At 30.7% G+C, this 122,306-nt stretch overlaps 1 protein-coding gene across 6 annotated transcripts; it reads left to right on the top strand.

Moving 5' to 3' along the window:
- Positions 1-1,651: 1,651 nt before the first annotated feature.
- On the top strand, positions 1,652-117,692 carry Nca (neurocalcin homolog). Of its 6 annotated transcripts, XM_080164071.1 has the most exons (9): positions 30,819-30,970; positions 70,619-70,799; positions 73,392-73,464; positions 78,740-78,765; positions 79,444-79,864; positions 106,663-106,692; positions 110,794-110,913; positions 114,588-114,674; positions 117,118-117,256. In XM_080164071.1, the coding sequence occupies exons 5-8, from the start codon at positions 79,472-79,474 to the stop codon at positions 114,645-114,647; spliced, it is 603 nt and encodes a 200-aa protein (XP_080020197.1). In that variant the 5' UTR covers positions 30,819-30,970; positions 70,619-70,799; positions 73,392-73,464; positions 78,740-78,765; positions 79,444-79,471; the 3' UTR covers positions 114,648-114,674; positions 117,118-117,256. The 6 variants fall into 6 exon arrangements, with proteins under 6 accessions (XP_080020183.1, XP_080020197.1, XP_080020211.1 ...); XM_080164057.1 differs by lacking the exons at positions 30,819-30,970; positions 117,118-117,256 and adding an exon at positions 1,652-1,822 and having other exon boundaries at positions 114,588-116,406; XM_080164085.1 differs by lacking the exon at positions 106,663-106,692 and having other exon boundaries at positions 117,118-117,692.
- The last annotated feature ends 4,614 nt before the right edge of the window (positions 117,693-122,306 follow it).

Genomic DNA, 122,306 nt, shown 5'->3' with positions numbered 1-122,306 from the left:
GTTTCGCCTAGTTTAAAAATAGGAGGGTTCACCTTTTATGATCAAAAATTTTTTTCTTTTCAAATTAGCCTAAATGTAATATTTAAATCTAATTAACATGATAAAACTTTTAAATGTTTACTAATAAAAAATTAATAGTTTAGCTCTCAGCCACCAGGTTCGCTAGTTGTCTACTTCAAAGACATACATTAAAACTAAGGCTAAATATTAAATAAAAAATTTCATAACTGAATAATCTAAATAAGTGAATAATCTGTAATGCTATCTATGTTCTTTCTCAGACAATACTCGTTTTTACAATATTTTTACAATTTGATGTTATTTACCCCTCAGGGTTTGGCCCTTTAGTGACAAAAATCCAAAACAAGAAAAATACAGGCAAAATAAAAATTTATGAACGCTTTGATATTCTAGTTCTATATCCAAAGCTAGATGGCACTGAAAAACTGATTATTATAATTTACAATCAAATGATCATATTAAATTTGTAAAAACGTTTATTTATTAAAAAATATAAGTTAGATAGACTGCAATATAAATCTTATAAGCTAATAATGAGTGTTATGATTAAAGTCAGTAGCAAAGTCATGAAAAATTAATAATGATAATTTTATATTCTTTCATTAGGTTTCATCAGAATGGATGATAATTCAAAATATTTCTATATCATCCTATAAAAATTAGATTTATGCTTCAAACAGCAACTATAATTGTCTTGAAATTATATTTAATTTTAAGATATTCCCATTTTGAAAAGTGGTGGAATAACATTATAATTCAGCGCGGCAATTGCTCAATATAGGCCTCTAGGCCCACTGCCTATTTTAGTCCTTCAAATACCTCGATTTCTCTCTTTTATTATTTTCTCTATGAAGTGCAGAAAAATAACTTAAAACCTTACAACGACTTTTTTTTATAAAAATTAAACAGCCTAAAACGACCCTGGGATCTATAAGAAGCTTCACTCTGAAGGAGAACCATATTGGATCAGCAGTTAGCAAGATCCTTCACTACAGATAAAAAAAACTTACTACTTTATATAATAGGATTAGGCCGGGAATGGTATAAACTCTGTCTCTCTCTCTCTCTCTCACTCTCTCTCGCTCTTTTAATTTATGCTACTATTGTGCTACTTACTACAATATCGATGGCGAACTTGCATGCTACCTTTTGCTTGAAAGGCCAATTTTCCAACGTTTATCGCCAAAAAATAGGTGTTAATTCATGGCGAATGGGATTCGAGGTAGCATAGGAATCGGTTCATATATTACACGAGCTCAAAGGCGATTCTACGGCGAAATAGATCTTGATGGGTCACTGTGCACCTTCTTTGAGAGTTTCTATTCCTTGGAACGAACAGAACCATTACCACAGCAATTGACAGTATAAGATTTTTTTTCTTGTAATTGGTTAAATTAAGGTAAAATCTATGTGCCTTCTCTAAAACTTAAAATTTTTTTTTTTTTAATACAATTTCAGTAATTGAACGAACACTCAGTTAAATTTTTTGTACATTACTTTTGGATTTCAAAATTAGGCAAATTTTTGATAATCTGCACATTTTGCAATGAATATTATGTTAAAATTTATTTTAGCCTTACTTTAGAGCGAAATTAAAAATACGAATTTTTTTTATAATTTTAATTTTATGATTTGGTATACCCTAACTTGAAAATTACTACGCGGCATGCGCGCTATACTTCAAAACAAATGGGTTTCTGCAATTTAGTGAAAGGTATTTTATTATATATTATTGTTAAAAAAAAGTGAATGTGTGTAATGTAAAGACAGATTACTTGGTGTATGACTCATATATTATAAGGTAAGCTATTTAAATTTTATAATCATATAATAGATTAAAGTCAATGTTATTTAATATTTTTGTTATAATAAGCTTAGTTACAACGTTGTACCTTCTTAATTTGATTTACTTAGCTAAAGCAATGATATTTGAATCTGTTTCATATGTACTTGTTTGTTTGTGTAGCCATTGTTTCTTAGTGTTTGGACCTAAGTAGTCATGGAGAAGGACGAGACACTTTTGTATAGCCACTAGGGCATCAAGCTCCACGCTCAAGTACATTATGCCTTGACCGGCCCGCTGTTTCAAGGGAGCTACTCCTTATTTACCTCACCATCGCTGAGTATGGCAGGTGTCCCAAATTAAGTCACCGTAATGGATGACGCTCTCTGCTGAGGAGCTTGGGATAAGGGTTGTACAGATATTATGTACGTGCCTATTAAGCCAAACCACCCAATAATCTCCCTTCTTACACAACCAGGGGAAGTTGCGCGAATACTTCAAATAGATTTTAAAACTTTTTATTATTAGACAATGTCAAATATGCTCTAAGGTAGCGTAACAGCAACATTGCAAATAAATACTTTTACTTTTAATTCTCGAATACTAAACATATATTTAAGCAACCAAAAACTATTCTGTTGCCAAACTGTTTGTCCGCTGCCGACCCCACCAACTGCTAGGAAAGGACAAGTTTTTGTAAATTATATATATAGGATCTAAATATATATCTGCACGGTTCATCAAGTGGTTCCTGAGAAATAAGGTTAGGTTAATTTAGTGAGAGTTTTGAGCCCCCGGAGGGCTATGGGGGAAAGACTGGGGTTTACTTCTTCATTAAACATTAGCTGGCTCATACCCCTGAGTCAAAAAATCTTTTTTGATGATGAAATAGCGTCTGAGAAATTTATTGTTAGGTCGAATTTAAGATTTTTGAGGTTCTGTGGGGGACAGGGTGTTGACTTTTAAAAAGTAGTGGTGAAAAAATCCGTTACTTTACAATAATAGGAAATTATATTTCTTTATACCTAATAACATCCTTATTGTGCTTTTAATATTTTTCGATAAATTTGGAGGGGGGGGCGGTTTATCTTAGCTGTATATCCATTGATCAGAATTTCAACTCATCAAAAAGTAAGAAGAAAAATGCATAAATTCGACTTCTAAAGATTTTTAAGTAGACTAGCTTGTAAGAGGGACCTTAAAGAATAAGATAACTGACGATAAAGGAAGTGGTAGCTTTTGCAGAATTCCGTAAAGGTATGTGTTTTAAGACTTAAACAGGAGTAGAACTCTAAAATTTGGTATGGCAGTTGCTCTAATATGGTACAATATAGAAGTGTAAAGAAACGGCGGCAAAACCGCCGCTGCCGCCGAAAACGTTAAATTTTTTTGCCCTATCTCGCTAAATTACACAAATTTGAATGATTTAAGACAAACTTATTATTTTCTAATAAAGTTTAGGTACCTTTTATTTGCTCTGAACACTTGTGAATTTTTGGATTTTGATATTAAAAACATGTCCCAATTGTGATAAAAATAAATATAAGTGACGAGAGAAAATATAGGGGAAATTTTTTAGAAAAAAAGGGTTGTCTTAAATGAATCAAAATTGTCTTTTTTTGGCGAGATAACGTAATAAAAATTCGGCGGGAGCGGCGGTTCGGGCACCGTTTTTTCACAAAACCACGTTATACCCCTTTAAAGCAACCGCAATGCCAAATTTTAGAGTTCTACTCTTATTTTAATGTCTTAAAACACACGCCCTTTCGGAATTCTGCGAAAGCTACCATTCCCTTTATATACATCCCCAATGATAATAAACAAAATTACCACAGCGTCGATTGAAATTATTGGTTGAAAAATTTGTACAATATTGGGATCAACTAATCAAAATTAAATTTTTACTCTCCAAATATTTTACATTCCATTCTTATATAATCACTAAACCTTTACAAATTAACAAAAAATATTATTTTCTGAATGGTAAAAGAAATGGGGGGCTGCCATTTACACACCCAGCAAATTTACAGTGCAGTGGATGTATTCTCTGAATTTGACTATAAATGACAATAAATTATTTATACTGTCAATAATACATCATTGACTGGCAAAAATCAGCTCGATATCTTCAAAAATAAGCTCATAACCTAAAATTTTAGTGTTTGGGGGGGGGGGGGTCTTTTGCCCCACTAGCCCCTAGAAGGAAAGGCCCAAAAATTCAATTCTCAAAGTTTTACAGGTAGATCCAATCATAAAGAATTAGGTTGATAACCATAAAAACAAGCCCAGACGGCCAGGGCAAAATTTAATACTGAATTTTCATTTCCTATACATGTACAAACTCCCTTAAATACTAGGTATACAACGTTTATATTTCAATTACTTTAAAATGTAAAATTTTGTAACGAGACAATTAAGCAAAATATTAATATTATAAAGATAATACTGATTATTCTAATGTTGATCATCCCATTCAAACTACTCTCTATTTTTGTTGATATTTTTTGGCAAGCTCAGCCACTTTCTCTCTCTCTCTCTTTCTCTCAGGAATTTAGGGACAATTGTAACTATATTTCTATTGAATTGTTCATATATGTATATTGTATATAACGTTTTCAAAATTTTTGACAAAGTTTTTATGTATTAAAAGTTTAATAAAAAAAATACACGTGTTATGTATTCCATTTTATTAGTAATATTTTATAGAATTAAAGAGGGGGGGCGGATGTGCCACTTTTTGAAACCAAAAATAAAACGCGCATGATCTCATCCCATAATAGACTTACAGCTCTAAAATTCGGCACAGCAGTTGCTTTTGTGGAGAACAATATGGAATTGTGAAGAAACGGCGGCGGAACCGCCACTCCCGCCTAACACACGTTCCCCGCCAAAATTTTTATGCCTTTTTTTCGCCAAATTAGACATTTCTCAATCATCTGAGATAAACTTTTTTTCCATAAAAATTTCCCTTATATTTTCACGTGACACTTGTAATATTTCAAACATGTTTTTATGAAAAAAAAAGGTTATCTCAGATGGTTAAAAATTGTCTATTATGGCGAGAAAAGGTAAAAAAAAATTCGGCGGTTTTTGGCGGGGGCGGCGGTTCCACCGCCGTTTCTTCACAGTTCCATATTGTTCTCCACAAAAGCAACTGCTGTGCTGAATTTTAGAGCTGTAACTCTTTTATGGGCTGAGATCATGCGCGTTTTTCTTTTGGTTTCAAAAAGTTGCACATCCGCCTCCCCCCTTTTTAAATTCTAAAAATTATAAATTTTGTTTACATATATTTTTATTCCCACCTCCCTGATAATCCAAATGGATTCTTATGAATATGGCCCAAAACATTTCTATAGAGATGCATTGTTTTATTTTTAGTAAAAACTGTTAAAAGGACCGATGCTAGGACTCCCAAGGCATCACCTTATTTACTCTTATTGAATCATTTACTTTCTTTACATTTTATTATCATTAATAACTGCACAACTATTCTATGACTAGGGTCTGTCCATAAACGTACTTTACAGCGTAAGTGCGGACCGTGTTTGTGTTATTAGTTATTAAGTAAAATCCCTAATTACAGAGCTCATTGCTATCTTTCTCTATATTTCCAAAAGATATAGCTTTGTCCGACATGTACACAAAAACTTCTACGAACCAGTACATAAACTAACACACCTACAATTTAAAGGTTAATTTAAAAACTTATTATATAAAAAATCTCACCTGATCTATCATCTTCTTTTTTATACACTAGCGGCTTCGCCCCTAGCCTCTAGGAGCTTTGCCCAAAGAGGTATAATTACATCTTTTATTACCTGGAGACTGTAAGGTGGGTTGATTTACCCCTTTTTCTTGATTTTCACACTTTCCCAAGTTGGCCAAGCTAAAAATATGTATTTCAAAGGCCCTGAAACTTAAAAAATCATTTTTACTCAAATAACAACTTTCGCGCAGCTACTCTAAAATTCGCTGTTTTGGTGTAGAAGCTCAAAATCCTAACTTTCTTATTTTTAAAGCCACAATAATGGTAAACCTATCAAAATGCACGTAAATTTAACCACAAAAACGATAACCTGAAAATAAATTAGCCGGAAAGGATATCTAAAAAGATATAACACATTTTTTTTATCAAATATCATAATATTTTCATTTTTTTAAAGATAGCTGTATTTTATTTAATCGTAATAATAAAGTCATGTTTTTTTCTTTTATTTTTGTCTTTCAAGTTTTAACACCCCTCCATCTCCCCTTACTATGATTTTTAGGGGTGTGGGAACTGATAAATATTCTATTCCACTTATTATCAATGATGCAATTGTGTATCATTGATAGTCACAAAACATTCAGCTTAAGAATTATTTTGAGTATTTTTATCAAATTTTGATTCATTGTTTCCAGAATAGTAGTGTTCAAACTTGTTAGCCAATAATTTTGTTTATCATCATTGGGAATGTACAATGTATATCAATTTATCATCCATAGTCTTAATCCCCTTTTATCCCTGAGAGACATAGATTAATAAAAATATTTAGTCAACCAAGAATTTAACATAAGGGATGAGACAATGGATGATTAATAAATTTAAATCGCCCAATGTAAGTTCAAATCATTAGTGGAAAAGTTAAACATTGTAGATTTGTAAAGCCAACAAATGATATTATTTTATGAAATATTGGGGACCAGTATAAATTATATTCCAATGTCCTTTCAATCCCTGTAAATACCTGTCATAATTATTAAAGAGAAAAATATTTAAAGCTACAAAAAAAGGGAAATGACAATGGACAATAAAAAGTTATACATTCCAATGATTATAAACAAACTAATCAAAATTCAATAAATTAGGAGGTACTTATAGTTTAGGAACCAACGTGGGTACGAAACTTTGGGTACCTGTAATGAACTAATAATCATAAAAACCATTAAAACTGTAACAAAAGGAACAAATGTACGAGGGATAAGACAATTACATACATCCCCATTGTAATTACCCCTTATGTAGATTATATTTATTGGTTTATAACTTTGTTTACTACTTGTTCTACAAATACCAGCCTTCTTAAGGGATAAGACAATGAACGATAATTTGAAAAACAAAATTAACTTTTCTTAAATAAGTATTAGGTATTTGTTAAAAACTTTACATCTAAATACAATAAAAGCACTTGAAGTTTTTGTCAGACTGACTTGCGGACATACAAAGTGAATTATAGAGTAGCTTCGCTTAAAACAATTAATAGATATAAAATAGATAGATAGAATAGATTTATCAGAGTGGAAAGTTTTCCGTCAATTTCGGTTGCTAATATTAATATAATTTATTGGTCAGGTTGTTCCTACAGTAGGAGGGGAGGGAATGGGGTAAAGCAGGTTGATGGGGGTTTATTGTTATATTAACTAGCTTAAAGACACATTGTATTAGTGCATGCTTGAATCCCTTACGTATTATATATCAATTTTTGTATCTTAACATTAATTGTCCGTTTATAGGTAAATTTCTAATATTTCCGTAAATTTATGTGTTATTGATAAGTATTATATACGACAATGGGGGTTTTTGGGGTCGACTAATTCAAAAATGGGTTCATTTTTTATGTAGAGTCAACCATTTGGTAGATATTTTTTTGAAAAATCACGAAACCTTACCAAAAAAATGGCGTCAAAAATAAAAAATTACGATTATTTTTTTATATCAGCGATGCTTATAAAAACATATTTTGAATTGAAAATGCAATTTTCTAGGTTATATTGTGCCATATTATTCTCGCCATATTGGGAAAATCACCCATTCCAATATCAACCCACCTTACGAGAGCCCCCACTCCACCACTATTTTAAATAATTAAAAAAAATTGGTTGGAGGGATTTTTTGTTTTTTGGAAGGGGGGGGGGAGTTGGGGGTGTCCCACCCCCTAAGAAAATAGCCTAAAACCACCACAGGACCAGTAGGTATATTCCCTGAAGAGGAGAATCCGATCGGTTCAGTGGTTACCGAGATCTTAAGGGACATACGGACAGACAGACAGACGGACGGACGGACAGACATCATTCTACTTTGTATTATAGATATGAACGTAATTGTCCTTGTTTTAAAAAAAGTTTCTGACTGTAAACGCTGTTTAGTAAATGGCATCTCAGAATTTGTCATGTGTTTTGCAAAGGTTGTTTAATTACCACAAAACTTTAGTAAGATTGGTTCTATTGGTTATTGTGTACATTTGCTTAGATTAATCATCTGTACAAATAGAACATTTTTGGAATGTTAAACTATGTGTTTTACTTAAATATTTAACAATGTGAAAAATGAATTGTGGACTGCTGCTTGAAATAAAAACCAAAAACAGTTTTATCACTTATGATTTAAGGCTTAACACTAATTGTCCGTGTTAATAAAATTGTATAATCTTTTTATACCATAGAAAAACAAATCCATGTTGACCAGCCTTAGGTAAACAGTTCAATTGAAATTAAAAGGTTCATAATTAGGAGGCAATGACAGATATGAAAAACTATTTACATTTGATGTAGAGTTTTACATACACGTTGAGCTATATTTAGTTATTATACTAAGTCACCTATTGTATTGTTAGATATATACATTATTTAGGTGTAGTCTGCATTCTAGATGGATTCGAAGATGAATATATATTATCCTATATTGATTATTCTATGGATAAATATTACATAATTGAGATGTAGTGAGTATTCTATATCAACAATTCTATGAGTATTCCATGTTGTGTAAGTTAATAGAGTAAGGATAGAATACGAATGAGCTTTGTTGGAATCAGACCTTTCCACAATCATAAATTGTACGTCAGTTCATTAGACATTCTAGAATTTACATTGTTTTAAAATTTTAGTTCTTATAGCTTCTTTATTTGTAACTCAATGCAGTTCTTTTTAAAAGTGTTGTAGATTTTTAAATTATGAACACAACATTACTAGCACAACTAATATTAAAAACCAAGGTTAATTGTTCATTCTTTGAACTACTGAAATGACGGAGTTCTGCATTATGTAGGTTTGGGTTAGGTTTTAATCTATTTTTTTTCTCTGTTTCTAGAGGCCCCTAGAGTCTAGGGGCACTTGGTTTAGTAAATATTTTTATTTTTGTGAAATCAACTATTAGCATAATTATATTTCTTGTTATTAAAACTGCGCTCATTTGATGTTAATATTCTTGTGTTTGTAAGTTTTAATTGTTTTGCCCCAGACATTATAGCCCCCTTGCTCCTCACTCAAGTCTAAATTATTCCCATTTAGAAAGACAATTACTATGAAAAAAATGTTACAAAGGTGTTATAAGATTACATTAAATGTTGGAGTTAAGTAAAAATGTCATACAGGACCGAAAAAATAATTTAATCACCCACCCACAATTCCTTTTCACCTTAGGTAGTTTGTTTTTTATTTAATAAAACTTATCCATCCTATTGTTTATTATCTCTTATTGCTTTTAGTTTCTTTGTTACTAGACTATTTTACATTATGTAAGACATAATGCAGTTTTATGGTCAACTATTAGATAATAAAAAAATATCATTATATTAAATTAAGACAATAAAAATAGAATTAAATACAAAACATGGGCTGTTAAAATAAGAACACGAAAAATGTCATATTAGGAGATTAATTTAAATACACTAAAGCAACTCTAAAGCAAAATAAATCATACCCCCTTTTTGCTAAGTTACTTTTAGTTTTAAAAAAGTAGTAGTTACGCCTCACCTCTTAACAGTACATACAGTATAAAAACATTCTCATTTTAAAATACATTTGCATGAGCATATTAATATTTTGCTCTAATTAAAGCGATATCTTACTCATATCATTAACAAGTATTATAACTTTCAAAGCTAGTTGATTAAGTTGCTAATCTAACATAGCATTTTTTGACATATTATTCATTACTTTTATGCCTTTTTCTTTCTTTGTTTCGGAATTATGTTTTCCATTTTTCAGCAATTTATTTTTAAAAAACCATGCAGGGTATGGTTTGTTTAATTTTAGGTTATCAAACTTAAATTTTAAAGGACAATTACACATACAAGAACATGACAGACTAACACATTATAATAAGATGGAAGCTACGTTTTTATAAAAAAAATGCACCTTGCAGTTAGCATAGCAGAGCCTTGGCATTTCTATAAATAGGATTACTTGTACTTTAGGGTAATCCAGGAAAAATGCAGGAATAGATGGAGAGGGCGGCAGGGGGTTCATTTTGTTCTCACCTCCAAGGATAAAAATATTTATAAAGCAAACTGTTAAAGTCAAATATTTCATTCTTATTATTATCATTTACCAATATAAAAAGAAGATTTAATCTTTACAAATAAAATAAATGGATTTGAGTAAATAATGACTTATTTACTAATTCCTTTAAGCCAGGATTTTTTTTGTACTCGCGTTGTTGGCAAAAATCATTTTTGCATTTTTCACCATCATACTATGTCACTATACACTCCATCTTAGAGTAGAGCTACTCTATTTTTACCATTACTGTCACTGGAAATAGGCCGAAGTGACATGGAACAAACTTTTAATATCGATGGACATGTCTCTTAATACTGAGATGTGAAGATCAACAGGATTCTTTTTTGAAACTATATTGACATAATTTCCTTAGAATATGACCTGCAAAAGATAATACCTACATAACAAATATAAAAAAATATAATATTATCTAGAAAAAGCAAATGCAATAATCCTTTTGAATAGCAGAGGCATTTTTAAAATTGAAATCATTGGCTTTTACATTTATCTTAGGCTCTATTTATCAAAATAGACTCTTTATATTTTGTAGTTTGTCTTTTGTGGTTGTGCTACTCTATCCATACCAACATTAGTAAGACTCTATTTGGGATATGCTACTCAACTTACTGATGGTGTCATCCTTGCTGAAGGAAAGATTAAGATCTATGAATATGGTTCTATTCTACTTCATTTTAATTTTTTTCTGCCTCTGTTTGCACATATTTTCCTCGGGGTTGCATGGCTTTAGTTTTAATCAATTTTATGTTAAATTTATTTTGTTCTTATGCTATAAAATTTAAATATACTTACTCTAAAAGCTTGCATTGGCAGAATATTATTTTTTTTCCTAAAAAAATTGCTAAATTTGTAGATGAAAATTATGATGTTATTTCAAGAATATTTGAAGGGGATTATTTTTTTTCCAACTCAAGTGTGTTTATAGTAGAGCTTCCAATAGAAAAAAGTTTTAACATGGTCACTAAAACTAAACTATTTCTAAACTTCACGTTTTTGCATTGTTGAAGTAGGCTGATGACGACATTAAGATGAAACATATCTACCCTACTATATTTGTTTTGCATAGGTTTCAAATAGAAAACTTATAATTCTTGATAAAAATTATTATTGTTTTATGATAGTTGTTTAAGGTGTCCTAATTTTTATTGCAATGCAAAAATTTTATTATAAATGTATAAATAAGTGGTAATTTTGAAATAGAATGGCAACTCTGTTTGCGAATGCAGTAGGGATTTCAGGGATACCAGGATTACATGCATATTTTTCTAATTAATTTATGACTCAGTTCACGCACTGGGAAATAGGTTACAGCTTAAATTATGGATTTTATCAGATTTTTTACTCTTAACTCACTAGTAGATTCGCCCTAAAATAGCCTAAAACCAACACAGTAGTAAGTTGAAGTTTCCTAACAGAACTAGACAACTAAATAGGTTAAGTGGGTATTGAGATCTTTACGGACAAACCTTACTAGAAAAAGGGTAATAAGGGAGGGGTTAATATAATATAACTTTTCCCTCACCTCCAAAAAATTAATTTAATATAATACTTAAAAATTACCAATGAAGTTACCAAGTTCAATAACTCCTTTTTTTGGCTGTGTTTCTTTCAACTACTTGAAAATTCAGTGATTTTATCTTGATGTTTTTATTCCTTTATTCCTGTGTGGATGCATAAATCTGCATCCCTATTACCCCCCAACTAAACAGAAATTGAAATCCCATAGATTTGTGTGACACCGCACCTATGAGCTCTCTTACAACTTCACAAAATTTTCAATTCATCCCTTTGAGTTTTTTAGTTATTTTTTTTCATGTTGAATAAATTTTCTGCATTTATTAAAGTGAAGCTTATCTTCACGTACAGTTGATCCGTCCGTCCTGAATGGATAACTGAGGCTGATTAGAAACATTCGATTGATTTTAAACTTATTACCTACTTCATTCATTAGCTGTTGATTTGTTTTGTTGAATGCATAACAAATGTTTTTCAATAGGAAATCTACTCTATTCACCCTGTCTGTCAATCTGCAACGCTAGAGTGGGGATATAATTTTCTCGACTGCTATTCAAGATAGACGGCTAAAAGGGGACTATCCCCGAACAAGATCACGTGATTCTATGTACCTTCCAGCATTGACCCTGAGTATTTTCTTTCAAAATATAATAGGTCACTATTATAAATAATTAATATATTGACGAGATATTTATGTTTCACCACTTCAAGTTGAAGAAAAGTAAAAAAAAGGTACAGCATTTTTAGTCAAATATCTATCAAACGTTTTGTTGAATTCGGGGTGTCTTTAATTGTCCATGTTGTCAAATGATAAAAATTAAAAAAATCAAAAGCACATTTACTATATCTCATATGTATGTTTAAATTAATGGTAATATGGATTAATTTACAATCTATATAACACAAGTATTCGCATATGTATCATCAAATATTCATTTTATTAAAAGAATAAGCTTCATAAATCAATTAAAATACCTAAAAAAATATGGTGAAACATAAATTTTCTCGTCAATACAATAATAATATATAGTGACTTATTAGAAAATACTTAGGAAAATACTTAGGATCAATGCTGGAAGGTACTTAGAATCATGTGCTCTCGTTCGTGGATAGTCCCCTTTGTTTGTTAAAATTAACTTTACCAATCTGCTCTTTTAATGAACTAACCTGCCTTTCCAAACATGATTTATTTTGTGCTTTGATACTTGTGGATGATAAATTCTTTATAGGAAGTTCATTGTTTATATTTTTCTTGTCCTTGTTTCTCTCACTCTCTTTTTTCTTATCTTTTCTTCGCTCTCTTACAAATATCCATTCCTTTCTTAAAAAAATTATTAAGTAAATACTGGTATGGAATTAGGTAAGTATATGATAATAGGTTTGATAAAATCAAAGATATAGTTTTGATGAAATTTAGATTTAATAAATACAAATTGAGCTAATTTTCCTATAACTAAAATACTGTTCCTAATACATCGAGTCACAAGATCTCCTCAAGAATTAACTTTCCTTTTATTTATTATATTAACAAGGATGACATCCATAAAAGCGAAGCACCGAAACGGTAGGACAAACAGACATTAACACTTATATAGAAAAGCTTCGCATATAAAAAGAAATTATCCTTTTGAATTTTATGACGTATGGGTCTTTATTTTGTAATAGATAATGCAAGTAATGTTAATATTATAATATATCGATAATAAATTTGAATTATGTGAATAACTTGTCAAAAATATGTCAGATGTTTTATTATCCGCTATGATGGAAAAGCTTGGTTTGGCGATACATCAATATTTTATAAGCTTCTTAGCAGCAAAGCTTTTCTATAATAACCAATTTTGATTAATCCTACAGTAAGTCTGACAATTCAGCACTAGTTACTAGAGCCTAAGTATCTTATTTTCAAATTGAGATATCATTTTGTGTTTAGTCAGAAAAAAAATCTGTTAGAAAAATTGGTATTCAATTGTTTCATTTGAAAACTTTGATTCCTTCCTTTAACAGTTCAATGGAACATAATATTTGATAGGATTGCGATTTGTAGATGTTATTTGTAAAAAGAAATATAAAAGTTGTGCATATTGTCATCCTTGTTGTTTATATACTTACAGAGAAAAGGTTGTGCTTTTAACTTATTTTCTCTTGGGAACTTCTGCGAACATTTTGCTTGTTTTTTTCCAATAAAACCTAAAATTCACATAATATGATAGAGCTTTTTTTAAAAATCCTTAGCAAGAGATAAAACCATTTGAGTAAAAATAGAGAATCTTGTAGCTTTTAGCTCCAAATTATTTTCATAATACCAAGTGATTTTTTAATGCTCCTGTGGTTTCTTGAAACCATAAAATATCTAAAATTGAAGTACTTCATCTGATTATTATCTTAAAGTTATAGACAATTTTTTGTAGACAATCAGATATGCCATTATTGTATTACCTATACTTTTTACCTACAATTCTTTTTTGTTTTGTTTTACAGACAGAAACTGTCTTTTGCAGATAATGTATGAAAAAGGCAATTAGAATTAGGCTTACATTTTAGACTTAACAGACAATAATGTTCGCAAAGATAATGCGGTTTTAGATATACATATGCTTTTTATATTTCATTTATGAACAGATTTCAATGACCTTTTATATTATTTCAGCCAAGCATTTTATTTCAAAGGGTGTATTTTGTATTTGTTTCATAGATCTAGTATTATATTGCTTGTTAGCACCATTTGATTAGTATTAGATAACTTGCTTTAGTTTTAATAACAGAAGGAGATTCTATTTGAACAACTAGTGGCTTCGCCCTTAGCCTCTAGGGGCTTCGCCCTATGGGGTAAGGGGAAGTCAACCCTCCTATATAGAATTTATTTAAAATAGGCACTGGTACAGGTTACCTACTGCTACATATAGAATTTGTTAAAAAAAAATAGGCTCTGCTACAGGCTAACTACTGCTACAGCCAACTGCTTCTAAAAAAAAGGATGGGGAATTTTTGTTTTTTGGGGTTGGAGGTGTCCCACCCCCCAAGAAAATAGCCTAAAACCACCACAGGACCAGTAGTATTCAATCGGTTCGGTGGTTACCGAGATCTTAGGGGACGGACGGACGTACAGACATCAAGCTACTTTGTATTATAGATATGTAATATGCAAGTAAAATATTCTAACTTTTTCAAAGTTGTAACCACGAAAAAAGCAAGGAGTGAGGGGATATTGGACTTTAAATTAAACTAGAACCCAAAGTTTCATAACCAATTTATCTTTTTCATTGGCTAAAAAATTTTGGTACTTTTATTGGTTTTTATTGCTTGGTTAAAAAGTATCCTATTCCTCACTTTACAGCCAATAATTTAAATTTATACATGGGGCAGTTTTGTTCATTATCATTGGAGATGTACAATAATTTATCGTCTATTAGATTATCCCTTAAGATCCTCGCGAGCAGGCAAAAATTTAAACTTATTACCAGTGCAGCAGATCTGTATTCAAATTAAAATTGTAATATTTAGTAAGAAAAGAATCAAACATTTTACCAGGGAGGAAGGGGACATTGAGCTGTTTATTACACTAGTCCCCAAAGTTTTGTCCTTATTCGTTGGCTGAACAACTCTAGGGACTTATTGAATTTTAATTGGTTGGTTCATGACGTAAAGTGTGCAGACGTTTCAACTTCTAATTGTAATCTACAGAAGGAATAATTTGTGTATTATCTTTGTGGATGTATATTAATTTATCGGTCATTGTCTTATTTTTTTAGATCCCTGCATTTTACACTTCAAACTTTGTCACGACTCACAATCAATGTTGAAAAAAGTATGCTGTCCAAATCCTGTTGGAAGTTCTGGACCAAAACCATAAAAAAAATATTTCCAGACCTTTTGTTTGAAAGAATCCAGGTCCGCTCTCCTGGCATTTACTAAAAGTTGTAAAAATAGATTTTCCAATAACCTTACAATTTCAGTTTTCTTTATAATGGGAATTTTGTTTACTGCTTTATATTCTGTTTTTAATTAGAGTAATAAACTCCAAAGTAATACTACTATTGAGGCTATAAAATTGTCAAAGGAAGATATTTAGACAAACTATTGAAATACATCGTGCATGATCAATTTCTAAGTTCCTCAATATCGGTTAGATTTTTGTTAGCAACACTAAATTCCGTAATAGTTATTTATTGCATCGTATTATAAACATCTTTCTGCGGTAATAAAAAAACTTATGATTGCACATTTTAATCCACTGGATAATAATCGACTTCAAAGTGATACTAGAAAATATAGGTATTACAAAATTTTCTAATTAAAAATCTTTAACATTTCAATTTAATTGACAACTGTGTAAAGAAAATAACATTTAGAACTTCTGTGAATTTTTGCTCTCTGATTTCAAGAAATTTTCTTTTGATGGTCCTGCGCTAAGTTAAGGTTCCTGTACTAAACAGTTTGAAATTTGTACCCACTATATATTTATGGATTGTATGTTTTTATGGTTTTTCACTAAAAAATCTGAAGAAAAAAATGCCTATTCTTATTTTTTTTGTAATAAAAACTTTGGTCTGCATCATGTCTTACTAGAGGATGTTCTACATATGTTAGGCACGTCACATTCATAGTTAGAATATGGTGAATACCGTAACCTTAGCTCATGGAAAGGTTCAACTTATTGCCTTTGCCTTGTACAGCTAGAACTGCCAGGAAAGTTCATGTTATTAATTTGAAAATTAATGAATATTAAGACTTCATTTTTTCACCTAATTAAAATCATTGCATTAGAGCAAATAATGAGCAATCATTTTTGCGAGATAAAGTCTTAAGAGTACATGATAGCTCTTAGACATTTTCTTTATAGCAACCATAGTTTTAAGACTGACAGTAAGCAATTCCTTGACGTTATAACAGGCCTGGGGAAGGAAATTATCCAATTTTGTAATGGGCCAATTCATGAGTTTTATCATGGTAAAAGTTTATACCAAATTCTACTTTACTTTTATTTCAGAAAAAATAGATAATTAAAAAACATTTTTTTATATAAATATTTTTCCTTTCTATATTTTTGATTTTACAATCTGTTAGATAAAAGTTTAACGAGTTAGGAAATTCTTTTTTTTCTTCTGGAAATGAAATAGAATCTATATTTTTTTTCTTCTCTTCTATTTTATCTGCGAATGAAAGGTGTTCTAAATTTGATGAAATATAATAATCTTAGGTAATTTAATTGATTAGATAAGATGCAAAATAGATCCGTTTGCTAACTTTTACAGATTTTCAAATTTCAAAGTATTACAATATTTTGATAGCATAGTTGCAAACCAAAGCTCAAAAAATCTTGATTTTACATTTGTCGTCCATGCCAATATGACGATTTGTTTATTGTTAAAAAAATATGTATTGGTCAATAAAAAGGCATAACCTCCACACCCCTTCTATTTTCCTTGTTAGTTTTTATTTTATTTTCTTTGATAAAATATTAATTATTTGGGTAGGTCTATTTCCAGGGAGGGAGGGGACAATGGGCTGTTTATTGAACTGGTTCCAAAAGTTTTACAATAACTTTATCTTAATCGCTAGCTTAACAACTTTGAGACTTTTATTTAATTTTGGTAGGTTGGTTACGTAAGTTTAAGTGTCAAGACGTTTCAACCACTGATTGTAATCTACAGAAGGGGTAATTTTGTGTATCATCATTGGGGATTTACATCAATTTTTCGACCATTGTCTTATCCCTTTAGATCCCTGGTTTATTTGTGAGTTGGTATAGAAACAATGTTTGTTTATCTGCGACCTGATCTAATGCACTTTTTATATCAAGACAAACTTTGTCAGGGCTGTCCATTCTCAACAGCAATTATTTTTTCTATCTCTACGCAACTTCTGTATTCTTTACTAGCGGCTTTGCCCCTAGCTTTTAGAGGTGAAGCCCCAAGAGAAAATGGGAAGTAATTTGTAAAAAAAAACTGAAAAAAAAGATGAGTGGGGGATTTTTTCATGGGGGCTTTGTCTCAAGGTGCGGTGGGGGTTTCTTAGACCCGCTTATTTTTTTTAGTTTACAAAAAGAAAAAAGAAATTTTTTGGGAGGGATTTTTTTTGGCTTAAACCACTACAAGACCAGTAGGTATATTCCCTGAAGAGTAGAACCTAATCAGTTCAGGGGTTACCAAGATCTTAAGCTTCCGACAGATTGACAGATAGACAGACGGACATCGTTCTACTTTGTATTATAGATAAATGTACATTACATGTAATACCAGAAAATAAAAATGAAATAGTTCTGTGTCGTTGAATGCTTTACTATAGTCAAACCTACATTAATATTATAAACATAAATACCACTGTTTAATCAGACATATCAAAAGAACTACTTTTTTATTGACAGCATATTGCTTTTGGACAAGAAATTAGCCAAAAATCATACTGAAATATTTTAAGAAATAACCTTTTTCGAAATCTATGTTTTTTTTACTTTGTCACAGTACAATATAAAGTACAGTTTTCAATGGAAAGTTTTTTAAGATTCGCTGTCAAGAATTGAGATTTTTTTCGGTACTAAGTGATTAAAATAAACTTATTACCTAATTTCTTCTATGTTGTTTTAAAAATGTTGATTATTCAAAAAAATTTGAGAATAACAAAAGAAAGAATAATATATGGATACAGAATTAAATATATATTTTTTTCTTATTTGCTATTATGTAATTATAGCTGCTATATATTTATTCTAAGCTTCTTATGTAAAGTAAAGGATTGGGCTTACTTATATAAACATAAACGTTTACAGTTAATCTTTAATTTAGTGGAGCAGCTTTCCAAATCTTACTGAGTAATAATAACTATAATTTTTATTTTCAAGAATGGAGGTAATTTATTTTGTATATAAAAAAGAAAAAGTTTAAAAAAATAGTTAGTGTTAGACAATGTGCTATTTAAAGTTGTAACTCTACAAATATATAAAGTAGTAAAGTTTTTTTTGACTGTAGCTCAATATTCAAATAACTAAAGAACCGATTGTGTTCTCTATCTTCACATAGTTCCCTGGATGGTTTTAGGATATTTTTGAATAAATAGCCAGAGATTTTAGACAGAGAGAAAACAATTTTTTTGGGGCTGTGTGATGTAACTTTATAATGTTTATGTTCAAATTAAATTGGCATTTATTTGTTGCTAATTTTACCATGCTATTTAGTTAATGTTCAAATTCATATGCTTCATTTATATTTGAATGTTCTCAAGCATTTGGTATTTTGAATGCTGATTTTGAATGTTAAATTTAATATAATAGGCAGTTTAATGTTGTGATTATATTATTTAAAGTTAAAATCTTTTTCAACCTATTTTTAATTTAGCTTGGTCTTGTAGACTGATTTTATGCTAATATTGTTAAAAGTTTAGTAATTTTAAGCAAATTCTGCTATTCAGCTAATTAATTCTATTTGAAATTGCCGAAAATTAAACATTTTGTTGGAGTAAAGTTGGAGTAAAACTTGTTTTTTGGGTAAATGAAAGGGAAGTGGGTAAGAATGGAAGAAAAAAGGAAAGAGGTTGAGGGGAAATTTTCACTTAGAATTGTTTGTCAGCATCACATTCCCTTTTCCTTGGAATTAAAGATATGATTAAAATATACAATTAATTAAAAGGCAAAAGTTTTAAAATATTTTAAATTAAGATACATTTTTTCAGGTGTTGTTAGTAATCTATGATCATAACAAAGTGTAAAGCATTATAGTTTTGTCTCTTTCACACGCTAATTGCAAACTTTAAAGGGAAGCTCTTAAACTATGCTTTAATATTTATATTTGACTTCAAAAAGTTACACAAATTGCTATAAGGAGCTTAAGTTCTAACAATGTATTCATAAATTACATCCCCTGTAGTTAGCCTAACTTTTTCAGAAGCCTACCAATACACTGCACTTTAGTATCTTAACCTTACCAATCTTATGGCCGTTGGGTGCTAACTATATGAGAGAAAAATCTTTTTTATCTCCAGACTTATTTCTGACAAAGTTTTATTACCTAGATGTCACTACATTATACTTTTTTTTATAATTTTGTTATAGATGTATTTCACATGAAATGTCATTAAGTTAGACATGATAAGATATAAAAAAAAGTATGTATAATATAGGCAAAAATTACATTTGAGTGTCCCTTTATTTAAACCTTTCAACAAGTTGTGCAAACTAATTTAATGTGTACAATTTATTTACCTTTCCTTTAAGCATTTGCAAAGTTTTGAGCTGTTTTTTGCAACCATATTTTGCATGGTTAACATTGTTAAAATTCTGGAAGTAAATTTTAGTGCTGCTTTATCAAGTGCGTGCATAGGATTTTTAAGGGAATATTGACATTCATACTGCTGCTGTTTTAAAATATTAATCGAGGGGGTTGAATTATTTGAAAAAAATAAATTGAAATTAAAACTGGGATTTTTTCTCCTTCCTTTGTCTTTCCCCTTAGTGGGGCTCTACCAATGCAGTTCCTAAACCTGTGGTGCCCTAACCCTGCGGGGCTTCAGTTTCCATTATAGTTACATGGCTTAGAGTAATAAATAAGCAATAATTCATTTTCAGTAGAACTATTGAACAAACATATTCTTTAATGTATATTTAATTTAATTTAATGTATATTTTATTTGTTAGCACTAAAATAAATAAATATTCAACATTTGTTAAAAAAAAAGAAGCTTTGGATGGTGGATTAAATAAAATTTATTGAGTGGGTTTTGTCTGAAACTTGTGCATTTAGACATTTCGTAGATTTCATCGTAATTCAATATAATTTCTTGCAAAATAGTAATGATTTTGGTATTAGTAATGACATTACTTTGGTCATTCAACAGTCATTTAAATGCAGAATTAATCATATAATTTTAAGAATGTAAAAAACTCTCAAAATGTTTTAAAAAGAACATACTGTTTTTGCAGTGGTACATCCAATGTTTGTAGAATGATTATGTGATTGTTTGCACTACAATGTTCTTTTTGCACGGAATATGCAAATTTAACTCTTTTTTGCTTACTTTTAAATTTATTGTCAAAAAAAAAGTTTTTGTATTGATTGAACATATATTTTTCTTCCTTTTCTTATAGTTATGCATATTGTATACTTATGACTTCGCCACTACCATTTAAAGGATTGATTATGTCATCAATGGAGGGTCGGGAAAAGTAACCAAAATCCACTGCAATTTTATATTTTATTCATTCATTCGTTTGTCTACCTTCAGTATTTTGATTTCGTATACCATAAGTACAAATATATTTAGTTTGAAAAAGCTTGAAATAAGTTCAAATGGATGCACTTTACTCTCCTACAATGATTGCATTTTAAAGCTAACAGAAGATTTGAAATCAATTTGGCAATTCTAACATTCTTAATGTATAGTTCAAATATGTTTGGAAGGTAATATAAATGGAAAGGTATATGCAGAAAAGCTTCGCTTTTAAAAACAGAAAGACATAACTTCAAATAATAGGGTAAGGGGGGGGAAATTTCGGTTTTTTTTCGGTTTTTTTGAAAAAAAATGGGGTAAATATTAATATTTTCAAATGAAACCAAGACCAGTAGAAAGCTTACGGAAAGGACTATCAGGTCCTAAAAGGACATTATCCTAGGACTTTTAGAAGTTGGCCGAAATTGACCGCAAAAAAGTTACCGATATTTCCCCACCACCGGGGGAAATATCGGTAATTTTTTTCAACCTAAAAAAAATTGATGAAAAACGGCAAAACGGCCAGTCGAACATAAATAATCATAATTAGTATAGGTTATAGGGATTATCCACAAAAAGTTTCATAATGATCGGACTATTCCTTCTATGTTAAAAATGAATTTTTTGAAAGACGCGAATTTACGATTTTTTTTTTCGAAAATTTTTTTTTTTTAAACTTAAAATTAATATAAGAAAAAAACGTATTTTATTACTTTTTAGGCCTGATCCTAAAAAAGCTCACATTGAACTATAGATTTAGCCCAAAAAACATGAAAATTGATTAAAAATTGACCTCAAAAATTGAATTTGAAGCAAAAGTGTCATCTTTGCAAAAAATCTTGACTACATTTTAACCTTAAAAAAATCGATGAAAAAAGGCCAAACGACCAAACAAGTGTAAAAAATCATAATTAGTATAGGTGATTGGGATTAACCACAAAAAAATTCATAAAGATCAGACTATTCCTCCTATGTCAAAAATATTTTTTTTTCAAAGGACCAGAAATTTTGATTTTTTCCTCGCAAAATTTTGATTCAAAAAATAAAATTAATTTTGTTTTTGTTTTTTATCTGTTCTATTCATTTTTAGGCCTAATTCTTAAAAAGTCCATATGGAATAATAGATTTGACAAAAGAAAACATGAAAACATGACCTTAAAAGTTGAATTTTAATTTCTTTTGAAATTACCGATTTTTCCCCCGGCGCCAACTTTGGTCATTTTTGAAAAAAATATTAACCCGATTTTAAAGCTCTCAACGGATTTGGAAAAAGCGGGCAATTTCTAGTTCAAAAAGTTTTTCAGATCAGCTCTAGGTCTTACCAATTTTTGTGTAGGTCGATCTTTACACACCTACTAAAAAATTTTTGGAAAAAAAAAATTTTTCGTCCGACTTTGAGACCCAATAAGTACCCTTAATATTCATCTCACAAAAAATTCATATTATACTTTTTTGTAGGCAATTTAATAAGGAACAAATTCGCTTTTATGTTTTTTTTCTGTCATTTGAAAGGAACATGGAGAAAAGGGTCATTTAATGAAGGTAGGTCGAAATTACCGAGAATAGCCCCTTACCGAAACTTCCCCCCCCTTACCCTATAAGAAAATAATTGTATAAATGTAAAGAGAAGCAATTATTCTGATTTGCCATACTTTATTAGATGTACATTGTTTAATGAGGAAAATAACTTGAATGCTCGTTTAAGTGACCTAGCCAAACACTTTGCATTTATATTTGAGATGCAAACTTCATTTGTTTTCTTCTCAATTCTATTGTGAAGAACATAATTAGAAGTAAGTGCGAAGGCCTAATCTGCAGCACTTTTACTTAAAAATAGCATTTAATATATTGTTTTTCACATTATTTCTGTGAAGTTAATTATGTACCTAATTAATAATGAACTCTAAGCTTTTTAATTATACAGATTATTATGTTTTTTAGTTTTAGTTAGCTTAACCTATTTGCAGTTTATGTAAGTAATCTTTTATTAAATATATTTTTATCCTTGTACAAAAATAACTGTATAAGCCCTGGAAGGTTTTTGTTTATTTTAGGGAGGGTACCTCTACCTTTTTGAGAGAGATCACCTAAGAAAAATAGTTTTTTCTTTTGCTAATCAAGTTTTGGGGGTTTGAGTCCCCCCCCCCCTCCTCTTTAAGTGCTCTAGTGGCACAGCTTAGATGTTTGTTGTTGAAGTAGTTGGAAAATGTTTTTTTTATTTAAATTTTAACTGAAAATAGATAATAATTTTGTTTTAGGTAAGAAAACGAATTGATTTAAAGGTAATTTGATTCCATCATGATTAAGGTAACTAATTGCGTTAATTTTGCATGTATTTTTTATATAGTTGACCCAGAACATATGAAACACCCTAGATAGCTAGTTTTGATATGTATCCTAATAAAACTGTTATTACTAAGTTCAATTGAAAATTGAAATTAATATTGAATACATAATACCAAAGGTTTGATCTTTTTATTATGTCCATAAATTATTTTTTTGTGTTCTTTCAGCGTCCCAGTTAAAGAATATAGATACCTAGTTCCATTAGGTTTTGTTTTAACCTTTTAAAAAATATTAGTATGAAGTTTATTATGATGTATTAAGGCTCTTTTTTTCTACATTTAAGTCTTGGAATGGTTTTAGTCTTTTTTTCTCTCTCTTACCCTTAAGAATACTGAGACCCTTGATGCTGGGGGAGGGGGGTGGGGCGCATCTGCTAGTATAATTATAATTAGATAAGTATTTGAAGCAAGCTACATACCTGGGATTCTTCATGAATAAATTCAATTACAAGATTAAAGAGAATTTGAAATACAGTTTATCTGGTGGTATTTTCATAGCTTTGACGTTTATTTTAAATTTTTATTAAAATAGAGGCTACGCCCCTAGAGGCTCCTAGGAGGACTTTTTTTCTATACGATTCCTTTTTGGAGGGTTGAGGTACCCTCCCCTGAAAGAACCCATCCCTGGACCTATAAGAAACTTTACTGTAATGGAGAACCATATCGGTCCAGCGGTTGATATCTTAAGCTTCAGACGGACACAAAGACTGACAGACACCTGCTACTTTTATATAAGGATAAATCTTTCTCTTTTCCTGTTGAAAATATATGTTCTGGATAAAACATTGTCTACATACTAGGAACATTTATCTATCATAACGTTGGTAGGTTGAAAGGCATGCCTCGGCTCATGAATGGTGTAGATTTGTTAATCGTGACATCCATAATTTGTTGCCTTGGTTATTAGATGGGTGTAGTAGGTTCTCATGTAGTGTTTATGACTTAACTTGAATAAACAATTCAACGTTTATTTCTTTCTTTTCTTGAAGATAATTAAACTATTGAATTGTGATTAAATATGAGGATTTAAGAAAAATTTTTAAAACTTTTTTACTTTTCTCTCGAGCATATGTTTTTGTTTGGCTTTACTTCTACCGAGAAATTAAGAATCGGTAATAAAATGTAAATCTTCAAATAACTTGAAATTGCTAGAAATAGTCTTTCGGTAGTTACACAATATGAATATTTTCTTGTACTTGTCCCTTGCTTCCTGACCTTTGCTTGGATATGAACACAACATGAATGTTCTCATGTAGTTGTCCCTTGCTTCCTGAACTTTGCTTGGATGTGAGCACAATATGAATGTTCTCATGTACTTGTCCCTTGCTTCCTGAACTTTGCTTGGATGTGAGCACAATATGAATATTCTCATGTACTTGTCCCTTGCTTCCTGACCTTTGCTTGGATATGAACACAATATGGATATTCTCATGTACTTGTCTCTTGCTTCCTGAACTTTGCTTGGATATGAACACAATATGGATATTCTCATGTACTTGTCCCTTGCTTCCTGAACTTTGCTTGGATGTGAGCACAATATGAATCTTCCATATTCTGCACTACAAACTTTTAATACTTATGCAGGATTCTGCAGCCGCTATTAGAATACCAAGGCCATACACAGCCGTCATTAAAAAGGCTAAAGCATGTCCAATCGCCCAAAGCTTAAGTCAATGAAACAGCAATTTCAAAGATTGATTTTTTGCGGTCAAATAGCGGCTGCATAACCCCGTTTTCAACCTATAATTGCCGCTCCCTTAAACATATTTTATTTATGGTTCAATCCTTTCTATGTCATTACATAAATAATCATAGATGCACTGTCAGGTAGCTTTAATGTGCTGGGTAATTTAACAAATTGATTTTGGTAACTTATTGATAAGTGTATAAGGTACATTACAGAACCTAACATTTTATCCTGGGATATAAAGGGATAAGACAATAACCGACAAATTGATGTACATCCCCAATGATTATACACAAAATTACCCCTTCCCTATATTACAATAATCTAAACGTTTGGATTTTCAACTTAATGATCCTTTGGGGACTAGTGTAATAAACAGTCCAAAATACCCTCCCTCCCTGCATTTGAAGTTAAAATTATCTTGGATCATCCTTCTAAGTATCCTCCTGAAAATAAAAACAATTCAGAACATATATTTAGAGAATCCTGTTTATTAGAAACTAAGGGGGGGGGTTTTTAATGCAACCATCTCGTAATCAATGTATAAATGGCACTTAGAATTCGAATTTCGATCTCAAATTTTGCATGAGTAATCCTTGGTAGGTCTATTTTCCCTAAATCGAACAAAAAGTTGGAAAAGTAACGGCTGGCAGCTGGCAGCTCAGCCGTTTAGCCGTTTTTTGCCTATTTTCAGGGCAAATTCATCATTAATTACGTAGGAATCAACTTTTTAAAACATATTTTTGGTTTAATTCATGTTAAATGATAGCAATAACCTTTTTTTTAATTTCTTGTACCAGCTGCTAAACGGCTAGAACCGGCTGAAAACGGCTGAAAATGGCTGGGAGCTGCCAAGAGTATGAAGTCGATAGGGCATGTGACATGTCTAGGGGTAGGTTTTTATGGTTGCTGAGCTCAAAAATGCTACCAAAAATAGTGGCAGCCCATCCATATGGCAGCTGGGTAACAGCTGCAGCTCAGCTGGTAGCGGCCAAGAGTAGAATGAGTAGATAGGGCTTGTAACGAGTCTAGGGGTAGGTTTTTATGGGTGCTGAGCTCAAAAATACTACCAAAAATAGTGGCAGCTTATCCATATGGCAGCTTGGTAACGGCCGCTGCTGAGCTGGGAGCGGCCAAGAGTAGAATGTGTAGATAGGGCTTGTGACGTGTCTAGGGGTAGGTTTTTAGGGGTGCTTAGCTCAAAAATACTACCAAAAATAGTGGCCGCCCATCCATATGGCAGCTGGGTAACAGCTGCAGCTCACCTTGGACGGGCCAAGAGTAGAATGAGTAGAAAGGGCTTGTGACATGTCTAGGGGTAGGTTTTTAGGGGTGCTAAGCTGAAAAATGCTACCAAAAATAGTGGCGGCTCATCCATATGGCAGCTGGGTAACAGCTGCAGCTCAGCTGGGAGCGGACAAAAGTAGAATGAGTAGATAGGGCTTGTGACGTGTCTAGGGGTAGGTTTTTATGGGTGCTGAGCACAATACTACTACAAAAAAATAGTAGCCGCCCAACCATATGGCAGCTGGGTAATGGCCGCAGCTCACCTTGGAGCGGCCAAGAGTAGAATAAGTAGATAGGACTTGTGACGTGTCTAGGGGTAGGTTTTTCGGAGTGCTGAGCTCAAAAATAGTGGCGGCCCATCCACATGGCAGCTACAGCTCAGCTAGGAGGGGCCAAAAGTAGATGAGTAGATAGTAAAAATTAGTGCCGTCCCTTCTATATGGCAGCTGGGTAATGGCCACAGCTCAGCTGTTTTTTGAGGCTTAAAAAATTGATTATTTCAGTGGAATTAAACTTCTCCCAATTAACATTTTACCTTTTTTTTCATGGATATATTACTAATAACTCTTATATAGAGCATGTGACGTGTCTAGGGGTAGGTTTTTATGGGTGTTGAGCTCTAAAATACTACCAATAAAAGTGCGGGCCTGTCTATATGGCAGCTGGGTAACAGCTACAGCTTAGCAGCAGCCCTTACCTTGCTGCCATGTGGATGGGCTTTTCTATTTTTGGGAGTATTAATGAGCTTGGCACCTATAAAAACTTACACCTCTTTGACACATCACAAGCTATGTCTTAAACGTTTACTTTTATCTGTTAGTAACTGTTCTCAGCCAATTTCAGCCGTTTAACAACTAAATCAATACATTAGTAAGGTGTTGTTATTAATAATATAAAATGGCAATAGTGTATTTATACTGAAATATTCAATATTTGGTTATCCTTCAATAGTCAATGAGTCTTAAATAACGGCTTACTGCTAAGCTTAGCTGTTACCCAGCTGCAATATGGATGGGTGGCCACTTTTTTTGGTAGTATTTTTGAGCTCAGCACCCATGAAAACCCACCCCTAAACACGTCACAAGCCCTATGAACTCATTCTAGTCTTGGCCGCTTCCAGCTTAGATACCCAGCTGCCATATTGATAGGCGGCCACTATTTTTGGTATTATTTTTGAGCTCAGCACCTAATAAAACCTATCCCTAGACACCTCACAAGCGCTGTGTACTCATTCTACTCTTGGCCGCTCCCAGATGAGCTGTAGCTTTTACCCAGCTGCCATGTGGATGGGCCGCCACTATTTTTAATAGTATTTATGTGCTCAGCACCCCTAAAAACCTACCCCTAGACACGTCACAAGTCCTATCTACTCATTCTACTCTTGGCTGCTCCCAGCTGAGCAGCAGCCGTTACCAAGCTGCCATATGGATGAGCTGCCACTATTTTTGATAGCATTTTTGAGCTCAGCAACCATAAAAACCTACCCCTAGACATGTCACATGCCCTATCAACTTCATACTCTTACCAGCTCCCAGCCGTTTTCAGCCGGTTCTAGCCGTGTAGCAGCTGGTAATAGAAATTTAAAAAAAGGTTACCCAGCTGCCATATTGATAGGCGGCCACTATTTTTGGTAGTATTTTTGAGCTCAGCACCCAATAAAACCTATCCCTAGACACCTCACAAGCGCTGTGTACTCATTCTACTCTTGGCCGCTCCCAGATGAGTTGTAGCTTTTACCCAGCTGCCATGTGGATGGGCCGCCACTATTTTTAATAGTATTTATGAGCTCAACACCCCTAAAAACCTACCCCTAGACACGTCACAAGCCCTATCTACTCATTCTACTCTTGGCCGCTCCCAGCTCAGCAGCGGCCGTTACCCAGCTGCTATATGGATAAGCTGCCACTATTTTTGGTAGTATTTTTCAGCTTAGCACCCCTAAAAACCTACCCCTAGACATGTCACAAGCCCTTTCTACTCATTCTACTCTTGGCCCGTCCAAGGTGAGCTGCAGCTGTTACCCAGCTGCCATATGGATGGGCGGCCACTATTTTTGGTAGTATTTTTGAGCTCAGCACCCATAAAAACCTACCCCTAGACACGTCACAAGCCCTATCTACTCATTCTACTTTTGTCCGCTCCCAGCTGAGCTGCAGCTGTTACCCAGCTGCCATATGGATGAGCCGCCACTATTTTTGGTAGCATTTTTAGAAATTAGAAATTTAAAAAAAGGTTACCCAGCTGCCATATTGATAGGCGGCCACTATTTTGGTAGTATTTTTGAGCTCAGCACCCAATAAAACCTACCCCTAGACACGTCACAAGCCCTATCTACTCATTCTACTTTTGTCCGCTCCCAGCTGAGCTGCAGCTGTTACCCAGCTGCCATATGGATGAGCCGCCACTATTTTTGGTAGCATTTTTCAGCTTAGCACCCCTAAAAACCTACCCCTAGACATGTCACAAGCCCTTTCTACTCATTCTACTCTTGGCCCGTCCAAGGTGAGCTGCAGCTGTTACCCAGCTGCCATATGGATGGGCGGCCACTATTTTTGGTAGTATTTTTGAGCTCAGCACCCATAAAAACCTACCCCTAGACATGTCACAACCCCTATCTACCAATTCTACTCTTGGCCGCTACCAGCTGACCTGCAGCTGTTACCCAGCTGCCATATTGATAGGCTATCACTATTTTTGGTAGCATTTTTGAGCTCAGCAACCATAAAAACCTACCCCTAGACATGTCACATGCCCTATCAACTATTCATACTCTTGGCAGCTCCCAGCCGTTTTCAGCCGGTTCTAGCCGTTTAGCAGCTGGTACAAGAAATTTTAAAAATGGTTATTGCTATCATTTAACATGAATTAAACCAAAAATATGTTTTAAAAAGTTGATTCCTATGTAATTAATGATGAATTTGCCCTGAAAATAGGCAAAAAACGGCTAAACAGCTGAGCCGCCAGCTGCTAGCCGTTACTTTTCCAACTTTTTGTTCGATTTAGGGAAAATAGACCTACCAAGGATTACTCATGCAAAATTTGAGATCGAAATTCGAATTCTAAGTGCCATTTATACATTGATTACGAGATGGTTGCATTAAAACCCCCCCCCCCCCCCTTTATTCTAGATTTAAAAGATTGTGGTACTTATACATAATCTGTGCATGGGGGTATGGGAACTGCGGGATAACACTGTGTTTAATATAACCTTACCTAACCTGATCTATGGTAGAACACCAACACAAGAAAAACTACTACCCCTTCCTATTATTTATTTTTAAAAAAATGAGGGAATGGTTTTCATTCTCGACTAGGTACTTTAAGGGGAATCGCTAAGGTTGTTTGACTTTTTAAATTATCCATTATTGTTTACGTTAGAGTAAAAGAATTTAAAATTTTCCATGTTGCAATGGTGACATTTTCAAAATTTATTTATAGAATTAAAGTTTAATGGAACACATACACAATCATCATGCTAACTGCATATTCCAAGAATTTTTAACCATAGAACTTTAAATATTGTCATGTATTTCTCATTTAAGATAAAAGGCCAGTTATATACATAAATTTGGGATTTTGTAGGACATAAATTCAGAACAATGAGTAGTATTTTTATTGAAACAGAAAAAGTTCATTTACATTAACAGAGTTGAAATTTTTAATAAAAACTGAGAGTAGATTTTGGTTTGAAAAGATATCCCTTGTCCCAGCTCACCTACTCTATAGTTCACTATTTTCGTCTGTCCATAATCCAAGATAATTGCAGGTAAAACATCTGGTTTATAATTTACTTTGTCCTTACTTCGATTCTGTTACCTATTCATATTTTTGAGATGTTTAGCGAGTTTTAGTATAATAATTTGAAATACACTGCATAATAACAAACTTAAGATTTTCCATATTATATGGCTATACGTCCATGTCTATGTAGAAAAGTTTGCCACAATATATTACGCCTATGTGGGCACAATCTAGTAATCTAGAGCCTCAATCTTGATTCTATTGCCTTAGATTAGTTTTACCTACCTAATTTTTCAAGCAAAATATTCTTATATAACCTTCTGTAAGAGTTTGGCCTGTTTGCAAAATCTTGCAGTCTTTTTAAAAGCATTTTAATGTTAAAATTGTTAATTTAAAACTTTTATTGGATATCTAAAGGTCTCTTAATGATAAATCCAAAATTAAAGATTTTATTGGCATTAGATTTGCGAAAATGTGCTAATTCTGAATTATCAAACCTTTGTGTGTACTAGACACTTTTGTAAAAATGTGCTGACTGTCTTTTCAAAAGATTTTCTACTGCTTCAACTTCTCAGAGAAGGTTCATGTCTTTGAGAAGAAAAAAAAAATAGAAGAGGAATTGCACGAAGCCTAAAGCGTCCTCCGAGAAGTGGGGTACAATAGGGGGGAGGGTTGAGTAAGGTAACTTAAGTTCAGAGGATTACAAAAGAGGATGGAGGCTGGGAGTTGTTAGGGATGGGGAGGGGGATAAAGTAAGGATACAATTTTATAAGGGGAAATGAAGTTGTGGGGAGAGGGACGGATGTAATATAAAGGTATATTATTAAGGGGATGGGAGTAAGAAAAAAGGCCCGGGTGAAGTTGTATATAAAAGTGTAGGGAATCCAAGTATTAAGGAGGGGGATGAGATAAAAAGGGTAGCACGGCCATTTCTACTACCTGGTCTTAGCTTCAGTTGGCCATTCAGCGTGATACCGGTTTGTGTGGTCAGTATATTTGTCTCCTCTGACTGTGACACTACAATACAGATACGTTGTCTGTCATCAGACAGCTGTACTACACTGTGCAATTTTAATAACAATCGCTGCATATACTTGTGCATAACTCCAGGTATGTTTTACCTGTTCTATTTAAGTATGTATTGTGTTTTTGTTTAGTTAAATTTAAGAACATTATATTGATAGTATTATATGCCTGAATTTATGTCCGTTTACAGTTTGGTTCCTCTAGTATATACAATAATAATAGTATCTTGTATGTACATGGTATATAACTGAAGAGAATAATAGAAGAAATGATATTCTATAGGATGAAAACTAGGCATGGTTGGTGGTGAGGGTAGCGTGCCAGTTTCTAGAAAAAAAGTCTGATTCATAGTTTTAGAAGGAAAATTTATTTGCCTTGCACGAAATATCTTTTATTAGGCTTAAATATAAACAAAATAATCCATACTTTGTTTTTATTACGACATAATTTGTGAAAATTAGAATATAGAAATTTATTTTAATTTACTATATCTTCTGTTTTTTTTCCTGATTTGTTTAGGCTTCTCTATAAGTCCACCCTTCTACCTTTATGTTATATTCTTTCTTTTATTTCCCCTGGTAGTTTCAACTCTCTTCTCTTAGTTTATAAGCTTTATGCATGCATCAAATGCCTTGTTTTAGTTAAAGTGTCGCATCTGTTTTGTATTATGCATTATTTTAAGATGCTTTCTATGGAGATTATAAACTTTACTTAAAAAAACTAGAATCTTTGTTTTAATTTTAATTAAGTGGCATTTACGCCTTGTCTTAATTTTGTCAACATAAATAAGTAGTTATAATGTCATTAAACTTTCAATATTTCGATATTATGTCAGCTATGACCACTATTTGTAAAAGCTATATATTTGACATAATTATTGTTAAAAAATATTTTAAATTAGAGTTTTGACATTATGTCAGCCACGATCAATTTTTGATAAAGTCACATTGTCGACAAAATCCCTTAAAATTGCGAGGAAAGGTATTCCTTTTAATTTTGAAAGGGAAGATTTTAAACAAAAGTTCTTTTACTATTTGCTTCTTTAGTCTCTAGAGAAAAGGAAATTGTTTAAACTATTCATAAGCAATCTTTCCCTAAAAACTCAATTTATTTATTTTAAAAACGTTTTTTTTATTGAAACTGAAACATTTCTACTTTAATATGATGTTAACATGGGCTTTGCATAAATATTTCTAGAAATATTACATCAAACAGAAATGTTTATCACAAATACATTTAGCCTCCTTCAAATATAAAGTTTAACTCACATATGCTCATGTAGGTATACTTATTTTCATTTATGTATTGATATTTGAAGTTTGAAAATTTGGTATTTATTATTTCCTTGTTATTACTTTTCAAATTCGTTTTTAACTTTCCTTTTTATAAAATAACAATTAGAAGTCTATTATTGGGGCCAATGTGTATGTGGATATAAACGTCCTTGCTTTTGCTTACTAACAATAACAGAAAATTATTTTTTTTTGGTGGGACAACATTATATATTTTTTTTGCACAAAATTGTTTTATTTGCAAGCACCTAAGGGTATAGGGGTAAGTCAATTTAAAATACATTAATATTATTCCATTTTTTTCAGACTATTGTTCTTAGTTGAAGGAAAACATTTTTATCTTTCATTGGAATATCCCTGTATCCCTGATACTTAGGCTGGCTTACAAGGTGACTGCATTCTTTGTTACCAACTTGAATTACCTTTTTATTGTTATACCTAAATAAAGTCTTTTTTTATATTGTTGAGTAATCAAAGTAATATATTTGTATTTTTCTACTCTTATTTTTGCTATGGTTTTACCTTTATGTTAAAAATGTAACTTCTCAGAATTTGAAATGGACTATTGTTTATAGTTAAAATGCACTATTTAATGAAAATATGATCATTCGTCCCTATCGTCTTCAAGAGGTCAGAAAAAGATCTAAATCAGTCAATGACATTAAAAAAGGCATTCCTGAAAAGTAGTTCAAATTAGGACCAGCATATTCCTAGATTTTTGATTTCAGACAAAGAACCCTTTCTACTTTATATAGGACTAGCGGCTTCGCCCCTAGCCTCTAGGGGCTTTGCCCTAAGAGGTTTGGCCAACCTGATTTTTCGTATTTTAGATTTAAAAGAATTTTTTTTTTTTGGGGGGGGGGAATTGAGGGTGTTCCACCAAATAGTTATAAACCTTACTGAGACCTATGAGAAGCTACCCTGTAAAGGAGAACCTTATCGGTTCAGTGGATAATGAGATCCTTCGTTACAAAAAAAAAACATTACTACTTTATATAATAGGATTGTTTTTACTAATACCCAATCTTACTAGTATTCTATTTTCTAAGGTAATTTATTGCAGAATTAGCTTTCTTTTGTAAGTGCTATAAAATTCGCACTAAACATTTACACAAGTAAAACATAAACAATATATATCTACTCATCTGTAATACATTTAAATATATTCTATTCAGTGTATTTACATAATTTTCAGGGGGAAAGGTATGGTTAAAACTATTAGAATGAGAGTGTCTTTTAAAAGGTTTTATTCTCGTATTCCAAAAGACCGATTCAGTTATCCTTTTTAACTAACGTTTTTAAGAAAGATTCTTTAGGTCTATTATAGCTTACATTTAAAAGAAACCTCTACATGTTAGCTGAAACAGTTTTTTACATACATATTTTAAGAAGAAAATAGTTTTAAACTTGTGTTTTATGTAAATAAGCTTTTATACTTTTATTGTCCTTTTATACCACTAAAACTTTCTACTTGAACAGTTTGTAAGCTAAAGTTTACAAGATTAAGTTATATTTTTTTTTTTACTAATTTATCCCTTAAACCCTGATATACAAAATGTATTTTCCATACCTATACAAAAAGAGAAAATAAATTTTCTATAAGAACTGAATTTTGAATATGTACAGAAAATGGCAAACTACAGAGAGAATAAAACATTTTGTTTTCATATGGGCATATGATATTACAAAAATACAAAATATTCATTCTCCTATAATATGAATTACTAAGCTTTTTTGTCTTTAGCAAAGGATCTCGGTAACTGCTTAACTAATATGGTTCTCCTTTACAGTGAAGCTTCTTATAGGTCTAGAGATTGTTTTTAACTATTTTGTGGGAGGGTGTCTTCACCATCCAAATAAAAGATGACCCCTCCTTTCAAAAAATATTTTCTTTTTTTGTTTAAAAGTCGAAATGAAGATGTGGGGGGGAGGCTCTATGGGCGTAGCCGCAAGTAATTGATATAGTATCCTTTTTTTCTTTTAATTACAAAAACAGAAAGTGAATTTATGAGTTGTTTTGAATCTTAGCAGAGGGTAAAGTGATTTTTTGTTAGTAAGGTCGAATTGAAATGATAAAATGCATTTCTTTGGTCGGATTATTTTGGCTTTTTAGGCCGGTTAGTCCTAGGAATAAAGTAATAGGTAAAAAAAGTTAAAATATGTGAAGCAAAATGTTTTAATTACATTTAGAATTATGTTCTTTAGACTATACCAAAGCGTTTGATATATAATAATTAGTCTTTTCTTTTTCACTTATATTAGCGTAAACATTATTAGGTAAATTGGGTCTTATTTTCTTCTTTAATACTTAAAATTATAAAAATCAACCTTTTCTTCCATTAATAAATAATTATTTTACTTTTTATTAATCCTTTGATTTCTGATAAATGCAGAAACAAGAAGAAAAAAACAAAGAAGTAGGAATGTTCCAAAAATTTATTTTCTAATTAATGACAAAGTTCACTATTTTTTGGAAAACTAAATTCTTTTAATTAAACAAGGATGGCAACATCCATAGAACCGAATAGCTGAAATCAAACGGTAGAACAAACGAAAATGAACACTTGTAGAGTATCAAAACTTGATAAGCAGAATATTAATTAATTTTAAAAGTAAAAACTAAATTGTATTTAACGTTGTTGCAAAATTAATTACGTAAATGAAGGATTCTCTTTATGGACATACTCGCATTTTGGTACTTGATTATAGTGATCCTTCGCATAAAATATTGTATATTGTTGTCCTAGGAGTCATTGTCCCCAAAATCAGATAAAAATGATAAATATTATACAAAAAATTGATGTCAAAAAAGTTAGAAATCAGCATCTTTTATATGGACGGATTTACGCACCTTAATTATAGAAAAGCTTCACTGAAAGAAATATACGTCTTTTTCTTTTCTTTATTATAAAACTTAGCCTATTAGGAATTTGTACTTTTAACTTTTGTATTTACAAAGTAAATAAAGACGCGTGAAATTTTTTAAAAATTCAATAGGTAAAAAACCCAGAAAACATGACTTTTTTGTAATATTTTTACAGCTTTGGAGGGATTAATTATCAAGATCATAAAATAGATAATAAAACTTTGCATGTCTTGATATATTAAGATACTCGGTATAATGTCAGGGAGGGAGGGGACATTGGATAGTTAATTACAATAGTACCCAAAGTTTTATATTCACATTTTCTTATTCGTTAGCTCATTCATTGGTTGATAAATTAAGTAGATTGTCCGAAGGTTTGAACCACTAACTTTAATCTACAGAAGGGCTAATTTTATGTCTCATTATAAGGGATGTTCATAAATATATCAGCCATTGTCTTATCCCTTTAGATCCCTGGTATAATGTACAAAATCAAAGGCGAAGCTTTTAAATGATTCTGTTTTGTCTGTTAAAATCATGTATAGTTTTAAAAAGTAAATACCACTTTGTATGACTAAAAAACAGATCTACCTATAGTATAGATGTATATACAAATAACTTCTTCCCACCGTTTCCAATGAACCTTTTCGTCTGCTAGCAAATTGTTTTCTGCTACTGGCCATGGCCTGTGTTAATATTCCCGACACTATGGGTTGATTTTCAAAGAGCCAATTGAGAGGCGACACAAGGTCCTTGAGATGGGGACATACAGTTATTTAATCCCTTCCCCTTCTATTGTTTTACTGTAATGACTAAAACATGTTAAAATCTATGTGTAATTATTATATTGTTAGGTAGGTATTTTTTTTTTTTCAAAATTATTTTTTTCTCAAAAAATTATTTTTTTCTCAAAAAATAATAATATTAATATTAAGAAGCATGAATGATGTTTTTTATAAGTACCTAAGGGATTATTGTTAATCTTGCTTGTAATAAGGCTGATTATTAATATAAATTATGTGTATACAAATATTACTACAATATTTACAAACCATATAGTACTAAAGATTAACATATTTTTTAAGCAATGTTACTCTAGAATTTCGAATATCCGTTGTTAAGCTTCCATATTGGAGAAATATGATTTTCTCTGCTGGCAATTAAGATAGGGGGCCGATTTATTGTGAACATTTCTCTCTCGGTAGTGGAAGTTTAAAAAATATTTTTATTTTTTCATTTTTCTACCCGCGGACGACTGTCTATTATACCATACAACATTTTGTTTTATTGAATATATTCTATGATAAGGTGAGAGGGTTGTAAATTGTATTTCCTTTAATCTAGAAGCGGTTGCGTATTCTATTACTAAACATTGAAAGGAATATCTCCTCAAACGGATTTATTAAGCAACATATTTAGGTATTATAGAGGACAGTTTTCCGCGGATTAAAAACAAAAAAAATGTAAGATTGATTCCCTGTTTCTTAGCAATGGGGGGGCCGAAGACCTAGTTTAACAAAACTGGTATTAATCATATTATTTTTATTTCATTATTCGTAGAAAGTTGTCTACAATTTACGTTACGATACGTGGTTTTTCAGAATACCTCATAACAGGTTCTAATCCTGCGGATATTAAACGGTTTTGCAGCCATAATGAAAAATCATAAGAATTCCGTTTACTCTATAATTACAACATATTTGTTAAGCAGTTATCATAAAAAGAACAAAAAAATATGAAGGAAACATATTACCTAATAAATACCTAATAAAATATATACTACTAGCGGCTACGCCCCTAGAGGCCTCTAGGGGCACATAAGGGGGAGAGAGAAGTTGATTTCGACTACCCTTTTTTATTTTAGACTTTAAAAGAAATTTCTTTGGGGGGACTTATTTTGGGAGGGGAAGAGTCGACTCTCTCCCTCCAATTAAAATTTCACTTAAAAAAGAAAGGTGGTACCCTCACCCAAAATAATTATAAACCTTCCTTGGACCTATGAGAAGCTACCCTGTAAATGCGAATCGTATTGGTTCAGCGATTGGTGAGATCCTTTAGTACAAACTTACACACAAACAGATAAAATGACATCCTTTTACTTTATTATAAGGATATTTTGAGGAAAAACAAAGATAACATAACTCATTTAATTTTGGAGAAAAAAAACTGATTTCAAACATCCCTGACTTGTTAATATCCCATTTAGAATAAATAAACAAGAGATGAAGATGTAATATTGAAATTTTGCTGTGTAAAGTATTTTAAAATTTGCATATTGGTCAGCAGTTTAATTTTCTCTTTAATTCAACTTTTCTTTTCTTATTATATGATAAGGTTTCTTAATATTTTATTAAATTAACTAGCGGCTGTACCAATATTTTTTAGTGAAGGGATGACAGTAAAATAGCCTAAAGCTATCCCAAAAGATATCTCTAAAATTAAAATAGCCCATCATCAACCCGGCTATCCAATGTAAAACTACCCTAAAATGGAGAACTTAATCGGTACAGTGCAGTGGTAATAACGAACAAAAAAAACTTATTAGGTTTGATATCTAGGTACATTGTTTTTGATATTTTGTTGGTCGGTTTTGTTTGCTCTTTACTCTCCTTATATATTTCGATCAAAAAATTATGACAACCGACAATAGAGACAAACAAACCGACACACTATACTTAATTTATGGTTGAATGGTAGAAAGAGATAGAGCACCCTTGGCCCAAGTATTGAGGCAAATAAAAACTTCCAACATGTTATATATCAATACGAGAGAAAAACATTTTCGGCGGATTTTTGCTTTGTTATGTGCCGAAATATTCCATTAGGATTATTGACATCCTGGCCTTTTTAAGCTTAGTTATTTTTTATCAGAAAATAAGTTTACACATTTTTAGAAAGAAAATTTTCTAAATTTTTCAACTTTATTTCTCCACAACAATTTTTACTTTAATCTTGAAAAGTAAATTGTTGAAATTGGTTCAAAATTGAAATTATTTCAAAGTTTGTAATCCCCAGTTCTGTATCTACTGTCTATATATAGATCTTTATTTGTACCTTATTTGACAATTTATAGGTAATCGAACTTTTAATTATTAAGGTAAAAAAATTATGATGGATGCTTTTGTTGCTAATAGCAAAATTTACTAGCAAGTAACATTAAAAATTTAGGCGTTTTAGTGCTTTTTTTACAACAAAATTAAAGGCATCTAGGTATCCATAAAAGCAGAAACTTCGTTCCATACCTTGCGCTGTCAAAAATGTGCTCACAATAAATCTTGTAAATTGGTTTTCTGGAAGCTTCCTAGTATGTAATAATGATATTTTCCTAACGAATCCATTTGTTTGGAAAGTGTATTAAACATACCCCCCCCCTCTTTCAAGACAAAATTATTATACCAAAAAGTTTTGTAGGAGGTTTTTAGAATTAAAGGTCAATTGAGATGGTCTATTTTCTGTACCATTCCATTACCGTAAACCATCATGAGTTCTTCCATGTATCAACTGACCTAATTAATCCTTTCTCTTACTATCTTTAAACATAGAAAATATGGAAGAACGTGGGGGGGGGAGGGGTTGAGGTGGGTCCTCTAGCAGGAAATAAGATTTTGTGATATTTATCTGTGTTCCAATGCACTACTACTACTACCACGCTAGATTATTGTATTGGAGATTCCATACTTTTATTACTAGAAGTTAAACTTTTTACATTGTTTTAATTAATTCATAAATGCGTTTTCAAGTAGACAATCCATGTCTTAGTAGGTTATCGTTGTTATTGTTATTGATTCGAATCTCGGCCCCAATCGTGTCATAATTAAAGTTGTTCCTATTGTTGCTATGTTAGATGTGTGACATTGATTGATTATAATGGTAGGGGGAATGCCTTAGCTCAAATCTCAGATGTCTTAATCAGGTATAAGCTAAAAAATGCCAATCTTAATTGTTTTTTTTTTATTTCTCATTGGCATTCTATAGGGTACCACTAACCCATTTACTTTTTAGTACTTTTGATCTGGGATATAAAGGGATAAGACAATTGCAGATGATTTGATAAAATGATACACAAAATTGCCCATTCTTTAGAATACAATTAGTGGTTGAAACGTATGGAAACTCAATCAATAAAATTTCAATAAATGTCCTTAAAGTTGTTAAGCCAACGATTAAGAAAACGTTATTATAAAACTTTGTTGACTAGTGTAATAATCAGTTCATTGTCCCCTTCCCTCCTGTAAGAAAAGAATGTTTAACCTAATCTCTCTTTAAAAGATGATATTCTACTTCGAAGACAGTAATACATTATCTGTAAAATAAGGTTTATTTAAGATAAAACTTTAGGGGTATAAAAACAAATCGAAAAGGAGAATATTTTAAGCTAATACTATACCAGAAGAATAATTTACCAATGTACAACACAACCTTAAAAGGCTTGTAATTAACAATCTGAATCATTTACATTCTGCTACCATTACAGGCGCATAACACTTTTAGTCCTAAGATTAAAAAGTTGTCTGCAGACTGCTATACTAAAGGTTTAAAAGAACTTATGATTAAACTACTTGTTTTAAATAGTGATGGCAATCCGTCGAATTTTTGGGCCGGATTCGGGTTCCGGATTCTTAAAAGAATCCGTCAAAAAGTGGCGGATTCCATGCGGATTCCGGATTCTTATTTTTGGCGGATTCCGGATCTAGCAGTATTTTAAAAGGCTTTTAAAAAAATAAATGAAGCATGAAAAGCTGTGAAATGAAAATAAATATATTTTGTTGTCATGTGACCACTGTACAGCCAACTCTCAACTTCGTGGTTTATGTTGGAAGAGATGGAGGGTGAGGGGGGGGGGTGATCTTTGCCTTCAAAAAGAGAGTTGAAAGGAAAAACTCAAGACGCTAATTTTAGCCTACCAATTAAGAATCCGGAATCCGCTATTAAAAAACGGATTCCGGATTTGGATTCCAAAATTGGCCTAATAATTGGGCGGATTCCGGAGTCCGGATCCGGATTGCCAATTTTAGTTTTAAATATATTTATTACTGTCCTGAAATTTTGTTATGAGCCTACAGCAGTGAAGTGTTAAATTATGGACCATTATTTTCTTCAATACACCACTTACAACATTTTAAACATAATACTCCTATTTAAGATAATACACAATTAACATAAATCCTTTTTTTATGCTTCTTAAGCTAATATTTGCAGCTAATTAGTAAGAAAAAGTTGCAGGGAAATTAGATATTTGACCAAAAAATTATCAATCAAAAACTAAATATATTTCAAATTTACATGTTTTTTTTTGTATACCTACCTTACAACAAAATTCCTACAATGGAATATACATATGTATGTAATGCCATTTAAGCCTTTTTGAATTATTACAATTTTTCTGCTACAGAGAAAAATTTGTCATAAAATGTTATGTGCTGTAAGTTTTTTTTTACAATCCTAATCTTATTTCATGGTACTTGAATCATATGATTTTACTTACAGAGTTAGTAATTTTACATGCAAGCTTTTTGAGTATTAGACTGAATATTTTTTTATGTACATTTATATGCAGGTTAGGAAGGGACATTAGGCTTTTTATTGCACTAGTCCCCAAAGTTTAATAATAACGTTTTCTTATTCTTTGGGGACTGTATTAAATTTTGATTGGTTGGTTCTTCAAGTTGAGTGTCCAAACATTTCAACCACTAATTGTAATTTACAGAAGGGGTAATTTTGTGTATCATCATTGGGGTGGTACATTTATCGGTCACAGTCTTATCCCCTTAGATCCCCTGACATTAATGTTTTTAATTTTGATCAGACAACCCTGTTAATGTTAACTATTTATTCATTCAAAGAATTCATTTTATTCAATTTGTCCAAACTTTTTCCGTCCAACACAAAAATTCCACATTAGATGCAAAGGCTAATAAAAGAAAAAAATAAAAATTTAGAATTTGCTCAGCAACTAACAAAAAAGGCAAACTATGTATTTATTTCCAATTTAGTCTTTTTCTTATAGGGGGATAGGGTTTGTAGGATGCCGGATAATGGGGGGTTAAAATTGAAATGTTCCTTGCAATTAACTCATTAAAATTGGATATAAATGCATTTTAAATGCCTTTATTGGCCAGTATAATCACTGTAAATTGTAGCTTATCTATAAATTGTAACTTCAGCTTGCTTTCATATTTTTGTTTTTAACTGAATGATTTTGGTTATCGGTACTTTTGCATGACAATAACAACACAATGTTATTATATTCCAGGTTGTTTTTAGGTCATCACAAAAACAAAAAATTTAAAAAATAATTAGAAATCAATTGCGATCTTTTAATCAAAATACAACAGTTGACACCGGCTTTAAACTGATAAAATACCAGATAAGCAGGTATATAGTTGTACATCCCCAATGGTGATACATAAATTACCCTTTCTGTACAGTAAAAATTAGTTGTTGAAACTCTTGAACACTCAACCTAATAAACCAACCAATTAAAATTCACTAAAGTCTCCAAAGTTGTTATGCCAACTAACAAGAAAGTGTTATTATAAACCTTTTGGGAATGGAGTAATAAACAACGCAGTGTCAACCTTCTCTTTCAGTAAAATACACAAAGTACATTAATTTAAATAGATGCTACGCTACAAAATACTGAGGGAAGTATGTGTACTTTCAAAATTTAAAATCTCTGACGGGAAAGATAAATATTTGACGAAAAGTATAAATTTTGTTGATTGATCCGTCTTTAATTGAATTTAATATATTCATGTCAACATTGGAATATTTTTCAATCATTCACTACCCTAATACTCTATTTTTTGGCCTGTGTTCATTAATACTTTACAGTAGACACATCTTCTTTTTGTTGTAATTCCTGTGCTTTTAAGGTACACAATTATCTTTGTTTAGTAATGCTTCTGAAATCAATGACAGGTTCTTATTTTGCGTAATATTAAATTTCATACTAAAAAGAAATTAATTTATATCTGACAGCTACACTTTTTTAACACAAAGAAAAAAGTTTGAATTAGCAACAAAAATTGTAAAAAAAAATATTGCATTTAGGAACTTTTTGTTGTTTTAATTTTAAGATTTTATAATTGGATTGAGCAAAATATATTTCAAAAGTTGCATAGGTTTAGCAGTTAGGGGCTCTGTAGTAGAATTGAGTAGGGTAATAGCCTAAAACCATCCTGAGACATATCTAAAGCTTCCCTAAAATAGAGCACTCAATCAGTTTGGTATTTATCTAGATGTTAAGCTTGAGACAAAAAATCTTGATATAATTCAATATAAAAGAGGTAGGGTGTGTGTGTGTGTTGGTCTAACCACTTGTAAGTTATGACTCTTCTTTACAGTTAAGCTTGTTTTAGGTCCTGAGAGGTTTTTAACTATTTTGAGGGATGATACCTCTATCTCAAGCTATTTAGTTAAAATAAGGAAGCTTTTTAATTTAAAAGATAAGATTCCTTAGATATATATAAATTGAAAACTGTGAAAGAATGGCCTAACAGATAATTTAACTACATTGTTCATATTGCACCCAATGTAGACAAACAAGAAAACTTCAAACCATTACCAGCGCTGCAGTAATCACTTTTTATCAGAACTATATAACTAATAATTACTATCATATTATATTTGTAAAGTATTAGTTTTTGTTTGTACGTAAAGATCTAACTAACCACTGAACCGAACGAGTTGTAGAGTATCTACGTATCTTTTAAAAATTAAAGGTATGGCTCTGGTCTGTTGGTCACAGGATGAGAGGAAACAGTACAATAGGTGGATGGGCATTTTTAAAGGAGTTAACACTAAGAAAATGCATAAATAAGAGTAGGCGCAAGCATATGGAATGTTACTTGAAAAAGTAATTCACATGTGGCAAAGGTAGGAGGGGGGGAGGGGGTATTGGATAAGGGTAGGAAGTTGTGAAGTAAAAAGGTATAAAATCAGCTGACCCGCGAGCTGTGACCGTCCTCTTTTACTACCCTTTTACACTTTTCTCTCACTTCCCTTTTCTTCCTTTTTTTACACTCCTTTTTTGTTTATTACTCTGTTACTTTGCAGTGTGTTCAATATTAGCTCGCCCGATTTCAGAATAGTTTGTTTACAATTGTAGAATAACAAGCCAGGCCTGTCAAATCAGTTTTTGAGAAGGTAAATAGTTCAAATTTGTGTTAATGCCCAACATCTGGCAACATACTGTGAGAAATTGTTTATCATATCAATTTTTGTGAAAATAAAAAGCTTTGGGGGTAAACATTTCAAATTTTTTGTAGGTCAAGTGATAGAAAACTTTGTTACGTTTTTTTTCAATTTTCAATGAGAATCATGCTTATAAATGTAAAATATAAGTTAAGAAATAGGTAAAATATTTGGAAAAAATGTATTGGCTTACCTAATCAATGTTAGGCTAGAAATTATCAAATAATATTTTTTTTAATTTTATCTTTTTGTGCTTTTTAAAAAAAAGTAGTTGTAATTTTAAATTGGGATACATTTTCAGTTGTACAGTAGTATAATGTGATCAATTTATTTGTACATTTTTTGTGGCTGAAGCAAAATATGTGCAGAAAAAAACTGAAATACCTTATTTGACATTGGCATTGAAAAATGTGAAAAGAAAGACATTCGCGTATCATGTATACTTCATTTCAGATACTGATGCAAATTGAATACCTTAATATCAGAAATGAGAGGATAGGTAAATGGAAGATAAATTTGATATTAACTTTAAATTTTCTCCAAAACAGACTTGTTTATTTTAAATCATAGAAAAGATAAATCTGTCTACCATTTACTTAGCCCTTTATTCATAATTTAATTAATTGACTCTCTAAAACCAACAAAAACAACTAATTACAGTTTCTCTTCATCAATGGTGTATTTTTGGCTTCACTAACCAAATCTAATAGTTTTTTTGTTTAGCTTTAAAACTAAGGCTTTTATATATAAAATCTTTTTGTCTTTTAATATCATCAAATCATTATATTTTTCTTCTTCTCATAAGGTATTTCTATACAATTAACAACCCCTTACTTCCTGGGAATACACAAGCACACACAAAATTTAAACATTGCACAAATATTCTTTAAATTCTCCTCTGTAAATCTTTCCTGAGGCGAAATTTTAAAGTATGCTCAACAAATACACACACAGAAATATACACCCATTTAACATTTACAGAGTGTCACAAAGTTTCAATTTTAATTTCAAATTTTGCTAAACATATATTTATATTGACATTTACAGGGTGGGATACAATTTAATCTTTATTTTAAAGTATGCCCAACAAATACACACACAGAAATATACACCCATTTAACATTTACAGAGTGTCACAAAGTTTCAATTTTAATTTCAAATTTTGCTTAACAATATATATTTATATTGACATTTACAGGGTGGGATACCTTTATTTTAAAGTATGCCCAACAAATACACACATTGAAATATACTCCTATTTAACATTTACAGAGTGTGACTAGTATCAATTTTAATTTCAAATTCCATTAAACATTTACATTTACAGGGTGTCACAAAAATCAATCTTTATTTTAAAGTTTGCCCAGCACATACACACAAGAAATATACACTGATTAAAACTTACAGGGTGTCACACATCTTAATCTTAATTTTAAAATATACCTAACACATTCAACATTCACAGGGTGTTACAAAAAATTATCTACATTAATATTGTAAAGATTGCTTCACACCCATTTAACATTTGCAGGGTGTCATATGTTTCAATATTTATCTAAAAATGTACTTTATCAAAATATACACTCAAAATAAACAGTAAATTATTGTTTTGGTTAAAAACCAGTAAGCGAAGCATTTTCCATACACAAATAAGAACTAATGTAGATGTGAAGCACTTTTGAAACCTTCTAATGCCATCAAACCATTTTTTACTTGTTTTTTTTTGGTTATCACCATTTACATTTACTTGCACACATTTAAAATGATATATTGTATATAGGTAAGGTATAATGTATTCATTCTACTTAGTTCCACTACTATACTCTCTTTAAATTAATTTTCCTTTCATGTGTGTGTGAGTATGATTTAATTCATTTAATGAAATGATGAGAAGGATGGGCTAAAGTAATTAGAACAATATTAGGAATAATTTGAAAGGCATTTGTCCTATGTGGTTATTATTTCAGTTAGATTTAATTTTAGTTCATTAAGTACGGAAAGGGGGCTCTCTATGTAAGAGATTCTAGTTTTATTGTAACAAATTAACAATTTTAACAAGTTATTGTGAGAATATGGATGGTTTCCTTAAATTTTTTTTATCATTAAATAAATTTTCATTAAAAAATAAGTGAGTTCTTTTGTGAAATATTAGCTCTATATTCGGTTACTATTAGAACGAACAAGTAAAAAAATAATCCACAAAAAAAACTCTTATAAATTAAGTTGTTTAACTAAGTTTGAAAAAGGAACATAATTGCTGATATATTATGCAATCACTAGCGGCTGCGCCTTTTGCATCTAGGGGCTCTGTATCCAAAGGGTTATGAAGGGGTTAAGAAAGGGGCAGTAAAATAGCCTAACAAGATATAAAGGTTTATATCTAAAAATTCAAACCTAGGCTAAAACCATTCCTTGAAGTTTTCCTCTGAAATGAAACACAATCAGTTAAGTAGCCTATGATAAAAATAATAGGATTCACAACTATGTTGCAAGTTGTAATTAAACTTTCCAACAAAACCTAAGTATAAAAACGCTCCGCTACTAGAAAATGTTAATATCATATCCTTGTCAATATTGCTTATATGTTCTCTCATTGACGTTAGTAAGGTTTCGCTTTTACAAATATCTTTGACATGCAATGTAAACAAATAAAATTTATCTCAAATAAGGTATTTATAGTTTTATGTATCACAATTTATATTTGTTTCTAAGATTATTTTATAACTAACATTTTAATTGATGGCACAGGTTATTCTTATTGTCTGTAAAGTAACAGGATGTCTTATCTGTTTGAATTGAAAGATCTCGCCAACTTCTGGGCCGGGGCGCGTGTTTCAATTCCTTAAAATATTGGCTAACAAGTATTAATTTTTTTCTTAAACTTGTTAGGTGTTTGTGAGGTATGGGACATTGAACTTTAAATTATACTGGTACCCAAAGTATTAGGTATTACGATGATATCTTATTCGTTGACCGAAAAAACTTTGGGTACTTACATTGAGTTTAGATTGGTTGGTTCCAATTTATTTATATCGCAACTTTTCAACCTTTAATTTTCATCTACAGAAGGGTTATTTTGTTTGTCATCCTTGGGGATATATTAATATCAATTCATCGGCTAATGTTTTTTCCCTTATGGTCCATGGACTTATATCAAGCTATTTTATAACATTTGGTAATGTACTTTTATCCATATATGATAATGCAAACGATAGCAGAAATCTTCTATTTCTTTGTATTTGAATTATCTTAATAACATAAAAGGTTTTTAATCCGTTAAAAAATAAAGATACCATTTTTGCAAAAAAAGGTTAGAATTTTTCCTAGTATTAGCTTTTTTTCGCACCAGTTTTTTTGTTTGCAAAAAAATGTTAAGCAATTTGTACTTTATCGTCCTTGTAATTTTCAAAACTTCACAAAATAAAATACAAAATGTTATAATCTATTTTTTCTTGATTTTATTCCTTTTAAGTCATTATCTTATACAATATCCTGAAATTCTTTTATAAGAAGAATTTTCAGCAAATTGAATTTTGAATCAATTTTATCAGATGTGTGGTGAGTTATAATGGTTGTGTAGGTTTTAAATGAATAAAGAAACATGGATAAAACTTTTGAAATATTTTAATTTGTCTAAATCTGATACCAAACTGTTAGATGGTGATTTTATGTTTTAATTAATCTGTTAAAATTAAATGACTTTTCTATTTTTAGGTAAGTTTTATAGGGGTCCTGTTTAGAATTTTAACTATTAAGGTAATTATTTCTTCTTTAAAACTCAATTGATGGCACGATCCTGTATTACAAAAAGTTTAGTAAATATGAAAAAATCCCGGAAAGCATTAAATTCAAAAATTGCTCCCTATGAGCAGGTGATATGAAGATCAATTGGGGAAAAATACCTAAATCAATATCACCATACATCGCTATTTGCATTAATTTTTATCCATTTATTAACATCAAACGCTATGCAAATTAAAAAAATGTCACTTAAAAATTACAACAAATTATAAATTTTAACTTAGTTATTGTATCCTTTGAATTATCCAATGGTCTGAAAGTCAGGTTATATAGCTTAAACCATCAACCAAACCAAAGATTATCCAATAAAGTCACAAAATACATAAAGAAAATGCAAAAATAAATCTATGAAAGCATAGACAGACAACGTAATGAAAATAACATTATATTCTTAATGCCAACTTAATTAACAAACAAGGTTATAGTATATGCGAAACCTATTATGTCAAGAATTATTTATCATGTCTTAATTTATAGGTAACAATCTTTTTTTTCATATTTATTATTTTTACCCAAATAACTTGAACTTGTTATTGTTGCGCTACAATTTAGATTAACTAGCAACTAGTGCCCTTAGCATCTAGGGGATCTATATTCGAATAGGTATCGGAAACCTACCCAAGACTTAAATCTTAAAAAAGAATAGCTCAAAACCATTCCGTTACCAAAAATAGAGAAAGAAAGGTTTTTCTCGAATTCATTCGAATCCGGTGGACAGGAACCGGTTCTCATCCATACGAAAAAACTATGTCTAGCATCGTATTATATCCAGCTTTCTACGAATATAGAAATGTACAATCATAAGATTAAAACCAGTTTTTTTAGCCGGTGCCTTTGGCACCTCGGGGCTAAAAAAAATAGTTTTAATCTCATAATTGTACATTCTATATCCGCGGAAAGCCCTTTATAATACGATGCGAGAAATAACTATTAAAATCTTAAGCTTTATCCTTAATACTTTATGATAATAGGAGTTATTGATCAGATATTTTTTTTATCCATACCAGTTTTTATGTTAGGTTTAGCTTTATGTATTTATTTTCATAATCTGTTGTAACTTACCAACTTTAAGTAAATAGTTGTAGAAGTTGACCTGATGGAATATGCCTGTCACACATTTTTTGCAGGGATACACGGGTACACTCAGTTGAATATATTTGATATAATTTTTAGATACTGGTTGCTTTTTCCTTGAGGCGTTGGGTAACCAAAATATAGGTGTCTGTAGAACACTTACCCCCCCCCCCTTAAAAAAAAGTTGAAGGTTGTTGGTTTAAAAAAAAAGAGGTGGGAGGGTCAGTTCTGTGCCAAACAAGGCCCTTTAAGGGAAAACGGCAAATTATATTTTAAATTTTTATTTGGATTCAATTTCTTTTTTAGGGCGGTATTATGGTATTAACTTTAGACCATTTTTTGACGATGAATATTCCTTGAAAATTGAGCTCAATTAGACCAGAAGATAGCACGGCCTTAATCTTTATTCAGATTTAGGCACTTTGTGTAATTTTTGTTTATGAAAGACTTTGTTTTAAGTATGATATTTTTTTCTCGCATATTCTCATTTCCAATATCCCTCACAGCCATGGTTTGAACAGCAAAAATGTTTATAGTTTATGTGCAAGAAAATTCTTTACAAAACTTGACAATTTTTATTTTTAGAAATTTATTCAAAACGTTTTGGGTTGGTCTAGAAAGAAAATAAACTCTTGTATATTTTAAGATGGTTGGTTGGGGATATTATCAAAATATGACTTGATTATTAGTAAAGTTAAGCCAAAACATAAAGTAAGAAAAATCATTTTTAAAAACGGCTATTTTATTTTTACATTATTTTGTCCGTCTGTATGTCGGTCATGCATAAATAAACAAAAACCTTATTGTTGGGGAAATGTAATTTTCTCAACTGCTATTTTCTCAAATCCTATTTATGCGCATTTGCTCTATACATATTTTGTTGTTGTTGCTTTTGTTGTAGCCCTGAAGTTAGGACTCAGATGCACACAGAGACTGAAAGTCCGTCTATATTGTCCGTCTGGTCTGTCGGTTGGTTATGCTTAAAAAGACTATTATTTCAAAAAGGCATCAGAGCTGGATCTTTAAATCATTTCAATGGTGCGCCAAATCGGGGTGAGCCAACTTTTCACCAATGAGAGCACAGCATTTTACAAAATGCCGCGCTGTGATTGGCTGAAATTCGGCGCACCTTGATTTGGCGCACCATTGAAATGATTTAAAGATCCAGCTCAGTTTTCATGAAAAATATTTTTCACCAATTTTGATAGCATGTGTAAAAATAGTTACTTGACTTTCTGAATCTCTACCTACAGGCTTATTTGGAATAATTTTAATGTTAATTAATATATATATAGTTATAATCATGTTTATTAATTGACCACAAAAAAATTATTTGCAACTAAATTAAATGTTCAATTTAGCGAGGGTATTCTCACACATTTCAGAAGATTGGTATGCAATTATACCGCAAGGAGCCTGTTTTTTACATTAGCATATATTATTAGCAGAAGTTTGGGGAAAAGATAATGAACGATAAAATACCTCTCCCCCAGATCATAATAAAACATTGCAATTACTAGCTATTTTAGTTTGCTTGTTACTCCTCACATTCTTTAAAATGATAAGATACAAGATAATTTATGTTTACCTATTGCAAAGAAATATACACTCCATACAAAAAATAATAAAATGTGTTTCCCTAAAGTTACCGTAAATGTTAGCACACCGAGAAGATTTTATTTTAATTTGATGCATTTGTTTGAAATGTGCAAAATTAATATTATAGTTGGGAATGGATATCTGAAACTGATTGGTCACGTGACTTGGCCACTCTCTTATTATCCTTAAGTAGTTAGGTTTATGTATGTTATTATTTATTCCCTTTAAGATCTAATAAACATTTAGACCGATTGTTACAAAATTATTAGGGAAGGTTTAAGGCTATTATGATGGGGCATATCAGCTGCCCCCATTAAGGAGCAGTGGTCTAAGAATAAGATGACCCCATACTCTCCTAAAATATAGCAAATTGATTGGCCACGTAGTGTAGATAGCTAGGGAGGGAGGGGACATTGACCTGTTTATTACAACTTTGGGGACTTTCAATAAACTTTGATTGGTAATTTTATGAAGTTGAGTTTCCAAACTTTTGAACCACTAATTGTAATCTACAGAAGGAGTAATTCTATTTATCATCCTTGGGGATTAACATAAATTTATCAGCCATTGCCTTATCCCATTAGATCCCAGATAAATAGCTTTTTATATCGTTTTTTAACATAAGCATTTTTTCAGTACTTTATTCAGTTATGATTTTCTAAACGTCGAAAACTATCTTTTAAAACTGTATGATATATCAAAACAATAGAAACGAAAAGTTTTACTTTCATTATTTTCAATAAAATGTTTTAACTTCTTACGAGGTTAATTTTTAGCTGAGGAAACATTTTACCATAAAACCTTAGTTATAAAACCCATTTACAAAGTTCGGAGAAATTAGATAAAATTTTTGAGCAAAGTTTGTAATTTTTTTTGTAACCTGGTCTGGATAAAAGTTGAAATTTATTCCATAATAGGTATTTAATAAGAAAATTATTCATTTTTTTATTTTCCTTGTTTTTTGGTTGTAAATAGTATATGAAATTACTTGGTGTTACGGGGAAGGAAAGGAGGGGAATAAGTTGACCCTCCAATTTCAATTTTAGATTTAAAAAGAAATAAAAAATTGAAGGGGCGGGGTGGACATAGGGTTAATTTTCTTTAGTAGGGTGAATGTACCCTCCCTCAAAATAGACTGAACCTCTACGAAGCTTCACTATAAAGAAGAATTATATCGGTTTAGCAAAATCCATTGCTACACATACATAAATCCTGTTACTTTTATAAAAAAAGGTTACATATGTATGATTTTGGAGAGGGTCATTAATTTGCCTCAATGCATTTTAAACGCAGAAAGCTTTAGGTATCTTTACATTGATTTATCGAGAACGGATGTATTGTACAATATACCTGACATATAGATCAGCTGCGACGTAGGTCATATGACTTTATTAGATGTAAACAATTCCCCTACCCTGATTAAAAATGTGTTGGCCTTGATAAGTAGACAACAACAAGATTCTCATGGATATAGGGAATAGGATTATTGTTTTTTTTTTATTTTATACAATAGAAAGAAAGTAATTTGCATTGAGTTAGAATAGAAGAATAAAATTGAGTAGTTGGACAATATTTTAAATGATAATTTTATTTTAACCCCTCTCCATCATACTAAAAAAAACTCTTGTTAATTTTTTAAAAAAAGGTTCAAATATGTTCATTTGACCAAATTTGATAGATTAAGGCATTTTACGAACCCTCAACAAACTTTCTGAGAGTTTTTAGAAATTCTGCTTTGCCCGAAATTTTACTTTCCATGCAAAAGTGTATTCACATTATTTTTAAAACTAACCCCCCCCCCCCCAGAAAAAAAATACATTATTTAAAGTGGAATGATATTTTAAGTTAGGCTTTAAAACCAAATAATAATTGAAGGAATAAAACTGTTTTTCAGCCATACTGATAAAATTATGTAAAGTATCGTATTACAGACAATTTTCCATGAAACTAAAAATCATTAAAAGATTAAAACCGTCGGCCCCTCGAGGTACCAAACTTATGCTTAATACCCACTAAAAGCTGTTTATAATACGAGGCGATAGATAACTATTTTGTTATTTTATCGTAAAAGGGTGGTTTTAAGAATGAAATTAGAATTATTTTATTTATTTGTCCTGGCATTTTTTTCAAAGATATTTTAATCTATGATTAGTTTAATTGCATAAACTAATTTTATTTGAAGGAAATCCTGAGCTGGATCTTTAAATCGTTTATAGGTGATTTAAACCGGGGCAATTCATTCAGCGCGCCATCAAATTATTAAATACCAATCTTTAAATTGAAATGGCATGGGTGATTCAGCGTGGTCAGTTGCGCCGAACCGGCGCGGCAATGGTACTCAACTAGTGGCATTGACGCGCTAAATCGGGGTGATTCATATTTAATAAATAAATATTTTTTAAAAATTAGTTTAATATTTTATTGCAAAACTATCGTGAAAACATTTTATAGTTATTTTTAAAATAAATTTTATATTTTTTTTTATAAAACACCGTACTGACCCAGTTTAAGTTAAAAAATTGTATCGGCACGTATCGATATTTTAGTGAGTGCGCAGGTGATTTAACAACACCGCACCGAAAATCTTATAAAAATCCATGTTTTATAGGCGCGCTGTGGCTAACCACCAGCGCACCTACGGTTCACCTCTGAATCACCCCGATTCAGCGCACTATAAAAACGATTTAAAGATCCAGCTCTGAATTGCATTGCCGTTTGAATTATGAATAAAAGTTTTGTACCATTATAATTAGGGATTGCAAACATGCATTTGGTAAAGCACCTTTATCTCTTGCTTTCAAGGAACAAGGAGAGTTATGTTGGGATTGTAATTTATTTAAATTATGTATAAAATGTTTGGTCCTTTAACTTTTTTTGTTATCTTATTTCCTGGTTTTTCACATTTTTTAACATAAAATACAAACAAAGTTGGAAAAATTAATGGATAAAAATCTGACTTAGCTTTTTGAACTAATATTTTTTTGGAATAAAGATAAGAAATTGAGGTCACTTGATTAAGACAACTGGTATGGGTGTGAAACTTTTTTAGCATTAGCTCAAGCCCCACGATCAATCCTATCCTATATCCTATAACATAAACTACTAGTAAGCTTTTTTGTCTGTTTCGAAGGATCTCGTTTACCGCTGAACCGATATGGTTCTCCTTCAAAGTGAAGCTTTTTATGGGTCCTGAGAGGGTTTTCGGTTATTTTATTTAAAAATAAGTCTTGTATGGTTTTAGGCTTTTTTTTAAAGAGCCCCTAGATGTTGCGCAGCCGTTAGTTAGTACATTATAATTTGCTATCTCTTGCATTATGAATAGTGTAATGCATATAATTTACCTATCCTTGTCACACTTTTCCTCAAACGTTTAGCGGATTTAAAACCAACACGCAACAAGCGGTCAATGGATCCTATAAATAGACATATTTGCTGAATCAAAACTGGTTTTACCTAAATTGTATCTGTTCCTTCTTCAGGATTATAGAATTTCAAAGATTTTAACCAAAAATGTGCGATGATTTGACTTTAAAATAGCATTTAATCTTAATGTTCATGGCTTGTTAATATAAGTTTGTCATATTTGTTGAGGTTTTTAAACAATATTTCTATAGACAATTCAACACTGCATATTTAGGATTTATAACAATGGTTATTTTATGCATTATGAGTGATATAAAAAGTCATATCAAAAGTACTTTTTAATTATTAATTCTAATTGTTTAGATCCTTTGCCGTTTATTACACAGAAGTAAATATTTTTGTTCTAAACCATTTTGAATTTTATATGGATAAAATAATTGATATAATGAACAAGGATGACAACATCCATAAAAGCGAAGCAATGAAACGGTAGGACAAACGGACATAAACACTTGTATAGTTTCAGAACTCAATAATCAGAATATAAAAGTACAAGAGTCGAAGCAAAATTGTAAGTAAATTTGTTAAAAAAAATCTGCTTGATACAGGATAATGTTTATGGACATACTTACATTTTTAGGACTTGATTATAGAGTTGCATCGCTTATAATATTGTACTTTGTTGTCCCAGGAATCTATATACCAAAAATCAGACCAATCGGATAATTAGGTCACATACAAATTTGTTGTTAAAAAAGTTGTTAAGTTATCAACATGTTTTAAATGAACGTACGGACATTCTGGTAATGATTATAGAGTTGCTACGCTTTATAATCGTACCAAACTACTACAGGAATGACCATGCAAAGTTTGAAATCGATAGGCACAATCGCTATTTTTTATATTGAGCTAGTATATCTGAATTAAACACCAAATTATTGTCTTGTGTATTTAAGATTATTTAGCAATTGAAAACAATTATTATTTAATTTTGTATCTTATTTAAGACATGGCAAAACCTTTTTCAAAAATGTGATCATAAACTAAATAGGTCAAAGATTTTGGTCCTTGTTGATCTATAATTATATTTTTTTTAAAACAAGACTCTTTCAAGATAAAGAATAAAGGATAGAAGCATATACATACAACAAGTATCTTTAATAATGCAGGATTTTACGTTAACAAACTAATAAAGGTTAGTCTTTAGGTTAGATTAGAAAACCTTTACATCTCATTTATGCTGCTTGATTTTAATTTCTTTTAAAATCAAGCAGCAGAATTAAATGTAAAGGTTTTCTATATTTAATAATCGTCTGTCTGTCCATAAAGGATAGATCTTATCGTTAATTTAGGCATTTTATAATTGTCCTATTAATTTTATACTTGGCATGGTTGGTTATTTCTGTAGTAATAGTAAGGCACGATTTAGAAAGCATAGCAATTCTACAATCGTTGTCTATTTACAAAAAGTTGATTTGTAAAAATTTTTATATTCCTACTACAAAAAGGTAGAATGTTATAAACAAAGCATATCAAAAATGTAGGAATGTCCTTAAACAGTATCCTTAATCAACTATTAAGTTGTTAACTAATTTGACTAGGTATACATTATTAATATATAATCAATTAAAGGCCTAATGTCTTCAACAATCTATTGTTTATGTGGTTGATAACTTAATTCTATCGTGTCTTTTTTACATACAAAATTCGAGTGTCAATGACAACATCTATAAAAGCGAAGCTATGAAACCGTAGGACAAACTGACATTATCATTGTTCAGTTTTAGAAGTGAATAATCAGAATATAAAGTTATAAAAGTCGGAACAAATGTGTAAGTAAATTTGTTTAATTGTTTGTAATTACCAATACTCACAGCATCAAAACTGTTTAAATACAGGATAATGTTAAAGGACATAATTACATTTTAGGACTTGATTATAAAGATGCTTTGCTTTAAACATTGAACTTTGTTGTCCTAGGAATCAGTATTCCAAAAATCAACATATTAAAAATGGGCGTATGGACATTCTGGTAATGATTATAGAATTGATACGCTTTCTAAACCGTATCTAATTAGTACAGGAATAACCTTGCAAAGTTTGAAATCGATAGGAAAATTCTAACATGTCCAAGTTAATGAAAAAGGTAATTGTTCCACCTAAAAAGCTAACTGTTACTGACGGACGGACAGACTAACCGACCCCAATTGTAGAAAAGCTTCAATTTTAAAAAAAAGTATATGTTGTAAATCAATTGTGCCAGTATTTTTAGTTAAATGATATGTTTATTTTTTATTACTGTTTTCACTTCCTAAGTTTAAAATTTCAAGGTAATTTGAAGAAAAACAAGCATTAATTAAAGTCAGAAGTTACCCCGTCGACAATTTTATAAGTTATAATTAATCTACAAAAAAAGGTTTTTAAAACAACTACTGCTTTCATGTGTTAAGGGTAATATACAGCATAAATATCTTACATCAAAGGCCATTTTAAAGTCAAATCATCACACATTTTTTTGTTAAAATCTTAGAAATTCTATAATCGCGAAGAAGGAACAGATACAATTTAGGTAAAACCAGTTTTGATTCAGCAAATGTGTCTAATTATAGGATCCATTGGCCGCTAGTTGCGTGTCGGTTTTAAATCCGCTAAACTGTTGAGGAAAAGCGTGTTGTGTCCCAGTCTATTGTTCTCACCCTTATCAGAAGTGTAATGCATCCTAAAGATGAAATTATCTTCTGCATACAATACAGGAAACTTTTAAAAATAGCTTTTGTTAAAAAATTTTACCAAAATGGAAAGATTTTAGAAACATATCTTAAACTGTTATATAAAATTTCTTTAATATAAATTAAATATTTTTTTGTGGTATCTTTTGCTTGCTTAGGTATAGAAAGAATTAAATCATCATTTTGATTGCAGATTTAGCTACATTACCCTTGATTTATTGGTTGGTTTGTGCGACTTAAGAAACAATTTTCCTAGTGTAATTAAGAATCTTATCCTCAGATTTATCAAAGTAATTTTACAAACAAACAAAAACTATTTTGCCAAATCTTTTTGAGTGTTTGCTGCAAAATTTTGTTTTGTTTTGTATGTGTCATGGCATACACTTAAAAAACATTAAAATAAATCGAGATTCTTTTAAAAGGTCCACTAAAGAAAGTATAAATATTATTTAGCTTTGTTTTTATACTAGCGGCTACGCTCCTAGAGACATAAGGGGCACGTGTTAGAGAGTGGTAGGATGTCGACCCTTTTATATCGACCCTTCAACAGCATTTTATGTGTTTTTTTCGGGGGGGGGGGGGAGGATATTCATAAACCTTCTTTGGTTCTATAAGAAACTTTTCCGTAAAGAAGAATCATATTGGTTCAGTGGCCAACGATAACCTAAGCAACAGCCAAAACACACACAAAAGGATATTTAATTTCTAAATGATAGATCATATAAGCTTTACTATCCTAAAAGTTTTCTGTGATTTAATTTGTGAGGAGTTAGACGACCTGTCCCTTTACCTCGGCTGGCTTGTCCATAAATCATTACTCACAATATATTGTTTGTATTCCCTTAAGTGTACTTTATATCATATCTTCATATATTACAAGTTTATGATACGTTTTGGAAATAAATCAAATATTGAACGCAAATATAATGCAAATATTTATCCAGAGGGAGATGAAAAGTTACTTAAATACTAGTGGCTTCGACCCACGAGAAGATGGGTAACCAACCATTTTTTTGTGAAATATTTTTTTGGACCAGTAATTTTTTTACCATTTCAGCAATTTGAGAGATCTTATTAGATTATGAATATTGTTGTGTTTCCTTGATGTTAAAAAGGGGGGGGGGGATAGAGGAAAGAACATACTCACATTGTACAATTAAACTGGCTCAATTTTGGTCATGATGTACCACTCTTTGCCTAAATTATAATAATATTTCATTGTATTGTTAATACCAATTTTTAAAATTATTTTAGGTATGTATTTACATCTGTACCTATTGAAGCCGATATCTATCAATTTAAACCAAAGAAATATAAAATATAATTCAAATGAAGCAACTTTAAACCAATTATATTCTGTTATTTAGGGAAATTTAATAAGTTCCTTGCGTAGTTTTAGGCTATTTTATGGGGGTAAAAAACATTCTTTCCAAACTAACCTATTTCCTAGATTTAAATGGCAAACCCACTTGACAATCATAAAGTAGGAAGGTGTTATTGTCTGAAACATAAAGTATCGGAAAATCTTACTTTTAAGGCAAGCTTTATTGTAATTTATGGGTGTTTTTTAATAATACCTGTCCCCCTCCATAGGTGAAAACATGCCCCTAGAGGATAAATCGCAACGGCTTGTGTATAATTATAGGAATCTTAAGGTATAAGACAATGGACGTTTAAATTGATTTTCATCCCCATTGATGATACACAAAATTACCTCATCTGTAGATTAAAATTAGTGGTTGAAATGTTTGAACACTCAACTTAATGAATCAACCAATCAAAATTCAATAAAGTCCCCAAAGTTGTTAAAAGAAAACGTTATTATAAAACTTTGGGTACTAGTGTAATAAACACCCCATTGTCCCCTCTCTCTCTGATAATATTATAAGGTAGCAACATTGAGGAATGTCTAGATTCAATATAAATATTAGTATAGATTTTCCATAATGATCCGATATTACAGATAATACGTGTACAGCACGAACAAGGGATAGGTCAACATAGTAGGATTTTGGTGCTTGCTTTTTAGAATTCAAAGATCATAAAGTATGATTTAACAAGGATGACAACATCCATAAAAGCGAAGCACTGAAACGGTAGGACAAACGGACATTAACACTTGTATAGTGTCTAAACTGAATTATCAGAATATAAAAGTATAAGAGTCGAAGCAAAATTGTAAGTAAATTTGTTGAAAAACTTCTTGATACAGGATAATGTTTATTGAGTTTATGGACATACTTACATTTTAAGGATTTGATTATAGAGTTGCTTCGCTTAAAACATTGTTCTTTGTTGTCCCAGGAATCAATAAACCAAAAATCAGATCAAACGGATAATTAGATCACATAAAAATTTGCTGTTAAAAAATTAGAAAAATCAACATGTTTAAAATGGACGTACGGACATTCTGTTAATGATTATAGAGTTGCTACGCTTTCTAAATCGTACCTAACTACTACAGGAATCATCATGCAAAGTTTGAAATCGATAGGACAATTCTAACATGCCTAAATTAACGAATAAAAGCTATCTATCTCGGACGGACGGACGGACGGACGGACCGACCCTAATTATAGAAAAGCTTCGCTTTTAAAAACTAGGTCTATAAGGCTTGAAATAAAATCCGTACAACTAAAAAAAAACATTTTTTAAAAAGATTTTTGTAAAATTTTTAAATTAAAACATCATTTTTAGTTCTTTTATCAATTAGATTTTTACAGTTTTTGATCTTTTGTTAGAAAATAGGATTGGTCTAAATGATTTAAAGAATTTTAGTTTTTTTCTGCCTTCCTATTCTGTGATATTTTTTACATATGAAATTTTTTAGTATTAAATAAGAGGGCTCTTTTTCGTAGGTACTTTTGAATATAAAATACTTCTTTTTACATTAAGAATATTTTTATCTGATAAAATATTTTGCATAATTTATCCATTACTTTTTCTAAGTTTACGTAAAAAATATACCAATACATTACCCTGCATATTTCTTATTTAAAGGATTTATTATATATTATTATAGATTTTCCAAGTATTTATAATCATTTTATTATCGGTAAATAATTATAAAGAATTAGGCCATTCAAGTTCATACGAAATATAGATTTTCAAAATAGGATTTCATGTAATAACAGATGTATGGTTATCTAAGACTTAATTTTCATAAGTTTACATTTGGATTCGGATTGTCATTTCCTAAAATGAAAGATGTCTTAAAATTTTATAAAAACCTTTTTTTTGTTAATACAATTTCTGTTTGATATGTAATTCTATTTTTACAGTATTTAAGTTTAATTTGTCCTAAGGATAATTTTAAAAACATTTTTTCTAGACATCGGAGAGGTGATAGGTTCGAATCTCGGACAGACACAGCGTCATTACTAAAGACGTTAAAAATGGTTTCTACTATACTGCTGCCATGTCAGATGCGCGACATAAATAGTAGAGAAGGGGGAATGCCTTAGCCCTTGAACAGTTGCAACTCATTACCATGAACAGTTAGGACTACTCAGTCGTGCAATCAAAGGGTTGGTTGTCTGTTGGATGTTGCTTAACTTTATATTCTTTGGTGTATCGCATACACACACATAAAGAGTATTACATCACAGAACACGCTAATGGTGCTCTGAATTTTATAGATGATCACTTAAATATCGAAGAAGAATCTCGCCATAATAATATCTAGTCAATAAATATAGAATTATACAGATGATTCACTTCTAAAGTTAACCTAGATTTCGAATAAGAAAACTAAGAAAAAAATGTTCAATTTATTAAAATGTCATTTCTTACATAGCGTCAAATCATGTATCACATAATTTGTAAATTTTTATAGCATTTCTTTTATACAGTTATGGTCCATAAATATAGGCATGTTAAAAAATTATGCATAAAGAATCCTGTAATAATTAGGTACAATTTAGACAAGGTAGAAACTTAATAATATCACCACCTAACAGCGGTTTTTTTACATCATTATACTATTATCTTGATTGTTGGAAATGGGATTCATAAGACAATTAGGGACATTCTAGGCTTCCTTTATAAATATGAAATGTCAATGTTAAATTTTTCGACATATGCACTTAAAATTTTTGTTTTTATTTCTTAATCCCATTTAAAATGTCATAGAATATCAAATATAATGTTTTTTGTCCCAAAGTCTAATTAGTTGAGCTTTATTTCTAATGATGTTGTCATCCTTGCGTGAAGGTAAAAATATTTATTTTGATGATAAATATCAATTACACTAATATTGAATTCAAGGAATTCTGCTTACATCACAAAAATTAGAGTAAACATATACAAGGACGAAAACGTCCAAAAAAGGTTTAAATATGGATAAATACATTTTCATTATGGCTTTTCCATTTCCATTCGAAACCGATTCTCAGTCATACTGTAAACTCATGTATAGCATTGTTGTATTACTATTACAGACAATTTTCAAAGAATATTAAAATTAAAATTATAAAATTAATACTAGTTTTGTTAGCTCGGTTATTCGGCCCCTTGGCGCTTACAAAACTTGTTTTGGTTTTATAGTTTTTAATTTTAATATCCGCGGAAAGCTGTTTATATTACGATGTGATAAATAACTATTTTTTTAATTTTTACACATTATCTTATTTACATAGTCTTTTTATATTGTTAGTTAAATCACATTGTTAGTGCAATTTTGTAATTGTTACTAAACGTTTGTAAGAAACCACCCAACGGGCTAAGTAATATATATATACAGAAGCTTTGCTCCTAATGTACATTTTAAAGATTTCTCTCTTATTCATTCATCTATATATTTATTTTTATAAAGAGTCTATATTTTGTATTTTTTGACCGATTATTTCATTGATTTATTATTATCTTATGATAATAGTAATTTAGTAATTATTGTTTCTTATAAAAAAATATTTGTCATTACTACTAGAATTGCGTATTTTTATGTTAGACATATATTCTATTACAAATCCTCGAATAAAAGTAACAGGATGTCTATTTTCGATTTGTTTTTTCGGTACCTCCACTCTCCTAATGAGATATAGCCCTTAGTAAAATTAAATACTCTAAATGAAGTTTTCCCGTAATTTTAAAACTAACAAGGATGACAACATCCATAAAAGCGAAGCACTGAAACGGTAGGACAAACGGACATGAACACTTATATAGTGTCAGAACTGAATAAACAAAATATAAATGTATAAGAGTCGAAGCAAAATTGTAAGTAAATTTGATGAAAACTGCTTTATACAGGATAATGTTTATGGACATACTTACATATTTAGGACTTGATTATAGAGTTGCTTCGCTTATAACATTATACTTTGTTGTCCCAGGAATCAATATACCAAAAATCAGATCAATCGGATGATTAGATCACATAAAAATTTGTTGTTAAAAAGTAAAAAAATCAACATGTTTAAAATGGACGTACGGACATTTTGGTAATGATTATAGAGTTGCTACGCTTTTTAAATCGTACCTAACTACTACAGGAATCACCATGCAAAATTTGAAATCGATAGGACAATTCTAACATGCCTAAATTAACGAAAAAAGCTATCCGTTACGAACGGACGGACGGACCGACCCTAATTATAGAAAAACATCGCTTTTAAAAACTTTTTTTTATGGTTGTTTTATTTTAAACCTATAAATTATACAGTGACTACGTGATTACAGCAATCTTAACTAAATTTAAATTGCTTTAATTAAAAACCAACTGATAAGTATTAAAATGGACAAAATTATCAGAGATCTAAAGAGATAAGGCAATTGCCGATAAATTCATATACATCCCCTATAATTATACACAAAATTAACCCCTTTGTAGATTACAATTGGTGTTTGAAACGTTTGGACACTCAACTAAAGGAACCAACAATTCATATTCAATTAAAGTACCCAAGGTTGTAGAGCCAACGAATAAGAAAACGTTATTGTAAAACTTTGGGGACTAGTACGATAAATAGCCCAAAGTCCCCTCCTTTCCTGCAAAGTTATACCCCCCCCCCCCCGCTGAGTTGAGGGCTGATTTGTAATGCTGCACTTTAATATGTTCCATCATTGCTACAAATATTAACAGGGTGGGAGGGGACATCTAACTGTAATTTGTACTGGTACCCAAAGTTTTAGATAACAGATTTTATGTTCATTGGCTTAAAAACATTTGGGACTTTAAAATTTCATGATCGATTCAAATTAGCAGTGTCGAAATTTTTCATCCGATAATTATAATCTACAGAAGTAGTAATTTGGTTTCTTAAAATTGGGGGCGTACACAAATTTATCGTCCATTATCTTATTTGTTATAAGTTTCTTGCAATTTAAATTTAAAAGTAAACCAATATAAGCAATACTTTTTGCTGTTTTTGGGTTTTCTGTCGAGAAAAAAATTAGACCATATTTTGGGAACACTAATGTATGGGTTTATGATTGACGCAGAAATGCGTAATCGTAAATTGTACGCTTCATGTATCTATGGTTGCGTACCAAGTGCGTCAACTTCAAAATGTATTAGATACAAAATATGTACGTCTCTTCGAATTTTTGTGTTTCAAAATAAAAACTTTTGTTGTAAAAAAAAGTTTTGAATTTTGAATAAGAATTAAATTTCAATGTTAATTTTAAGTTTTTTAATAGTAAAGAAAAAAGTTAAAATCATTTGTACTTTAATAGTAAATATAAGAAGCACTCTTAATTATTAAAGTTGATAATGAGTTAATTTTATCATTAACAGAAAAAAATACCACGGCTTTTGGTGTTTATAGAATAAGATGAGTTGGCACCCTTAATAATCTTTGTATTTAAGAAGGGTGTGGTTCATCTTCTAAGCTGCGCGCCCTAACAATGAATCAAAATTTATGTTTCCTTATATTTTAAACAATCGTAGGGGGATTGGCGCTTTTGAGATGTTTCCTAATATTCCTTCTATTTAAAAACATTTTTGGCTATGTAAGGGGGTATGTTACTAGGGAGGGTTTTAAAAATGTAAAGGGGGGGGGGGTGGTATGTACAATGCTTATTACTTTTACAACGAATTGGTGACGCCACCATACACCCCCCTAAAGATTTAATTATTTTTCATGTTTTCATTTTCCCTTAAATTTTAAATTTAATAATCTTAAAGCCTAGGTAGGGTTTGTTTCCAAGAAAACTAAAAAATTTCAAATTGTTAATGGATAGTTTATTAAGGCTCTGGGGTTCTTAGATGTGTGTAGAGTAAATATGATCATTTATAATACAATCTTCTATATGCCCACCATAGAAAAATTCAGAATAACACCTCCTTCATATATATATGCCAGGGCTCTATAGAACAATGAAATAAGTATATCTATTGTATATTTTTATTTAGATAAACAGTTGACCTTTATATGACACTAGAGGCTTTGTGACTAGGATCTAGTGGGCTCTGTAATCAAAGCTGTAGACAGGGGGGAAAATAGCCTGAAACCCTTCTAAGGATTAAATCTGAAATTAAAAAAGCCTAAAACTATCCCGTGACAAATGTTAAGCTTCTCTATAAAGGAGAACTCAATCAGTTGAGTAGTTACTGAAATCGTCAGCTTTAGACAAAGAAACCTTAGTACTTTATATAGTTGATTAGGATTTAATTATGTCCAGAAACCAGATCCCAAAAATACGAAATACTATCTTTTTTCTTTTAAATTTTATGAACAGGTTTTTTGGGACTCAACTGCATGTAACAAGCTACCTATTCCGACATCTATAGTTGTTCTATGGTACCTCTTGTTAGTAACATACCAACAACATATACCACATACACACAGTCATATATTAACATACACATAGAGGGAACCATATTTTAAACTGAATGTCAATATTTTCATCTACCTTAGTTCAAAATTGTTGCTCCTATCTTGTTGTTAAGTGATTTAATTGTGCTACAACAAACTTAAATATTTTATACCTAGTGTGAATTTAAAGATTTTGATTGCTAAAATCATTGTGAAAATTGTGTTTATTTCATATTAAATCATAAGTGAGTTTATTATGAATTATTATCTATTGATATTATTATTCTTTAACAACCCAACAAATGCCAAACAACACAGGGATCTTAAGGAATAAACCAATGGACGAAAAATTTATATCTATCCCTAATGATGATAAACAAAATTACCCCTTCTGTAGATAATAATTATTGGTTGAAAGTTTCGAACTAACAAATTAAGATTCAAGAAAAGTATCCAAAGTTTTTGAGCCAACGAATAAGACAATGGGGCTGCAAAACATTGGGTACCGTTGTAATATCTAATAACCTCTCCCTCCCTGGTAAACACTGATATACGACATGTTGTCCTGTTTCTAAAAATAAATATCAGAAAGAAAAGAATACTCGCAGACATTATTTGGAAAGATTAGGAATGAGTAAATATATATTATGGGACCAATATATCTATCTATCTTATATAATATACAACAATAGTCACACTATATTACAATATGAATTAAGTCCAAGCATACATACTATAAATATATGGTTTATGAGTGTGTTTTGAATAGATAGATAGATAGAATAATTTATTAAAAAGTAAGGATATTAATATTTTTAAAATCAAGTTCCTATTATAGTAAGAAACAACCAAGGAGGGAGGGGACATTGGGCTGAAAATTACACTTGCACCCAATGTTTTATAACTTTGTCATCTTATTCGTTGGCTTAAAATATTTTGGTAGTTATATTGAATTTTTATTAGTTGTTTCGAAACTAGTAGTTTCCAAACTTTTTTCAATAATTTTAAAATATAGAAGGGGCAATTTGTATCATCATTTGGGATGCATATTTTTTATTGTCCAGTAACTTATCCTTTTAGATCCCTTTAACTTAATTGAACTGAATTTCTTGACGGCTAAAATCATCTATCGGCATTTCTTAAATTTTCTTTATCTAATGTTATGATAATAATCAAATGTGATATTTTGGTTTGGTTATAAGAATATGTTCAATCTTGAATAATCTTTACATTTAAACGTATTGCCTATTTTGGCACAGAGTGTATTGTAAAGGAAAATAATATATTATATTATTACATGAGTAAACAAAGCATTATCTGGCGTTTGTCTCCCGTATCAATAACAGACGGGCCTTTTTTACAGGGTGCATATTGGAATTTGCCAGCTTTGAGAATCAATATCTAAGAACTAAGAAAATTTTGACCACTAAATCGGAGGTGTTTAAACAATTAGAGGACAGAAATTGGGGATAGTCCCTTTCGTGATAACGACTCTTAAGGAGCGTTTTGTCGTATTTTCATATTAGCTTCTGATAGGTTATTTTAGGTTATTGCCCCCGCGGGGTTAGGCAGTTGGCCTCGCAGGGCTGGAGCCCCCAGCAGGGGCTGGAAGTACGAGAAGAGCTACTGTGAAAATTCGACGAAATGCCCCTTGTACCCAAAAATTTTATATAAAATTATTTGATGACCCTGTCTAATACATGTGATGGTTGTATGTAAGGCTGATAACAGTTGACAGAGATTATTTATAATCTTATTTATTTTTATATATGGAATTGTATTTTTGTCACATTTCTGGGATTGGAAAATTAAGAATTACGTTTTACCTATTTTTAATTTTTGATTAAAGTTTTATTTGAAGTTGCTACATCATAAACTGAGTTTCAAAGGCAAGCGCATATTTTAAAATATTATTATAATGAAAAAGATTCTTTAAACGCTACTAAAAACGTAACAATAAAGGGTTATTTTTGTCAAATATTTTCGTAGCCTAAAACTATGCTTCCAAAAGAGTATAATTGAATCGAAAAGTTATTGCTTCACCAAAAAACTCATATATTTTTTATGGATTTTTGTATAGAGACATATTTTTCTCTTTTCTAATCTTTTTCTTCATCTGATCCTGATAATCTTTTAAGATTTAGATCCTTCCTAGTTTTCCACAGATGAGCACCAAGGGCGTGCACAACATTTAACTTGGGGGGGGGGGGGGGTGGCAGCAAAAACATATTATTGGTAATATTTTTCTGGAAGAGTTTTGCACAAGTCTATTGAAATAGTCCAGGTGGGTTACCCTCCACCCTACCCATCCCCAAAGAGCTCGCCAATGATGAGAACATCAGGGTTGTGTAATATTTTTATTCCAAGAAATATCCTCGATACCTTTCTGTCAGTCCATCTGGTTTTTGGTCCGTTTGTCTGTCTGTGTCAGGGATAAACGACAAAATAGATGTTTGGATATAGGCCCTTTCGTGGCAACGTATCTTAAGGGGCGTTACGTCGTATTTTCACAGCTTTTCCATTATTTATAGCCTCTAAGGGGGGGCTCCAACCCTGCTTGGCCAATTGTCTAACCCCGCGGGGAAATCACCTAACCTGACTTAACCTATAATAACCTATTTAAAGATACTGTGAAAAAACGACGAAACACCCCTTAAGAGACGTTGCCACGAAAGTGACTATAATAATAGTAATATTTGTTATATTTATTATAATGAATGTATTATGGTTATACATATGTTTGTTTGAAACAAAATACCTTAAATATGCCCTATATTTTGTTAGCAGTGTTGCGGAGCCGGAGCCGGGAGCCGTGGAGCCGCCATATTTTGCTGGAGCCATAATTTTGGTTAAAAAACGGCTCCGGCTCCGGACTAGATAAATAAAGAGGTTTTGTGTAAATTATAGTTTGGTAACTATGTTTTGTCATGTGCAAAAAAATATTTCATCAAATTCGACACTTTTACTTATTTTAAGAATCTTTTGGTTGCCACTATTTTTGTAGTTGATATTTTAGCCATTTTATTGATTCCTTTTACTATGTTATATGTCAACGGAAATAAATGTGTATGTGTGTGTTAAAGAGGAAAAGAAGTAGAGTAAGGTATATACATAATTATACAGGAAAAAGATTTTTTAATTTGTGAAAAATGCTTCTTACCAAGGGCTCTTATGGGATAAGACAATGGGCGATACTTTTCATGATTATGAAAAAAATTACCCCTTCTGTAAATCAGAATTATTGTTCGTAAAGATTTGACCCTAGAGTTTTTAAACCAACACGAATGGGAAAAACTTACAGTCGAATGTCCCAAGAATTATTACCTCTCCATAGCATTGATTTATGTCATCACCTATATACTTATTAAGATATTTAAGTTGGAAAGAATTTTAATGTTAGAGGGAGATTTGAAATTTGCATTAAATTTTAAGAATTTTTTTAGATTCGTTTTTTTGTATAATCCTTTATCTAAAAGCGGAAATACAATTTAAGTTAATTAATTTTGTTAATCTTTGATTGGTGGATTGAAAATTATCTGCGCTCTGATTGGAGAAGCTTAAGTGTCGCACATTATTCAACCAATTAGAGCGCAGGTAGTTTCCAATCCACCTATCCTATTGGTCAAAATTTATGAACTTAAATTGTATTTCCGCTTTTAGATAAAGAATTATACAAAAATCGAATTTTATAAAAAAAATCCTTTAAATTTGATGCACATTTCAAATCTCCCTCTAACATTAAAATTCCTTCCAACTTATATATCCTAATACTTATTCCTCAATCCCAAATCATATGGCTGTCTACCATATTTAGAACAGAATTATACACAGAAAGAAAGAACAGTAATAGAGAAAGAGGAGTATATAGAAAGGGAAAAAAGAGGAGTGTAGAGAGATAGAGAAAGGAAGGTGAAAATAAAGAGTGGATGATGGCCTGATATTAAGTTTCTGGAGTTGTATTTTGTGTGCGTGTGTGTGTGTGTGTGTGTGTGAGTCTGTGTGTAGCCAAGAAATAAAAGAATAAATAAATTGGAATACACAAAGCTTTGGCTACTACACAACCAGGAAGAATTACTCTTGTAAAAACAGTTAATACTTTCTCCTTTTAATACTTTTTAAATTTTGGAGGGTTTGATATGTTCATGGTTTTTACTTTATTCATTGTTTTAATAACTTTTTTTATTTCTAATCATTACTTAGAATCAGCACACAATTAGTAGAAACTGCATATTCTCTTTTTATATAAAAGAATTTTTGGATATAGTCCCTTTCGTGACATTTCCACAGTAGCTTAAGCCTATTCCTAGCCCCTGCGGAAATCTTACCTGGCGGGGCAATCACCTAACCTAAAATAACCTATCAAAAGCAACTGTGAAAATACGACGACTCGCACATAAAGAGACGATGTAACGAAAAGGGTCTATATCCGGATTTTTTTCTTCTTCCTTGGTTAATGTATTTACTTACCCTTCCATAAAACCCTGGCGGGTAGGTAGGTCTAGGAAAAAAAATTTGCATATGATGGAATTCAACCTTTTATACACTCCACTACTTACATAATAATAGGTTTGGGGTCAGGTAGCTTATTCTATATTATAAGTTTTAATTTTGGAAAGGTAGGAGTTTGATACAAAGTATATTTCAATTAACAACCCATATAAGAATTTTAATCACTCTTTCTGTCCATATTCATGATATTTTTTTGTATGTTATATTAGTGGTTATTTTAATCTATAGTATGAATTCTACATAAAGTTTTCTATGATCTACTCTCATATTATCTTTCTATTTCTGTATTTTACTTTGTTCTACTTCATTTCATATAAATTCTAAATTCCGTTTCCATATTTCATGTTGGTTTATGAACTCTAAAATTTTGAATATTTTGATGGCTATGGAGATATAAATAAATGTGAAGAATTTAAATAAAACATGATGTTGAATTACAAAAAAATAAGGTAAAATCAACGAATTAATTTATCTTTAGGAAAAGAAAAAAAAGCATACACCTGCCATGATAAAGTAATGAAAGATTTTATTTTCTGCTAAAATAAAAATCTCTAAACAAAAAAAACTAAATAATGTACATATAATAAGCTAATAAGGTTTGCTTTTAGCTTATTACATGTTTGTATGGTTTTCCCTTCTTGTTTTTATGATTTAGAAATTTTGTTTTGATATAGAAGACAACAAACATTTACATTTTTGATATCATTTGTCTTAAGGTTTAAACAATCGCCTTCTCTTAATAAATTAAAGTATTTAACGCAGTCTTTGCCTAGTATAGATTCTGATACCCCTAAAAACTTATAACTTCTTGCAATTTTCATGTTATGATACACAATACCATAAATGCAACTGTTCTCTGTATTCATTACATTATAAATTACAGTTATCCTATTATATAAAGTAGAGAGCTTTTTTGTCTGTAGCGAAGGATCTCGCTAACCACTGAACCAATAAGATCCTCCTTTATATGGAATCTTCTTATAGGTCCCAGAATGGTTTTAGGCTATTCTATTCTTAGATTTTAGACTTAAGATGGTTTTAGGCTATTTTTCTGACACCCCCTTATCCCTTTGAAGACAGAAACCACTAGATGCTAGGGGCGCAGCCGCTAGTATAATATAATGTAATATCACATCAAGAAATGTTAATCCCTATTTATTATTATTGATAAGAGATGTCGCTACATCTTCTTGCTAATTCTCAACAAATATTTAAACATTTTTTGTCGTTGTTTGTTTTATTTAGTTTTCTAATACCTGTTAAAGTGTTCACTGTTAGTTTCTTATTAAAATTAGAATAGTTGATGTTAAAAAGTGAGATTCTTGATTTATAAAAGTGATACTGTTAGGTACAAAGTGGTTGGGCATAGTACGAGAGGAACGGCGGCATACAAACATTTTTTAAAAATTATTACCAGTTTATGGTGGTTTTCTGCGTGTGTTACGGTTACGTCGCCGTTTTCACTATTGACTACATTGAGACAATGGTGTAATTTTATTATAGCTTCTTAAATTTTTAGTATTTCCACCCTTCACCTTAAAATTATTTTAGATAGAATTTTGCACATAGAAATATAAGTAAATACCTATTTAACTAAATATATTAGTGGATAAATGGCTTTTGAATTACTTTTCAATACCTTTAAGAGTGTTTGTTGAGATTGGGGAGAGGGGGGGGGGTGATGAAATATTTGAAAATGATCTTTCGTTGTGTAAAAGCATGTTATTAAGCTTCAGCAGCACATTCTATTGTTCTTATTAATGAAATTTTTTATTTATTAACCTCTATTTTCTTGATATCTATAAAATTGTAACAAATAAATGTAACATGTTGTAGGAAAATGATAGGAATATAAAAAAGTTTTCGTTTTCAAACAAAAGTTTGAAAATGTTTGATTGTCGAAAGTTTGGAACAAAAGTAGTAATGAAAATTCAAGGATTTTTCAATGTTTTGACATTAGAGTCATCATCAAATTTAATAAAAAAATTCTTGTTTTAATTGCCATTTGTTTGAATGTCTAATTATAATATATTTCTTACTTCTATGTAAAGAAACTTACATGTGGCTTATTTTCATACCTTAATTTTTTTTGTTTGACCAATACCTATTCTTGGTCGCTTTCGTTCTTGTTTAATAAAATCTGTAATTTTCGTCTATAGTATTTATAATGGTAAAAAGACAAATTATTCTTTCCACTTTTTTATCCATTTATCGTCAATACATTTATAACCTATCTAGAAAGAGTTATGACAATTTGTCAATTTGCTTAGCACCTGACATGCATATTTTTTTTTTATGCTGCATTGCCCAACAATTTTACTTTTTTTCGCTTTGAATAAAAAATATACATTTATGGTCAGAACTTTTTTTGTATCTCTTTCTATTTCACGCTTCTCGCATAAAATTTTGTCAGATTTCCACACGTTAATAATCTCCTAATTTAAACATTTCTAAGTATACACTTACGCGGACGTGAAATTTTGTGTTTTTTTTTTATAAAAATCTGTTAAAAATATGTATGTTCATAGTTGTATTTCTTTTTTCAGGAAGGCTGTGTGAGTGTTGTAATTGTGACTCTTTTCTCTCCCGGTCAGCTTGTGTGGGCGCGTGTTTCTCCCCCTGTCCACTCCCTCGCCCCTCCTACACCTCCTTCGCCTCCTGTGCAGGCACTCATCCCCCGCACACACTCCTTTTCTAGGGAGGAAATCAGCAATAAGAATTACTTCGGTAGGAATTTTATTTGCAAATTTTACATTTTTAAAGATTTTTTTAACATTTTGAATCATTAATAAAGTTTACTTTTTCTACAAAATTGCTTAAGCATATCTTAGCATGGGTTCTATTAAAGGTCAATTTTAAGAGTTTTGCTTTTAAGTTACTGATATTTTCTAATAAATATAATGTATAATAATATCATTTACAAAAAAAATTAAACTTAACCGAGAGTTTTCAATTCACGTTCTCTCAGCTGTTGGCCTAAAATCTTTTATTAATTTTTGATAGGGTTGTACACACTAGAAGTGTTCAAATTTTTCCACCAATAATTTTGACTACCAGAAGGGAAATGCCGTTTATAATTAATTGGGTTGTATTATATTAATTTATGTAGCCTTTTGTGTTATACCTAACTGACAATCATATATTTTAATAACTGATCTTAAAAATAGGTCCTTATAACCTAAAGTAGTAAGATTTTTTTGTCTAAAGCTTAATATCTTAGAATATGCTGGTTGTACTTACCATGGAAGTTTTATAAATGTCTCTGGGTGTTTTTGGGCTCTCCTAGCCCTACCTTAAGGACAAGGGGCCAAATGTTTAGTATTATACATTACGATTGAAATTACGATAGCTATAACTTTGTCCCTATCATTTAAGGTCTCAATATTCAAAAAGTTAGGGAACGATGAGTAATCTAAAATTAAAATATACTAAAACCACGCCGGGGCATATGTGAAGCTAACTAAAATGAGGAACATAATCGGTTTAGAAGTTTTTTAAATCTTAAGCTAAATACAAAAAAACCTTACTACTTTATATAATAGGATACTGAAGGATCAATATTCTAAGTCAAAAATAACACAACAACAAAAATTTAAACGATGTCATTTTCTTCATTTTTTCTCTTGCGCTGCGTAGGTACAATTGCAATAGCTAAGTCAAGTTTTTTTGCCAGCAAGTATAATTCTTTAAATTTTGACATGAGGTCTATGCCCGCGCTAATACATTTGCATAAAAGGGAACAAAAGACGAAGGAAGAGAAAAGTGATTTTTCACAAATATGTCGAAAACACACACAAACAAACACCTTAAATTTCAAGTACAGTTTGTGTCAGATAAACGAGGAGGAAAAATGATTGAGAAATTGTTTTTATACCTGGATTTGCAAAATTTCTCCAAGACATTGTCCTTGATTTTTCAATGGCCATATTTGTTAGTTTTGCTATTTTTGTTCCACTCCTTAATTAAAAGAATACAGATTGAATTAAATTGTCAAATAAATACTTTGGACGACTAACATTCTAGTTTTTTTTTTGTAATACTTGTAAAATTAAGTTATGGACAGGGCAAGAAAAGGATCGAGAACTTACTAAAAAATCTAAAATCTAAACTTTTGAGTATTTTTTGTTTGTTTTGCTTTTTTGAAATTTGAGTCTAATTGGTGTTAAGATTGACTGAAAACGTGCATGTTAGTTTGAAATGTAGACTATAAACAAATGGGACATGGCCTGTTTATTAAACTAATATCATTAAAATTTATTCACCATATGATACTTCATTGCAATTATGACCTAGCACTGTATTTAATACTTGCGGTTTCGCCCCTAGCCTCTAGGGGCTGTGCCCCAAGAGGTAAATAATAAAAATGTAGTACATTTGGTGCAACACCAATTAGTTGGTATCATCTGCATCATCAAAAAAAATTGATGAGGAGTTTTTTAATTTTTGGGTTTTTTTTTAGTTGATATAACTAAATTAAGCAGAAAACTATTATTAAAAAAAAACTGGAAGGTTCTTAAAATCACTTGCTGTCGTTCGTGCATAGTCCCCATCATTTCCTTGTCAGTTAAGATCCTGGTTATTACCTTATCTGGCAATGCCTAAGTTAAATGCCTTTCGCAGAACAATCCCTTTGATATTTTCTACAACTTTAAAACTTTGATTAAAAATTGTGAAAGACAATTATTTTCCTAAACGACTAAAGTTATCTCGCTTCTAGATTTCTTCCTTTTCTCCTATCATATACTTTTATCTTTGTCTATAAACTTAGAAAAAGTTTCTAACCCAGATTTGACTCCCAGATTATTTATTAAAATTAGTCGACTTATATAATTGAAGAAATTATATTTTCTTGAAATTTATACTGATGATAAAAACCATACTAATAATTCTATTTGTTGAAAAGTTTGTAAGTTTAAAACAACCAAACAAGATGTAACAGTAGTACCCAAAGTTTTTAAGCCAAAGAAAAAGATATCTGAATAATATCTTGGGTACCAGTATTATTTACAATCCTATTTCTGTGTGTGTGTCTACCTGTAACTTACGACCTCTACTTGAAAATCATGGGCTTCCTTTACAGTGAAGCTTCTTATAGGTCTATGGAAGGGTTAAAACTATTTTGGGGGAGTGTACCTCCGTCCTCCCCCAAGAAAAATCGCCACTGGAATAATAAAATACCCACCCAAATGATATTTTTTTCAGTTTTCATTTAAAAGCTCAAATTGATATGTCAAATTTCCTCTCCCACAAGTAATCTAGGGAAGCAGCCTCAAGTTAGAAATACAAAAATATTGGAACTAATTATGTTTATTATTTCAGGTTTTTAACCAACCGAGATAAGGCTGCAGTAGCGTGGAGTGATGCAAGAATGATATAAGCTCATTAAAACAAGGAAAAAATAATTCATAACAACATCTACAGTATACGGTTTGCGCAGCTAGTTTGAACTTTTTTTGTTGTTGTAAATTTTCGAGAGCAGGTACATTGTTCAGACATTGAAGAATTCCTAACCCCAACGCTTTTTTGATGAATTTAATGTTTTTATCGTCATAATTTATTTATTGGTTGAAAAGTTTCGACACTTCTAATTTAGAACCAACCAAGTAAATATTAATAAAAGTACTCAAAGTTTTTGAGCCAACGAATAACTTGATGAGGTACCAGTGTAATTTACATTCCAATGTCTCCTCCCTCCATGTGGTCATTTCTTGTCTTTGTTATGATATGGAATATTTATTAATGTTGTGAATGGTTGATTAAAGATGAGACATATAAATATAAACTAATCGGGAAGAAAAGGATAGGTTATTTTTCTCTTTGATTTTTTTAATGATAGGAAAATTTATTTATTTGGTGTTTGAGTAAGTTGTCTGCAGATATAAAAATTAAAACTATAATATTAATTCGTGCATAATTTCTAGAAACCCATTAAATGCATTTGTCTTAATTTTGGTCTAAAAGCAATTTTATCAAGCTGAATTACAGGCATATTAAAAAATAAGATACAATTAAACTTGATATTTTAATTTTCTTTAACTTACTAAACAAATGATTTTATGAATCTTGATAAAAACTTAACCTTACCCCTTTTTCCCTGAGACTTGTATAAGTAAGTGACTGGAGACTAAAGATTACGTCATAAACTATTGTGTTCCACTTTTACACAGAATCAGCAATTTTTTATTCTATCTATTCTAGTCTACTTAAACACAACTGAATCTTTTTTTAAATTGTATTATTAAGTTAGGAAAAGAGCAAAAATAATGATTAAAGATTAATTTATCGTATTTTTTTACTTGTATAATGTATCAATTAGAATACGAAAGAAAATCATACATTATTGCTTAAAACAGGGCAAGATTAAGTTCCGTATTTTCGTAATATTGCACTGACAGGATTGTGGTTATTAATTATTCCGAAATATTGATTTTAGACCTAGTCTTATCAACCAATCCAGGGCATAGACAATCCAAATATTGATAAAACTAACCTTTTGGTTGCACGAACTTTGTCTGAAGGTTCTAACTGCGGGGTATTTGGTTACGATTGTTTTGGGCCAAGGCATTACCCTTTATTCTTACTGTTAACTTTGCATATCTGACATAGGATCAGTCACTACAATTTTAAACACTAGCGGCTTCGCCCCTAGCCTCTAGGGGCTTTGCCCCAAGAGGTATAATTACATATTCTATTACCTACTCAGCCGATAAAAATGCGAATGGATCGCAAAAATTCGCGAATAAATGACGGTGCTTGCTTACATGTGAAGACCGGAGCACCGAAAACCCCCCCCCCCCGCTTAGTTTTGACAAAAATCAAAAATAAGGGGGGGGTAGTTTTTTAACCCCCCGCTTAGTTTTGACAAAAATCAAAAATAAGGGGGGGGTAGTTTTTAACCCCCCCCTTAATTTTGAAGAAAATCAAAAATAAGGGGGGGGGGTAGTTTTTTCACTGTACAACACGCCAGAAAGTTGAGTGAGGTAAATCAAGTAAATCCAGTATACCAGAGGGGAAACCTTATTACAGGGATATTCATGTTTTGGGGCATAATTTCCTTATTTATTGACTTTGGCCAGTAAAAGGTTTTAATTTTGCGCAAAATTAAAACCTTTTACTGGCCAAAGTCAATAAATAAGGAAATTATGCCCCAAAACATGAATATCCCTGTAATAAGGTTTCCCCTCTGGTTTACTGGATTTTCTTGATTTACCTCACTCAACTTTCTGGCGTGTGTACAGTGAAAAAACTACCCCCCCCTTATTTTTGATTTTCTTCAAAGTTAAGGGGGGGGATAAGTCTTTGCCTTGCTGAGCTTTTTTCCTCCTTGCCGTTTTCCAGACATTAAAAAACTACCCCCCCCTTATTTTTGATTTTTGTCAAAACTAAGCGGGGGGGGGGGGTTTTCGGTGCTCCAGTCTACCACATGTAAGCAAGTACCTAAATGACAAATTCGTAAAAATTCTTTTTTCTTTAAATATTGGGGAGGTAGATTTTTTGTGGGGGGGGGAGGCTTGGGGTGTCCTACTCCCAAAGAAAATAGCCTAAAACCACCACAGGACCAGGAGGTATATTTCCTGAAGAGAAGAATCCGATCGGTTAAGTGGTTACTGAGATATTAAGGGACAGACGGACGGACAGACAGACATCATTCTACTTTGTGTTATAGATATTTAGTGTTGACGCTTATGAACTACGTGTTAGGTATAATTGTAATGTTCTATATCTTCTGAAACAGTTGCTAATGTGTAATCTTTCTGAGCCCCCCATGTTATTGAATGATATATTTTTTTGTCTCTAAATTCTTTACCAACCTACCAAGGATAGAATTATTCGATGTAGTTTACCAGTTTTCTTTTTGCTTTGAAGTTATTAGTTTAACATTAGCTTTAGGTTGACTTTATAATATTAAATTTAAATTAGTTTTCCCAAACTTTAAATGAGTAAAGTTTTATTCTGTTAACTGGATGATTGATTGATTGATTATAGCTCTTTGGAAAAGTATATTAACTAACATTTCTCAAAAAGCTTAAATAGTAGAGCTTCTCTTACATTATGTGTCCAAAAATAACATTAAAAATTTAAAGCATGATACATATGCTGTTTTTTTGTATACTATAAAATACCTAAAGAGCATTGTTTGTACAAATGATTTATTGAAAATATCTCCATATTAAAATTGTCATGTGCCAAATCACGAAGAAATTACTCACATTAAGTCAATTATTTCCTCTTAGTAGCTACACTAAATTGCATAAAAAATCAATATTTTGCAGCTTTTAAAAAGAAGGTGTAATTAATGAATGTATTAAGAATATTATGTATAACCCAGACAATTACCTGGAACTTTTTCGTCTGCTAGCAAATTGTTTTCTGCTCTAATATAGTGTCTTGACTGTATAGTACCTGACGGTATTTGCTGTTATTCATAGACCCCATTAAAAGTCGACAAAGGATTTATGAGGTGGGTTCATACTTTTATTTAACCCTTCTCCGTCTATTGTTTTATTTTAGTGTTTAAATGATAAAATATTAATTTAACAATTTAATTTCTCAAGATGAACAGTTGGTATTAAAGATTAAACATAACCTTGGAAATGGTTTCAGAGTAATTGGGATTCTACTTAATGCAATTTCTTTGTTTGTATTTTAGTTTGTTCAGGGTTACATGTATGAACACTTTGACTTTCCTTCGGTTGATTTGTGTTATTACTTATTTGAAACTATTTGCTACTTCATTTATCCCTTTGTTGGTTATTTGTTTTGCAGTGTCACGGGAAACCCTTTTGCGTATTCTTTTATTCCTGTATTGTTAGTTTGCCTCATCCATATATAATATCCTTGTCCTGTTAGTGTGTCTCACAGGGAAACCATTTGCTACACACTTTATCCCTGTACTGTTAGTTTTACACACTAGGAAACTATTTTCTACTACCCTTATCCCAGTATTATTAGTTTGCCTCATGGAAAACCTATTTGCTGCTCCCTTTATCCCTGTTTTGTTAATTTGTTTCATGGAAAAACGATTTGCTACTCTCTTTATCCCTGCTTTGTTAGTTTGTCTCGCGGGGAAACTATCTCTTTCTTACTCATAATTAATAGAAGTATTTTTATTCTTTTGTTCTTTTGTTTAACAAATATCACACATACGTAATATAATTATTTACTGCATATTTAATGCTTAAAAATAAGGTAAATGTTGTGATATTTGTACTTTAGAATAGTAACATGGGCATTTTTGTGTTAAATATTAACATTAACAACTTCCCCCCCCCCCCCAAAAAAAAAAAGCAGGATTGAAGTGATCCACAAATTCATTTTTACTCTTTTTTGCTTCAGACTAGTGGCGTTCACAGCAATTTATTAAAGTCGTGTGAAATGAGTAAAAAAGAAGAAGGCAGGCCTTGCAAATTTCAAATATATGGGGGGTGTTTACCAGGAATAAGGTATAACCAACAAGCAAAATAAATCTAAAATAATATTTGGGGGGCAAATGGAGAGGTCGTCAATTTTACGATGTGTTGCCCCCCAACGACAGCTGAAAAACACGTATAGGTTTCGTGATTTTCTTCCGAATTAATTTCGTTATTGGTATGAGCTGGGTGTTTACAAATGCAAAAAGTGAATTACTGACAGTCTGACAAAATTGTAGATTAGCCTTGATATTGAAAATGCTATTAGGTGTTCTCATGAATATAAACAATGGATAACAAATAATAAGAAAAAATAACAAGTGAATCCTGATTGTTATCTTTTATTAACAAAATAATGCCAACAAAATTACATAGAACGGAAAGTTTATTTATTCTTAAATCTATTTTTAGTTTTCTTCATTATTTTAATGAAAGACATTTAATTTTATGTTCAAAATGAAAAATGTAATATTAATAAAATTACTAAAATAAGAAATAGTAGATAGAAACAAAATGAAATATGTATTTAAATTTTAGATTACGTGACAAAGCCCATTGTGAAAATTGTTTGGGGGTTGGTAATTTTATTCTTTAGAATATTTCTTTCCTGTTCTTATGAAAAGCTTAACTGTAATGGAGAACCATATCGGTTCAGCGGTTAGCGAGTTACTATGGTACAGACAGACAAACATCCCATTACTTTTATATAGTCCTTTTTCGCCATATGAATTAAGTTACCAAAAAAGTCGATTGTCAAATCGGTTGATTGTGTTTCAAAGAAAATTAGGGTGAATAAATTTGGCCAATTTATTTTTTTAACACACTTGTAACTTGTTCAATGAAAGAAAAAAAATATGAAAATCATGTTTTACTCCTTCCAGTAGAATTTTTTTCAAATGATAAGTTTATAAATTATAACATTGCTATTTCAAAACATTACAAGAATTACGAGGAATTTAGTTTTCTCAGATAAGAGAACTGTAGTTCTTATGCCTCAATTTTTACCAATAAATGGCAGATGTCCTGCTTCAATCAATTTTATTAATGTAAATCATTGGTTGTTCTATTAATAGACTTGAACCATCCAACCAAAAAGTCTAAAAAGTAAACGCTATTAGGACAATTTTTCTTAATTCTTAAAAATTCTCATAAGATCAGATTAAACTTACAACAGTAAAGATTATAGAAGTATTTTGATTTGCCCAGCTATAGATGTACAAAATGAAGGTATGTTATGAATTATTTGTATCTGTTTAGAAACCAACACAAACTTTGAAAACCAGGTTTGGAAACCAGAAAACTAATTGAGGGTTACTTACACTGTTTACAAATAGAAATTTAATATTCTTAAGATTATAGTATAAACATTGTACGATTGTTCTTTGATTAAGAAAATATAAATTATCACCCATCTGTCTCTCCCTGTGTCCCTGAAAAACTATACAAACAATCTGATTAATGTATTTTCAAAGACAAGATAGTTTGTTTTATATTGGATGGTGTGGTTCGGAGAGATGTTTGTTCTATTTAATCATTAATGATTAAGTTGATCTTTTTTGGCTTGTTTTTGTTGAGGGGGAGATGTTGTGAAAGAGACAACATAAAGGAACTCACTCAGTTTAAAAATAGATACAACAGTGCCTGCGACTTTGCATGAAAATTGCTTTGGTTTAGTACATTTTGAAACCGTCGCGGCTGCCGAAAACCATTGTTATCTGGTGATATCTAATAATTTTCATATGTTCCGTCACCGTTTCTTTACAGTTTTATATTGAGGTCTCTGTGAAACAAAATTTCACTGCTGTATGTAACTTTTTCTTTGTTAAGTTCCTTTTTTGTTTTTGTTTTCTATAAATGACCTTTAAGTCTTTAAAATGTCTAATTGAATAGGAAAATTTATTTATATTCAAATGGATGGTGCTATGTATTTTCTTTTGTTAATATCTGGTTTCCAAAAAAAGATAATCCCAAGCAAGCACTAACTCCACCATGGGTAAGCACAACTCAAAATTGAAGCCCGAGATTTTGGACGACCTCAAGTCCAACACTGAGTTCTCGGACGCCGAGATCCAGGAGTGGTACAAGGGCTTCCTGAAGGACTGTCCCAACGGCCAGCTGTCCGTTGAGGAATTTAAGAAAATCTACGGAAACTTTTTCCCGTACGGTGACGCGTCCAAGTTTGCTGAACACGTATTTCGGACTTTTGACGCTAACGGTGACGGAAGCATCGACTTCCGCGAGTTTTTGTGCGCGCTCAGCGTCACGTCGCGCGGCAAGTTGGAGCAAAAGTTGAAATGGGCCTTCACGATGTACGACCTCGATGGGGATGGATACATCACTAGACAAGAAATGTTAGAGATTGTGACAGCTATCTACAAAATGGTAAGTACAGCATGATCCTTGGTTCACTTATTATAGAGAACACATTTTTGTTTTTATGTAAACACAATTATGCTTTAGTTTGCTTATTATACATTTCATGTAAACCTTTTTGACACAATATTATAATAATCACCACCCCATTATCATAATAATAATATAATACACTGCTTTAGCTCCTCCCCTAAACTGATGCTGCTCTTCTCCCCCCGTGTAGCTAAGTTTGATACTTTGATCAAGTTAAAACAATCGTTTAAATTTTTGTTATTAAGGAATTATATGCTGGCGGTTCAACAAGGGAGGGGGAGACATTGGATTGCTAATTACACTAGTACCCAAATTAAAATAACCAAGTTATCTTATTCGTTGACTAAAAAACTTTGAGTGCTCTTGTTGAATTTTGATTGGTTCAAAAGTATTGGTGTCCAGACGTTTCAATCAATAATTTTAATCTACAAATGGGGTTATCGGGTCTATCCGCATTGGAGATGTATATTAATTTAGTGTCCATTGTCTTGTCTTTTAATATCATATTTGAACATATTAGTCGTTTTGTTTATCATCAAACGCTCTTATTAAATCTAAAAGCACAAAAAATAAAGTTTAATCATTTTGCTTGGTAAAGGTACCTTATCTTAGCTTCCCTTCCTCGTTGATAAATAACTAATTTTTTGTTTACATAACTATGTACAATAAAAGAACAAATATTTTAGGGAATACAAGGATTAGAAATCTGTATTAATAAGTTAAGTTTCCAATGCCAATTATTAACTATACGATCAAAACTTGTTTTCATACTTAAGATTTATTATCTTTTACATTCTTTGTATAAAATATTAAATCTTGAATATAAATATATGGTCATTTACAGCTAATTTACGTAATGATATCTTATTCTTTATTCCCTGATATGTTAATGGAAAATACTGCATATATAAGGTGTTATTATGAATATGATACATATGGTTTTCTCGTGTTAACTTTTCGTGGTAAAGATATGATATCACATACTTATCACATAATGAATATAGTTTTTATTAAGGGTTAAAATGCATTTAATAATCACAGGGAGTAAGGGAGGGGACAATGGGCAGTTAATTCAATTTTATAGTTGTGACCCTTTAAGGTTGAAAACCCAGATATTTCCAGATAAAACAAGTATTTGCAATATAGCAACCTTTAGTGGAAATTTTTGACTTTTTGAATTGTTTTTAATTCGAAATGCACCATCCTTAAACTGATGCTTTACTACAAGCCTTTGATTCTAGAGATCAAAACCCTTGTTTAAAATTCATTTCCATAATTGTTATTATTAAAACTTCGGAAAATTAAGGAAACAGACCATTTTACTTTTACAACTTCTTTTACCCAAATTTTTAAAAGCGAAGCTTTTCTATAATTAGGGTCGGTCCGTCCGTCCGTCCGTCCGTACGTCCGTACGTCCGTACGTCCGTAACGGATAGCTTTTTTCGTTAATTTAGACATGTTAGAATTGTCCTATCGATTTCAAATTTTGCATGGTGATTCCTTTAGTAGTTAGGTACGATTTAGAAAGCGTAGCAACTCTATAATCATTACCAAAATGTCCGTACGTCCATTTTAAACATGTTGATTTTTTAACTTTTTTAAATAGCTTTTTTCGTTAATTTAGGCATGTTATAATTGTCCTATCGATTTAAAATTTTGCATGGTGATTCCTGTAATAGTTAGGTACGATTTAGAAAGCGTAGCAACTCTATAATCATTACCAAAATGTCCGTACGTCCATTTTAAACATGTTGATTTTTTTACTTTTTTAAATAGCTTTTTTCGTTAATTTAGGCATGTTATAATTGTCCTATCGATTTCAAATTTTGCATGGTGATTCCTGTAATAGTTAGGTACGAGTTAGAAAGCGTAGCAACTCTATAATCATTACCAGAATGTCCGTACGTCCATTTTAAACATGTTGATTTTTTTTACATTTTTAACAACAAATTTGTACGTGACCTAATTATCTGATTGGTCTGATTTTTGGTATACTGATTCCTAGGATAACAAAGTACAATATTAAAAGCGAAGCAACTCTATAATCAAGTCCTAAAAATGTAAGTATGTCCATAATCATTGTCCTGTATCAAGCAGTTTTTCAACAAATTTACTTACAATTTTGCTTTGATTCTTATACATTCGCATTCTGATTATTCAGTTCTGACATTATACAAGTCTTAATGTCCGTTTGTCCTTCCATTTCAGATCTTCGCTTTTATGGATGTTGTCATCCTTGTTTTTATTGTATTTATTAAAAAGCTTAGACATAAAAAACCTTTAAATAATTATATTACAAAAGTTACTAAAACAATTACCTTCCTACAGAACTTTTAACTCAAGTTATTTCATTTAACGAAATAAAAATGAGATACCTTGCGTCAAAATTTCATACTACATAAATAAAATAGTTGAGAACATAAGTACATCTTAATTTTAAAGATCTTAAGGTTTAAGTAACATATCTTAGGATAACTGGTAGCTGCGCTCCTAGCATCCAGGACAGAAAAATAAAATGACACCATCTTGAGATTTTAATGATAAACAAACCTTGAACAACTCAGGACTTCGTGAATTTTCCCTAAAATTTTGAAATTAATCGGATCATTAATTACAGAAATATTAAGCTAAGACAAAAATCTTTTGCCTTTACATTAAATCAATAAGAAACATCTAACATGTCTAAAGTAACGAAAAAAGCTAACCGTTACGGACGTACAAATGTGCGGGACCTAATTATAGGAAGGCTTTGCTCATAATAACTAATAATCTTAATATAATTTCTTTCTGCAACGCAATAATCGGAATGAACTAACATTAAACAAGAATTAGATATAAAAAATGTAATGATTCAATTTACAAAATAATTTTCAAAATCAAAATATTCTGTCTGCTTGTTATTGTTTATCTTTTTGTTGACGCGCTAGTTTGCCGCGAGATTAGGCATGATTTTGCGTGACGTCATTCATAATTGGTCCCCAAGATTGGTTAGAAACTGCTAAATTCTTGCATGTTCCCTTTAAGCCAGTCCCCAAAGTCTAAGACTCCTAAAAATTGAATATTCGATCCATTGTCCCCTCCCTTACTCCCTGAATAATCATCACTTATTTATACCGGTTAAGTTCTCAGCCATATTGAAAAATCGTGTGTAGTATCGCGTCATTGACAATTTTCTACATATAATAAAATACCAGTTTTGATACACCAGAGTACATTCTCTGCGGAAAGCTGTCTAAAATACGATGTGAAAAATTAACTATTAAAAACAAGGGTTTATAAAAGACAATTGCCAATAAAAAAGTCAGCCATTATCTACTTTAAGATTAAGTTCAGTAAACTTGCTTAAAATTTGGGATTTTTTTATTATAAGACATATTTTCGTTTTAACATATTCTTGCAATCAGCCTAAAACATTTTTATTTCACAAATTTCATATTTTTACACTATTCATACCTAACCTTTAAAATTGGTGGATTTGTAAAGCTTTATATGTTTGTCATAATTGGTTTATCTTATTATTTTTAATGTAATTTGAAATTTAATCAGATTTCTAATTAAGGGTTTGGATTTAAAAGTATTTAATTATAATCAAAAAGAATTATGAAATAGCTAATGATTTTGCCCACAGAGTCCTAGAAAACTTCAATGAAGAGAGGTCATAAATATTATGATACATCTCAGAGTTTTAGAATAAAAACTAAAAAACAAAACTATTTTAATTCAAGAACCATCATACTTAATTGATATCAAATATTGTTAAACACAATAATCAAATAACAGTCCCCCAAAAGAATCAAATAATTCATGAAACATTTAAAATTTTAAACTGATTTTTCATGCCTCTGCAATTGTGTAACCACTTTGCCTGAGACTTATCAACGGATATGAACTTGTAGAGTAGCTACGCTATCATTGTTTGTTGTCCAATGTATAGCCATTAGGGTGGGTCCATTTTGGAATTTCACATTAGTAGACATTGGCAATATAAAACCCTGTGAAACTTGAAAGAGGTTTTTTAATCCAAAAACAACAGGCGCGCGGGGGGTATTAAAAGTGCCCGCCCCCTTATAAAACCTGTGTTTTTGGTAATATGTGTCTACAGGGAAGTGCGCTATTAAATCCGCAAATAAGTCACATTTGAATTTAGTAAGAATTGAAAAAATATTTTTCCCGTTGCCAATATCATATTAATATTAATATTAGGGCTCAATAAATCAATTCTAATATAAATTTCAAACAATTTAAATGTGCCATACCTATTATTTTACAATTATAATTGGGTTGATTATTTAATTTACATGTAAAACCCTCTTATTTTGTATATTGTGAAGTTTATGTTTTTTAAAACTTTGCAGAAATTATTGCACCCCTGTAGATATATTATGGGTATTTAGTTTAATCCTATCAGGTGTTTGTGTATGTGTCTAGCAGTAGCCACGGTTCTAGGTATTGTTAATTGACCTCAAAAGTATTGAGGTAATTTAGTAATTGATTCAAAATTTTTATGATTTTAGCTATTGTTACATTCTTTCAAGAGAGAATTTTTTGTCTAAAGGTTGTAAAAATCATTCCTGTTTCCTTAACCTTTTTTGTTTTTGACGGGTACCTATTTTCTTGAAGTCACCTGATTTGCCATTATAAGGCCCGGCAGCCCTGAGTCTAGCTCTACGCCCAGAAATATATATTTTTATCCTTATCTTGGGAATGCAATTAAACATTTTTAGAATGTCTGATTTTGCGCCATTTAAACCTCACATACAAATTAACAATTAAACTAGCATTTTAATTGGGCGTATTGAAAATATATCCTGTAATGTGTAATAAAAAACGTGATGACTGTCTTCAAAAAGTTTTTTTGCCGCAAATTTTGGGTAATTTTGAATTACTTAGTGGCTGCAAATCGGCCAATTAATTCCATGATATTAACGAAAATTAAGTATTTTGTTGGGTAGAGTTGGCGTATAACTTGTTTTTTGATGTAGCTGAAGGGAAGTGGCTAAGAAGGGGGGGGGGGGGAGGGAAGTTAAGAGGGTTAAGAGACTCAGCTACGATTCTAAGAATTATGAATAATATTTTCCAAGTTAATGAAAAGTTTACAAAATACACAACAATGATAATTTAGGTCAAACTGTTAACATTTTTAAATGTTGCCTGTTTTGGCCGAGAGATTGATAGTCATACAATCCTAATTATACAAATATTTCGCATTTTTAACATTTTAAATATATTCTGTATGTAGAAAAAAAGTAGCTTTATGTATATGTTGACCTTTGTCTACTTGTATTTTAAATTAAGAAAGTTTTTCGCCTTTTTAATATATGAGTAAAAAGATACATAATTTTAAAGTTGGTAAATGGGATAAATAGGTAGATTAATAGATGTATTCTTTACCTTTTTATTTACAGGCTCTTAAAATGAATAAAGGAATTTTATTTTTTAGATTAACATGCATAAGATGTTAATAGTTGTTAGCGCATCGTGTTATAAACAGCTTTACGCGGATATAAAATGTACTATTATAAGATTGAAACCAGTTATTTTAGTCCCTAGATGCTGAAGGATACGAGAAAAGATTTTCTTTTTGATGATTTTTGTTTGTTTTTAAGAAATATCAATATTAAACTGCTTCGATGAATAATTTTGCCAAAATCATGTATTAATGTTTTCATTATTTTAAAAAGAGAAAATGGTGAAATCTGCTTGAAAAAATGATTTTTATGCTTAAAGTGTTGAAATAATGAGAAATATAAAAATTACCAGGAAAAAGTATAAAATGGATGGCTAGAAAACGTATTTTTGGAACTGGTTGACAAATACATTGGCACTGTCTTAAAAAATTCCAGAGTTCAAGGGAAAAAATATTTTTTTTTTTACAAATCATTGGCATATCCTTCCCCTCTTTCTTATAAGACATGTATTGAAACGAAAGGAGGGGGGGTGTTAGTTTTTAATTTTATTTTTATTTATTTCTTTGGGTTAGGTTATGTTGGGTGTAGCCCTCACAGGGGCTAGGCATGGAAAATTAGTGCTCGATCCACTTTTGAGGGAGAGCACAAAATCTTCATTCTTAGCGTAAAATATTTAGACCAAGATTAGAATAAACTTTTTTCTCCCATTAACTTATGTCATTCTTCCTGAAAAAATCCTGATCAAATATCGGAAATTTTGTGAAAATTCGTCCTTCCAAGAACTTTCTTATTTTTGTGACAGAAATTTGAACAAAACAGGACACTAACTTTTCCTCCCAGGGGCTTGGCTCGAAAGTGCTGCTTCTTTATAATTAACATGTTATTGCGATTTTCTTTAATGGGGGGGGTGGGGGATTTGAAAATTAGTCTTAGCTACAATCAAACGTAAAACATTTTGCTAATTTTATTTTTACAGTACACAGCCAAATGCATAAATCTTGATTTAGAAAGATTTCTTGGAGTGGTTATAAAAAGACTTATTTTCACATTTGACTTTTTATTCAGACATTAGGTATAAAAAAATAGTAAAGCTAGATAGTCACAAAGGGATAAGACAATGGACGATAAATTGATTTACATGTTCAATGATGATGAACAAAATTTCTCCTTCTTTATATTAAAATTATTGCTTAAATTTTTGGGACTTAGAATTTAATAAAAGTTACCAACATTTTTTAGTCAACCAATAAGAAAACGTGGTTGTAAGAATTTTTAGCCAACCAAGAGCAATATTAGAAATAATATTTTTATTCATTATTATTATTTAAAGGAAGCCTGCAAAAAATACCACGCTTTAACTGCTGAAAGACTGCCACAAGTAGACCCAATACCCCAAATTTGAAGCCTTCAGCTTCTATAACAAAAAAGTTCTAGGCATTTTAAAATGACATTTTATGTACAATGAATATTTTGAAAGAATCTCAATGCTAATGTTAGAAATTTTGAAATTAAACTACGTGGCCTAGAAACAAAATTATAAGCTTATTTTTGTCATAAATTTAGATTGCCAGTAACTAATTATATTTTTACAATAAAAATACTCATTTTTATAGTCAAAATCATTAAAAAAAAATTAAGTTTAACTTGTGTTGTACTGAGTGTACTGTAGCCAATCAGAAGGCTGTATCAGCTAAGCAACCAATCACAGCAGAGATTGTATTAGTTTTCTCGTTTGTTTCCGCCATGATTTTCGTTCATAAATGCAATTTAAATCGAATTTTTTTCATAGATTTTGACTATGAAATGTGGCGTTTTTATTGTAAAAATGTGATCAGTTACCGGCAATCTAAATTTCTGACAAAGATAAGGTTATAATTTTATGTCCAGGCGACGTAATTTAATATTGTTTATTCTTTTATGAGCATTGTAAATCTTTCAAAATTTTCATTGTACATAAAATGTCATTTTGAAATGCCTAGAACTTTTTTGTTATTGAAGCTGAAGGCTTTAAATTTGGGGTATTGGGTCTACTTGTGGCAGTCTTTCAGTAGTTAAAGCGTGGTATTTCTTGCAGGCTTCCTTTAAGTCTTTTTTAAATATTTTGTTACTGTTTTTAAATTTTAGAACAAAGTAACCAGTTTTTTTTAGGTATAAAAGCCTAAGTTAAGTTGTTTCGTGTTCATGAGAAGTACTTTTTTTTGGATAGAAAGGTTGTTGTTTGTAACTCATGACTAAAACTTTATAACTCCCTTTCCAATTAGCATTAACAATTCTTTTTATAGTACTCATCAGCAAAATAGGAATAAGTAAACTGTAAAACTTTGATTTACTGGACTTACAATGAGTGTTATAGACAGCTTTCCGCGGATATTAAAATAAAATTATAAGATTAAACTCAGTTTTGTTAGATCCGAGGGGCCGAAAGCCTTGGTTTATATATTTGATATTAATTTTATGATTTTTATTTTGATATTCGTGGAATCTTGTTTGTAATACGATGCTATTCATGATTTTTCTGTATGGCTTAGAACCATTTATAATCGAGTGGATATAATCGGTTTTGAAGCCATACCGGAAATATTAACATCCTTATAAATATTTTCGGGTTATTGTTTTTTCTTTGGTTTACCTATCATTGATATTGGGCTTGTTTACTGATCCAATGAATGCTCTAGTACCCAGAGACAATAAATAACCTTCTTACCATTCTTTACTAGTGGCGTGTTTGATCGATTCAACTCCCCTCCTCCACTCACTCCTATTTCTCTTCCTTTATTGCCCTTTCCTACTTTTCCTTGCTTTGATTCGCTGCACAATATTTATTCAACTGACTTGGGCTGTATTCATAAAGTTATTTGCCTTAAAAATAAAGCTTTATGTAAATATAGTTATGTAATGATGATTAAGTTCCGCTTTTTAGACAAATGAAATGATATTAGTGGTAAAATGTCCCTTTTCTTCTTTTTTATTCCATTTATTAGCCCATACACATTTTATACCATACATAGATAGTCTAAAAACACCTAATAAACAAACTAACGGTGAGGTTGAGGTTATAACGAAGAGCTCTCATGAGACAAGCAATAATGTCTTGAACGTGAAGCTTGAACTGGCTAAAAAAGCAATGCAACAGAGTCAAGTACTAATCCAAGAGTCTTATATAAAAACTATGGTTAACCAAACAAAAACTAATGGAAAGAAACATTTTAAAAAAACAAGGATGACAACATCCTTAAAAGCGAAGCACTGAAACAGTAGGACAAACGGGCATTAACACTTATATTGTGTCAGAACTGAATAACCAGAATATAAATGTATAAGAGTCGAAGCAAAGTTGTAAGTAAATTTGTTGAAAAACTGCTTTATACAGGATTATGTTTATGGACATACTTACATTTTTAGGACTTGATTATAGAGTTGCTTTGCTAATAACATTATACTTTGTTGTCCCAGGAATCCTTATACCAAAAACCAGATCAATGATTAGATCACAAAAAAATTTGTTGTTAAAAAAGTAAAAAAATCAACATGTTTAAAATGGATGTACGGACATTTTGGTAATGAATATAGAGTTGCTACGCTTTCTAAATCGTACCTTATTACTAAAGGAATCACCATGCAAAATTTGAAATCAATAGGACAATTCTAACTTGCCTTAATTAACGAAAAAAGCTATCCGTTACTGACGGACGGACGGACCGACCCTAATTATAGAAAGGCTTCGCTTTTAATGTAGAAAAGCTTCGCCTTAAAAAATACTTTTATGAATGTCTCCCCTGATCGGAATTGTGTGTTGTCTAAATATTGGTTCTTTTGCACACAAAACTAAAACTTTTATTACACAACAATACTTTTTTTTACTTTAGTACAACTAATTACAAATTAATTTCTTACCAAATGTTACTTTTTTAGTACGGTGGATAAAAACTTATTTTTTTCATTTCTTATAATTTGAATGAGTACTTAACAAAAACGGTATATTTTTATTGATAGTTCTTAAATTTCTGAAAAAATGGCTTTAATTTTTTTATCGATATAGCTACCCTTCTATAGGGCAAGGTTGGCCCTTTTCTGTCATAAAGACACTTAAAATATTTGTTTTTGGGGTGACGTTCGTAATTTTCATTTTATAATTTGAACAGAAATATTTCCAATAAAATTCTTTTTATTTTTGTGCGTAGAATAACATTTCTAGGAGAAAGAAAAATTTTATTCGATAATAGTCACAGTGGGTTACAACATTTTTTTAGATTTTTTATTTTGTATATTTTTGACTTTAGGATAACAGTTGATGTTTTTCCTTACAATTACCTTATTGTGAAATTTATTGCTTTAAATAATCTTCAATAAGGCGACGAATATATAGTTTTATTATTTTTCTTGACAGCTTAACCTTTAAATGGATAACCAAAACTTTTTTGAATATCCATAAATGGGTTGAATTGGTTTAATTGCTTTAATGAATGCACTTTTCTTTACTTGTTTTTCGAACTCTAAATCCTTTTTATTTTTTTAATTAAGCAGTTTTAGATCATTGTGATTTCTAGTTCCTTTTCTCTCCCGGAAGCTTCAATTCCATGTTTTCAATAAAAATTTTAAAATACTTAGATTTATTTTTATTTTACTTTTTTAATTAGAGACATCCTTTATAATTACGTCTCTTACGAATTTTCAAAAAAAGATTTCAAACTTTTTTTAATTAACTGTTCACTCATAAATTAATTGGTTATGAACTAGTAATTTGTTAATAGGCATTACTAGTACGTAATGTTAGCTTTTAAACTAAAATGAAGGATCTTGGACAAAGTAGCTTCGGACAAAGTAGCTTCGGACAAAGTAGCTTCGGACAAAGTAGCTTCAGGACAAAGTAGCTTCCGGACAAAGTAGCTTCCGGACATTTACTTATGAAAAGTAGCTTCTAATAGTAATAAAGGTTATGGCCGCAGCGCTCGGCCCCCTGGCCTGCCTAGCCGCGGGCGCTCGGCCCCCTTGCCTATAACCTAACCTAACCTAACCTATGTAAGAATGTTTAATGCGACATTTCTTAAGTAAAACGTCCTAAAATTTTTCAAAAGTTATTAAATAAAAAAATCTTCCAAATTAAAAGATAAAATCCACCACTGCTGTTAAAAAAGTTGAACAATAAAATCCAATATGGCAATAAAACACACAGGGACGAAATTCAAAACCGAAATTTTTTTCTTGAATAACTTTGTCCACAGGGTGAAATTTAAAAATCCGTCCGACAGTTGTCCCAAAGTCTGTGTTGGCTACCCAACGGCATGGTTTCGAACCCGATACAACCTTGCATTAAAAATATCGACCCTTACCTCACACTTAATAAATGTGATATCACTTGAAAAGCTTTTTGGGGGGTTTTACTTAAAAGATGTCGCATTAGGACGTTTGTCGTTTAGGAGGTTTGTCGGATTAGGATGTTTGTCGCATTAGGACGTTTGTCGTAGTAGGACGTTTGTCGGTGTACCCATTTTCCTATTTTTCTAAGGAAGCTACTTTTCTTAAGTAAATGTCCGGAAGCTACTTTGTCCGGAAGCAACTTTGTCCTGAAGCTACTTTGTCCGAAGCTACTTTGTCCAAGATCCAAAATGAATGGGATAAAAAAAATAAGAAACAATTTAAATTATTTCTTTCTTTTCTTTCATAATTCTATTCACACCTGCCTTGAATATATAATAGGGTTAAGATAACGCATTTAAAGGCTCCGCAGGCTTAGAGCTCTTTCATGGAATAGGCACAAGAAAAAAATACACCTTACTAATTTTCAATTTATCTTAAAAATAGGTTCTGCTCTTACCAAGCATTTAGATGGAAAGCACTAGTTAAGTGATGCTAACCAAGGGCCAACCCAGTATAAAAAAAGAGTTAATGTTTCAACGGGTCTTGATGAGAAAATTAGGTTTCAAAAAGTTTTGATTAAATTTACAGCATCACAAGTTATTTGTCTTGGTCCATTTCAAGATATGCGTGTTTTAAATTGAATGTTAAGAATTTTTAGTGTGCAAAAAATATTTTGTATGAAATCCATTTAGCATCGCATAGTTAAAACCGTACTCGAAATAATATTATGTAACTAAAATCTGAATTTTTATTTTATTTTATATATTTTTTTTGTATATTTTTGCTATCAAATTGCCCTTTCTATATGTCTAATGCCTACTTGTGTTAGATAAGTAAAACTTTATTGTATTTTGCAAGAAATATTGATGTTTAGCTGCGATACTAGTGGATGATATCATCCTATTTCCAGACATGACTGGGTTTTGTTGACTTACAAAAATAGAAGGAAAATTGAAAATTATTTCCAGTTTCAATAGCGCTTACATTTATTTATGCTCCAACTTTTTTGAATAGAAGAAAACTTGTTTAGGTAGATATTGTTAAGAAATGTAATTAAACATGTTTGTTTTTGGTTTATATAAAGTTTCTTTTTACTGAAGCATTTATTACTACAGTGTATTTTTTTGTGAGATTTTTTTAAAAGCAATTTTACCCCACTTATAGTTATTAGAATTTAATGATTAATGGCTTATTCTCTTTGTTTTTTATAACTATTAATATAAAAGCAAAAAATATTTCAGTACAGTAAATTTAAAAATTCAAAACTTAGGTGTCAACATCTAAAAATGGTTTTAGTGCATTTTTTATGATTAAATCTCCTACCCTTTGCAAGAATGGCTGCAAAACGCTCCAAAATTTAGATATAGCTCTAAAAATTGTTACAGATACTATTGGTGACATGTACTAGAAAAGTGTAAAGTTTGAAGGCCATATCTCAACCAGGGAGGGAGTACTGCCCCCCCAAAGTACTCCCTCCATTCTTGCAAAGGGTAGAAGATTTGAGCATAAGAAAAATGCGCTGAAACCATTTTTAGATGTTGAAACCTAAGTTTTGAATTTTTGAATTTACTGTACTTTTAAAATAAAAACTGAAATATTTTTTTGCTTTTCTATTAATAATTATAAAAAACGAAAAGAATAAGCCATTAATCATTAAATTCTGATAACTATAAGTGGGGTAAAATTGCTTTCAAAAACGTTCTCATAAAAAAAACACTGTTTAACTGCAGAACTGATTCAATTTCCCTTTTTTAGGAACACATCACATAGGTCTCGGGACAGTCTTAGACTATTTTTTTTTCATATTTAAGTCATGTGATGGTTTCAAGCTATTTTGCTATTTTCCATTAGCCCCTTTCTGTCACTTTGAATACAGAGCCTCTAGATGGAAAGTCCTAAAAGGGGGGAGGCGGATGTGCCACTTTTTGAAACCAAAACTAAAAGTCAAAGGAACTCAACTAAAAAAAGAGTTACAGGTCTGAGATTTTGCATGGCAGTTGCTTAATAGGGGTACAATATGGAACTGTAAAGAAACGGCGGTGCAACCGCCGAAAACCGCCGAGAAAAGGCAAAAAAAAAATTCGGCGGGAAACGGCGGTTTTCGGCGGTTGCGCCGCCGTTTCTTCACAGTTCCATATTGTACCCCTATAAAGCAACTGCCATGCAAAATCTCAGACCTGTGACGTTTTTTTTAGATGAGTTCCTTTGTTGACTTTTGATTTTGGTTTCAAAAAGTGGCACATCCGCCTCCCCCCTTGTAATACTTGCCATTGTTTGACGTATCCACAAACTACGACATATATTAAAATTTTAGGGTTTTTATTTTTTTATTGTATAAATATGTCATTCCTTAAGATAAAGGTAATATGCTAGAAATTTTCTCATTTAATTTCGAATTTCTATATTTTTGTTATGAATGAAATGTTGAAATATTATAATATAATATTGGCTGTCGGCTAATAAACTTTTCCCATGAATATTTTAAAGCCTGTTCCTCAGAGAAGGGAATGAGAAAGAGTTATTATCAGGGATTTCAAGGGATAAGACATAAGACGATAATTGACATATATCCTTGTTGATGACAAAATTCCACCTGCTGGAGATAATATTTGTTGAAAAGTTTGGACACTGCAAGTTTAGTATCAACTAATCAAAATTCAATACAGGGATCCAAAATTTTGAACCAACTGATATAATGTGGTTATAAAACTTAAGGTACTATTGCAATTTACCTCCAATATCCTCTCCCTCCCTGGTTATCCCATTTACATTTTCATATCTAAAATCAACAAAATATTAAATTCTTTTTGTCTTATTTTTTATATATATCTTCAAAGGAGGATTATGATAATCTAGATTTTTTTAAACGCCTTACCTTTCCCCTTTTACCTTACAAACAGATAATCTTTGTTTTCTTACTGCTGTGCGCATATGCAAGTCAACTCAAATGCAAAACGAATAGAGTTGCATAGTAGCCATTCTCCATATTTTTGAAATCCTAGTAAACAAAATTTTTATTTTATTTAAAAATAAATACCTTGATCTTACTCTGGAAAAAGAAATAAGTTAATGTTTAAAAAAAGACATGCAATGTTTGTTATTTTGGAGAAATTTCATGAAAGTATTCTATTAGTCTCGATACTACTTTGTTATCATTCTTTTAATATCAGGCAAAAAAATCTTCTAAAAACATTTATTTGTGTTCTCTAATAACTTGTCTATGTGTCTTTCCTTTCTACTTGATCTAGACATTACCAGGGAGGGAGAGGACATTGGGCTGTCCCCAAAGTCTTAATATAACATTTTATAATTCGGTGGCTTCATTGGTTGGTTCATTTTGTTGAGTGTTCAATTGTAATCTATAGAAGTGAGTGACATAAATTTATCAGGCATTGTCTTATCCATTTAGTTCCCTGAGACATTACTGTTTGTTGATATAATTACAGACTAAACTTTTTTCTTTCAATTACAAAGTAAACTTTCAGTTTTGCTAGTTTTATTTACAAATAAAAGAAAATGTGTGCTATGAAGATTACTAGTGGCTGCGCGCATAGCCTTTAGAAGCTATATGATAGAAAACAAAATTTCTTAAAACCAACCTAAGATGTAAATAAAGATTTCCTGTAAACTATTAAGTCTATAGATCCTTCCAGTTCTGAGATATTTTGCTTCAAATAAAAAACCTTACTATGTTCCCATAAAAGAACAGCAATGTTTGAGACTATCTACCTAATGTTATAGGATGTTATTTAGAAAATATCCTAATAAAAAAACAGATCCATCAACATAATAATTTTTATTTTCATTGCATTATTACATACTAGCGGCTGTGCCCCTAGCATCTAGGTGTGCTGTATTAAAATTGGTAGAAGTTTCATAAATTATCCAAAGGCATTTCAAGACTAAAATCTAAAATTGAAATAAATAAAACCATACTTGGACCTATATAAGGCTTCCTTTTAAGGGATAACTCGTTTAATAGTTATTGAAATCTTCAGCTTTAGACAAAAACTCCTTACTACTTTATATGGTAGAATAGTTATATTCAGTTTATCCTACTTTGAAGGTTATGATTTTCCAGAAAATTACAGAAAACAAGGATGACAACATCCATAAAAGCGAAGCACTGAAACGGTAGGACAAACGGACATTAACACTTGTATAGTGTCTTAACTGAATTATCAGAATATAAAAATATAAGAGTCTAAGCAAAATTGTAAGTAAATTTGTTGAAAAACTTCTTGATACAGGATAATGTTTATTGAGTTTATGGACATACTTACATTTTTAGGATTTGATTATAGAGTTGCTTCGCTTAAAATATTGTTCTTTGTTGTCCCAGGAATCAATATACCAAAAATCAGATCAAACGAATAATTAGATCACATAAAAATTTGCTGTTAAAAAATTAGAAAAATCAACATGTTTAAAATGGACGTACGGACATTCTGGTAATGATTATAGAGTTGCTACGCTAAATCGTACCTAACTACTACAGGAATCATTATGCAAAGTTTGAAATCGATAGGACAATTCTAACATGCCTAAATTAACGAATAAAAGCTGTCTATCTCGGACGTACGGACGGACGGACCGACCCTAATTATAGAAAAGCTTCGCTTTTAAAAATTGTCAGCATTAAACAAATAAAACAAATATCTAAAGTTTTGTGAATTAATTTGTTGTGTAAATGAATTATTAATAGGTTTTCTTCTAATTTAATTATAATTTCTTGTGTAAACAAAACAATACAGTTTTATTTGTAGCAGTAGCGTTCTTAAGCTGTTGATTTATAGGGAAGGATTGGACATTGGGCTGTTTATGGGGTAGTCCCCAAAGTTTTATATAATTATAATCTATTGTTCGTTGGATTAAGGACTTTTTAAAAAGGGGGGAGGCGGATGTGCCACTTTTTGAAACCAAAAGTAAAACGTGCATGATCTCAGTCCATAAAAGAGTTACAGCTTTAAAATTCGGCACAGCAGTTGCTTTTGTGGAGAACAATATGGAACTGTGAAGAAACGGAAGCGGAACCGCCGCTCCCGCCGAAAGTCGCTGTTTCCCGCCGAAATTTTTTTTTGCCTTTTATCGCCAAATTAGACAGTTTTCAATCATCTGAGATAAACTTTTTTTCTCATAAAAATTTCCCTTATATTTTCATGTGTCAAGTGAAAATATAAGCGAAATTTTTTTTGAAAAAAAAGTTTATCTCAGATGATTGAAAATTGTCTAATATGGCGAGATAAGGCAAAAAAAAATTTCGGCGAGAAACGGCGGTTTTCGGCGGCAGTCGCGGTTCCGCCTTCGTTTCTTCACAGTTACATATTGTTCTCCACAATAGCAACTGCTGTGACGAATTCTAGAGCTGTAACTCTTTTATGGGCTGAGATCATACAAGTTTTACTTTTGGTTTCAAAAAGTGGCACATCCGCCTCCCCCCTTTGATTTATTGGCTCAATAAGTTGAGTGTTCAAATGTTTCAACCACTAATTGAAATCTACAGAAAGAGTATTTTTCTGTGTTATCATTAACATTAACTTATATGAGAAGTCATATAGTGCGAACTTGGACAGTTAATTATGAAAAACCCCTAATTTATTAAACTCGTTCTGCTATGGGTTGGTTTATAACCTTGATTCTTATTGATTGGTTTGTCAAAACATAGTCTAAATTTTTCCACCTATAATTTTAATAACCGCAAGTGGTATATTGTTTATCATGATTGGGGGCTAGGGGAATACCAATTCCAATTCTATTTATCTTCCAAATTATCTTATCTCTAAAAATCTCACACTTTTAAATTCTGGGTTGCTTTTTATTTCACTGTTTGTTTGAGCACAACTAGTAATTAATGCCTTTTCCCCTGTCAAATGTTTCAGAACTTACTTGCAAGACACATATTGAGAAAATTATGTGAAAGGGAAAACTTTGCCTGGTATTCCAGCATGGTTCTGCTAAGAACAAATGAATAGGTGTAATCAGGAATAATAGATAATGATTCTAGGAAACCTTTGATTACAAGGATGTCGCTCAGATGCATGTATAGGCTTAACCAGGTGTAAGTGATTTATGTAAATGTGAAAATATAGAAATTGGATAGTATTCTGCATAATTGAATTTGTTCATTAGGAATATAAGTTCCCTTCCTCTCTGAGCTTTGAGAACATAGGTTCATGCAATCATTCATTTGATTAATTTCTAGAATTATAATTATCCCTTCCTCCGTGAGTTATTGTGAACATAGGTTCATACAATCATTCATTTGATTAATTTCTAAAATTATAATTATTATTATCCCTTCCTCCGTGAGTTATTGTGAACATAGGTTCATACAATCATTCATTTGATTAATTTGTAGAATTATAATTATTATTATCCCTTCCTCCGTGAGTTATTGTGAACATAGGTTCATACAATCATTCATTTGATTAATTTGTAGAATTATAATTATTATTATCCCTTCCTCCGTGAGTTATTGTGAACATAGGTTCATATTATAATTATTATTATCCCTTCCTCCGTGAGTTATTGTGAACATAGGTTCATACAATCATTCATTTGATTAATTTCTAGAATTATAATTATTATTATCCCTTCCTCCGTGAGTTATTGTGAACATAGGTTCATACAATCATTCATTTGATTAATTTCTAGAATTTGAATTGTGAAACTTTGTGTATAGTTCAACTTACTTCATACTACAAATGTTACAGAAAGGAGCGTAATGGTAATTTTCCTCAGATGAAAGTACACTACAAAAGAATGATTTTGATGCTTTTTAAGGTAAGGGGAGCCCTGCAGAGCTGAAATATTTTTTTAAGGTGGGGAGGGGGGAGGGAGGTCCTATGGTCCAGTGATTAAGAGCTACATTGTACAAGAGAACCTTATCGGTTTAGCGGTTAAGGATATATTTCGGTACAGACAGACACACACAGTTCCTGTTACTTGTATATATGAATAGAACATGCATATGTTTAATAACTTACCTATTCTTCAATTACGAGATAGGTTCTAAGTAAAAAGAATGGCTACCTTGTTCATTGTATAATGTAAATTTGCAAGAAGTCTAGCATTTAAATCCTATTCGTAAAATAAAACTTTACCACTATGCCAAGTCCAAGGAAAAAGTCATATATATTTACCTGGGGAGTCCAAGCTTTTTTATTTGGGGGGGGGGGAGGGGTAAAATTTTGAAAATAATTTTTTTTTTTTGGGGGGGGGGGGTAAAAATTGAAAATCCAAAAATTTTTTTGGGGGGGAATCACCCCTTCACCCCCCCCCCTTGGACGTCTATGATATTTACATCATTGACGAAGGGTAAATTTCTTTGTTGTAAAAAATATATTCTGATATTATTCATTAAGGATGATTATCTCCTAATGTAGTAGTTTTTTTCTTCAATACGGTTAGGTAAATTATAACTTTAAATATTGTACCTCTTTAAAGCAACTGCCATGTCAAATCAAATCCCAAACTCTTTATTTAATTGAGTTTCTTTGACTTTTAGTTTTGGTTTTGAAAATTGTCACTTCCGCCTCCCCTCTTACTAATATTTTATTCCCTGTAAATATATAACATTATAATATAGGGTTGGTTCAGGTTTGGTCCAGTTTTACAGAAAAACAGATAGGGATAAATATTCTGTTTAAATAATGACCGATAGGATATACAAATAAGCTTCTCGATGGTCTTTGGCATGTTTAATGCTATTCAGCAAAGGAGAAGCCATAACTTCTGAAATAGATGATTTTTAAACATACGCATGGGGGTGTCTACACCCTGAAACTGCCTTCTCCCCTCCCCCTCTCCCAAAAACGTTTTACACCACCCTGGTAAAACTCTGTGCATACCACTGTTCTTAAATAATTTTTTTGTGATTCTATGTTTTTATTATAATATTCCCTGGACCCGTATATGTAAAATCATTTATCTTTCATTCTTGTAAAAGCATTAGATTAATCATTCATAAAATTATCATGGACTTTCAGGATATGGCTTTAGAAAAAAATATTACGTACACAATTGAAATACAGATAGCACGTCATAGTGCAATATTAATCTTAATAACAATACTTCTAAATGGCAATAAATACACACGACAGCAATTGATAAAAACATCTTACAGCAGTGACTATTGCTGGTTATAGTTTAATTATCTATATTTTTAAATTAAATTTTTTTTTTAAATACTAATGCGAATAAGGCTTATCTAGTATAACGCTGCAATGTTGGTCCAGCCAGAAAAAAAACTAAATCTTTTATGAAAAGTTTAGAAAATTTTGTTTTGATTATGGAAAGAAAACAAAGTAGCGGGTTTCGTCGTATTTTCTCAGTAGCTTTTCTCCTATTTCTAGCCCCTGCGGGGGATTCTAGCCATACGGGGCAATTATTAACATTTACCTAACCTAATATAATATAAAATAACCTATCAAAAGCTACCTTGAAAAGTTTCGACTAACCCCGCTTCTTCGTTTTCTTTCCATGATCCGTTTTAATTTTTTTTAAAGATGCTACCTGCGAAAATCTCACGATTGTTCACTTAAATACGATATAAATTCGATTACATTTAAATTAGATCCAACATATGCACATTATTTTAAAATAATGCCATTTTTAATTGACTTTTTACCATTTTACTATGTCTAACCATCTATTATTTGCACTTAAAATAATTTTGATTCTCTTAAGTTATAAAAACAGACACATTAAAAACAGTTTAATGTATAAAGTTTTCATACTGGAATATAATATGCAGGAATCTAAAGGAAAAAGGCAATGGCCGATAAATTCATATACAACCCCAATGATGATAAACAAAATTACAATTAGTGATTGAAACATTTTTTTTAATGAACCAACCAATCAAAATTAAATAAAATTCCCCAAAGTTGTTAAGCCAACGAAAAAGAAAATGTTATTTTCAAACTTTGGGGATTAAAGGAATTAACAGCTCTATGTACCCTCCCTCTCTGGTAATATGTGAATTTATATTCCTAATGTGTGCAAAGTCTGTTAAAATTCCAGCTAAATGATGTGCAGTTTAAATTATGTTTTAAACATATTGAAAAGTATACACTTGCAAAAGAAAGCTTATTTAGTTTGTTGTGAAAAACAAGGAATCTGAAAATTTAATAAAAGACTGCAAAATAAATATTAAAGAGAGATTTTAAGCTTTTATCTTCCTTGTTAAACCACCCTCCCAACACTAAAAATGCCCCCCCCCCCCAAAAAAAAAAAAAAAAAAAAAAAAAAACCCAATTTTTAGGCTTTAGACAAAAAGGATATAGCCAATTTCGTGAATTTTTGTTATCAACTTATTATAATAGGTAGTCACATTGCTTTGCTAACTAAGCAATGGGCTAAATTATCCTTGCTTGATAATGTGCTGCATATTGTTGTTGGACACTTTATATCCACCATCTCTCATATAAATTAACATTCTTTAAGTGGAGGGGATCAAAACTATATATGGAGTTAGTTAGGATCGCTCTCTTATTTGTTGTTTTCAGCCTACTCGATTTTTTGTTCATTTAAAACTATCTAATTAAAATCAAGGCTTAATTTTTATTATCAGTAACCAATTTAACCGAACATAGCCTGACCTAAAATGCAATAAACAAACAAATAAAAAACTACCCCCACCCTTTTTCAATTTATTTCAAAATAAGAAGGGGAGTGGATTTATGTGCTCCACTAGGCACTTTGGTGGATATCCTCGTTTTATTAATGGCACTTATGGCCAACCCAATTTTATAAATACAACGTTGTTATAAAATTTGTGATCTAGTTGAAGTAGGGGGATGAAAAAGGGATTATACACTTGTATCTAACTTAAAGCCTCTTCATAAACTTTGAGGAAGTGATTAAAAGTTAGTTGGCATGGGGGGGCCGCAAATATATTTTTAGTTTATTAGAAATTAATTCCCTTCTTCACATATTGTAAGCCAATTCATAAGAAATATTTGTACAGTTTTTGTAAGAATTGTTTTATTTGCCTTTAGGATATTTACAACTTAATATCTTAGTCTTTGAATATTTTTTTATTTTTATCTTAAACATATAAAATACCAAAAAAATTAAATAGTGTTTTTTTTTACAGGCAGAGTTGCTCTAATTTTTTATTAAAGTTTATTAAAAAACTTATTTGATTAAAGAAAGACCCCATTCTATTGCAAAGGATGGAGGTTTTAAAAGTAATAACTTGTTATAGATGGGTACTCATCAGTTTAGATGATCCTCTTTATATAGATACTGTAATATAAGATATTGTTCACATAACATGAAGTAATATTTTAGAGGAGAAATATCTTGTTAATTATCTTTATATAGATACTGTAATATTAGATATTGTTCACACAACATGGAGTAATATTTTAGAGGAGAAATATCTTGTTAATTATCTTTTTATAAAAACTGTAATAAAAGATATTGTTCACACGACATTGAGTAATATTTTAGAGGAGAAATATCTTGATAATTATGTTTATATAGAAACTGAAATAAAAGATATTGTTCACACAACATAGAGCAATATTTTAGAAGAGAAATATCTTGATAATTATCTTTATATAGATATTGTTTTCACAACATGTAGGAATATATTAGAGAAGAGATTATTTAAATTTTATCATTAGAATAATATAAAATATTTTCATTCTTTTCCTTCTTCCTCTTTGGTGTTCTTTATAAGCATGTGTTGTGTATTTTTGATGATAAGGCTTTTGTTGATGTGTTGTTTGCAGGATATTAACCAGGGTTTGCATAGCTTACCAGGCTTTGTTTACACTCAATATTTACTATAACATATATTCTATATAACAGCTTTTTATAAATAATTTTACACAAATTTCAATAGATAAAGTTACTCTTAAAATAAAGATTAAATAATCATTTGAAGTTGCTGAAAATTTTGGATATTTTAGTTGTAAAACTTGTTTTTTTTCTGTAAATAAAGGGAAGTTGTAGGGAAATTTTCACTTAAAATTATTTCTCTGAATCCTAGTCTCTTCTCTCTGAATTTGTTAACTTTTAAAACTACATGCTAAATTTATTCTGGTTTTGTATTACTGGCTTTTTATCAACTGTAAAAATAAATAATTTATTATTATCTCTTTAATGAATATATAATTTTAATTAATAAAATTTTAATAAAAATAATAATGCAAGCTTTCTGAAAAAATTCTAATTAATTTTTTTTGTGGAAAAAAAAGTGACATCATTCTTTTATAAAGTTGTGCTGACTATTTCATTGAATTTAACTTCCTGGTTGAATGCAATCCTTTGCCTAGCGAGGCAGTGCTTCATATTCAAATCATGGATAATAGGGATAGCTTAATTTAAGATAATTTAATCTTTCTCTTTTCAGTACAGTATAAAATGTTGTCTATTAGTCTGAAAGTTAAGGCTGATTAATAAGGGTTTATTCCCTACCACTTCATTTAAATCATAAATAAAAAAACAAGGATGACAACCTCCATAAATATTAATATTAACAAATCATACACATGTACAAACTTGCATTTACAACTAAAGACAATTTGAATCGTTCTATCAATTTATTGTTGTTTTTGAGCTTTTTCCATATATTTTATTTATTTTAAGATTATTAGGTACTTGGTCTAATAAGACAATGTTCTATTGATGATTAAGAAAAAAAATTTAGTTAGACTTCCAATTAATAATTCGTTGATTCCTTTTGTCTGATTTATTCATCTTCGCTTTCATGAATGTTGCTATAATATTTTTAAAAGTAATGAATATATTTGTTTGGAGTTTAAAGTTTTTTATAAGGCTCTGGCTATCTATACATTTCTCTAGAATAAAGGAGTAAATAATTATCAAATAGAAAAGTTTTAAAAGTTCCAATAAATATTTGATAACTATAAATTATTTGCTAGAAGATCTTCTTTTCAAAATTGACGCTTTTCTATGATTAGAACGTGTACGTCACTAATATATCGCATTTTGGCGGTTATCCGAAAACCTCGATTTTTAAACTTTTTTTACTTTATTCGTAAGTTTGTCTGTCTCTCTTATCCGTGTGAAACTGCTGTGGCACTGTTCTTGCATGATCTTCGCCAAATTTTTTTCCATAATCGATATTGCTTTCAGCGCACGAAATATTTCTCTACTCCTCCGTTCACTACTCTTGTGTTAACAAGGATGGTTGCATTCAAATATAGAGTGCTGGGTTCATAGGTATAAGACAAATTTAATGTTTCGCTAGGATCGTTATGGGACATTTCACTATTTTAGCTTCTAAATACTGTACCCATAATCCTTATACTAAAGTAACAGGATGTCTGTTTGTGTATTTGTTTGTTTGTATGTCTGTCTGTGTGTTTGTACCGAAGGATCTCGCTAACCGCTGAACCGATCGGGTTCTCCTTAATAGGGTAGTTTACAACTATTTTGGGGGGAGGGTACCACCACCCTCCCAGGAGAAATCACAATAAATCGAATTTTTTTTTCCACGAATAGAGGTTCATACGTAACATTGCAAAGTATCGTAGCAATTTAATAGAGAATCCATCGTAACATTGCAAGGTATCTTATTATTTTTTAAAAACACCAAACATTTAAAGTACCACTAAAGGCCTCTAGGGGCGTAGCCGCTAGTTGAACATACAGCAATATCACTTGAACAATCTTTTGTTCCTGTGACGACATAATTGCATGTGGAAAAAAACGGGCAAACAAACCCACATGAAATGTTAAGTAGCTGTGAATGTGCAATGAAAAACTACTGAAATTTTTTTATAATATTTTATACGTTTGTGATTCAGTTGTAGTTTTGGTCATTTTTGTACTAAAAAATATTCGATTGTGTCTTAATATAATCAGGGAGGGAGGGAACATAGGACTATTTATTACACTAGTCCTCAAATTATTATGTCGTTTTCTTCTTAGTTGGCTTAACAACTTTGTGGACTTGAATTGAATTTTGATTGATTGCTTTATTAAACTGTGAGTGTCCAAACGTTTTAGACACTTATTGTAATCTACAGAAAGGATAATTCTCTGTATTATCATTGAGGATTACATCAATTTATTGGCCAATGTCTTAGCCCTTTAGATTCCTGGATATAATTGATATGTTTGGCTTTTTCTTTTCTTTTTATAGAACAATGTACTTTTCAATGCAATTTCTTAAATACCAGGAATTGAAAATTATTAATAAGTTCTTGGTTTTTGCAACTACAATCTATATAATTTATTATTTAGATTGATAAAATCACTATTGTATATTTAACGCTTTCTTAAAGTCAAACTGTTACAAATAAACAATTTTTAAATATGGAAGTTTTTTTTGGTATAGTCCCTTTCGTGGGCGATTCTTCTTTTTTTTCACAGTTGCTTTTCTCCTATTTCTAGCCATTTAAAGCCATTTAAAAAATACGACGAATCGCTCCTTAAGGGGCATTGCCACGAAAGGGACTATTCTCCGTTTTTTTTCTGTTAAATTTGCTGTCCTGTTGATATTCCCTCGCCTTTTGTTTTGCTTTCAGTTTTTGTAAATCAATGTTTTGATTCAATAATCCACTGATTATGTTAAAATACAAACAACATTAATCCAGTATTTCAAAATAGATAATCCGGGAAAAATCTTTGAGTGAAGGAACTAACCGAGAAATAAAACACAAACCTTTCAAATATTTGGGAAGCGTTTGCTGTTAGTAAATGTATAAATTCAAAACAAATAATAACTTTAAGATTTTAAAATAAATAACTGATTTCATACTAAAATTTTTTATCGTTTTATTTACATTTTCAAAAAGGGTTAAAACATACCTTCATATACCAGGGACTAGGAATACTAAATGAAAATTTCCCTTACAACCATATTCCCTTATTTCTCCTCCCTTCATACCCACTTCTCTTCAGTTACATAAAAACACAATTTTTTCGCCAACAAAATATTTGATTTTTTGCAATTTCAAATGGAATTAATTGGCTGAATGACAGCCACTGACAAATACATCAAGATTTTACGTTTTTATTACGACGTTGTGTTTTTCGTCTCGAACCCCTACAAGCGAGCACTTTACCAGTTGTGCTCATGCCTTGAGTATGCAAGGCTTTTACTGGGATAACATTAAATTATTCGATGGTCATGTAATTGTAGATTCTTAGTTTTTTACGTAATTGACCTCTTCTTTTGTTTTCTTTCATAAGTATAAATAAAATTATTTTCGTTTCCTTAACAAAAAATATAATTATCTTACATAATTTTACAATCACACAATAACAAGTAATTTAGAATGTTTTTATTCTTTGTTTTATCAATGAAATATCTCCCCCTTTTCCTTTAATAACAGAAATATTATGGATATTACTTCCAACAAAAAATAGTTCTTACGAAGAAAGGTATACTTTAATGACTTCGGGCGGTCAAACGGCAGACCGGACAGCCACATAATAATAACCGGCTGAAGCTGGCCTATCAATAATCCTTGATATTCATTACAAGAAGCATACGGCTTAAAGAATTATCGAATTAGTGAGTTTTCCGCCCCTTGTAAAAGTAAATTTAGATAAAAATGTAAAAAAGAAATTTGAGGGGGAGGGGTCGCCCCTACAACCCCATTTTTTTTTTTTTGGGGGGGGGGGGAGTGGCGGGGGTAATTTTTTTTCAAGGGGCGGTTTATCTTGGGAGGTTGGTGGTACCCTCCCCCAAAATAGTTATAAACCTTCTTGGGACCTATGAGAAGCTACCTAAACCTTGTAAAGTCGGTTCAGCGGTTAGCGATAACAAACAGACAGACAGACATAGTTCTACTTTGTACTATAGATTGACTGGATTTTTTTTTTTTTTTTCTTTTACATATCCCATAAATACCTGTAAAAGTAAGTACATGCATTGTCTTTATCATGTAAGTACAACAAAAACTTTTAAATACAAAGGGGATGTTAGTAGCAAAGCTACGCTTAAATGTTTTTTTTGGTTGGAAAGGTGATTGGTTCGAATCTCAGTGATGCACTGTTGTCTACTAAATACTAAGAAAGTAAAACATTTTTTCAATGAAAAAAAGACTACTTTTTTGCTAAAGATTTAAATATTAACTGTTTTGTTAATATTTATGTTTGAACACAATAAGTTATTACAATTTAATTAAAACCTAGGTTTATTTCGAGTCGGTTCTGTTTTACCTTTTATAAGTTAAATTTATCGTATTTTTGAAGAGAGCAAAAAGGCACTTATTTTGATTACAATTTTATACATTCCAATCTAATTTGTTAAATGGTATTAACTGTTTTGGTTGGTTAGATGGGTCTTTCCAGGAATAGTAGGATTTGTAAGCACTTTAAAATAATCATTTTAGGCAAAGTTACTCTAAGCTTGTACTCTTCTGTCTGTCTGAATAACGGTTGTGTTTCTAATGGAAAGAATATAAATGCATGGTTTAAATACGCCAAATAGATAGGTTAATAGAAGATAAATCACTCCTCTTAATATCCAAATAAGAATGATGTTAATATAACTTCTATTATCTATATCTTTTTGCAACTTGCAATATCACCATTGAGGTTTCTAACTGGCAAATGATCACCCCTCTTTTGAAAGTCATGCACAATCACATAGCCATTTTTTTTTTATTTTGTACACTGTCCAAATTTACTAGAGAAATTTAAAAAGGGCACAATATATATATATTTTAAGCTATGTCAACGATGTTTCTCATTCAATCAAACAATCAGCAAATTTATTAGTTTATTTTCAGACACGGCTTTTTCATTTTCGGCGCCATACTGATTTATTTTAAATACATTTTTTGTGTAGATATTGCACGAAATACAACATATATAGGTACTTTTTTTTTAATTTTTCAAATTACAATTACAAATGAATCCACAGAAATATAAAAAAAATATCTCTGCTTTGAAATTAATTTACCTAACCCTTTTATTAAAAGTTTGCTTTCCGGTGAATAAATTTATATTTTGAATATAATTAAATACATGGCAAGCCCTTTGCAGCCCTCCTAATTGTGTGAATATTTTTTCTAGCCCTTGGTCCTGATAGTGTGTCCGCAAGTGGTAAGGATTATTCAAATAAAGGCCGCGCGTTTTATTCTTCTTGTTCATGTCAATAATTTACATTTTGATATCTTAAATTTAATTATTTTTTTACATAAACTAGAAGAACAAAACTAGATGAAGGGGTGAGGGGTGTATATTGTATTTTTTCAGCACCTTTTTAGTTTTGTAATTATTAATAATGTAATTAGTAAACATAGTTTATGCTTTTTTTCATTTAAAGTATGACTTAAAACTGTTGTAAACAATATTTTTATGAAATATACACCCTGTTTACCTAAAATTCATCATTAATTTAAAATTTACTTTCTAAATAAGATAGATAAAACATGAAAACCGTAGTCAACACACAAAAAATACAAACATACATATATATTAAAACATTTTTACTAGCACCAAGATGCTAAAACATATTTAACCTTATTATATCTTTTTAATCCCTTCTATGTTATTTTTCTTATTCTCTATCATTTTTGATAATATTAATATCTAAGAATTTGTCTCTAACCTAATGTTTTTCAAATCCCCTAAGAAAACATTCAGATGATATATTATGCGATTTTAAATTATTATCAAAGTAATGGGATTAATTAAATTAATTTAAAATCGTAAAATCTGTTTTCTGAATGTATAAATAATCTCGTTAAAATTGTACATTTTCATATAAAAAAGTAAGATAAAGGTTTTTGAAGGAATTCTAGTTAACTTATGCATATTGGTTTGCCTATGTATTTAAGAAAGTAAAATAAGCATGAAAGAAATAGTTGTGATTATGATTAGAAAGGCTGAATTTTACTTCACAAGCGAATGAATTAGTTTTTAAAAACTATTTTAAATATTGCAAGCTGACTATGTAGAAATTTAGACTTGTTTGACCGATTGTGGAGCTACTATATAACTTACTTAATGTTCTGATTACAAATCTATTGGTAAACAAAGAATATACAAAAAATGTTAAATTTTTTCAACTTTTATTGGGTTACATTTTTTAAAAGTTCTCATTATAAAACACAAATTTTGGCTTAAGCAGTTATTATCTAAATCCTCTTTAAAATTTCAGCTTTTTTTTCACAAAGCTTGGCAAAGCAAACCTCATTTATTTAAGCACGTTCAATTTTACCATGCATCAATAACAATATAGCTTAAGAATGTTTACATTTTTGATCATTTAAAAAACTTGATGCCTATGTAAATTTTCTTATGCTATATCCATTATGCCTGAAGTGTACCCTGATAGTTTTTTTTTTTGATTGTTTGCATTTTTAATTTAGTTTTTTAATTAATCAGCATAAAAGCTTGCTAATAAATGAAATTTATTCAAATAGAAATAGACCAGATTAATTTGAAATTTAATTGGAAAAAAAATGATGGAACTTTATTGATTTTACAGATTAAATTGATTTTGTCATTCATAAATTATCTTTCTTTGGAATAAAAGATTCAAACGTTACTACTCTAAATAATCCTCATAATAAAGTAACATGATCGATGTCTATCTATATGTCTGTTTGTACCGAAAAATATCACTAATAGCTATACTAATATGGTTCTTCTTTACAGGGTAGCTTATCATAAGTACCGGGAAGGTTCATTACTATTTGGGGGAGGGTATCACCATCCTCCCAGGAGAAAAAATTACCCCCCTAAAAGAATTATTTTTTTAAAACTTAAAAAAATCAATGTTTTACTTTTTAAATATAGAATTGGGTTATCGAATTGAACTCCCCCCTCCTCAAGTGCCTCTAGAGGCCTCTAGGGGGCGTAGCCATTAGTCATTAATAAAGGGATGATTTTTAACTACATATAACAAACATTATGAAAAACGTTCCAAAAAGTTAAAACTGCTTTTTAATCAAAATGATTATATATTCTTTAGAATTTTATCAAGATTTGCTACGCTTCGCACATAGTGCTAATTTTTAAATTAATTATAAATGTAAAATTGGACAGACTTAACAATCTTTGTTGCCAAAAAAAAAGTGAATACCTAGTACATTTATTACCATGACTGTTATGAATAATTAATTGTACTAAATAGCATCTAAAGAGAAGCTAATACATAAATTATTGACACAAAATACTTACCAAATTATTTATGCTAAATATAAACATTTTTTCTAGTTTTACTGCTATTCGTTTTATGCCAGGGTGAGAGGGGACATTATAATAATGTTTTCTTATTCGTCGGCTTGAAACTTTGGAGACTTTTATTAATTTTTATTGGTTGATTCATTTAGTTCATTGTCTGAATGTTTCAATTACATCTATGTAATCTACAGAAGGGTTAATTTTGTGGAGCAACATTAGGGATGTACATCAACTTATCTGCCATTGTCTTATCCCTTTAGATCCTTGTGAAAAAAAGCAATAAGGTCTACCGCTACTGTTTTCACACAACAGTACTTTTTTCAGGACTTTTTCCATAAGAAAGATTAAAGAGTATTTACATTTTAAAACCTACAATTTTTTTTTAATTGACTTGGTTCTGAAAAACAGAGATAAAAAAGCTTATTTTAAGTTGATACATTTTTTAAGGCGTTTTACGGTTTTGTACAGTTCATGACATCTTAACACATTTCAAAATTTTAATTTTCTGAAACATGAAAGAGATAAAGTTTTTATTTAAAAGAGCTATTTTATAAAAATGTTAGTTTTACCAAGGGATATATAAGTTTAGTATATTTGATGCATAAATCTAGGCGACATCCAGATAAGTTGGTCAACTTGGGTATTTTGCTCTTGGGGGATTAATATTTTAGTACTACAGGAAGTAAATTCAATTTTTAGTGTTATAATCAAATAATTAACTGAAGGATTAAATTTATAACTTATTCAATTAATTTCCAATTTGTGTATTTTAGAAATATTTAAAGCATTTGGCTACCCTAAGTGTATATTTCTTGATACTGACAAAATCTAAATGCATTTGTTACATTTGTTGCTTTATTTCTTTCTTTATGAGGTCCAAAGTGGTTTTTTTCTAGGCAATATTTTTTTCATTTCTTTGATTTTGTAAATAACGTGTAGTCTCCTTTATGTTTAAAGGATCCAAATTGTCCAGCATTGACATGGATAGTTGGAAGTGGTTGGAACTAAACTTTTACCCATTTTCCTAGTTGGAACAAACTTTATAGTGCACCAGGGATATCAAGGATAGGACAACTTCATAGTGCACCAGGGATATCAAGGATAGGACAACTTTATAGTGCACCAGGGATATCAAGGATAGGGAAACTATATAGTGCACCAGGGATATCAAGGATAGGGAAACTTTATAGTGCACCAGGGATATCAAGGATAGAGAAACTTTATAGTGCACCAGGGATATCAAGGATAGGGAAACTATATAGTGCACCAGGGATATCAAGGATAGGGAAACTATATAGTGCACCAGGGATATCAAGGATAGGGAAACTTTATAGTGCACCAGGGATATCAAGGATAGAGAAACTTTATAGTGCACCAGGGATATCAAGGATAGGGAAATTATATAGTGCACCAGGGATATCAAGGATAGGGAAACTTTATAGTGCACCAGGGATATCAAGGATAGGGAAACTTTAATAATTTTATAATATCTTTTATTAAAAGGATTACTTAATAGATCAGAAAAGATAAAAACTTTTAAGACAAATATTACAAAAAAAAATATTCATTTTAAAAAGCACGCTCACAATTTTGCTTTTAATATATTAAAAGTTTATTAAAAATACACAAAAAAAGCATAATTAGTTATAGAAGAAAATTTAAGACTCATTTTAGAATTAGTCATATTATTTCTTGTAATTTTTTATTATATCCGAATGATTAAATCGTCTCTTGTTATAGAAATCAATTTTTCAACTTTTGTAAAGTGACTTAAAAATTTGGGAAACATATGTACATATTCCTTGATATGTATTTATGTTCTTTTTTTACCTAGAAAATTACCCAAAATATTATGTTTTCTCCCAGTATTATATAAATATTATTTCTCAACCCATTTTATCTTTTTCTATCCATCCATATATCTCTTTTTTTTTATTATTGTTGTCTAGTGATGATTACTTTTTTATATAAAAATAAATTAATTTAGAAATATTTATAATTTTTGTGTTGTAGGTTGGGTCTGTAATGAAGATGCCGGAAGACGAGTCAACGCCAGAAAAACGAACAGACAAAATCTTCCGACAGATGGATAAAAATATGGATGGAAAGTTGTCTTTAGAAGAATTTATTGAGGTACAATTTTACACACAAAAAAACAACAAGGATGACAACATCAATAAAATCAATGAACAAAATCAATATGTAGTTAAATTTCTCAACGAAGACGTATTTACATTCAGGTATTAGTTATAAATATGAAACGCTAATCGTAAAATAAAATACCTTTTAAAAGGTTTTGTAGGTATAAAGGATAATTGTGTGTCAAAAAAGTTTCGTTTATACATGGAATAGTTGTTTTTCGCATCGTATTATAGAAAGCTTTTAGGCATGGAAATAAAAACTTAGAAGACTAAAACCAGTTTTATTATCCATTAGTGGCCAAAGGCCGGTCTTAACAAAAACATTTTTATTTTAATATTCATGAAAAATTGCCTGTAATACCATGCTATTCATTATTTTTCAATATGGCTGAGAACCGGTTCTAATCCAGCGGATATAAATCCGTTTGGAAGCCATGAAGAAAAGATAACCTATTATCCTTTTATCTCTAGCATTTAGTAAATTGCTTGTTTTAAACTTTTAGGTTCTAAAAACTAATGATAAGCCATGTGCAAAGCCTTAAACATATAAACACTTGCTTTCGGGGATTAGGGATTTAAAGGGGGGAGGCGGATGTGCCACTTTTTGAAACCAAAACTAAAAGTCAAAGGAACTCAACTAAAAAAAGAGTTACAGGTCTAAGATTTTGCATGGCAGTTGCTTTATAGGGTTACAATATGGAACAGTGGAGAAACGGCGGCGCATCCGCCGAAAACCGCCGAGAAATTGCAAAAAAAAATCGGCGGGAAACGGCGGTTTTCGGCGGTTGCGCCTCCCCCCTTTAGAAGACTACAGAAAATTTTAAAAATCTAATGAACAAATAATTTAGAAATATTACAATAACTCCACTAGTCCATGCATGTTATCCTTATACACAGGGAGGGAGGTGACATTGGGCGATTTATTACACTAGTCCCCAAAGTTTTATAGTAACATTTTCTGATTCGTTGGCTTATCAACATTGGTGACTTACTGAATTTTGATTGGTTGATTGATTAAGTTGGGTGTCCAAACATTTCAACCACTAATTGTAATCTACAGACGGTATTATCATTGGGGGATGTACATTAATTTATCGGGTATTGTCCTATCCCTTAATATTCCTGCATTTTACACCTGTCCTCAAAAAAATGATAACAAGATATTACTGGATAGTTTCTTTCCCAGAATTAAAATAAGTTTCTTGCTTCAAATCTTAAGAATTTTCAATTTTAACAAGGACAATTAGGCCCAAATAAAGCTATGCTTTGATCTTGCTTTTGGTTTAAAAAAAGAACTATTAAATAACAATCTGGTCGATCCTCATATAGCCCCCTCATTTTCAATGTATTTAAAAATAGGGGGGGGGGGGTCAAATAGATCTAGCTGATGGATGTTTATCTTCTGTAGGATGAAATCATTCAATATTGTTTTTTAAAAATATATCTCAAATATATCCATCCTTTATTCCTTAGATGTTTGTTTTTGACTGCAAGTGCCTCGTTTCTAAAGATTTATAACTTTCAAATTCAATGGATTTAATTGTGTAGAAATTTTATAGGCCTTTGCTTTATTATATTCTATGTTTTGCTTCTAAAGTAGCAAGCGTATTTTTTAAAAGCGAAGCTTTTCTATAATTAGGGTCGGTCCGTCCGTACGTCCGTCCGTAACAGATAGCTTTTTTCGTTAATTTAGACATGTTAGAATTGTCCTATCGATTTCAAATTTTGCATGGTGATTCCTTTAGAAGTTAGGTACGATTTAGAAAGCGTCGCAACTCTATAATCATTACCAAAATGTCCGTACGTCCATTTTAAACATGTTGATTTTTTTACTTTTTTAAATAGTTTTTTTTTGTTAATTTAGGCATGTTAGAATTGTCCTATCGATTTCAAATTTTGCATGGTGATTCTTGTAATAGTTAGGTACGAGTTAGAAAGCGTAGCAACTCTATAATCATTACCAGAATGTCCGTACGTCCATTTTAAACATGTTGATTTTTTTTACATTTTTAACAACAAATTTGTATGTGACCTAATTATTTGATTGGTCTGATTTTTGGTTTACTGATTCCTGGGACAACAAAGTACAATATTATAAGCGAAGCAACTCTATAATCAAGTCCTAAATATGTAAGTATGTCCATAATCATTATCCTGTATCAAGCAGTTTTTCAACAAATTTACTTACAATTTTGCTTTGACTCTTATACATTCGCATTCTGATTATTCAGTTCTGACATTACACAAGTGTTAATGTCCGTTTGTCCTACCGTTTCAGAGCTTCGCTTTTATGGATGTTGTCATCCTTGTTTTTTTTAATTTCTGATAATGTCATCAAAACATAAAAATATGTTAGATATCTTTCAGTTTTTGTACTTTCACAACATATTTGATATTTGAAACAATAAGAAATTCAAAGCTGTTCCATTAATGTTTTTTTCATTCTTGTCATTTGAAGCAACGGTCGAAAATTGAAATAAAAATCATAGTTTTCCTATTGTAAAAATGAAAAATGCATTATTTTTTATGGGAATAGTATATTTTTATTTCTGTTTTATCATTGAAAAACTAATTTTGTTTTTGCACCAGATTGTTTACTGAGCATTTTCACCAAGAATAAGAGGATAAGTCACTAAGAGATGGTTCTCCTTTACAGTGAAGTTTCTTATTGGTCCGGGGAATGTTTAACCATTTAGGGAATTGCCCCCGAAATATTTTTTTCTTTTTCATTTTGAAATGTAAATGAAAAGTGAAGGGTTGTCTTCTCCCCTTTTCCATAAAGTTCACTTAGATGGCTCTAGGGGCGTAGCCAATAGTTATATAATATAGAATTCGCCTATAATTTTACAAATCCCTATATTCCAAAATTGAATACTCTTAGATTTTATTTTGTACTGCAGAATATTCAAAAAGCATTTTTTATGGTTTTATGCTGAATTAAATTAATAAATTAAACTTTTTTACAGAGAACTTTTTGAATGAATGATGTATTTATTTATTAAAGTTTATTAATTCTAACTTCATCATTCTAATATTTTCCTCTACTTAGTGATGATAAACTTTGTAAATATCAATACTTGAAAATTCTAATCAAAATGATGAACATTTTAATTGTGTTCATTAGTATGCTATTTATTGCTTAATGAAATTCTAATATATTACAAAGTATTTTTGAGATTTGTGCAAAATATAATTGACCTGAAAAAGTAACTTTTAAAATCACTACCTAATTGTATTCTACCAATATATCTAAAGGCGACTTAACTAACACGTTTAAAAATCTAATGAACAAATATCTAGAAATAATACAATAACTCCATTAGTCCTTGCATGTTAACCTTATACACAGGGAGGGAGGGGACATTGGGCGATTTATTACACTAGTCCCCAAAGTTTTATAGTAACATTTTCTGATTTGTTGGCTTATCAACTTTGGGGACTTTTAATGAATTTTGATTGGTTGGTTAATTAGGTTAAGTATCCAAACGTTTCAACCTCTAATTGTAATCTACATAAAGGGTAATTTTGTGTATCATCATTGGGGATATATATCAATTTTATCGGCCATTGTCTTATCCCTTCGGATCCCTGGGCTTAACATCTATTGTATAAGGACCAATTTTCAACATTATTATTAAATGTGTTTCATATTTCTTTGTATTATAGGGAGCCAAGAGTGATCCATCAATTGTTCGGCTGTTGCAGTGTGACCCACAGGGCTCCTGAACACTTGGATCTGGAGTAATCCTGCAGGCAGTTACAAATAATATTCTTTTATCAATACATTTTAACTGCAAGCTTTTTATCATCAGTTATACCTTTTCCACTTATAAATGAAGGGTTGATAAAATTAACATGTATTCCTTCAAAAACTTAATTTAAAAAAAGTGGAATAAATTACTAGAAAAAGCTTGTTTTAATAGTTTATGACCATAATAATTAAAGTGGTCTATAATCCATAATCAACATAACCGAAGAATATAATTGCCATAACAGACTAATTTTAATTATTTTAAAAACCAGTGCCCCCCTTTGAATTAATAATAATTATCACAAAATATTGCTGACTTGTGTATAATAATCAACAAGTCCATGTACACTCCAAGTTATTATAATTTAGATCTGATTATTAAAACAGAATCATAATGTTTATTTGACATAACCAAACAGTTGTTAATTAATCATCTTATAAAGTTATTAAACTTCACCCCAATTTTAGTATTTATGCCAACTTATATAAATTACAAATTTGATGAAAGATCTTCCAGTGTTTAAGAAATTGTTACAAATTTATTTATTTGCTTGTTTCTTGCCTTTTTTTCGCCAAACATTAATTTTTTTTTGTATTCAAGCTACAAATTTGATATTATTTAGTTTTAACCCTTATGCTTTAAAACTTTTAAATACTCTCGATGTAACTTTAAAGGTATTTTACTATGCATCATTAAATTATTATAGTTCAACTTTTTTTTATTTAAAGTAGCTAACCCTTTTGATTTTTCTAAAAGTAGAGAATAGTTATATTTCGCATCGTATTATAAACATCTTTCCGCGGATATAATATGTACAATTATAAGATAAAAACAGTTTTTTTAGCCTAGAGATGCCGAAGGCCGGGCTAAAAAAAATAATTATAATTTTATGATTGAACATTTTTATATTCGTAGAAAACTGAATATAAAACAATGCTAGGCATAATTTTTCAGTATGGTCGAGAACCGGTTCTCATCCACCGGATAATAATCGGTTTCGAAGCGATACGGGAAAAATATTTTGTGCGCAGCTATCTAAATATTCCCCTAACCTCGCTGCCAACCTTAAAGTCTGTCCCTGTTGCCTTTATTTGCCTTGAAATTTCAAATTACAAAAAGTCCAATGTATAAATTATTTGAGAAACAAGTGGTTTAGTCCAGTAGAAAATATGCAAAATATAATCTTTAAACAATCATGAATATAATAATAAGCATCACTTCTATATTAAATATTAAAACTATTGTAGTTTGGCATAAAAAATATAATCATAGTTATTTTCTATCATCACATTCTAAACATTTTTTATTCAATTCTTGTCAAGTATAAAAAACATTATCTAGCATAAAAAGTAACATACTATATAGCCATAACTTATTTTGGAGCACATTCTCAGTTAGCAAGATTTTTTATTTCCCATGTTAAATTAATAATTTTGTTTTTGTCTATTGTGTTGTGTACATTTTTAAAACCTAGCTAGTATTATTCCGACGTTCTAGTTCGATTTTTATAGTTTTTTTCCCCCGATATGTTTTTTGATATGGTTAAGAACTGGTTTCAATCCATGGAAAATGAATCAGAATCGGAGCCATGCTGAAAATCTGACTAAAGCAACGGAATAATTTTAGCTGAAACTTTTGGATGCAAGCAAAGAATGTGTTCCAGAATATTTTCTTATTGTTCTCAAGTGATCAATCTAACACAGAAAACATTCTCAGGTCCATCAGGGATTAAGGGATGATCATACAGACATATAAAATTTTCTCCGAAATAGATTTTACTTAGTAGCGCAAAAGTGATACTGTTATCAAATTGCAAAAAAATACTTCATTTTTGAAATTTTTTTGAATTATATGTTTTTAAAAATGACACTCTTGATCCCTTATCCCTGTGGTCCAATGTTGAGATGTATAGGAGGCTCTTCCAATCTTTTAATATTTGGAAAAAATAAATCTATTTTGACAAAGATATCAACTTCTTCTTATGACAATTTATAATAGATTAATTATTAACATTTGATACGGCAATAACAAACAAGCTTCATATTTTTAATAGTTGAACATTAATATTGTTTTTATAAAAAAAATTATTCATTTTTTGTAGCTATTTGAAAATTGACCGGTAAATATGATAATTTTATATGATATTATTTTAGAAAAAGCACTAAAAAATGTATATAGAAGTGGGACCCTTTTTATAATAATGTGTGATCATTTTTATATTTTATTTCAATGATTTAAAAAAAACATTCCACACATTTAATCTAAAAAAAAGTATATTAATAAAAAATGTAGAAATGATATATTATTCTTTGTAAGGTCCAATATAGTATAACATAAATAAAATAATACCTTTCAGACATCAAAACTTTTTTTCGTCTGCCCATTTTTTATTTGTATTATAGTTATGACTTATTTCTCTATTATTTTGCCATTTTATCATTTAGATGCAAGATGTTATATTTGAACGCCATAATTGCAAGCTGTAAAACAATCCTAAGAAATGGAACAAGGTTCCTATTCTACCCCCAGCGTTATAACGCTTCATGTATACAAGGTGTCCCAAAAAACTTTTTTTTCTTCAAGTTTTTACAACCAGAAGGAATTTTAAGAAGAAGAAAATTAAAATCTTTTTGAGATACAAAACCTTAAAATGCACGTTTTTTTGGGATACCTTGCAAATATTGTTATTTTATCCTGACATATAACAAAACCTTTGTTATAATTATATTTGAATTGTTACCTTGTATGATTATTAAGTATTGAATTGTATACTGAGTTTACTCAAAGTATAAAATAACTTAGTTTCAGTGATTTCTTCAAGTTGTGTCCATGATTATTATTATCATTATTATAATTCTCTCTTTAACTCTCTTCTATATCTCTTGTTATTAAGAAAAAACTAAACAGTATACCTACCATACAATTATACAGTGACGGAGTTTATATCGACTCAAATATTGTTATGTTTAACTTAAAATGTTAATTTCATTATTATTATTAATAAAAGATCTATACATTATTTTTGTTTTACTCAAATATTTTATGTTATTCTAGCGGCTGTCCCATTACCATCAAGAGGACTTTTATTCAAAAATAGGGAGAGGGCAGAGAAATAGCTATAATCCTTCCAAGACTTTAATTTAGAAAAGAATGAATTGGCCTGAAGGCAATGCATGACCTTCACCTACATGTAGCTCTTCTACAAATTAGAGAACTCAATCGGTTGAGGGGTTTGTGAGATTTTAACGGACAATCACAAAAACCAACAACTTTATTATGATGACGATAATCAAGGAATTTTATGTCCATGGGTAGCAAAACTAAATTCTAATGTATAAAGACTAGATAACAATTCTTTATCATAATTTTAGAACAGTTTGACTTTAACATGGTATTTGACAGCTAGTATAAAAAGCCAAATTAGTAATATAATGCAACTCCTGTTTTAGTCGTATTCCCCTTGATCAAACTATTAAAGTTAAATCCGTGATTTAAAATAATTACCCCTTTGAGCCACGGTCACGTGTTAAAAATGATTAATATATAAATCATTTTTCTGTTTTAGTAACATGAATGATACAATTTAGCTACGATTTCAATATTTTTTTTAATTGATGATGAATTTCAATATCAAAATGTTGACTTAAATGTATCTCACTTTATATAGCAAAGCTACTCTGACAACCTTTACGGAACGTTTGAACAATAAATAGTTTTATTGTTAACTTAGTCTAACATTTGATGGCTCAACAACTTTAGGGGCTATTATTGAATTTTGATTGGTTGGTTCATTAAGTTTAGTGTCCAAACCTTTCTACCACTAATTGAAATTAACAAATGGCGTAATTTTGTGTATCATCATTGTGGATGAACATCAATATATATCAGCCATTGTCAGATCCTTGTGATATTTTACACTTTTTCAAAGTTTATATTTTGAATTGTTAACTTGGGGGATATTTTCAAACAATTTCTTTTTTTCCTTTAAAGAAAACAAGCGACATATAGAAGCGGGCAATTTATATCAAACAAGGATGAATACACCCATAAAAGCGAAGCACTGAAACGGTAGGACAAATAGACTTTAACACTTTATAGTGTCAGAACTGAATAATCAGAATATAATATTATAAGAGTCGAAGTATATTTGTTGAAAAACTGCTTGATACAGAATAATGTTTATGGACATACTTACATTTTTAGGACTTGATTATATAATTGCTTTGCTTATAATATTGTACTTTGTTGTCCCAGGAATCAGTATAACAAAACAGATAATTAGATCACATAAAATTTTGTTGTTAAAAAAGTAGAAAAATCGACATGTTTAAAATGGACGTACGTACGGACATTCTGGTAATGATTATCGAGTTGCTACGCTTTCTAAATCATACCTTACTACTTCAGGAATCACCATGCAACGTTTGGAATCGATAGGCCAATTCTAACATTCCTAAATTAACGACAAAAAGGCTATCTATCTCGAACGGACGGACCGACCCTAATTATAGAAAAGCTTTGCTTTTAAAAATTACAATAGTAAAGACTCGATATTTTTCATAAATGTTAGATAGTTTGATTTCGGGCTCTGTGGCACCAGCTTATACAATCAACGAAATTAATTCGAGAAAAAAATCACGAAACCTATACGTGATTTTCAGCTGTCGTAGTGGAATTGACGACCTTTTTATTTGCCCCCAAATATCATTTTAGATTTATTTCGCCTTATACCTTACTTCTGCTATGGCACAATTCTATAAGCAATCTAAAATCAATCCTTATTTTGCATCAGGACCACAAACGAACTTTTTGTAAAAAAAAGGTATTTTTTGGGGACTTTAGATGAAATAAGGATATAGCCCCTTATAATGGCTAGAAATATGTTTGAGCGAGAGTGCCGGTTTTTAAAAGCGAAGCTTTTCTATAATAAGGGTCGGTCCGTACGTACGTCCGTCCAGGATAGATAGCTTTTATTCGTTAATTTAGGCATGTTAGAATTGTCCTATCGATTTCACACTTTGCATGATGATTCCTGTAGTAGTTAGCAACTCTATAATCATTACCAGAATGTCCATTTTGAACATGTTGATTTTTCTACTTTTTTAATAACAAATTTTTATGTGATCTAATTATCCGTTTGATCTTATTTTTGGTATATTGATTCCTGGGACAACAAAGAACAATAGTATAAGCAAAGCAACTCTATAATCAAGTCCTAAAAATGTAAGTATGTCCAAAATATTATTCTGTATCAAGCAGTTTTTCAACAAATTTACTTACAATTTTGATTCGACTCTTTCGATACTTTTATATTCTGATTATTCAGTTTAGACACTAGACAAGTGTTAATGTCCGTTTGTCCTACCGTTTCAGTGCTTCGCTTTTATGGATGTTGTCATCCTTGTTAGTTTATGCATTATCTGATGTCATGAATTGTTTAGACAATTTGCATGAATTATGATATAAACACAATCTTTTCAAACATTTCATACACATATTTAAGGGGAATTTTCCAGCGACCTAAAGTGATAAGACACTGATGTACATCCCCAATGAAGATACACAAACTTAACCCTTCTGTAGATATAATTTAGTAGTTGAAACGTTTAAACTCTCAACGTTATGAATCAACCAATTAAAATTTGTTAAAGTCCCCAAAGTTGTAAATCCAACGAATAAGAAAACGTTATTTGAAAACTTTGAGGACTAGTGTAATAAACAGCCCATTGTTCCCTCTTCTCTGGGAATTTTCTTTAATATCCTGTTCTATTTAAATCAGGCCTTAATTTTCAAGGTATATTTTTCGTTTGACGTCACAGACAGTTGTTAGCGGATAAGAAAATGCAAAGTTGTTGTCTCTAAGGATTAGTAATTTTAATTATCTTTTTTATTTCGAGGATAATTTCTTATGATACTTAATTTTCAGTATGGATAAGAACTGGTTTTTATCCACCAGAAACGAATCAGATTCGGAAAATTCTGAAATGAATTATAGATATCATTTACTAAGATGAAGGTTTTTTTTCTAATTTTCTGGAAAAAGTTGATTTAAAAGTTTGGTCGCTGCGACTGAGGATATTTTTTTAAAATTTAGTTGCTGCGGTTAAGTTTTGCGCTGCTACTACTGCTGAAGCCGCGTTCTATATATACGTCATAGATTGTTTCCCATGACTCATTTTTCCGTAATATAAAAGTTGATGCGTTTCTCTATAAGTATTTCTATTAGTATCTGTCACACATCTCTTTTAATATATTTGTAAAATAAGCAAATGGTGAAAAAAGAGAGGATAATGGCAAATATTTTTTTACTACAAATGTATCATTGAATTACTATTATCCTAGCTATTGTGTGTAGCGACGGATCACCTGAACTGAAATGGTACTCATTCACAGTGAAGCTTATCATAGGTATAGGTAAGAATTATAACTGTTTAGAGGTAGGATACCTCCACCCTTCCAAGAAAAATCATTTTGAAATTAAAATTGAATGTAATTATAATCAGTTTATTGTTTTACGAACTGAAAAATTCTATAAACTAAAAAGTTTCTCCGCTTTTGCAAAACTGATAATTCCAAAGTAAATAGAGTATATAATATACGTTACAAAAGAGACAACTTTTATTATTATAAAAACATGATATACAACCATAATCTAACCTAATCTTACATACAAAATGTTTCTTTATGAGATAATATTTCAGAGTTTAGAGGACGTAGTATGGTAGGGTAACAAAGGGTTACATCGGTTTATGTGAAACTAACATGCCTACTATAATTCAGAAATTTAGACAGATATTCAGATAATTTAATCTATCTATATTTATAAGCCTAAAAAATAATCTGGGATATCTGAGTTTCAAAAATAAATATGGAGCTCCTGGCTAAGAGATAATATGCGTGAAATATGCCTTCTTTTACAGTTTACAATAGTATGTCCTAATTGACTTTGTGATTCCTTACTTTTTGTTTCAATTTATAATTAATATTTTTATTATATGAATTTAACCATTTTACACATTTTACCGTGAACAGCACAAGATCCGGATGATTTGTTTGCATTATTATCTTACCCCGTTGCTGGCTGAATTTATGGTTTAACATTTATGCTTTATAAACAGAGCAAGGATAACAACATCCATGTAAACTAAATATATTTTGCGTAACTAGACAAAGTGTTTCAAAAATCAGCCATGTGACGTCATAAAAATGAGGGGTAATCCATCTCTGACTTGACACGACTATCTTCCCCGCTAGGGAACAGCCACTCCCCCCAGGCATGCGTTGACTAGGTGGCATTTGGTTTGAATGCTGTATTGCACACATCACACTTGAAGGTTACCTTCTCCTTTGAGATCTGGTGCATTCTTCTCCTGTGATTGACTAGACCAGCTTTGAATCAAGAAATTTTTTCACAGCCTTTGATAACACAGATAAAGTTATCATCATCAACTTTTCTTTGGTTTCTTTCTAGCTGGGGTTTAGTGTTGTTGTGAGCTAGTCTTTTCTCCCATTCTTCAAGATAGTCATTTCTCTCTCTTACACTAGCTTTATAGATCTTTCTATCTTCCAATAATCTACCAATATCTGTCCAATCCATGTCTGTTTCTTTCACTTTTCTTTTCCAGTAGTTAAA

This window comes from Acartia tonsa, chromosome 1, assembly GCF_053477335.1.
Source record: "Acartia tonsa isolate MP-2025a chromosome 1, ASM5347733v1, whole genome shotgun sequence".
NCBI lineage: Eukaryota > Metazoa > Arthropoda > Copepoda > Calanoida > Acartiidae > Acartia > Acartia tonsa.
Note: the sequence above shows the minus strand (reverse complement) of the source record. Positions and strands in the feature narration are given on the sequence as shown.

Excerpts from the sequence above, each read along its gene's own strand:
- Nca (XM_080164071.1), top strand. The coding sequence starts at position 79,472 with ATGGGTAAGCACAACTCAAAATTGAAGCCCGAGATTTTGGACGACCTC. Across the intron at positions 79,865-106,662 it reads TGACAGCTATCTACAAAATG|CCCTTGGTCCTGATAGTGTG; the intron begins GTAAGTACAGCA and ends TATTTTTTCTAG. Across the intron at positions 106,693-110,793 it reads TGATAGTGTGTCCGCAAGTG|GTTGGGTCTGTAATGAAGAT; the intron begins GTAAGGATTATT and ends TTTGTGTTGTAG.